The sequence below is a fragment of the Tinamus guttatus genome, unplaced genomic scaffold (assembly GCF_059628265.1).
Source record: "Tinamus guttatus ecotype Peru unplaced genomic scaffold, ASM5962826v1 Tinamus_guttatus_pri_ptg000287l, whole genome shotgun sequence".
NCBI lineage: Eukaryota > Metazoa > Chordata > Aves > Tinamiformes > Tinamidae > Tinamus > Tinamus guttatus.
Genome location: NW_028288821.1, coordinates 3,702,514 through 3,841,883, shown reverse-complemented (window position 1 = coordinate 3,841,883; position 139,370 = coordinate 3,702,514). Strand labels below are relative to the sequence as shown.

General features: G+C 51.3%; 4 protein-coding genes and 1 non-coding gene across 8 annotated transcripts; 3 read left to right on the top strand and 2 right to left on the bottom strand.

Annotated features, from left to right (window-relative positions):
- Window positions 1-51,762: 51,762 nt before the first annotated feature.
- On the bottom strand, window positions 51,763-51,834 carry TRNAE-UUC (transfer RNA glutamic acid (anticodon UUC)). Its single transcript has one exon. It is a non-coding gene; the product is annotated as a tRNA-Glu (tRNA).
- A 416-nt stretch (window positions 51,835-52,250) lies between these two features.
- Window positions 52,251-65,305, top strand: LOC104569661 (ras-related GTP-binding protein A). 2 transcript variants are annotated; one of them, XM_088527492.1, is made up of 10 exons: window positions 52,251-52,360; window positions 52,486-52,519; window positions 54,708-54,807; window positions 55,800-55,866; window positions 56,783-57,005; window positions 58,994-59,089; window positions 60,647-60,769; window positions 62,862-62,953; window positions 63,895-64,010; window positions 64,755-65,305. In XM_088527492.1, the coding sequence occupies exons 2-10, from the start codon at window positions 52,493-52,495 to the stop codon at window positions 64,850-64,852; spliced, it is 942 nt and encodes a 313-aa protein (XP_088383618.1). In that variant the 5' UTR covers window positions 52,251-52,360; window positions 52,486-52,492; the 3' UTR covers window positions 64,853-65,305. The 2 variants fall into 2 exon arrangements, with proteins under 2 accessions (XP_088383618.1, XP_088383619.1); XM_088527493.1 differs by lacking the exon at window positions 60,647-60,769.
- Window positions 65,306-70,703: 5,398 nt separating this feature from the next.
- On the bottom strand, window positions 70,704-74,922 carry LOC148594182 (uncharacterized). The gene is made up of 6 exons (XM_088527613.1): window positions 74,917-74,922; window positions 72,323-72,499; window positions 71,935-72,078; window positions 71,348-71,689; window positions 71,058-71,183; window positions 70,704-70,949 (listed from the first exon to the last, which is right to left on the bottom strand). The coding sequence occupies exons 1-6, from the start codon at window positions 74,920-74,922 to the stop codon at window positions 70,704-70,706; spliced, it is 1,041 nt and encodes a 346-aa protein (XP_088383739.1).
- Window positions 74,923-76,808: 1,886 nt separating this feature from the next.
- On the top strand, window positions 76,809-86,601 carry KLF8 (KLF transcription factor 8). Of its 3 annotated transcripts, none has more exons than XM_088527491.1 (5): window positions 76,809-76,880; window positions 83,271-83,820; window positions 84,649-84,778; window positions 84,888-85,024; window positions 86,078-86,601. In XM_088527491.1, exons 1-5 carry the CDS (start codon window positions 76,854-76,856, stop codon window positions 86,257-86,259), a joined length of 1,026 nt encoding a protein of 341 aa, XP_088383617.1. In that variant the 5' UTR covers window positions 76,809-76,853; the 3' UTR covers window positions 86,260-86,601. The 3 variants fall into 3 exon arrangements, with proteins under 3 accessions (XP_088383617.1, XP_088383616.1, XP_088383615.1); XM_088527490.1 differs by lacking the exon at window positions 76,809-76,880 and adding an exon at window positions 81,916-82,022 and having other exon boundaries at window positions 84,676-84,778; XM_088527489.1 differs by lacking the exon at window positions 76,809-76,880 and adding an exon at window positions 81,916-82,022.
- Window positions 86,602-97,955: 11,354 nt separating this feature from the next.
- Window positions 97,956-124,105, top strand: LOC104573111 (KLF transcription factor 5). Its single transcript, XM_088527488.1, has 5 exons — window positions 97,956-98,160; window positions 114,058-114,102; window positions 116,835-117,738; window positions 120,427-120,486; window positions 123,675-124,105. Exons 1-5 carry the CDS (start codon window positions 97,993-97,995, stop codon window positions 123,851-123,853), a joined length of 1,356 nt encoding a protein of 451 aa, XP_088383614.1. The 5' UTR covers window positions 97,956-97,992; the 3' UTR covers window positions 123,854-124,105.
- The last annotated feature ends 15,265 nt before the right edge of the window (window positions 124,106-139,370 follow it).

Genomic DNA, 139,370 nt, shown 5'->3' with positions numbered 1-139,370 from the left:
CACTCCCAAGGCAGGAAAATAAAATAAACAATCTGAAAGACCCCCCTATCTGTCTCCTTTTTTTGTATGGTCTGAAGCACCTTGGTTCTTTCTAACCTAGGTGCCACCTAAGTCTGAATTCACCTGAATGGCAACAACAATTTGTAGCAGAGATCAGGCCATTTCCAGGATAAAATGATCCTTATTGGAGCAAGTTATGTCACTGGTTTAAAAGCATCATCTGTTGTGTTTAAGGCAGAAGAAAATGTCCTAAATACAAAGAAATGTTGAGTGTAGGGGAAAAATAACAGAAGAGTCCAGGAAAGTAGGTGGCTTCCTGTGCAGCTGCAAGAAGAGGAGAGGAAGAGCCCTTGGATGGGTGAGAAATCCTGCTGGAAATCTTGCCAAAAGTGGCACATCGCGGGCTCCCTGTGGCAGTTCTTCTGTATGGTGGCCTGAGAACCATTCCCCACATCCCTTCGCCTTTGCCTTGGAAACAGCAGCTATCTTTAGTCTGCAAACTCATGTTACGTGGTGGAAGAAGTTAAAAGGTGGAATTTGATCATTGGTCAGTGCTCCTAGCGCTGCTCCTTTCTTACCTATAGACAGACTAGAGGTCACACCATTCATTAATGCTCTTGAAAATTGTCTGGCTTCCACTTCCTCTTAACTTTGCTATTTCCTGGCTCATGGGAAAGGCTCCAAGCGTCAGGATCCTGCTTTTTCACAGATGGCTGCCGAGAGGAGACACCTGGCACTCTCTGCATCTCTTCACATTGCTCAGATAATATTAATTAGAGCTCCAAGGGAGACTGCCGCCTGCCAACCTTTGACTTGATAGTGTTTGCATTATGAATGGCACGGAGCGCAGCTCTTTCCCTGCAGACAGGCAGTTTAACCTGCTGTGAGCAATTCGTTCCCACTTTCCAGGCTTCCGGATTCTCCATTAGTGCTCGCGACGCCAGGGATGGGGCACTCTTCATAATTACAGCAGGGTGGGTGTCAGGGCTTGTGCCAGGCGCCTCTCGCCCAGCTCCTGGCTTGGCTCGCCTGCCTTTACGAGGTGTCATGAGGCTGAATGTACCGGTGTGCGTGTGAAGAGCTGTTTGAGATCACTGGGTGGTATAACATTATATTCAGAGCTGTTGCTTTCTGTGCTTCTTGTTTAGGAAAAGTTTAATTTATCTGTGAATATTGGAATACTTTTACCTGAGCAGCTTGTGTGACTCTGTTTGCCTTCCCTGACTGGAAGGAGGTCCCTTCCTCAGGGAGTGACCAGTGTCAGTTCCAAGGGCTTATTCCAGTGTGTGAAAATCAAGTAAATGCTTGATTTTCTACATTTTTCTTTGTGTTATTTTCTATCGAGCACCTAGATACAAGGTCAAAGGCTGTTTTGCCTTTCTCATTTCTAAGTAGTCAGATTGTTGGTCAGGCAGGAGGAAAACACACAGTGACTCACGGATGTGCAAGACACAGCCCGAGACTTCTAACTTGCAGTTACGGGTCTGAGGGACAACGGTGCTTCAGAACTGGAATTACGGGCTTGGAACAGTATGGAAATCTATTGCCTGCTTAGTTTTCCTACAGGAACCAGAAGATGCTAGTGTCTGTGTACCCCTGGTACGGGTTTCAGGACCTGGTACCGTTCAGGACCTGGTCTCCCTTCCGCTTGCACAGAACATAGGGATTCATCAAGTGCTGTCTTCTCTTTTGTACCCAAGGGTGGGCCAAAATCCAATGGAAAAGTAAATGTGACTCCCTCCTCATTTTTCAAGTCTCTTTCAGAACTGACAGCACAAGATTTGAGATGTCCCTTCATTTGCCCAGTTTAATGGGAAGGACACATGCTTCTCCCCTGGGGCTCTGAAGGACCAGCTGGATCATTTGAAAAGTGGGTAGAAACACACTGCGTGTGCCGGCTGGGGAAGGTAGTTGCATTCAGTAAAGTTCCCCACTTCCTTAAAACCAGAAACAGAGCTACTTGCGAGATTAGCACCAAGTATCCTGCGTGCCATCTGTGGATGAGGCATCCCAGAACACCTTGATTCTGGGTCACATTCCTCTTAAGACAGAATAAGCTGATGAGCCAACTAATCTCCAAATGCAGCATTGTGCTGTGTAGCAAAATTCCTGTTTTCTAGCCTGGGACAAGGGAAAGTTTGTGGAGCGAAAGCTCTAAAACTCGATCATTTCTCAGTTTTAAATATATTACAGCTAAATGGCAAGAACCAAAAAGACTCTGGAAAAGCGTATAAAAAGCTCTTTATGCTCTTTCACTGTTGTATCTCTGTCCTCCCATACACTCTTATCCATCATCTTCCCTTGCAATGCTCTGCCTAATTATAGATTCCCTGAGGCAGAGACCTGCCAATGTTTCTGTCAAAAAGTGCCAAGCACATCTATGATGCCTTACAAATAATCATAGAGAATGCATATTTTGTGAAATGTTTAAGTTTTCCGGTTTCTTAAAAATTATATATATATGCAGTATTGGGCATGATTAAATTTCGGTGTGTCACCCTCCCTTTAGTCAGGTATTAAATAAGCATCGGTTTCCTCTGTTGTCATTGCTTCTTCCAAATCAGGGTCAATGTCCCCTTCTTCCCCCCTCTTCTTCCACATTTAAAAGGAATTTTGTTTTAAGCCCTCACAACTTAGATGTCAGTTTTGGTCATGACGAGACAATTTGAATGTCTGAGGTGTTTGAAAGTGAGGGATGATCACCTCAAATCTTCTTCAGCTGCCCGTGTAGCACTCGAGTTGACTGAACTTTAACCCATTATTACCTAAAATGACACAAAACACTCTGGGTATAAGAGGCTCCATGTTTAAGGCTAATTCCTCGGGAACAGGGCACATCCAGCCCCTTGCAACGGGCTCTCTCTGCCTGGCAGATCCTCTTCTGTGCTTGTTGGCTTTCCAAAACGCAGCGTGTCACAGGCTACCCTGGGCTGCAGAGAGCTCCTGCAAAAGATGGGGCTTCTCAACATGGTATCTCAACATCCCTCCACCGCATAAAATTTCACAATTTCTGGGCCTGCCTTCATCCTCTGCGCCAACGTGTGTGCAGGAAGGAGCTCTCCCCCTTCCACAGTTCTGCGCATAGTGACGTCTTTTTGCAGCAGTGACACTTAATGTCACTGTTCACTGGAGTCTGAATGCAATGAGTGCTGTTTACCATAATAAGATTTACTTCTTGCCCTATCATTCCCTTCCCTTTTGTGCCGTTGATGGCTTTCCTTGGTAAAAATGACACACTTTTGACAATTCTTAGGGAAACAAATGGAAGAAAATATTGAAAGAACTCAGATAAAATGAGAAGCCCACCAGGCTTCCTAAGATACCAGAAGTAACTTCTGCATTTGTGTGGGAGGGCGAGGGATGGTGGTGTAAGAAAGGAAAAATCTTTGGTTCTGAAGTCTCAGATCCTTCCCAGCAAGATAATGACTTCAGGCTGAAAGCAGCATTTGGACTCATCTTTAAACACAGTTCCTGGGCAGAAGAGATCTGTTCAGAGAAGAGATCAGAGATATCCAGTAACTCTGTTGACCCTGCATTTTATTAGACCAAGGATAAGTCTGCATAGAAAAGTTCTTTTTCTGAAAACCAAGCGTTGCTTTCTAACTAGGTGTCTAAATATCCTTGTTCCGACTTTCTCTTCTTGGCAAAGGAGAGAACTATTTATTAGCTTAGAGAACTATTTATTGGCTTCTACACTTTTTATCTGAGGTCTGCCTTCATTAATTTGTTTTTCTCCATCATCTGTCAAGAGTCCTTCCTGAAATTGGATGATTTGTTCCTCTCTCCACAGTAAGGATTTGGGAATAAGTAGAATTTTCTGAGAAGTCTTCGTTGATTTAACAAGTTTGCATTAATACCACTGTGTCACAAAGTAAATTAAATGCTAAATTGCTAGAATAAATTTAAAGGGATGGCAATTCCCTGAGTATCATCATGTGTGTTCTGATTTTACCAAATCTGTAAAGTTTGATTCTCCAGTCCAGAATGATCAGGGTAGTGACATCAGAAACATCAAAGAAGAAAAACTTCCATATGGAAATCAATTTTGTTGCTTACCTTTGTAAAAATAATGGATTAATTCCATGAAATATGACCGGTGAGTCCTTGCCACGCTAATTGTTAGGCTCTATGGCTATCAGTCGCTCAGAAATCCAGTCCTGAGCTTGTATGGCTAACGTATTCTTCAACAATTTGAGATGACAGCTGAGAAATAAATTTGATGTTAAAATTGCCTTTTGCTGGTTTATTTTCTTCTTTTTGTAATCTTCTTTTTCACTTAATAATTAAGAGCCTAGGCCTTTTCTTTGCTAGAATTAAATTATACGCTTTCACCTTTAATCTGCCTGATGCTGAGTGAATTCAAGTGAAGCTGGCAAGCACAAGACAGATTACTTCTCCAGAGGAAACATTTAGGACAGAAAATGCAGGAAACCTCTTGATGTGGAGTTGCCTTTTTGGTGAACCCAGCAATGGAATATGTTTCCTGCCCTTCAAGAACAAGTTTGAAGCCTGGTATTACCGGCTGTAGGGTGCTAGGGGCAAGCAGAGATGAACAACTCACAAATTGATATTCTCCAAGTCATCGCAGTGAGCTGTAGGGTTTCAAAGCTAATGGACTGAAATATGTATATTGAGATTGATTCAAATTTGTCTTGTATTTCAGCAAAATAACATTGATTCCCTATAAATATAGATGCAGCCATCAAGGTCTTGATTTCTCACATGTGCTTTCACCTTATACAATATCTTAATATTGTGGTTTTTTTCATTAAAATCTTAAAACCTACCTCATTGGGATCTTATGCTCTGCTGGTCTTCCAACAAACCAGTAAACGAGCCCTTCCTGCTGATTAGAGCATGGCTCTGTGCTATTACCCTAATAAATTCTCCAGGCAGAATAAAGGCTAATAAAAGGACTTCACAAAGCTCTAGAATTGTTTGCAGGGTTGGTCTACCAGCTTCTTAAAGTAGCAGTGGCTAGAGAGAGAAATTATATTCTCCTTTTTTCCCCCTATCTGTCTAAACTTGAAAAATCACTGGGCAAGGGTGTGTCATCAAGAAAAGAAATGCATAAGTGTTGTAATCACCTTGGGATAAAGAAAAATAATAATTGTGTGTGTTTATAAAGATGAGCAAATCTGCAGTGTTTCAATGCTGTTTCAATGGCAACTGAAGCTGGGAGATGCAAGACCTTGAACTACAAAAATAGTTGTGGAAGCAAATGTGTAATGTGACACAAAAGGATTAGTGGGAGTGAGAGTAAGGTTAAACTGCTCTTTAAAATGCAGCGTGGGACACAGTCATGCTCAAAAGAACCAGACTTAAATATAATCACTGCTTCTTCATGTAAATGATGGTCCCCGTACTTGCAGTTAACTGAACAGCTCATCTCTGAGCAGAGGAAAACCATATTCATCAGGTTAGCAGGCTGAGCCCCAGCAGGCTTGGGTAGCATTGGAAAAAGGTCCTAAAGCTTGAAGATGCTCAGAGCAGCTGCAGTGTCCTGCATCTTTAGCTTAGAGCCACCACCAGCCATTTCTTTTCCCATATAGAGAAAAAAGAAAGGCTGGGGGGAGGTGGGCAGGTTTGCACAATGATCTCCAGAGGTGAGAGAGGAAGGACTCCCAGGTTGCACAAGACATGAGCTGTGAGCACTGACAGCAGAGGTGGGGGTGTGATATGGAGCTGCTTTGTCTGCAGCATCTCACTGCCTCTTTGGAAGTTTTTCACTGAGCTGCACACTCTCTAGCTGCCATTGACCCAAATCTGGGTTTCAAGAGCAGTGCCCTCCTGAAAACATTTTTGAGGAAATTGCACTGGAGCAGATCCATGGACACGTGATGGGAGTTCATGATGTAAACACAGGGCCCCTCTCATTCAAGCTGAAGGGGAACATGTATTAATGTGTGCAAGGATAGATGTTGCCACCCAGCAGGTGAGTTCAGACTCCATCTAGAAGGGATAGCTCAGATACATTAGCTGTCATATTGGCACAGGTCAAAGAGTAAGGGCAGGAAAACAGGAATCCCTGATCCTTCATAGAATCATAGAATCATGGCAAAGACCCTTTAGTCTTGGTTGGAAAAGACCCTTAAGATTATTAAGTTCAACCATAAACCCATCACCACCATGCCTACTAAAACCTCTTCTCCAAGTTTTTTGGTCTTGATCAGAAAGCAAGCTTTTGACCTCTCTGCGCTCTGCCTCCTTCCTTTATTTCCCAGGAGAATTTTGAGCTGTGGCTTTTCTGGGGAGCAGTTCAGTCCCGTGACTGCAAAAGCAGCTATCTGTGATTGTATGAACACACAGCAAGTTTCAGCAAGTTAAATCTGTTTCTAATTCTGTATTTGAAAATGAGCTTAAATGCCAGCGGTGATGTAATGTTCATTTACATTTAGATTCTGTTTCTATTTATTTTTATTCCTATTAGCTAAATCTAGGTTCTAGCAGTTTGATTTTTTTAGCCATCTAGGCTCTCTTTGATTTGAGAAATTCATTTTTTACTTAAAGCCTGCTAAATTTCATGCCTTATTGATTCAATAAATGAAGAAGAATGACAGATAGAAGGAGAAATGGATGTTTGCTTCCCTTGGGAAGGCTTATACATTTCACATAAACTGTTTCTGTAGGAAATGTTTTCTCTGATTACCACTAAAATGGCTCTGGGAGGATTTTAAAGGGTATCGTTCACTTTGAGTTTGCCCTGGATGTGCAATGGTGGAGAGATGGTTTGGTTTTAAGACCTCTCCTACCTGTTTGTGAAAGATAGCACAAAACAAAACTGCAGAGTCTCATCGGCACCTGTCTCTTTGCAACTCTTTTATATTGCATCTGTGTGACCCTCCAAAGGACCATGCTGGAGGTAGGAGCTACCGAAGTGTACGGCAACTATTTGGCTCCTATTTTGCAACTAGGCATTCTTCAAATGCAAGAGTTTATGTGGTTTCTCAGCTGCTTCATATACACAGAGGATGAGGCAAAGACAAAGTGGCCAGGACAGAAATCAGCAGGTTACATCTGAGATTCATGACTCTGAAGTGTAGGACAGAGGGTAAAGGCAATCAGGGATCCACCCGTCCTACAGCTTAGGCAAAAGTCTGGCTCTTTCCCCGAGCTTTAACTCTAATCCAAGATGTGCTTATGGTGACAAGATGTTCCCCTTCTTCCTCTACATGACTGCTGAGCTTTGGGCTCTTTATGCTCCCAGAAAGATCAAGATGATTTATATCCAAAGGAAACAAGTGAAAAAAACTAGGGTCATCAGTAAGATTTCTCCAAGTACTCGCTCCCAGAAATATCCACTGGGAAGACAGAGTTCCCTAACGGGACGCTGTGCAAAGAATAGTGGGATTCATAAGACATTTGCTTTCTCTCAAAACTATTATTTCAGGCTCTCCATGGGCACAGAGACACTGGTTGCGCTGGATTCGCCTACTCACACTTCTTTTTTTTTTCAGAACAGAGGTTTACAAGAGACCTATTTTTTAATTTAAGATCCTGAGATAATTGCCTGATTTCAGGAGGCAAGAGACTCATTGTGCCGTGACTCAATCCAGGCAGCATGCAAGTGAGAGAACAGAGAAGCCATAGCTAATAAGAAAGCTCTTTTTTGTACACAAAAAGCTACATTAAAATAATATTAGAAAGGCTGAAAATTGAAGAACTCCGCAGTCAGAAAAGAGGAGAATGGAGGTTGATTTTGCAAATTTAATTAGCCCTTTTGCCCATGCACATTGATATACCCTTTAATTACCCAATCACATCTATTTTTTTTCCAGAGACCTCCTGTCTTGAGGTCACATATTGTTGCCAGCTTTATGTTTCATTAATTTACTTTCTAACAGATCCCATAATGTGGATGTGGCAATTGCCTTCTACTCGTCTTTGTGTTATGCTGACCTGTTCCTACAGCACAGGGCTGCAGGGAATAGCCTTTGTATGTGCCTAACACAGACAAAGTAACCTGTCCTACAGATTTCCGCAAGCCTAGCAGAGAAGAAACTACTTTCTTTAATTTATTAGCAAGGTTTTATAATATAAGTGGTCTCAGAAAGCCTCCTCAAGGAGGCTTGAAAGTCTCCTCAAGGAACCCCCTTGCTGAGGATCAGGAGAATTGCTCTGGCATCACTTTTGTGCTGGGCAGTGCAAATCCCTCAGACACAATGAGATGAATTCACCAAAGGCATGAGCCGAAGGGGCTCCTTCTGCCTTTGGAAACCCATGCAGCAGAATGAGCTTTGATGCTTGAAATAGATTCAGTTTAATTCACAGTCCGGAACTGATAAAGTCCTGAAAGATGCTGTATTTCTGTGAGGTTTTTATTTACTCACAGTTATTTGAATGCAATCGTCTCATTCCACAAGTTACCTGCCTCTTCATTTTCCTCTTTTCTGTCTCCCCATCAGGACTAAGAAAAGCACCTGGGAGATTAAGAGGCCTTAAAAAGTTCAATAACTTCTGTAAAAATCCAGCTCATCAGAAGTCCCTTCCCTGTCCATGGTACCTGCTGCTGAAGTCTTAAGTGCTTCAAAATAGCTGCAGTTCTCTCCTGTTTCTTGTGACATATATCCTAGTCCTGAGATAGGAACAGGGGAAACTGCTGCTGTCCAGGACAGGAAACCTTCACAACAGCAGAACAGCATTAGTTTTACTCCTTGTCTCAGCCTTCCTGGCTGGTGGGTAGAGATGGATGTCTGAGCAGTTTTGCGTATAGAGATTGCCTTCTTTTTCTGTACTTCAGTGCCAGCTGGAGAAAACCAATTGTCTCCCTTTGGTCCTTACAGATAGTCTCTCAGAAGGAACTTGGTCTTTCATTTGATGCTCATCTTTGCAGCCAGAAGAAAAAGACTCCCTCTTTTCTGCCGCAGGGGCCAAATGCAGGGAGAGAAGCATGAATGTGTGTGAGGAAAGGCCATGTATGTGGAATAATAAAGCAAGTGGCAAGTAAAGACATCTGATTTATGCAAGAGTTGCTGGGACTGGTGCTCTTCCCAGCTCTGGACTTTTTAGGAACTTTAGCTAAACACTGAGTCCAAAATAGAGGATAATGAGCTCCAGCACTGGCAGACGACAGACCATTGATTTTTTCCCCGCCTTTTAACAGATACGGTCAGACTTCTAGCCTTTTTGCCTGGAGCTTTGATTAAACTCTTGCTAAAGTTCCCCATTGTGAACATGTTCCCTTTCAGGCAAAGGTGAAGGGCAGGGGGGAAGGAAAACAGTGTGTCTGAGAGCATCCAGGCTCCCACCTCCATCCCTAATAATGCCGTGGCGATCCAAGTAACCTGCTGCCTCTCCCTGCTCAGAGTCTTGGCTGCTGGGGCGCGTGGCACGTGAAATGCCTTGCCTAGCACAGGCACTAACAAAGATGATCGGCAGCCTGTCCGTGTCAGAAGACCAAACTGGCTCCATCCACGGCAGGGAGCTTTAAAGCCTTAAAAAGAGCAGAATCTTCCTTGCTCACAGGAGCCCATTAGTGGCTTTCTGCTTTTGAATCTAAGTTTAGGATGTGCCGTTAGGATCCCAGATAACCTTATCAGAGATGTCGAAAGGCGTTAGCAAGAAACTCTTGCTGTTTGATTTCCTTCTGACCTCAGAATAAAGAGAGAAAGAAGAAAGGAAGATCCAGCTGGAGCGAAAAATATTTCCGTAGCCTCTAAAGGAGCATTAACAAGCAGTAGGGATTAATTAGTAGCTACTGGATGGCAATATGTTAATAACAATATCAGTGATTATCAGGTGCTACATGGTAGGTGAAATGTCTGATCCCAATGTGATAGTGAATCTATCGGAGGGAAGTGTTTCAGATTGCCTGCAGATTGTAATTAGCTTCCTCCCTGCCTTTTCTTCCTCCTCTTCCCTGCCACATTCTGGTGTGCCACTCTCACCACTTACACAATTTTTTTCCTGTCAGGATTCGAGAGGAAAACGAAGCCATTTCTGATCTTTCGCCATGACTAGTGGTTCCTGAATCTTGTTAATGTTGTCAGATCGTATCAGAAAAGTGACACAGATGTCTGCATCAGCCTCTGCCTGACCGCATCTGCCACTGCACAGGAACGTGGGGACAGAAGGATGTGGCATTTCTGCCTATTATCTGCAGCTAGCGCAAGCCGTGGCTCAGAATATCTGTTAAAACTTCCCCATACGTATGACTTCTGGGGCTTACACAGTGCTCTAAAACAGCACAGGGAGGAAAAGCAACAGTCTTTTTTTTTTGTCAATTTGTCAATTAAAGGTGTCTTCTTTCAGATAGTTATCAATTAAAAATGCGGCTGCTGCTCCATTGCAGTCTGCCACAGATCACCAGGGACTGAGCCCTGCTTGGCTGCGGGCATGGTGCACATGAGGATGCTGTTAGCATTTCATTTTAATTGCCTAGCAGGGTAAGTGTTACTACCTCGTCATCACTTCACCACAGCCTTACCTGTAACTTAGATTTCAACATAACTAGCACCCAGTTCTCTTCTTGCTATTCTGGTGTATAGATGGGGTATTTCCATTAAGCTCAGCAGAGCATCACTGATGCAAAACTAGAGTAATGGGAGGATTAGGCTGTCGAGTCGAGCCAAGTAACAGGCTCTCAGCCTAAGCATCTGCTTGATTTTTTTTTAATCTGCTTATCTTCATTATTATCAACTAGTCCAAGACTACTGATCTTAATTTTTAAGTGTGTAGGAGGTCTCAGCATTAGGAGGTGGCCTTAACCATCCAAGTTACCCTTCCCTTTACTTACAAGATGGGATATCTCATGCTTCTTATCTGCAATCCACGTAAGTTTTAATCATTCAAAGGCAGCATGGTGATGTGGAAAGATGCAGGAAGAAAAGTTGGAAAGGTAGATGAGGGCCTCTCAGGTTGCTTGTAGCTGTGCTTAAGCTCCTGCTTAGTGGAACATTATGTGAGACTCTCTAAGCTTCTGGGCTGCAACAGGCTCCTGATAAATGAAAAAAAAAAAAAAAAAAGAAAGAAAAAGAAACTGATTTAGGACAGTTTTTTGACATAGGTTCCCAGATATTTGCTGGGAAATTTGGTAATTAATGATAGTCATGAATATCTTAAAGAGAAGGTTTCATCAAAAAGGCAACTAAAATAATGCAATCAGAATCTGCAGGGTGGAGCTTCTCAAGCATGCAGTGAACTGCTGTACTATCTCAGGAAGCAAGCAGTAGGAATAACAGTGCCCTTATTTTATTCTGTGAGAAACCAATTGATTTTCATGCAGTTTCCTGCTATAGCTATGTATATTTCTAAGGGAAAAAGAAGAAAAAAAAAAAAAGAAAACAGTGGTTTTTTTCACCTTGTACTGAAACACATAATGAAAGTGTTGGAGATTAGCGCTCAGAGAGGTTCTGAAAAAAGCAGACTCTCCTGTGTCCGAGAACAGAAATAGCATAGCTTTACCTGCATGTTATGGATACAGCTATGGAAATGTCTGCACACACTGCAAATGTCTCTCTCCTTTGTCATCCTGCCAGAGCTACAGCTGCAACTTCAGGAGATAAATAAGACCAAAACAACATATCACGCTTTCCTCTCCCGTTCCTCACCTGGAATCCTGCCGGCAGCCTTTCAGCCACCTGAGATACCTGTTTATTGATGGTCGGTGAACCTTGACAGAGCATTCGGGCAGGTCCTTCCAATGATGAACTTCATCCTCAAACAGCAACAGGGCTGTTCACTCACCTGCTGAGCCCAGAATATCAGGTGATGCGATATAGGAGATTCATTTGGCATCGTGCGGCATGATTAGCAAAGAGCTTGGATCCTGACACAGTCAGGATAATGTGGTATAGAACTTTGACAGGTCTGAAACCAGCCTGTGAAGCAGCTGAGTTGTGTCGTGATGGAAGGCAACTTGGCCAACACTGCTCTTCAGGAGCTTGGACTCCTCCTTTGAAAACCAACCTCATCCCTGACATTACTCCTGGTAACATCAATGCTCAGGGTGATAACAGCCCAGAACACCGAGAAAGAGCAAGTCCAGGCTGAAGGATTTTACATTCCAGTGAGTTTAAGTGTATATTGATGTCCTGGTTAACTAAGCTTGGGATGAAGTGCTTGGGAAAGGAGAAGCATCCCTTTTTAGCGATGAAGGGTATTGCAGGGAACAAGATAACTGAGAAAAAAGGTGCCAAAGGGCAGGGATGATCCCTCCTAAGAGCATGTGGTTCACTATATTCTGCTTACGCAAAGCCTTGACCAGAGCGTGTTCCCCTCCACTTTCCCCTTTATGTCTCTCTCCTTGTTATCCTTGACTTTCTTCATCACAACTGCACTAAGCTGCAAGAATATGCACCTTGTATGCATACAGGGTGATTTTGATAAATGTTACATTATTTTTAGAGGGCAGCTTGCTTGTATATAGAGGCACCAGATCTTTTCCCTGTGAGCAGGGAGTGAAGTATCTATCCTTCCTTAAAAAGGAAATTAATTGTGAGAGAAATGCACATGAATACCTCCCCCTGCTCATTTAAAAAAAAAAAAAAAAAAGACTGACTAGGAAGATAATTAAGTGATTGCTTAACTCTATGCATAAAAGCAAAAGCAGTTCATTTAATTTCAAGTCATTTACTGCTGCTTCCTATTGAAAGCATCAGCAGAAGAGCGAGGAACTAAATCTCCATAAAAACACCGTTCATCCTGAGGAGACCTTGAATAGCTTTTGCATTTGCTCATGGAGCCTTTTGCGCCCTTTTCTTTTCACAGTCTCTTTCCTGTGGGGAGTACTTTGACTTGCATGCCAGTAAAAATGCACTAATTCCAGAAGAACCACAAGCCTTCCTTGAACTGCAAGTGGTGGCAAGTGTTTCCTGAATTCGGCATCAGCTCAGCAGTGTGGTGAGTATACAGACTGGGGCTAGCCGATAGCCCACATCAGTTGCCCATCCAATTTCTTTGATGTATGCTAGGTGAAGTTTAGGAAAACTGGGATCATTTCTATGAGATTTCTGTAGCTCTGCAATGAAGTGTTGTCTGTGATCAGCATCATGTGACATTTTGCAAAGGAAGAAACAGGCTTACATTAAATCATTATCAAGAAAAGAAAAAAAAAATCATGTAATCAGACTCAAGTTCACATCAGAGCCAACAGGTAAATCTCTACTGTATTTTGGGTGTGAGCTCATGTCTGTGCTTGAGCCCAAGTCCCTTTTTACCACATTTGATCCTGCACTCACACAATTCAGATTTTCATCCAGACAGGCTGATATAGCTTCATGCAAATCACTCAGCTCTTTTTCATACCCTGTCCTGTGCAAATCAAACTTTCTGGGGATGGATAACCCTGAAAGCCCTTCATCCCTCTTGCATGTGTACAGCCCTTGTCACAGCCAGCAAATACTGCTGCCTGGCAGCTGTGTGGGTGGAGAGATGGGGCAGGTGGAGAGGCTGTGGAGCCACAGGTGCAGGTAGGAAGGCTGTGTGATCAGCAGAGCAGAAGCTGGAAGTGAGCCAGAGCTTGCAGCAACTCAGAAATGTGCTGGGGAAGAGCAACGGTGAAGCGAAAGGCAGAAAGGAGAGGGAGCTCTAAAAAAAAACAGCAAGGGAATGTAAGGCTGGGAGAGTTATCTCCAGAGCTTTCATGATTCCATGCTGGCTGTGGGGGTGCTGGGCACAGATACCAGCAGGAGGACGTAAAGTCTGAGCTGCCCAGCTGGGCTCCACCTCATTCCCAGTGCTGGGTCCCCTGCTGACCTGTAGTGTCACTGAGCTGGAGCCTGGGGCAGTCCCCAGAATAACTGCTGCCTCTTCCAAAGTTGTGGAAAGGCACTGAGGATATAGGCCTAGGAGCAGAGGTGGCTGTTTCTCTCAGATGCATATTTTTAGCATTTAAGTTCCTATAAGGAACTCAAAATATTGAGGGGACTTGTGGGGAAATTAATGTGTAGGCACCTTTAATTCTGTCACTTTATGAGTGTGACTGTATGTGTAAGTGCATGTGGTAGGGGGAAGACTGAGATACTGAACTTCCAAGAAACATTTATACTGAACTGTAATTTCCTCTTATCTTAAGTATACTTTTTTGCTGTTACTTTCTGGCACAGTATGCTCAGTAAACCTAACTGCTAGTTCAGCACATCAGTAATGGTGTTCCAGGTCTGGGGCTGTAAGGCCCTGATATTAATTGCCCATCATTGTTCCTGCATTAAAATGTTCCTATTTACTAACCTCCTTCCTCATTATGGCCCTGAGCCACTGGAGAGTGTGGAGCTCATCTATTTGTCAAATATGTTTTATGAGTTAATTCTTCTGTCAGCTTTAGTGGATATTTGTATCCACCAGTAATGGCCCAAGAGTTGCCATTTGATTTGGGAATGGATCATTCCAACCCTACTGTGCTGTCAAAGAGTATGCAAATAAATAAAGAAATAACTTGAGCCAATACATGCCTATGCTGTATGCCTGTATGTCTAATGGAGCTGTTATGTTCATAAAACTACCAGCATAAATGACTGCTAAATATTATAGATGCTCATTATGAAACGAATTGGTTTGTTTTCTTGTGTTTGATTTTATTTAATAGCTGCTAAAATCCTGAACAGCCAGGCCGCTTTCAAACAGGCAACTGCTTATGACCCCAAGACATTGTTGGAAATAAAGTTAGGAGGACAGTGTTTTTTCCTGGAAAATATATAAGATTTTTACTATGTCTTCCATGCTGAAATGGGTTGAAAGGTCAAAACTCATTAAAACTTGAGCAAACCAGAAGTCTACATGAAAAGACTCATTTGGTGTTTTAATTTTTATTGGCCTTGATTTATCAGAGTGTCCAAGCACGTGCTTAATTTTCTATTTCTTTGATTTCAGCCACATAGTTAGTTTCTGAGTCACAAACTGATGAGTTTTCTGGGAGTCAGTTCTTAGAGTGTCTGGAGATTAAATTTGAAAAACAGAGAAATACAGCAGTAGAGGGATGCAGCAGAGACTGAAGTTCACAGCTTTATCTCATCCTCTCCGCTGGAGATTAAACCATGCAGTAAAGCATGGTGAAAACCTGTTGCTTGCAAAAAGATGGCCCTGCAGAAGCAAAACCCCACGTCGAGGTTGTGCAGCACTAGCAAGGTCATTCCAGACTGCTAGGGGCTGCGAGAGGGCTGCATGCAGCATCTGGAAATGGATCTGCTGCTCAGATCTTTACCTTCTAGGTAAAGGAATCAAACTCTTTTTTATTGCCATTTTTAATGCTTTCATTTTTTTACAGGCCTTCTCAATAGTCGCAGAGTTTCCTTTCTCTGTGGTTGATTTGGCAAAAATCTTTTAGATACTTTCAGATTCTCTTTCAGCGTCAAGATATTATTCCCAAAATCCCATGGCTGCTTCCATTGGCTTGGACATTCCCCACGCGCATCAGTGGGAAAGAGCAGGTTCCTTCTGTCTCTATCAGCAGCCTCTTGATTTTATGACTCCTTTGCACCATCCGTCTTTATTTCCAGTGCGGGGAAATGTCTTCCCCCAGAGGCTGCTCCAGATGAATGTGTTTGATTCGGGGGAGATCGGGGAGGGCCGTTTACAGGGGCTCTGCGCGCCGGGACGCGGGCGCTGGTGCCGCTGAGACCTGCCTCGCGTATGATGGATGGGGCATATTATCGAAATGCTAATAAATACCGAGCCACAAATTGGCTCCATTTTTCTTCATTCCTCTGCTGCCTGTGGTTGTTGAGTGACGCTAAATCTAGCCTTGGACACATTACAATACTAATTAGCTCCAATTTCTCTCTTTGTTTCTCTTTTTTGGCAGGGAGATGTGGAGGTGCTGCCTCTGGGTGAATTTGTGAGGCATCCTCTGTGGTTTGTCCCCACGAAGAGTGAGTAGCACAGCTTGTGAGAGGGTGCAAAGCTGCTATAAACCTCCTCAGGCACAGAGTTCTTAAAGATAACAGTAAAAGGCTGGTAGGTTTGTAATTCTTATTAAACACTATTAAATGGACTTTCCCATAGGGATTATGTCCTTTAAGTGAATATTTGATCATATATGTAGGATATAATGTACTCTTTTGGATGAATACTTGTTACAGTATCTTCTGCTTAATCTCTCGCTTGTTCTTTTTAGCAGCCTGTATTTTAGATCCTTAAAGGTAAGCTAATGATTATTGGCTTTTTAACGCTTACATTTTGGGGCCAACATTTCAAATGCAAGTAAGACTTCTGCTTAAGCAACTCTACACATGCTTTGGAATAGATTATGCCAGATGCTGCCTGGGTCTACATCTGCAGCCATTTGCATGGGGATATGCCACGGGTGCTGGGAAGCTCCCGAGATGCTGACACAGAGTTTGCAAACATCTTGGCACTGCCTGTTGAAAACCCGTCCCCAAAATCGCTGTGGGATACTGTTCCCTTGCAGCTCTTTGTAATCAAGCCATTCTCAGGAATAGCACTGGTTGCTTTTGGACCAGGCGCCAAATTAAAGGAGGCGTCCTGCACTGATGCTGCCTTTGCATCCTGCCAATCTTGCAAGTTACTCCACCTGAAACCACCCAAACTGTCTCGTGATTCACGTGCAGGCAGTAGGAAGGCTAATGGGAATCTTTTATGTGTGCATGGAACTTGTGCTGAGTTTGTACTCACTGAAAGCTTTGTTTCCTAGTATTGCAGTTATTCAGTCTGTCCTTAAAAAAAAAAAAAAAAGAGACGGCTATTAAAAATTCAGAATTTTCTCAGCTTACTTTGGGATCACTAAGAATTCTTCACCTGGAAGAATTCAGATGTTTGCTAGATAGCTGTGGGAAAATGTTGCAGTTTGGTGCACTGGGAATAGTCTCTCCGAAGCAAAGGCAAAAAGAACAAATACATATTTAAAATATCAACAGCACATGCTTATTCGGTGAAATAGATCAGCCATTTTTTTCCTCTGTGCTTGTTGTTCTTGTTGTTTTCTACCAAAGACTTCTAAAATTGTGTATTGAATTTAGTGAGTGGAGATTCTGGGTGCCTTAATGAAAATCTTCTTGTCCATGCACAGGGAACAAAACTTTGGTAAAGGGCTCTTCAGTCCACAGAAAAAAGTGTAATCCAGTCCCAGCTGCATCAAAGCTGGAGATCGGACACTCATTTCTAATCATGCCAGTGGGAATGGCTGGAAATCCAGTCCAGGCATTGCACTAATTTTCTGCAATGAGAATTTTTGGTTGGGACCATCTTCTGAAGTGCATTCTGTAGCTTAAGGAAGCAGTTGTACTGAGGATATATTTTGTGGTCTTTTTTATAGATTAGTTAAGTGATTCAAATGGTTCTTTCTGCTTGCAAGAACATAGTCTGTGACTCTTGTTTGTAAGAGAGCTGCTCTGAACCATCTTTGTGAGAGCATTTCATCCTGGGATGAATATCCTGTATTTATCCTCCAGGCTGAATGTCTTGTAAGTGAAACATAAACCATATGGTCTATAAACGTAGACCAACATGCATGCTGTAGGCGCCTACCATCTCTTATAGCCCTGAATCCAGGTGCAGGCTTCAATGTCATGCACTCACCTCCTGTATTTTGGTGTTATTCCTGGCCTTGTTCAAGGTCAGATCTGCACTCCCCTGATATGATTGATCTGCAGGATCAAGCTCAGCTCTGAGTGTGGGGTTTGGGTTTATTTATTTATTTATTTATTTATTTATCCTTGTTCATCTTTCCTGAAGAAGGATGATAAACAATTCAAAGGTGCCCAGTGGGTGCGGAGACGCAATATCCCAGAGCAAGTGTTGCGACAACCTCAGCAGTCCTCAGGCTTAATCATACACATCCAAATACCTAAATGAGACCATCTTGCTAAGTAATTGAAGCGGTGTTTAAGTTCAGGCCTTGTGCATTTAGTACTTTTCAACTCTCCTGCCGTTCCCTCCATTGCTCTTTGCAGAGACGTTACACTTTCCTCGTTTTAGCGTTTGTTCTGCTCTGTGCCACTGGCTCCCAGCAGCTCCCGCAGACCTCCCGACCTCCCTGCTGCAGTGGGGAATATCTCGGCTCGTTTCCATGGAGACCAGGGTAAAGTGATAAATAAATGTGGTTGGGAAGAACAAGCTTTCACCCTCTGTAACCAGGGCAAAAACAGAGGGTGACTTGGTGCTAGAGCGTGTGGTTACACATGGGGGACAGGAGAGCCCCTCGTGGCCTCTGCTTTGTGTCACCCGCTGCACTGGAGCTCAAACAGGGATGACTTGGCAAGGTCCCTGTGTCCCCAAGGGGATGAGCAAACCCCATCTGCTCGTGACTCTTCACCCGGCCTGCAGATTGAAACCAGAGGACTCGGTGCATCTTCTACCCTGCTCCCTAGATGAGGTAGCCTCTCTTCTCCCTCCACTTCATGGAAGGACACTGAAGAGCTCTGGGCTGGATAAGGGACCTGTGGTTGAGCTGTGTTGGTGGGAGCCTCTGATGGGAAGACGACCTGGGAGCCAGAAACACTTGGGTTCGGATGCAAGTTGAGTTGCTGAGCCGTTGCGTGATTCTGACAGCTCATATCTCATCCCTCTCTTGGGGCTTATTTATGAGATTAGAACACTTCTGGAGCTGGCAGTGCCTTTCTGAGCATCATTTATGTGGATTTAGGTTGGACTTTGTCTTTATTAAAGTTTCTAGTCAAATTATAGTAATAAATAAATCAAGCTCAGGGATACTTCTTGAGGTCAATACTATGTTTTAATCTCCTATGGACTCCCTCTTATTGCAGATCCTGTACTAGTAGGGTCTCCTGATGGACATGGGTCTCCTGAAACTGCCCTTACAGGGAAAATGGAGAAACAGTCTCATGCTACAGAGCACAACGGCAGCCAGAACTTCCCTTCCTGTGATTCTCTGCTTAGAGAGACATTATTCTCCAATTAAAACCCTTTCTTTTTTGGAGGATTCATTTTAATCTGGCATTGCAATGAATGGTAAAGTAGATAAATTTTTTCACATTGAATGCCTTTGAAAGTTGTGGGAGGTTCCAAAACACAACAAAATGTCCAAAATGTTTCAGGTGAGATAGTAAGTTGTGGTCCCTCACTTTCTGTAGACGTACCTGTCTGACAGATCCAGATGTGGTGGGTTATGTTGTCAGACTGGAAGTCCCTGTGTTTGCCCTCCCTCTTGTTAAAAGCAGCTGTTTTGTGTTGCTTTTCCCACAGGTGTCTGCACTTTAGTAGTATTTGTGTATGCTATGTAGATGACGATAAAAATTGGCATAGCAGGAAATACCATCTTTCTTCCCTGCTTGCTGCAAGGGCAGTGATTTTTTTTTTTTGCCTGTTTTTATATAGACCAGTCTTCCAGGGTTTTTTTCTGCAAGTGGGATATGAGATGTACATTCCACATGCAGTGTGGATTTTGAAGATCATAACCGTGCCTGAGTGGCCTTGCAGGGAGCCATTCCTGCTGCCACAGGTCTTGGCCCCTTACGTTTTGGCCGGTGATGCTCCCTTCTGCGTTGTGGTTCCTGCTGCTCCAGCCGTCTGCACAGCTCTGTGCTGGCAGTTCAATCTGGCTGCATACTTCCCTCTTGCTTCTGCCCCTCTGGATCATTCCTGGAATTTGTTAGCTTTATATTTAAGATTCCTCCTAACTGTAAGCTCTGGGACAGGCTTCTGATTAACCACCTACCTACCACCACGACCTACCAATGCCATTAAAAAAAAAGGCCAGAATTGTCTTCAAACTCTTTTCTGGCCTTTTTCTGCTCAGAGAGGACTGGATAGATAATTATAAAGAAATGTGCAAAATGAAAGTGCCTTTTGGGAATCCTGTTTGAGAGGCCCATGATCCTCAGGAAGCAAGGACTGCCCTGGAGCCATGCTGGAGGATAAGGATTAACAACCTGGGAAGCAGCAGGGGAAGATTCATGCTGATGGGAGGAAGAAAGACGCGTGCGGAGTTCGAGTGCATCTTGGCAGAGTCGTGCTGCAAATGCCACTCGGGGAGCTTTAGTGCTGGCAGGAAATGAAATGTTGGCCGGCACCGCGCGAGGGGCCAGCACTGACAACTCCACTGATAACAGAGTTCCGTGCAGGCCGCCCACCCAGCTCGCTTACGAAGGTAGGCAGATGCCTCAGGCTTCCTGTATGGAGAAAGCCAGCACCTCACCCGTGATTACACGCTGAAATAGTCCCACTGTGGTGAACATGCATCTCCCAGGGGAAATTCGTGAGAGTTTTGGTCTCTGGAACCCTAGTAGTCCTTCTCAGTCACATGTGCTGGAGAGGGGCACGGTGTCTCTGGCTTGCCACCTCTGTGGGCTCCTGTACGTAATGGCCCCAGTACTAGTATTTTGTATTAGCATTAACAGATGTTTGTAGCACTGTTAATCTCCCATGTGGCTACATAAGACACAGGTTTGTCTGGTCTGATTTTCCTCCACAGATGGTTCTGGCTCTGGTGCACTTTGGATGCCTCTTACATGCTTGGTGTGTTGTGATGCCTCAATGAGGAAACGGCCTCAGGTAGCAGCATCAGGGGAGGTTCAGGTTAGATATTAGGAAAAAATTCTACACAGTAGAAGTGGTCAAGCATTGGAACAGGCTACCCAGGGTAGTGGTGGAGTCACCATCCCTGGCAGTGTTCCAGAAACATGTAGACGAGGCACTTAGGGACATGGTTCAGCAGGCCTGGTGGTGATGGGTTTATGGTTGGACTTGATCTTGAAGGTCTTTTCCAGCCATTATGATTCTACGATTCTATGGATGTGCTGCTAGAGAGAGGATATGGCCATGGTGGGCAGAACAGAAGAGGATTTGAATGCAGCAGAGAGATGGGGTGTTTGTGGGAGCCACGGAGGAGCCAGTGCAGCCAGCAAATAAAGCAAAACTCAGGGGAGCAGATGTCAGTTCTGTGCCCAGCACACAAACAGACTGCTGGAATGATCCCAGGCAACTCACTTTATTTGGCTGCTGCTTTTCTTGCACACGGTGAGAAACTTGATTTCTTGCTGCTGCTAAACCTTTTCTAGGTAGAGTCCCGAGGCTACTTTATTCTCAGAGAACAGGGTTGGTTGGCTCCTCCGTACACTCCCCTGGGGGGCTTCTCTTGCAATTCTCCTAATATAAGAAGTTATTTATCAGTCTTTCCTCTATGTACATTAAATATTACCTTCTCTGCTGAAAAAGGGGAGGAAAAAAAACAGTTCTGATGGATAGAACATCTGTGAGATGCTCTGAGTTCTGTGCATTAAAATATATATATATATGCTAGCATCCTGTTTCCAAATTACTGGAATGTGCAAAATTGTCATTCCAAATTGTGTCATAGACAGGAAAAACAAGGCAGCACAGTAGACTGTGTATTTAAATACATTGCTGTTAGGTGTAAGAGCATATCTTTTGTTGCAGCTACATAGCTGGTGTTATGTCAAGTAGCAGTAGGTCGATGACATTGGAATTTAAGGATATGGTGAAGATGTTGACTTGTGAGAAGCAGGAGATAGAGATGCTCTCCCTAACAAGGTCTCGATGCCGGATAGCTTAGTGCACTTGAGATTTCATCGGTAGGGAATAACCTTGTGGGGTGCAAGGTGTGAGCTGTGTCTCAGCGTACGCAGGCGCTGACCCCCGGCTGGCTGCCATCCCGTGGCACTGGAAAGCGGCACGACGAAGCGGGAGCACGGGAGCACGCGAGCACGCGCACATTTCAAGCCATTACAGCACTCGGAGAGCGCTCAAAAACAGTCCTCAAGAATCTCCTGGAGCACTGCTAAGGTTAATTGGCTGCTTGAAGCTGTTGCTACAGACTTGCAGCAGAGACTGCTTGTAGGGACTGAAATTGGCAGTCGTGTGTCACCTGTCGGTGTCACTAGCCCAAGAGCCCTGTTCTCTCTCAAAGTTGAATTTTCAGAGGTGACTGGATGGCACAGAGCTGGCTAACGTGCATGTTTATAACCCATCTCTGTGGGGCTGAACTGCTTAAAGGTGTCTTGAACCAAGACAGCAGGGTTGCAAGAGAGGTTCTGCACCAGGTCAAACACTCTGGGAGCAGGTATGTTCAAGCTCCTCTGGTCACTGTAGATGGACAGAGTAGTCATTGCTACTCACAGATATGTCAAAAATGTTAAATAAATGTCTAATTATTTCATATTCAGATAGCTTTCAAGAGTATAAGAAAAAACAAAAGTCCAAAATAATCTGATTAGTTTGGTGATTCAGTAGCTGCTTGCACACTCCAAGAAGCCTTTCCAAAGTGCCTGCTCCACAAGTCAACGTCCTTGCCTTGTGTTCTGTGTGAAGAGCTGGATACACACCTGGGTCGCGAGTTTGTCCAAAGGATTCATTAAAAAGCTGGCATTTGCCAACCTCGCTGGATCAAGCAGCTAAATACTCTCCCCAAGGCAGGTGGCTGTGTGCACACCCGTGCGTGCACCGTGTGTGTACAGAGCCTGGCTGCGTGAGACTCGGCATTTCCATTTGAAACTCAGAGACTGTCCTGGAGCTGCACGTTTTCCTTTATTCTCAGGTCTTCCAGTTCCCATATTATCCCGTTTACAGCACTCTCAATAAGAAGTGATGTTGCTGGAGAGAGGGGGAGTTGCCAATTTGAGGACAACTGCGCTTAAAAGTATATTCACACTATTGAAAAGTAGGTGAGTCCACAGAGCTCCCAGGAAAGCTCACTTTCCGTACAGTTCTGCATGGGGCTGCTCTGTAGACTCCATACATTTTCATACTGTCTATGTAAACGGAGAGCTGAGTACTCAGATAGTGAAGGGGAATTTATATTCAGAAGCTCTGGGACCTTTCACTTATTTTAGAGTTATCCTCTGATCCCTGCTGGATCATCGAGGGGGTGAAGCAGAGGCTTTCAACATGGAGTGCTGAAGCTAATCGAAATGCAGCAGCCTGGTGGCATTAGTGTCCTGGGGACCCGTGTAGTCTCTGGAATATCTCAGACTGATCGTCCGATGCCTCAGTGCCTTTTCCTTAGCAATAAACTTGCAATGGAAGAAAGTTTGTCAAAATTATTTCCCTGCCTCTCAATGACTTGTCGCACTGAAAATATTACAGAGTGCAACACAGTGAAGCTAGAAATCATTAGTTGCCCGTTTTAAAGATGTTTAAGACACAAATTATGCTACAAATGTAGTTTGATTTACAAACCCATGTGTACTCCAGGGTTGACTCATGTCATGCTCAGCAATGCTATCACCAGAACTAAAGAAATGGGATGAGGCTCACTGAAGGAAACGAAAAGCAGAAAAACAGGCTGAATGCTGAGCTTTCCTATGGACTGCAGTGGCGAGGAGGGAGTTCAGGCGTGCCCAACACCGGGTAATCTGCAGGTACAATTTCCTTCTCATTTCTTGCTGTTCAGAAGAGAAAGAATAGTTTAAATAATTAGCTTGGGATCAATAATCAGTCAACTATTTTATTCTTCAAGTAGATTCAAAGCATGGATTTAGTTTTGATCACTTTGGGAAGGTTCTTAGCTATTTGGCCAGGCTTGGTCATGCTGGTAGAGCACTTGTGTATATATACATACATACATACATATATATATATAAAACACCCCCGTTCGTTTGCTTGGCATGGGTTTCCTTGATTTATAAAAAGGAGTAGGAAAATAGAAATTCTATACATGGTCATGCTGCGTAAATAAATGAATTGGGGAGAGAATGGTCTGTAGGGGATTTACAGTGGACACTGTGACAGATTGATTGATTTTTGTAGTACTTTAAATTCAATCAATCTATTACTGCCTGGTAACTGTTTGAGCCCCTGAAATGGCAAGTTATGATGCACATCAAGAATCCCTTGTCTTCACTGCTATTTATTGCTCCTTCCTCCTCTTCCTTGCCAGCCTCCGCAGAGCGCAGGAGGAGTGCGCCCCAGGCTACAGATACTGTCGGTTCCAGAGCTGTAATGAGGAGTCGGAGCCTGCTGGCCATTCTTCTGGTATCTCTTATCTTGAGTCATCTGATGGAGAGGCCATCAAGATGCACTCCAGAAAATTCAGGTCAACATTTTTAGCTGTAAGGAAATTTAGGAAACTCGATATCGAATCTCTGCATTTTGCATTTACGCCTGTCTTTTATCAAGGAGAAACCGAGAAGGTGTCTCAAACTGTGACCACTCAAGACCGGAAACACACTAGATTATCTGATTAAGAAAAAAGGATCCAATTTCCTTAAAGAAATTTCCTTTTTAATTCTGCTTTGTTGCATATTTTTAGGTATTCGTATTCAGTATTTAATGAATCTCAAGTATATTTTGCTAGTGAGACATGTAGCTGTTCCTTTCACTTGGCATTCACAGCCCTTTCACATCTTAGATATTCATAGAAAAGAGATCTTTCTGTTGCATTGCAAGAAAAGAGCATGTTGCTTTTTGAGGGTAGAGTGCTAGAATATAAGGTTCTAGCAAGCTGAGGATATCTTTTCAATTTTTTGTGATTTATTTTTTCTTTTTGCATTACTGCACATACTACGGAGAGCAACTAGAAACTATTAGGTGTATTATTTCTTGTTCCTCCACCTCCCAACTTCAAGCAATGTTCTCTGTGCACTTTCTATGAGTTACTGTATCCTCTGGGCTGTTTTAAGGGGAATCATAGAATCACAGAATGCTTAAGGTTGGAAGGGACCTCTAGAGGTCATCTAGTCCAACCCCCCTGCACACGCAGGGTCACCTAGAGCACGTGGCACAGGACTGCGTCCAAGCGGGTTTGAAGATCTCCAGAGAAGGAGACTCCACAACCTCTCTGGGCAGCCTGTTCCAGTGCTCTGTCACCCTCACTGTCAAGAAATTTTTCCTTAAGTTCCTGTGGAATTTTTGGTGTTTCAGTTTCCGGCTGTTTCCTCTAGTTCTGTCGGTGGCCACCAGTGAAAAGAGGCCAGCCCCATCCTCCTCACTGCCTCCCTTGAGGTACTTCTAGACACTGCTCAGGTCCCCTCTCAGCCTTCTCTTCTCCAGGCTGAACAGGCCCAGCTCCCTCAGCCTCTCCTCGTAGGGCAGATGTTCCAGGCCCCTGATCATCCTCGTAGCCCTGCGCTGGACTCTCTCCAGCAGCTCCACATCCCTCTTGTACTGTGGAGCCCAGAACTGGACACAGTACTCCAGATGTGGCCTCACCAGGGCTGAGTAGAGGGGCAGGAAGCACTGTTCTTCCAAACTCAACTCCCTTAAACTCTCTTTTCTTTCCTTTTCAGGGTACCTAAAACTGAAAATGCTGCTGCTTGGTGGATGCTGATACACACAGCCTGGCCTGGTTGCCCCATCTCTCAGAGCAGGGCAGCAGCAGTGATTTGTGGAGCAGAAAGAACAGGTAACACATAAAATATTTCTTACATACTTCAATATTATTAATATGAACTGCAGGAAAAGATACCACAACAAGGAAGATTCAGGTTTAAGGGGTAAAGAGAGAGGGAGAACACATTAAAATCAACTCAAGCTGATTTGAGCAAACAACTCATAATACAACATGGGAAGAATGAAAATACTGAAAGATTTTGTGTTGCATTTACACAAAGGCTTTTCCCTTTGTAGGAAGGTTGTTTTCATCCAGAAATACCGCTCTGCCCAGCATGCCAGACCGAGGACTCTCCGAGTGAGCAGAGGGGCTTGCAGGAACAGTGCAGGCGTTCAGCCCCAGACATGCATGCCACTAGCTGTGTCTGCTAGGCGCAGAAATCCCGCTCCCCGCATCGGCTTTTTGACAGAGCTCTGTTGTGCAAGGCTGGAGAGAGACATCTGCAAACAAAGTGCCCCCCGGGGAGGCTCGCGCTGCCGAGCCGCTGGAGATGAGCTGGCAGGGGGCCAGGCCCGGGAAGAACGCGATGGAAAATGAGCTCTGACAGGCTGTGCTGCCGCGGGGCCAGCTGCACGAGGCAGGGGCATGCAAGGGATTTGGGCTGGTGCTGCTGCAGCACGGGGGCACCAACCTCCTTGAGCCCTGGGGCCTCTTCAGAGGCTGAGTGCGGGAGGAGGTGACGTGGGGGCTCTCCTGTAGCTGCTGCTGCCATCAGGGCCTCTGCGGAGTCGGACGTGTGAGCAGGTACGGAGCTGCTCATGGGCACTAGCTTTTGGTGCTGGCGCTGAAAACTCAAAGTCCAGCCCATCTGGAAAACCCCACTCCATCTTCAACCAACATCAGTTCCCAAATCCAGCCATAGTGCAAACAGGGTGGGAAATGACACTGCTGAGCTCTGGGATGGCACGAGATGAGGACGTGCAAACACGGTGCTGGGTGCAGGGACACACTGGAGTGTTGGGACAGGCTTACATTAGGGCTGATGTTACAGATAATGGTAAAGCGTGTTGGCAGAGCTGTGATTTGAGAGGGGTAACTGGAATAATGCACAGTTAACAATCAATTAAACAATCAATTTCATGGAAAATTTGTAGCAAACCTGCTCCAGTTCAAAAAATGAGCCTTACTTACTATGCAGTGTTTTTTCTCACCCAGAACTTGGTAGAAAGAAGGAGAAGCAGCAGATTTTTTCCCAAGTCCCTTCCAAAATTGACAAGAATTTGAATATGTGCCCAAATACAGTTTGATTTCAAACAAAGAAGCAACTTCATGAAGTTTTGGTGACTCTTTGAGAAACTCAAGCTTTTAAGATTTCAGTGATGTTGCCCAGAGGGGCATGTTGTGCCTCTCTCTGCTTTGAGAACTGTCAGGAAGTCAGATTTGGTTCATCTTCACCATTCCTGGAATTGCCTGGTTATACATGCCGGCTTCCAGGCTCAAAATCATTTAGAAGATCTTATGCTTCTTTCTCTCAACACTTGCTTTTTCTGCACTGATTAATCAACTTTTTTTTTTCCCCTAGATTCATGGGTAATTTGAATGAGAAAATATTTGCATGAAAACCAATACATATTCATACATCAAAATTCCTAACTGAGGAGAGTGCCCTTTACTTTTTCCCCATCCTAGAAAACATGTGGCATCTCTATGACTGTCCATGTGAAAATAACAGATTCATAAGGGCTCTTATGTTCCTTACCATCGGAATCAAATGCTCAGGGGAAATGGCTACACTGAATTATGCTTCCTTTATAAATTTTTAGTAAGTTTTTAGAAAAGAAAAACAACAACCCTGAAGATAAGTCTGGAAATCAGTCTTTCAGCCTTCTGCCATGTGAATGTTATTCATGCTGCAAGTAAAGCAGAGACCAGTTAGCTAATAGGATATCTGAGGTGACAACCGCCTTTCAAGACCAGAAAGCAGCTGCAACAAAACATAGATATGGACTTTGTTTTCAAAGAAAATTCTTTGAAAATTGTTATTGGGGTCTGAATTTGTCAACTGTCCAGAGCTTTCTTGGCAGACCTAAGAAGACATCGCAGCCTATTCTGAAGTCCCATTAGGCCTTCAGTTAAAGAAAACTTTATTTTCTGTGTAAGCACAAAGAGAGATTTTCCTGACTTTTTAAAGCTGTTTTCTGATGAAAAAAATACATTCAATTATCATCCTCCCACTGTATTGTATATTAAACCTCCAAAGCCTTGCCGTGCCCTGCAAAAAAGAGCTGATCCTTATCTTACAGATTGAGAATGGGAAGTCGAAGAAATGAAAGTCAAAGTGATTTCCCAGAACTAATGAAGAGAATCTGTGGTAGAGTTGAGATTAGCACCTTGATCTTCTTCCTTGTCTATACCTAGCTTAGGTCTAGGTCAGCTCTTGCAGGGCTGAAACTGGGATCACTGGAAGCAGTGACATCCTTCCATGAACTTCAGATGGAACAAGAATTTCCCCAGATATGCCCTAGTAATATAGATATAGAGTAATGCAGCAATGTAGAAGCTTGTAGTGCTCCTTTGGCCATGTGTCCAGCACAGGCCATCATCAGTTAACATACTGTATCAGGATTTCCCCATGACATTTGTCTTAATATAATTTTCATCACATGGCTTGAATTATATTGAATTAAGAAGACGCATTACAAAGACTCAGAATAAAGGAATACTAATAATAAAGCAGATCATTTCTACTGGCTTTTGGCCAATGGTAATCATCTTCGTGATGATCTAAATTTTAAGGCCTTGCAAGGATTGCTGCATTAAAGGTAGAGGAGAAGAAGACCCTTTATCCCCTGATCTCAATCCCTTAGTTTGGAATTTGTACAGCATCGGTGGGAGTTTGAAATGCAGTTACACCAAGGTATTCAGAAATGGGAAAAATGGCAAAAATTGGAAAAACCAGAGGAACTCCCTGTTGTTTTGACACCTTGCAGAGAAGCAGCAAGTCTACCCTGCATATTGAATCACAGCCAATTTTCTTTAAAACATACCTTACTTTTCTGTTTGTCTGTCCAAGTATTTTCTACAGGTCTTGATCAGTAGTTATAGACTCCAGTGCTGTGAAAATAGGTTGGCAGTGTTGCAGCCTAAATAGTTTTATGGGCATTATGATACCAATGACTATTTGTGGGCCTAGTGTTTGGCATAGTCCACAGAAAAAAAAAAAAAAAAAAGAGCTGAGTCCAACATCAGTGCATCAGTGTTCCAGCTAGAAATCCTAAACATGGCACTGCAGGAAGAGAGGACAGGAGGATGGTGGCAGTATCTGGAGGAAAAAAGTATATATATATACTGCAGAGCAAGAGAAGAGAGGCAGGGATGGGAGGAAGAAAAGCAGAAATGGAAGGAAAGGGTCTGCACAGGAAAAGGCAAAGGGAGTTTGAGGATGATAGAAGCCCCCAAAGTCTGGGAGAGGTCTATGGATATCCGGGAAAGGAGGCATTAACGGCACTTGCTGCAGCTCCCTCTGCCCTTAGCCTCTCCTATGCCCCAGCCCTACTGCCTTGTCCATGCCAGCGTTCAAAATGCGTGGAGAAAATTCAGTTCAACCTCCTGGGATTTGCTTTGTTTCCCTGTGTCTTTGCTTCTGGCTCTGGATTCTCCAGGGGGACCAGAAGGAAGCAAAGGGCTTAAAAGACTTCCCTTAAATAAATAAATAAATAAATAAACAAAAGAAAACAAAACCCTGAGCACTGAAATACATCGTCTCTTCCAGCATTAGCCTGAAGCCTCATTTATTAGGAAAAAAAAAAAAAAAAACCTTTGCATTTAATCCACAGATCTATTAGGGAAACAACACAGCAGGAAAGTAGTTAGACTGTTGAGTAGAAAACAGGCTTGCTAATAAACCCCTCGTTCTCATTAGCAGTCCCAAGATGCTAAACATTTTTTGTTTTGATGAACAGAAGTTGGTGATTTCAGATGATACAGGTTTGCGTTTCTTAAATTAATACCTTGCCCTGTGGTTCAGTGGCAAGAAAACCAGGCAATTCAGCGAATTGCACAGTTTGTTTATATAACTCTTCCTGCTGCCCGACATATATGACCGCAAAAAAAAAAAAAAAAAAAAAAAAAGATTTCTTGGCTTAGTGCATCTTTGTTGTCTGCTATGTCTTGGTATGACATAAATACAAGGAGGGCAAGGCCCTGGAGGCCGTATTTCACTCTTTTCATGTCTTCAGTCTTTGTTTTAGTTTATGTCTGTCTAGAACAAAATTTCAACTTGCGCTGGTTGGTTTTGGTTTTTTGTTTCTTCTTTTTGGAGACATATTTCTATAAGTTTAGCTCAATGCCAACTTGTGCTTTACTAAGGTACTGCGAAATGCCAACACGGTGGTACCTTGCCCTGAGCTGTTCAAAAAGGGCTGATGCTCAGAGGCGGGGGTAGTAGTTGTAGTAGTAGTAGTAGTAGTAGTAGTAGTAGTAGTAGTAATAATAATAATAATAATAATAATAATAATAATAATAATAATAATAATAATAATGTGGGAGAGATGCACTTGGAGAGCAGCCAATGTACACTACCGGCATAGTACGGCCCTGGAAAACTTTTTTTTGCGAAGATCTGAAATTTCTCTGGGTATTTCCACCCTTCCCAATGACACCATAAAGTCAATGCCCCAGTCAGGATTGACCCCCAGATCTCAGCTTCCACCTTTTCTTTTCACTCTTCTTGCCCAATACACTTGGATGTGTTTACAAGGTAGAGAAGAGCCTTTAGGTATTTTTGCAGATAAAGGCCTGGATAAGGCTACTGAATTTGCAAGGAAACCTTCCAATCAGACTTGTGCTAGGCCCTGAGGGCAGGAATAAGTTTAAGTGTCCCGCGTGGCCTCATCTGGGACCTGCTCCTGCCCAGGGTCCAGGAGCTCCTATCAGCTCAGCCCTGGCTCCTGTTCCCTTCTGCGGTGTCAGCAGAACAGTGCCTGTCCTTGCCTCCCTCCTTAGAGTGGTTTGTATCTCCTGGGTGACCTTGGACTTGCCTGGTTGTCCTGCTTTCGGCTGGGCTGTACATGGGATCCACTGTGGTGGCAGCACCTGGCTCAGGAGTGACGGGACCATCGGTGAGGACAGGGCACAGCCTGAGGGTTCCAGCTGCCCTGCACATGGGGAACAGCCAGAGCCCCCTCTGCCCCAGCAGGATTTGCCAGTTTTCCCTCTTGTAGCCCCAGGCAGGTTCATTCCGCTGCCTGGAATGAGTCACTGCACGTTTGCTAATCAGTGTTATGTGTTTATTAGCGTTATTAGTAGTAATTCGCATTTCAATAGTAATCATCTGTCATGGCTCTCATTTGAACTGGCAGTAAATGTTATTAGTTTTGTGCCATAAACTGAATACTTGGTAAATATGTTCTCAGAGGATGTCCTGCCTTCTTGATACCAGCTCTTACATAGGGTAATTTAAAACCAAGTTAAGAATAAGGACAAAGACTGTGCCTGCTTTTATTGTACTTTTAAGGGTAATTCTTGGATTTGCTGGAACTGATAGGATTTTTCTTTGACTATCCAGTTCTAAAATGAATTCCATATTTTCCTATTGCACTCAAAGCGTTAAAAGGGCAATAACATTGGCAAAAACTTAGCCATCTTGCTGGCAAGAAGGTGGGTGGCCACTCTTGAACATTGTGTAGGCGGTGGGTCTTGTAGGTGGCACCAGAAGCTACTTACTGAGCCTGTGGAAACCATGGATCTGGATTCTTCAGGCAGCTTTGGCCATAGGAAGATGAAAGTTGCTCTGGTGGAGCTAATCTAGTCTTAGATTAAATATGGACTTCCTAGCTAGAAATCTAGCTTATTAGCTAGTTTTAATTTCATCCCCCAATGATTAGAAGGAGTTATAAACTTTTTGAGACCCTAGTGAGGCAAACCACCCTGTCTTTCACAGGGTTTCACAACACTTTTGTTGATATGTTCAAATGCTTTCTGAGATGGCTATTTGTTCCTTAGGAGAAAAAAAGGTATGAAATTCCTGTACGATCTGGTACAACTAAACAGCCTGTAAGTTCTTCCTGACTCATTTTTCAATCAGTTTATCTGTTTCTGAGCTGACTTGCTTCATCTTCTCTGGGTTAAGACTTCTTTTAAGTCTCTCTTCTTCTTGCCGTCTCTCCACTAAAACCAGTTGCTGTTGAGCAATGAAGCCACTTCGCAAGCTTTTTGGGAAGCCTTTTGGCAGAGTCTTTTGTCAGGTTGTTTGTGTTTATTTTCATTGCCATTTAGATTGGCTTGGCCCTTCATACTTCTCTAACTTTCCCTGAAGAGGTAGCTCTGAAGCGTGTAGCTCCACGACATGAGCTGTGATGCAGATAAATCAGTCTGCTGCTCCGCAGCGTCTCCGTTTTGCTTAGTCGCTGTCTTCCTTTTGGGCTGCCTATGGAGCTGGTTGCTCCTCAAGTTCTGCAAACATTATGCAAGGGCCTGTAGCACCCAGGTGGCTAGATTAGGTTTTCTTGATTGGATCATCTGTCTTCTAAAAGACATTGCCTTCTCTTTCTTACTGCTCTGAGCTTGCAACTTATAAGCTGGTCTTCATGGAAATGGATGTGGAAGTCTTAACTTTGACCCTCAAGAGAATTTTCTTTTGAAAAGTGAAACGAGCCCAAACTTTCTTCTAAAGCCCAATGACATGACAGATCAGGTTAGAGACTGTGCAACTTTTGAGGGCAAATTCATGCTCTTTTGTGCTATTAAAATTGACTAAATTGGTCGGTTGCTCAATAATAAGCCATTGTATTTGTTGGATAGATTCTGTCTTGCAGGGCTTCGGCATAAGACTTTGGTGCAAGTAAGACTCAGACAGCCACACTTATATAATTTAGGAAGGAGACTTCTCTGAGGAGACATAACCAAATGCTCTGACTGTTTTCAAGGTAACCTAGTATATATCCCTTACTGTGTTAACTCCCCTCCTGTGGGATGGTATAAATCCAGTTCTTATGGTGATAGGACAGAGAGTGATGACTCGAAGCTGAGGGAGCAAACGTTCAAGCCAAAGTCAGTAAAATTATTCTTGAGCTCTAAAAGTGAGCACCAAAATAAGCATAAAATGGAAGAGGTCTGAAGTACCATTTCTCAAGGGAATCAAAAGTAACGTCTCTCAAAGAAGACACACTAACCAGTCAAATGTTATTTAGAACGAATTTAGCATATCAGATGGAGCATTAATGTTTTAGAGAGCCAACTTTGTGCAGCTGTTAAGGTGAAAAAGTATTGCCTTCACGAGCAGTGTTGGTGGGGTTGCACAGACCTTGCAAACGTGAGGTTTTGATTTGTTTGAACTATTATTTTATCACTGCAGCTAGTGTTGCCAGGACTGGTATTATTCTGATTGGCATTTGATGGCCAGGAAGTGTGTTGTCTCAAAGCCCTGTTCTCAAGAGGATAAAGAGGGAGCAGAGGTTTGATTTTGTTTCAAATAAAGCAAATAAAGCCAGATACAGACGAGACGTTATTTTCTGGAGTGAATAAACCTCAGAATGAATTTAGTTAATTGCCATCCAACAAAGAACCTATCAGATTAATGTTATTTATAGGTCAGCAAAAAAGTCTGTACCAAGAACTTCAAAGAAATGCTCCTATTTTGAGGCCAAGAACTCAGAAATTAGGGAGCATCCCTTCAAAGTGTTAATTTGTTGCGTATCTACAATAGCATAGCAGACTGCCAGCTCGAGCCAACAGCAGATCTACCTTTAGTGCACTCTTGGTTGATCATAACTAAGAGTAACTGGTGTGGATAAAATGCCTTGCCCTACAAATAGAGATGACCAAAACTGAAGCTCTTTTCCTTTTATGCAGGTTTTCCACTACTGCATTTCTGTTGAGAGTGAGTAGACAAAGCAGTCTAAAGGCCATACTCATGCACACTGTTCATGCCCATCTCCATCTCTTGGCTTGAAAGGTGAGATGGTAGTTGATTATTTTGCTTGCTGTCTTTAGTCACTTTGATTTCTGGGTTTTGTTCTGCTAATTTAATCTTCTGGGGTCTTCTTAATTCAGAAGAGTAGTCTTGTTTTTAAAAAGGCAGAGAAACTAATATCTGTGGCATATTCCAAAAAGCGTGTTTTGTACTAAGCTCATTTTCTGAAAGCCTAAATATTTCAGTAGCATTATTTTAAACTACACATCATTATGTGTATCACTGACAGCATGAGTTAAGCCAAAGTCATTCAAACTACTTTGTCTTCATAGTAAAAGAATAAATAAAGGATGCTCAAAGAACTGAGAGGCATTTTTGCTATAAAGTCTTTTGGAAGTGTAAAGCATTTCCAGCTTACTAGGTGCTCTTGCTCAGGAGAACGAAAACCAAATAATTCTCTAATACTTTATTTAGGGGTCTGTTTACTAGTGGGAATTCTGCTGTTGACAAGATATATAGCTAAAATGGGACTTGGTCTATCATGATTTCCTATCCTGAAGCAACTTTGCCCTGAGGAGGTCCTTTATCTTACAATGTATTGGTGTCAAAATGACCCAAGAAATCAAGTCAGAGGAAAGCAGTCCAGTTTGTTCTTCACTTTGATGGAAGGTTAAAATTTTCCAGGTCAATCTAGCTCTGCTTTCCTGAAGTTAATGTGTCATAAGATAAACTTAAAGGATAAGTTTTGTCTGGAAGGTTGCACTTAGCATCTGTAATTGCTCTCTTCTGCAGCGTACGATCAACTCCCCAGCTGAAGAGCATCCTGGAAGTGGGGCAAGCTTGTGTCCACTTCAGAGCGTGTTGTTTCTGAGCTGAGTCGTGGGCCGTGGACATATTCTCAAGGTACCCTAGAGATAAAACCCATTTTCACCCATGCAGTAGGTTCGAGGCGGATAAGCCGCTTCATTACATAAGTTAGCAGACAGGTGCCAATTTGGAGTAATGGTTTCATTTTCAGCTGTGTGTCTGTACCAGAAGATGATGAATGGCTGTAAAATATAAAGTAGCCACTATTATAATAGGAAGAAGAATAGGAAAGAGAAGAAGGTTATTGATTTTTTGATGTTGTTTTGTTTTCCATAGAATCCTAAACTCCTACTTCCATGAGATTGTAAGGAAAGATAAAATTTGTCTTCATCAACAGTATATGTACCTCGAGGTTGAATTTTGTGTCTGTCTGGTTAAGCTGATATGGGCTCGTGTTTTACTGGATGGCAGCAAAGGCATTGAAGAAGCTGTGAGATACCTCGGTGTATCCTGGGTTCATCCCTTTACTGAAGCCAGCAGTGATTCAAGGTGCTGCTTCCTCTTCAAGGATCCCAGAGCCTGGCTGATCCTTTTGGAGACCTTGATTAGGCTTCGCGTGCAGGCAGAATAAGCAGCAGGGAGCTGGCGTTTTGTCACGGGCTCTTTGCTGCCCTGTGATTGTGCACTTACAGTTAACATCTGATTCAGCTCTGCGCTTTCCCACTGCAACATTGTTAGCAAGTCTGGTCCTAGTGTGCACTTACAGTTTGATTTCTTCTTTTCTGCACCCCTGCCCTGCAGAGTTATTAATTTAATGGCTCCGCTGTACTAGTGGCAGCTGTTGTGTTTGATTTGAATACAGTGCTGATTCCTCTCAAGGAGTCTTTGCCCTCATATTAAGAGGGACCAGAAAAAATACTGTACTGGAGCCATCCCATGATATTTTTACTTCTTCCCACTCGTCTTTTTTTTTTTCTTCCTGACAAAGGGCTATATATCTTAATTATCTTTTGGCAATGCATTGCTATTTCTCCAGTTTATCATTTATTACATTTGAAGCTGAACCTATTTGCTCCTTACTCTTTCAGCTGCTTCTTTCTTGATATATTTTAGGGTTGCTTGCAAAGCTTAAAAATATATACATATATATAGGACTTCTCCTTTTAAGAAAAAAAGAAAGATGCGTGGTGGGGGATACATTCCAGATATCCTTTCAGTCAGTGACATGCATTTTATTATTATCTGGTCATTGTGAAAAAGCAGAATGAAAATAAGAAAAAAAGAAACAAAATAAATATGCCCCAAAGCCACTTTTTTCCTAACTAGCTTACTTAATATGGCCTTATGAGATGGCAGCTGTGTTGGAATAAGGTACATCAAATGTGCAGCACGAGATAAAAAGGGGGAGCAAACAGGATGTATTCCAGCCTGCTCAAGATGCCTGAGTCCCTTCCCTTTATGGTTTGAACATTCCTCTCTAATGTTCCCTGTCCCCATTTGTGTCTCCATCAGTGATGCTTTTCATGCCTGCATGAAACAAGTGGAGGCTTTGCTTTCCTTGACCACAAAGCTAAGAGACTGGATCAATTTATTGCATCTTGCATGTGTTAAATGGATAATTGTACATTTTCAGACCTAGAAGAAGGGTTAGGATGGAGCTCATAGTGCTGGCAGTGGCAGAGGCAACGTACAGCGTGGCCGCTGCTACGTGAGCGAAAACACGGGGATTTGGGAAGCAGTGGGGCAAATCTCAGCTCTGTGCAGTACCTTGGAGACGGCAAAACTGCACTAATCCCTTTTGTGCAGGTCTTTGAGCCCTGGCAGTAATTGGAAACCTTTGCAGTTCACTCCTGTCGATAAAGAGGCTTGGAAGAATGTAGAAGAGCAGCAAATTAATTAGTGGGCACTACTGGAGAGGCGGAGAGAGCAGGAGGGCAGGGCCCGTGTTAAAGCGGGTCCGGATTCGTTAGGCGTGCGGAGGTCCGGCTCCGAGAGCTGCACGGAGAGCAGGAAAGGCCCTCAGCGCTGGGTCTGCTGCTCCCTGCTTGGAGACTAGAGATGTCGCAAGTCTGGCTCCGTTTCTGTTCTCCCTACCACCTCCCTTCTCCTTTCTCCCTGAGGCAGCTCCTCCCTGAAAACACTGGGAATGGTATTTCTGGGAACGCTGGGTCTGAATCTCTGGATTTTGTTGGACTGGCTAACACATCATTCCGTCGTTAAGGTCAGAGGGCCAAATATTTGTGTGTGCTACAATGATATGAGTGGACCCCGTGGCCTGAGCTTCCCCGAGGATGAGCTGGGATCGCCTCTGGTGCCAGTGGTTTTCTCCTGCTGTCCTCGCATCTCTTGCTCCTCACATCTCCCACAGACCCAGGCCAGACTGCCCTTCAGTAACACACCTTTACTCATCACTAGCCAAATTTTCAAGCTAAGAGGTGGTACAGATGAAGCTCTGGAGTCCTGGCCAGTGGTATCTGACCTGTGAGGAAAAAAAAAATGATGTGCAGTTTCTATAAATAAGGTGGCTGATTTGTTTTTATTTTATTTTCTTGAGGCGCTCTGCTAGGCAGCCAGCAAGGTCTGGACAAGTCCCATTGCGTCCAGAGTTAACAATAAGGGAATGATATAAATGGTAATTTTTTGGCAAACAGTCACATTCTGCTCTCCGCTTCATTAGAGAAAAATATGTAGGAATTGGAGTGCAGTCAGCAGAGCGATGTGAGATTTACATCCATGTAACAGAATTTTGTCCAAAGAGGCTGAAAAGAGCTGATATATCGTTTTTATTTAGTTGAATATAGCTGTCCTGTTCTGTTCAGCAGAATAGTTTAAACCAGGACCCATATAGTATTGCCTGTACTGTATGACTAATTCCTACAGCGATACTAATTCAATTCTCTAGCAATTTATTGACTTAGAGGGAATTAAGTTGCTCGGCAGAATAATGGAAAGGAGAAAGGCTCTAGCAGGAGGGTTAAGTATGGCAGATTTCATTGACCACAAGAGTACTAACTACAATACAGTGAAACAAAATTCCTCTAAGAACAATAAATAAGGAGCTTAATATATCACGGGCAGGTATGGGCTGCTTCATCTTTGGAGAGGCGCTGTGCTTTTTGCCTGCTTGGAAATTAGGCTCCATCCTGCCCAACGCACAAAGTGTTTCAGGGCCTCGAGCCATTAATTTGTAAATAACAGAGAAAATAATGGTTATTATTACAGTGCTCCTGCTAATTTCATCCCCGTATCATTTCCATGCTAAATTGAGGGGGAAACTGTTAAAAGATGTAAATTCTTCTTAAAATGAAAGGGAGAGTGTTGTGCATTTTTTTCTTTTTTTTTCTTAATATTATGGATAATGTTGATAAACACGTATTAAGGAAAACTGGGTTTAGCTCTTTTCCCCTGCGGGTTGTACAATTATTAAAACACAGAGATTATAATGTAATTTTTTAAAAACAGTTCTGAGGAATGAAAAATGAAATGTCTCAGTGCCTCAGACTTGCAGAGTTTTTGAGGACCCTTTCAGAAATGCATTTCTAGGTGACTGAGTGAATCTATGAAGATTAAGCAACAGAAATAGGCATGCCTAAATCGTGACCTAATAATTGCAGTCTTTGCATACTAGAAACGGACATTTTGGTCATTTATCCTCTTTGGCTGAGATGGAAACTGCCTTCCCTTAATTTGCTTTTACTCTACTGTGAAAGTTGATACTGAGCACTCAGGCCCTAGCAAATACCACACTTAAATCCTAAGTACAGCAAAATACCTGGTCAGTTAATGTTTTATTATTTATGAAAATAATTCTGAGTTTGGAGTCCTGATTTGTCAAGATGGGGGTCAGAATTTATTGTTGGTGCAATAGCAGGGCTCTCATCCACAGGCTTCCAAGCATTTAGCAGCAGTGGCATCAAGAGGATGCCCGTAAGATGGTGGCATCCGCATGGTATTTCTTTTACACAGGTGAAAACGAGAGTATAGAGGGCTAAAGGCACAGACTTCTTCATCACTTAGAGGAGCTGTGTAATGTGATGCTGCACGTGATAGGTATGGTAATATATGCTCTAGGCTAATGAGGGCCATATGGCTGTGCATTTCTGCTATTTGTACATACATCTTTCATAGATTTCTTCTTCTTTCTGCTTCACTGTCTTTGAATATATTAAAATGCACAGAAAAATTAATATTGGAGAACTAAACCAGCCTTGCAGTTTGGGACATTGCAACTCCATCAATCAACAGGGCAGATTTGCCAGTATCTTCAGAGGGGCGAACTTTCCTTGGCTGTTTCTTCTCAGTGCACCTCAGTCCTGAGCCGGGGGGAAACCTCATAGTGCCAAAGAGTCACAAAGTGACTCTTAAACTGCTCAATTCCTTCAGCCCTTGACATCCTAAAGATAACACCAAGAGCCAGTTACAGCGCTGTGTAATGCTGATGTGCAAGTACTGCTCTAAGAAATACCTGCTCTTTTTCTGTTACCTGAGGAAAAAGCTGGTTTGAAAGATTTCTAAGAGCTGACAGGAGAGGCTTTAGGATTACATATATATGTATATATAAAATATAATATACATAATTTAATATGATTTCCAGTATCTTCAGCCATCTTAGATATTTTTCCATTAAAATACAAACTTGCCTTCATCTCTGTTCAGTCCTGAAGTATAAAGGTTGTGTTTATTCTTTCCAGTTCTTGGATGATATCTTGCTGTTTGAGAAAGGGTTTATGCTTTGGGTAGTGTAGCATCTCCCAGTCTTTTTGCAGCTGAGTCTGAGAGAACCGGGAATGTTCTGCCTGTCACTGGCTTCGGCCTCTCAGCTCCCACCATCTCAGTACCCTCCTCTTCCCTCACCCCCTTCCGCTCCCTGCTGTCCCCTGGATTCCCTCTGGACACGTCCTGCTTCCTCCTGGCAGCTCTGAGAGCTCCACCACGTGTCCTGCCTCTCAAAGACGGGGCAGGCACCTACACCGGCCCAGCAGCAAAACCGTCTGAGCTCTGCGTCTCACTGAACCTGCGATGTCGGGTATGTCTCCATGCAGGACTGAGAGCCAAGGGCATGGGCAGGGAATAAATATGAAATAAGGAAGGTTTAGCACATGGGGGAAGAGAAAGCACATGGACAACAGAGAATAGGAGGATGGAGCCTTTAGATAGGCATTTGGTGCTAGTAATCTTTGTTACGTATCTCTTTACCTTCCATACAGATTCTTAATATGCCAGCTCCTTTGGGGTCAATTCAGTGCTGGAGGGTTTGGGGCCAGACTTGGAAGCTTGGAAGCACTCTAGCACATCCTTAGACACTAACCAGTTTGGAGGGGAGACAATTCAAGACTCTTAAATTTACGTGAAGCCAAAATCATGCCCAGTGGCATTTATAAACCCCTAGTCATTCATGTCTGGGAAGCAGTTTCAGCAGGCATTGGGAAGTGGGGCCTCAGTTCCTTTGGGGTCTGAATGCTCTCAGACTTTGTGTCCCTTTTGTCAGGGGGACAGCTGGCATCTATTCTCCTTGTGTAACTCTGCACGAGCCTAAATTTGGCCCAGAGTCATCTCCCTGCTAAGAACAGTATATGTGGATGTAGAACTGGATTTGACTGAGAGAATGTCCAGGTGCGAGAGCGGTCAGGGCCTGTCTCTACACATGTGCACGATCCCCTCGGGTTACCTTAAATCTCCCTCACACCCAGCAGCAATGAGCTGGCTCCGTTTCTCCCTGCGCATCTTGGCTGGTGCCTTGGCCTGCGCGCAGCGGGCAGGAGAGATTCGTTCCATCCTTCCCCCTTTTGACCCTGTGTAGGACAGGGAACTTTCCTTGGTGACGGTGTGGGTGAGGAGAATGACACTGGGGTGGCTCGTTCCTCCTGCTGCTGTGCATCTAGCCTTCCTTTTGTAAATTTAAGATGCTGAAATCTTGATTACTGGACTAGGACTTGTGACCAGTTCATTCGATAGACTAGAGGGGTCTCAAGCATCCCACCACGCCCAAAAACATGGTCAGCTTGGCACCAAATGATTGAGCCAAGGCACATTCATGTGACTTTCTTCTGTGTCAGGGTTTGATTTGGCCGATGAAACAGTTAGAAAGAGGCAAGTGCTGAGCAACCAGGGCTTTCCTTTGGAGGCTGCCTGAGCATGTGTTTGTGTGGAGGCAGCGATTACATAAATGAGTGGGAGATGGGTAGCGTTATTTATGTTACAGGCTCATCCTGTATGTGTGAAGTGCTGGATGCAGATACTGAAACCTGGAAACTGGGTGCTGTTTGTGTGCATATTCCTGTGCTCTGGCAGCCGAGCTAGCTGGCGAGCAGGATTTGTCACTAGCTCTCAGTGTCGCTCCACAATCTTCCATCACAACTCACCACGATGTCTACGTTTCAGGATACAGAAGAAAAAATACTGTAATGTTACAGACAATGTTTGATATCCAAATCCGTTTCTGAAATGTATTTCCCACCTTTATGAGGCACCTGGGATTTGAAAATGGCTGCTCCTTAAAATATGCAGGCTGCAAACCTGGACTGCTCATACACGCATCCGCTGTCTGAGCAGGAACACCTATGCTGTTAATCTTTCCTGTTTTAATATTGTCTTCTCTAGAAACATGTTTACAGCCAAATAATCCACACAGAAATTAGAGGGGTTTGGGCGAGGGCACTTGGCAAACAGCATGGCTTGGTCTCAGCATCTTGGGCTGATCTCTAGGCAACAGCTTCTTCCCTGCCTCATCCTGCTGCTCCCCCTGAAGTGGGATTCTGTGCTGTGGAGATGAGGAAGGATAAAAGGTATTAATAAGAACTGAGGCAGGCTGCAAAGACAGCACGCTGCTTGGGAAGAGGGTGCTGGCATGTCTTCACTAATAAATCAGCATCATTATCACACCAGGGGAGAGAGAGAGAACCCAAAGCAAAGGCATCTGGTGTGAATTATGTCCTGGAGGCTGCCGGAGCTCTCCGTCTTCCCGGAGCACTTGCTTCAGCCTTACAGCCTGCCAACAGCCATTAATCCCATGCACTCCTGCCGGAAAGCTGATACTGGGCCGAGGCAAATATTTCTTGTGTCTGACAGGCCTTTTTTCCTTCTTTTTAATCCTTGCTCTAATGAGCAAGAGCCCAAAAATACTCGGCGTGCTTTCTGCAGAGTCCATAGACATGTGTGTCAGTGCAAACAAATACAAAAGCAGGGGCAGCTTTTACTTTGTGCACATTAAGATGAGCCCTTCTGGTTCCAAACACCAGTGCATAAATACAGGAAGGAGTGACAGCTGCTCAGCACCAGCACTGAACTGCAGCAATGTATGCATCTATGGGAACATTTTTTCTGCATGATATTTCTCCTTCAGGAAAACAACTGGCACGTGTATGGAGGAAGCCAGTGACAAAAAAAAATCCTTGAATTTATTAGTCTCTGATTTCTCCCAGATTTGTTAAGGTGCAGATGCCCTGAATGCCCTCTTTCAAGAATAACACTGACCTATGAATGAATCCGATTTGTATTTTTTGATGGGAGAGGAAACACTGAAGGGGCTCAGACTGAATCTTGCTTGAACAAACCTGTCTCCACTCACCGATACATGATGCTGCAACCGTGGCCTGAACACTCGCTGTGTTAGAGGGTGTGTGCCAACATCACGAAGCATGTTAGCGTATTTTATAGGCAGTTGGTCAGTATTTATGTTGGAATTTCCAGGGGTTACTACACAATATTGCTGATATATGTGATAATCCCCGCTCTCGCACCGCTTGCCTCACTGCTAGTCTGGAACCCACCAGGCCGGGCCCCTGGCGGCCATCGCGAGGCCGCTGCGGAAGGATCGAGTCCCCTCCCGCTGCTCGCGCGGAGAAAACCTGATAACCTGGCACATGGAAGGGGTGGATTTCAGCTATTCTCCTCCACAGAGACCGATTTAGACTAATCGCTTCCAAATGAGCGTATGCAGCAGCTGGGCAGGGGCTGAGGCCGTGGCTCCGCGTGCAGGAGGCGTGTTTGGATGATCGGGGGCGGATGGATGAATGGAGGGCTCATCCCCAGAACCGCTCGGCAGCGCCTCGCGCCAGAGCCCTGAGGAGCAGCGCTGCGCGCTGGACGCTTCCCAAGTGCTGAATAATCCCGGCTAGTGACTCACACACAGGCTTCCCTTCCTTCCCATTAGCATTAAGTGTAAGCAACAACATGAGTGAATAAAACTAATGCTGATGGAAGGCAGTAAAGACAGGTATGAGTGATGCTCCTACCTATATAATAACCAAGGCTTAACCACTGGCTTTGCAGTTTCCAAGAACTTTACCTCCAGTGCATGACAGCAAGCGGTGCTAAGACCTTTCCTTTAAGGAAAGATAAAGAAGGTCGCAGAAATCAATGCCTGTATTTCACAGAATCACAGAGCAGTTGAGGCTGGAAGGAACCTCCAGAGATCATCTAGTCCAAGCCCCCTCCTCCAGCAGGGACACCCAGAGCACGGGGCACAGGGTGGCATCCAGGCGGGTTTGGAAGATCTCCAGAGAAGGAGACTCCACAGCCTCTCTGGGTATTTAATGGTGCTCGTTTAAGTTAAAATGCAAAATTTAGCTGTTCAACTTGGAGATGGAACCAATGATGACAAAGGCTGACAGATAGCAAAGGAGGGCTGGTGAAGAGATTTGTATGCGTATCTACCGAACTGGATAAAATAAGGGAGCAGAGTATTGTCCGAAACTCCTCCAGAAGGAGCTATTCCAGCTTGAGTAACTCGGATAACAATCGGTAACCATCATTTGTTATTTCTGTTCCCCTAGGGCAGTACAGAGGAAGAAGGAATCCATTCCAACCAGGTGTATGTTGTTAACTGCATCCAGCTTTGGTTGTTTCTGTTTTGTTTTCTAATTGCATGTGTGAAAATAGTAAGAGATGATACATCTGCTTCAGATTAATCACCACGGGAGAAGTTCAAGAGAATACAAAAATGATTCCAATTTATAGCTGCCTCCAGCTCCAACCAGAAGACAACTTGTTTCTCCTGTAAGGATGGCTTTATTTTTAATACTGTTTTAACAGTGAGGAGGATAATGGATCACCAGGATTCCTTTATTCAGAATTCCCTTCTCTTCTGCTATTCTGGTCCCTCCAAACAGTTTCTGTTTCCAGTGTTAAGAACAGGCTGCGAGTCCTTCCCGAGACTCCCTTGGAGCCAGCAGATTCAAGTATCGTCTGTACTCTCAGGGTAAAGGTCCTTCACAAAGGGTGTTTTATTTGGTTGTTGTATTCTGGATTCTGCTCTCACAAGTTGTTACTTATCCAGAAGCAAGGTACAAAAATAGCTCTGCTACAACAGACTGCTGGGGTTATGCATACACAAGCAACAGTAGTACGCAGCAGTAATACTGTAGCCTGCAGTACTCGCAGTGCATTAACTGGACAAGACAGTGTAAGTCCCAGATGTGGTGCTGGAAGACGGCTTCCATGAGCCAGCACTAAAGGCCGCTTGCGGTAGGTGCCGTTTTGCACCTAAGCCCAGCTCTGCCAGCATGTGCAGAACAGCTGGCTCCCTTTGGTACGGCAAGGTTTTCAACTTCAGCGCGTGCCCCTCTTTGTGGACATGGTTGCATACTGCCTATGCCGTTCCCAGGCTTAAAAAGATGGTTCACGGATTAGACAACTTGACAGTGACCTTGCAGAGCCACAGACAGCCTTGCAGTGACCGGCATCAGCTGCTGTTTTCCCAAGATGGGTGCACAGTAGCAGTGCATGTTCACAATTCACTAGTCATCTCCTCGGTAACAAAAATCTTTGTCACCAAGAAAGGTGCGCGTAGTCCTACAGCATCGCCGAGGGACCCTGGCTTCCACTGCGTGCTGCTTTCTGCTCGTCCGCGAACGCCTTCTCCCCGGCGCAGTTCTGCAGAGCTGGGCCGAGGGACGAGGCCAGCCCCAGCGGGGTGCTGCAGAGAGCTTTTGTAACACCTCAAAGCTGCTGCTGTTTGCAGGGCACCCGGCTCCCACTGTTGCACACAGAGGTGCTGCCCCGCACGCGGGGGAGCTGGAAATGGTGGTGCCCTCTATTCCGTGAGGGGCTGCTCTGCTGTGCAGAGGCACCTACTCCAAGGCGCCTCCAGTTGGACCCATCCCCTGCTTGAGCTCCCTTTCTCCTAAGGTTCAGCCACACAGGTAGCTCTAAAAGAGAAGTATAATACCCCTCTATGTGTATACGTGTGCATATACGTGTGCGTGCGCATATCCCCCCCGCGCCTCACAGCGCTCCCTTCGTGCCCGCTCTCGGCACCCCTTGCATGCGCATGCGCGGCCCCCTCCCGACGCGGCGCAGCGCGCATGCGCGCCGACCACCTGCAGCGCCGCCGCCGCGCACACGGGGGCGACAGCGGGCGGGCTCGGCGCGGCCGGGTGACGCGCCCGCCGGAAGTGGCGTGCGGTGGTTTCCGGAGCGCGGCGGCCGTTGCTCGGCGGCGGGTGCCGCCTCGCCCGGGCCTTGCTGCGGGGCCGAGGCCTGGCGCAGCCGGGTGGCCGCGGGACCCGTAATGGCTCTCGCCTCGTGCCGCGGCGCTCCCTTCCTGCCGGGGTTAGAGCCCTCTCGGCCCTGCCGGACGCCGCGCTCCACAGTGTGGCTTTCCAGTATAAGATCTATCACTGGCCCTGATGTTACCCTGGGGTTTTCTCCCCTTTCCACCTAGCGTGGAACAGTGCGGGGAAGATGGATCATGTTTGTGTGTGCTGGCACGCTGTGCAAGCTGGCAAAGGTGGGTTGGTTTCCTTGCGTGCATCTCCTCGGTAGTTGTGGTTCTGCATGCTTTGCAAGGCAGGCTGCTTGCTTGGGAGACCTGCTGTCTTGCAGAGACTGATGTACAGGCTGACAGCTACAGGCTGAGAATATATGGAGACTAGAAAGGGAGTAGGAAGCACAGCAAAAGCCTGGGAACTACCAATTTCTGGAACTGTACTGCATTTTTTTTCGTCAATATATGTGTGCCCTCTGTGAGAAATGGGAATCTGGGTCTTTTGAGGGTGTGAGCTTTAACCGTGTTGCTCATCTCCTGCTGCTCTCCAGGTAGATACTTCAGGAGCTCTGTTTGGCTCCGCTTGGCTTTTGGCAACATAATTTACCTCTGTCCATGGGCAAGGGATCCCTTCCTGCTTATGGCTGATGTACTGAATTTGGCAAGTAACTTTTTTTTTGGTTTGGAAGGTTGTGTACATATAATTGGTTTTATGGTAGTGTTATTCCCACTGTGTAGCAGCTCTTTCAGATACAGAGAAAAGAATATGCAGTGTCAACTTTATGTTTGTGAGACTGTGTTGCTTTGTGAGGTGTTGCTTTCCAAGCTGTCTGTGGTAAGAAAGGAGAATTCTGTTTGTGAAGTGGCAGTAATATAAGTTGTACTGTTCTGATTTGCCTTTAATTGGCTAGTATTTTGAGATGCTGCCATTACTACTGCTTCAGCCAGTTTTATTTTTATGCACACAGATAATCTGAGAAGTGAATCCCAAGGGAAGAAATGCTTCAAATGCACAGAAGAGCATTTGCACATGCTTACAAATGCGCACCTTCATCGAGGATGTGTCATGAGAGGTCGGTCAATGATTTGCAAACACTGCATTATATTCCCTCTTTCCGTAGGAAATTGCACTGGCAAAGGGATAAAGAAGCTGGACACAAACTATACTGCTACCATCTATGGCTGCTATAGATGAGATGGGCAGTCTGTGACATTGTCAGGTTTCTTTGGGATGGTAAAATAACAAACTTACTGATGTGGACATAACAAATTTACTGATGTGCACATGACCAGAATATTGCTAGCATGGGTCTTTGTTTTAATACATGCTGCTCCTCTTCAGGGTGTGTTTACGTTGGAACCCTTTTCTCTGTTCTAGTACTAACTGAGCTGATGGCTTCAGGGATTAAACACACACAAAAAAGTTGCTCTTTTTTTCCTGTCCTTAAATAGCAGAAACACAGAGCAGTTCGTTCTGTGTTTTATCTTAAGAGCATCTATACTTCATTATTGTAAAGTTCAAGAGGAAGTTCTTGGGTGTTTCCTGATATGTGGAGTGATGCTAAATCTCTTGGGTTTGATAGAAAAGCTGTGTTCTTACTTGAAGATCAGTGTTTTTTTGAAAATGTTTTGGATAATCACTGTCTGTTTTCTATTAGAATAAGATGTTTATTAAGAGTAGGGTTGATGAATGCCCCCCTGTGTCAGTGTAGCTCCTGTCTATGGTGCATACTGCAGTTCAGACACAGTGATCAAATGTTAGCTGGTGTCATTACAGTAGCAGCAATGTTCACCCAGAGGGATTTTTCTTTGTGTCTTTCCTAGGTGCAGTCACACAGGGGTATGGATGTTCTCCTTAGGTGCCCGAGTTCGGCACCGGAATCATCCAAACTGGTACGTGTCTTTGTGCTATTCTGGGTGACTCCCATGCCTTAATGACAGAAATGTGTGTTTGTTTAAATTCAGCAGAAGATACAGGAGACTTGAATTGCAGTTTCTTACATCTTGTTTTGCTACTACAGTGGTAGCCTATTCTCTTTGATCATTTTGTTTATTTTGAAGTTACAGGCACTTCTGCTGTCTTTGTACTTTATCTTTTGTTACCCCTTCCACCTCCTCCCTGCCCTGTAATTTTGTATACTTCTACAGCCTTAATTGCAACAAGTAGCTAAATGAATAAGTGATTAAAGGCAAACTAAGTATCTCTTTATTTAGCGACAACCAGTTGAAGTCATTGTTCTCCTGTGGTTTGTAATCTCTCTGGACTAACTTTGGGTAAATACTAGCAAAATTGGCCTTTTTTGTGTCATGGCTATTGATTAATTACTTTGAATGTTTAAAGCTAACAGACACTAACAGACACATTTCTTATTTCTAATGACAGCCATCTAATGACATAGATTTCAGCAGAAAATTTTCTAAATATTTCACAATTGTAATTTTGTTAGTTTTTTCTTGGTATTGCTTAATCTTTTTCCTCAGATCTCATGTAGAAAAATATATAGAGGGTAATGTACAGTACTTAGGCGGGTCACTGTTTAGTAAGCAAGATACTAACTGTAATTTTTTTGTCACTTTTCATACCCCAAAACTTTGCATCAAGTCGTAGAAGAATGGGGGAAAAAATCTGCTTGTCATAGATATGCAGTTCAATGGTGAAACCAAATTCATGGTAAGGGTTTTGTTTTTTGGAGGTTGGGGATGTGGGGGATTGCATCTCACGACAGGACATATACGAACTGTGGTGTTCAGACTGCCAGACAGTTGTGGGATGTTTTACTAACTTTTTGCCAGCTACCGTGCTTGGTAAATCTCACTTGTAAAGATTTCAGTATTAGAAAATCTACAGGTAATTTTGGAATTGTTTATGTTTTGTAGTTGAATCCCACTGCAGTCGTTAATGACAATGCTGAAAATGTCTCTATTTTACCTACTGTTTCCCTATAAACTTAACATTAGTGGGTTTCCTCAGTTGCACTGTCACTCATCTTGCTAACCTGTCCTAAATATGTCAAAAAGTATCTCTAATTTCAGGTGCATCTTTGGCTTGTTTTAGCTAATGTTTAATGTACCTTTCATAGAATCACAGAGTCATAGAATCGTTAAGGTTGGACGGGACCTCTAGAGATCATCTAATCCTACCCCCTGCACATGCAGGGTCACCTAGAGCACGTGGCACAGGTGGCGTCCAGGTGGATTTTGAAGATCTCCAGAGAAGGAGACTCCACAGTCTCTCTGGGCAACCTCTTCCAGTCTCTGTCACACTCACTGTTAAGAAATTTTCCATTAAGTTCCTGTGGAATTTTTGATGCTTTAGTTTCTGGCCGTTTCCTCTTGTCCTGTTGCTGGCCACCACTGAAAAGAGGCCAGCACCATCCTCCTCCTTCCCTTAAGGTATTTATAGACACTGCTCAGGTCCCCTCTCAGCCTTCTCTTCTCCAGGCTGAACAGGCCCAGCTCTTACAGTCTCTCCTCATAAGACAGATGTTCCAGCCCCTGATCATCCTGGTAGCCCTGCAGCACAGTGGTGTTGGAGGATGTATGCTGTACTGAGTTAAAGTTAAATATGCATCTGTGAGCTAGAGCAGAGACCCTTGGCATCCCAGTTTGCATTCAGAGTTCTGCAGGCTGATTAACAGTTTGACCATTTGCTCTGAGTAATCCTGTCAGGGTTAAGAAATGGTTCTGTAATAGTTCTTGTCTCAAAGATTAAATGAGGAATGTGGCAGAAAAGAGAAATAGAGTGGCAGCTGAGGATGAGAAGAGCACGTCTCACTGTGGAAAGTGCCTGCATAACTTAACAGGCATAAGCAGTGTCAAGCTTTCAAAATAAAGCTAAAAATAGAAGGGGAAATCTTGGCGTGAAGCTGGAGGATACATCTCAAGACTGTCTAATGTGTAAACATGTCTAATGATTCATTATGGTTGATTTCTTTCCCCCACTTACTGCAGTTTCATTTTAGGTGATTACAGCCTAGACATAAAACGAAGCTTATAAGTGGATTATGTAGAGATTACAAAGCAGTTTGGTATGAAAAGCGTCAGAAGAGTTCTCAAGAAAATAAAAGCTTTTCCTTTTTTACTTGTGTCAGCTTGAGCTTTGTCAGCATTTTCCAGAAGCTGTTACGATCTGCTTACGCCTGTGCACTGTTAGCAGCCTGGTAATTAAAGCAGAGAAACGTAAGCCAGGAAGTCCTGTGGTTCTTCCTGCTTGAATACTGCCCAGTTCAAGAAGTCGCAGGCTAAGTTGAACTACAGTCCTCATAACAGCATAAAATAGTGGTTAGCAGTACTACTTGATATTGTGATGTTTTCAGAAGTATTTCATCAGTTCATCAGGGAGTGAACTCCACCCTCTGGGATGATGGATGATGAGCCCCAAATCCAGGGGGGACACATTAAGGTCAATCCCACATTGACCTTAATGAATGTGGGATTCCATAACTGGCTAAATGCAGCCTTGCAGTTAGTCCAAGTGACAGAATTCTGATGTAAATAAGTGTTCTTAGCATGACGTTGCTGAAATCTGTAAGGATTTTTTTCCAAAGTACTTTGGTTTTCCTTTTAGGTTTATCGCAATATATATGTGCCATAAATTCCTTTGAGATTGTTAAACTATATATTAGTATTTCTGTCTTATTTTACAAGTGCCATCTATTATCAGCCTCTCAAGAATGTATGTGCTCACAGAACTACACACATTTAGAAATGTGTATTTCAAAACTGGCGTGGAGGACATCAATCTAACCCTACGAGACTATCTCAGATGTGTTTAAGTTTGTTTTGAATGTATTGCTTTCTTTGCTTGCTCATAGAGTATCTGTCACCTGCCAAATAAAGAAGATGGAACAGCCTATCCACGCCAAGCTGTATCCAACAAACCTAAAAGATACCAGATCTCTGGTGCATCCCAGGCTTTTGCTTAAAAATGTGTTTTCATGTGTCTATTTCCATCTTCAAAATAGAGCGTTTAATAGGTATCCAATTCCTTTGTGCGCAGCTGCCAACCTCGATAGCATGTTGTTAGCGAGAATGCTCTTTTTCAACTTATGACTGCAAAATAGGCTCCTTTATTTCTCATTTCAGAATTATGACCTGCTTTGTCATGCCGCTTTGACAGGTGTTGTTTTCAGGAGATGCCAGTACCATAGCCATGGAGTGGCTGAACACCAACACTTTACAGGCCAGGGCCGTTGTGCTGTATGTTCCTTTAATAAGCAATTCATTCTTCTATCAGGTTTCAGGGAAAATAAAGTGTACAGCATCCCAGAACACGCACACTTAAATAAGCAATGAATCTAGAAAATTGTCTGAACAGCTGAATTCCAAGTAGTTTCAATTTACATTTTTCTTTCTCTCTTATTCCGGGCTCATCTCTCCAAAACCAGTGTTACCAAGGTGTCCAGAATTTCATAAGCAGTGATGTTTGATATGAAATAAGAACTTGAGCTTTACAATCAACAGGCTTTACCAGAGAACCAGGCTTTACAATCAACAAGCATACAAGTAGTCCCCAGATATCACTGGTCAGTTCTCGTGCAGAATATTCTTTCTAGTTACATTCTCTGTGATATTTTTAAATTAGTTTCTCAATGTACTGAAAGGCTTTTGGTAATACTGCAGAATTTTTCATTGTGATGTGAAAAAGTTACTTCACTGAGCTAATCTACTTTAGAGAGTTTTATTATTGACCTAGAGGTTGGATCTCTGAGTGCTACGTGCAGTACACACTTGTCTCACTATTCTTTTAGCAAGATATATTGATATCCTTGCGTGGGTTTTTTTTTAGTTTATTTTTGAGGGGGGCAGAGAAGGACTGGCTGTCTCTCTAAAATTGCATAAGCACAGAACCTTGAAAGTAATTAGATACCTTACTCCTTTTGGAATGAGTGGGCATTAATACCTATCTGCTTTGAGACGGTATGAACAGGTCAGTAGTTCTGGTGCAAATCTGTTTGCTTACAGGAGTTTGTATTAATTTTGCAATACGGACTGCTAAAAAATTTCTACTTTTTAAATCCATCTAACGTGCTTGCAGGAGTTGCTGGGGAGCCGTACCCATAGACTGTGAAGACATCTTTGACTGCATCGAAGACTGAAAGTAGAGAGAGCCAAAGGATGGGAGTGAACATCTGCTTGTCAGAGTGAACAAAGAGATTTGTTACTTATCATCATGCTTGCAGTGTTCTATGAACAGACATACTTGAGATCAACACTATGCTCATTGTCTGAGCACTACTGCAAAAAAAATGTATTACTGATGTTCTAAAGCAAATTCATGGTACTGAGGTAGCATGTGCAGTAAAGACTAAATCCTGTAAAACATCATTTTATTGTCTTGCACTTCTCCCCTTGATGTCATTCTCCTGCAGCTTTACAATTCCTGCCCTGGGCATGATTTAAAGTCAATGTGGATAATGTACACAGTCCACCAAGTTAGTTATAGGGGAATTGCAATTAGGAAAGCAGGAAATTGGCAGAGAAAAGGTTAACACTTTGTGTGAAGCAAACGCTGCTTCCCCGTGTGCCTGGCAGAATCACCTCTTAAGGCCGCAGACCTGTAAGTTGGCTGGTAGCTGCAGGCCACAAGGGAGACTAGGGGAAAGGGGCCCAGACTGAAAATGCGGGAAGGAACCTGCTGCTCTATTTTAGTTTAGGGGACGCAGCCCCGGTGTTCCCGCCCCACGCTCCCCTCCCGCCTGCGCTGCCCCAAGGCCTCCCCGGCCCCGTTACAACTAGCGGGGGGCGAGGAGCCGGGCCCGCTGCACCCGGGCCGCGGGCAGTGCCCGGCCCCGCTCCGCACCCCCTGCCGCCGCCGCCATCTTCTCGCGGGCGGGCCGGCGCCTGCGCACGGCGGCCGCTTGCGGTCTGACATGACGGCGGGCGGGCGCGAGGCGGCGCTGAGGGGCTGCGGCCCCGCGCCGGTGAGCGGGGAGGAAGCTCGGCCGGGGCCTGGAGGAGCGGGAGCGCTCTTCTCCCAGGCGGAGGGACGGCCGAGCCGGCGCTCCTGGCTCTGGAAAGTGGCCTCCCTCTCGATGAGCGGGCGAGGGAGAAGCTCTTTGGGAAGCAGGCAGAGCCACTGGAAAGGGTCCCGAGCCAGCGATAATTGGGAACTTGACAGAGAAACATCCCCAAAGGCCCATCAGGGTGGTGGGAAGGAGAAGGCCCTGTGTCAGTTCTGCCCCCCCTGCCGGAGCGTTTAGTGTTCCATAAAACGTTGGCTGAGAAATCCGCCCTCGCCGAGGAATTTCAGTTTGTAGATGACACGTCCTATAAGCTCCCTATACGGTCGTTACTACGAATTATCCCAGCAGATTTTTGCTGCTAGTGTCACCCCCGTTTTGAACAACAGGCAGAGGCTTTTAAACAAAACAGGAGCCAGTCTATCCCTGTCGGGCGGGTGAAAAAAAACTACACTTCCCATACCGGGAGTCGAACCCGGGCCGCCTGGGTGAAAACCAGGAATCCTAACCGCTAGACCATATGGGAGGCGCTGAAAGCAAATTCTTCCGCGCGCCTGATATCTCCTCCCCGCCGCCACCCTGCCGGGTGGGACAGCTCCGTGCCGGCCGTGGCCCCGCTCCCCACACGCCCTCAGGCTCCGCCGTGTCGCTGCCGCGAGGCCCCACGCGGCCCCGCCCCGCCAGGCGGAGCTCGGGGCCGTCCTTCTCCCACCGCCTCCATAAAGATCCCCGCGAGCGGCAGTTTGCCCACACCAAAGATGGCGGCCAGCGTTTCACCGGCACCGCCTTCCTTTCCCCTTCCCCCCCACCGCCCGCCCCTCCGCGTCACGTGACGGCGGCGAGGGCGGGGTGAGCGCTCACGTGACCGGCGGCGGCCGCCCGAGCGCTGGGTCTCGTGAGCGCCGCTGAGGGGAGGGGGGTGGGGCGGGACGGGGGGTCGCGGGCCCCGCGGCGGCCGCGCAGGAGGCCGAGCCCGGAGCGAGCGGGCACCGGCTGCCGCCCGCGCGCAGCGCCGCGCCGCGCCGGCCCCGAGGCGCCTCTCGCCGCTGGAGGTAGCGTTGGGAGGCGGCGTGTGACCGTTGGTCACGGGTGGGCCGCGGGGGCGGGTCCCACGAGGCCTCCCCGTGGCTCCGCGGGGCCCCGCAGAGGCCCTAACCAGGCGCTCTTGTCCCCGCAGGTGGGTGATGCCGAGCACAGCCATGAAGAAAAAGGTAAGGGCCGAGGCAGGGTCTCTTTCCCGGCCCCCTTCCCTTGCGTCGTGCCGCGTTTGTGCCCGTGTCTCGGTGCGTCTCTCCTTGTGAGGTCCCTCTCTGGGCCCTCGTGCAGTTGATAGGTGCGTTTCTTCACTTAAAAGGTTAGAACTCAAAAGCAAACTGGAGTTTATTGCTGAGCAGAGCGTTTGGGCACAGCAGGCCCGTCTGCCGTGACTGGTATGGGAATGCACCTGGTGCACGGTGCCAAAGCATGTCAATGCGTTAAAACGCTTTCCTTGCACCTTGTGACAAGCTCCCACCAGCTTCCTTGGCCTGCGCTGAGGCCCTGGACTCACACGGGAAGCTCCTGAAGGCTCCGGGGAGGATGGAGCTGAGTGCACAGTGAAGCAGCAGTGCTCTTAATTGCGCTTGGGGCTGGGCATGTTGCAGCGAGCGTGTTCAAAGTTGTCCAAATGGCTGCGTAACGAGGACAGGACTGTGTCTGCCTCATGCCACAGTCTGTCTGCCTCATGCTGGGGTCGGCTTTTCTCCCTGGCCCCAAGTGCTGGTTCCAGGCCTTTCTGAAAGTCCAGTGCACCCTAAAATTTAGGGATTAGATTAACTTTTAGACTGGCTTGTGCTCTCAAGCTATATTGAGCTTCTGCATGCGCTTCTCCTGCAGGTGTATGGAATTAGAGGCAATGCTGTTTTGGGGGGAGGGGTACTCTATGTGCAGGTAATGGAAGAAAACAGGGCATTTTTTAGGGGGTTTGTTTCAGAAAAAGTGGTCAGTATAACCTGCTGCTTTGAAGATGAGAGTCCTTGTTGGAAAGCCTTCAAGGCCTGCTCTTCCAGGTGCTTCTGAACCATCAGTGGGACACTCTGTCACTTGGGCCTTAACTGTGCGGTCAGCTTGTCTCAAAGGAGGATTTACCAGCTGCGAAATGTCGCGGTCACCCCTGGAGAGGTGGCTCCCGTGAGCAGGATGGGCTGGTCCTGCCTCTCCTGCCCGGCTCCCAGATTCCAGCGCTCGCTGCCGTGCGAGCCCAGCGCGCTGAGCAAGCGCCCCTGCCGCCGCGCTTGGCACCGGCAATGGGCTGGGCGGGCAGGCTCGGGCCGGCCGCGCTCTCCTTAAAACTGTTCTTCGTGATAGCTTTTCAGAGCTGTTGCCAAAGGCTGAATTTGGCTTTGTAACTGGAACTTGTTTAACAGCTGTTTTTGTGAACAAGTCCGTGTTGGCTGTCACAGACTTTTTAAATCACCACGTAGAGTCTTTCCATATGTGTGATTGATGGTGTGTCCCCTCCTTCCCTGGTTTTCTGCTACCTGTTAACTACAGCTGTTGTCTTTGGTGTGATGCTCTGCCGGCAGGACACAGGGATCAAGTCTGTGTCCCCCTACAAAATAAAAAGCCTGGTAGACTGGGGCTGGATTGACACATCTGCTTTTAATTTCTTCCTGCTCTTTTGATGCTCTTGAAACTCAGAGTGGGGCTTGTATTTCACTTCTGCCAGGGAAGAGAAACTAAGCTGTGTTGTAATAAGGAAAAGAGCAAGATTAGAAGAGAAGCACTGGGGGGAGAACACCAGGGCGGAAGGTGCTGAGTGGACAAGCAGTTGTTTTCAGTCTAGGCCTAAAGACTCAAGATAAAACTGCTCTTTGTTTTGCTTAAGCCCTCTGCTCTTGCCAGAAACTCACCAAGCTTTCACCTTGGTGCCCCTGCCTTCAGAAAACACGCAGGGATGGGGGAAAGGGAGAGACCAAGAGCAGCCTCGGGAGCAAGCCGGGCTTTTCACCAGTTCTGGGGGCTAGGAAGGAGCTAGAAAGGGGCTGTGGTTGTTGGTGTCTGTGGTCTGGCTGTGCTTTCTTCTGGGTGTTGAGCTGTCAATCTTGGAACGGGAGCGTAGTGTCTAGCAGGGAGAGATTCCTGAAAGAGAAGAAAGGAGGGGGTGTCTTTTCAGGGATGCAAACAAGATGAATGTGTTTTTAGCCTTTCAACTGTGATTCAGTGACTACACTTAGCAAAGAGTTAAGAACTTCCATCTTTCCATCTCCTAATTTTCCAGGTGCAGCACTCTGCTGCTGGCTTCAGAGACATTCAAATCCCATCTTTCAGTTGTTCCATCAGTAACACCCTAACCCAAAGGGAGGCCTGGAGGACCTGGTGCTCTGTGGTAACCAGTTGGTTCTTCCTCTTTCTTTTCAGGTGCTGCTGATGGGTAAAAGTGGGTCTGGGAAGACCAGCATGAGGTCCATCATCTTTGCAAACTACATTGCCAGGGACACGCGACGCCTGGGTGCCACAAGTAAGTTTTCTGTCACTTGAATTGGAAAGTGTAAGGGCTTAAAGTCTAGTCATTAGAGGAGAGAGACTTTTTAAAAGATCAGGAAGCAGCCTTGCTGCTACCCTTGATGTTGGAGAAGTGATCACAGTCTTAGAGTCATTCTCATCAGAGAAGCCTTCCCAGTGCCGGCCTGCTGCTCCCTGATGCCGTTCAGGGGACATAGTGGCCTTGCCATAAACACCTGTGGTTTGGCAGGATGCTGCTCTAGTCCTTCTTGGTGACTTAAGGCTTTTGTGCTTCTCTTAAAAGCTACTGATCTGAAAAAGTGATGTGGGGGAAAAAAAAAAAGTGGGGGTGTGTCTTAAAAAAAAAAAGGTAGAGGGAGCTTTTTAATAAATGAAAACAAAAGGAGGGGAGGTTTTTTTTTTTCAGAAAAAATAAAAATAAAGGGAGGTTTAAAAGAATAAAATAAATGAAAAAATAATGAAGGGGGGGGTTTAAAAAAAAAAAAAAGTGGTTTGAATCTATGAGGATTCTAATGGGGGGCATGGGGAAACCCCTGTGAAGACTTAATGTCACAGATTGGTCTGTCCTTGGTGGTATTTCCTCTTTGCCATGCATTGGGCATGCCTTTCAAAAAAACCCAAAATTCTGATTACTATTTTATTTTTAAGGCTTGCTTGAAGCCTTGCAGAATGTGCTGGTGCTGGTATAATTCTTAAAATATCGCGAACATTGGAGAGAATGTTGTTAAAGAGGACACACCTACTGTATTTCTTAGCAGAACAATATCCCAGTTAAGCAGTGGGAAGACTTGAGCTACTCTGGCATCTGTACTTACCCATAGCTTGCTCAGCCTCAGATTTATATGCTACAATGCTGTTTAGATGGAATTTTATACACTGTCAGTTCTGTTGTGAAGAATGCCTGAGGAGGCAGCTGACTGCTCTGAAGCTGCTCTGGCTGTGTCTGGTGAGTGGCACAGTTAGTAAACTCCTGTTGTCTCTTTCCAGTTGATGTGGAACACTCCCATGTTAGATTTCTAGGAAACCTGGTGTTAAACCTGTGGGACTGTGGAGGGTAGGTACTGCCTGTTCTTTTGCTTTTGAAACCTTTGGGGTTAGATCTGGTGGCTGAGATGGAGGTGTAGCAGGACAGGTCCCCTTCTGCCTTTAGGGTACTAGCACTTTTTTTTTTTTTTTTTTTTTTTTTTTTTTTTTTTTTGTGAACAAGCTGTATGTGAAACACTGTAAAACTGGTGAGGCAACTCTGGAGAAAGTGGATGCCACATCTGAGCCTCCTGTGTGAAGGTGGGTGGGAGAGATTGGCCTGATTATTGCTGTCTTTTGAGTTAGGTGCTGCTCCTTTGATGTGGAGAGACAGGCCCACCCTGAGAAGTGATGTTAGAGGCTGGTGATCCCATGGTTCCTCGCAAGCAGCTTTCCAGGGAACGGGCTGTCCCGCTGGCAGAGCCTCAGCAGAGCTCTTGGCCTTGCTAATTTGATATAACAACCACGTGCTTTGCCAGAGCTACACTCAGTAAAAGTTTGAGTAGATGTAGGTCTTGTAAGAGCAAGATACAATAATGATTTAGGACGTATTTTATCTGCTGCTGCTGTGGCTTTTTCATACGTAATTCCCCAAAAGCCAGTGAGGGTGGGGAAGCTGTGTAGCTCTGCATAGGATGTTGCTCAAGCTAGCCTGGAGCATCATGCTCTGATGCATAAAAGCTTCCTGTGAGAAATGGAGAAGCAGGGAGTCCCCTCCATCTTCTGGAGCATCTATTTTTGCTTGGTTTGAAATGTCTAGGCATTCAGTTTAGCCATCCATGGAGCGCTCTTTTCGTCTTTTGTGATGGGGACCTTAGCTAAGAATGTAAAGCTTCTCTTTGCTTTTCCAGCATGGGGAGTTTTACACAGAACACTCTGGCTGTACTAAGCAAGGCCTGACTGTTCTCAGGGAAGTCTCTTTGCTTTGCTGCTCTGCCCCCTCTCAGGCAGGACACCTTCATGGAGAACTACTTCACCAGCCAGCGAGACAACATCTTCCGCAATGTCGAAGTCCTCATCTACGTCTTCGATGTCGAGAGCCGCGAGCTGGAGAAGGACATGCACTACTACCAGTCGTGCTTGGAGGCGATCCTGCAGAACTCTCCTGATGCCAAGATCTTCTGCCTCGTGCACAAGATGGACCTGGTGCAGGAGGATCAGCGGGATTTGGTGAGAAGCTGGTAGTTGCCATAGAAATTCTGCCAAGGAAATAGAGCATTTTGTGGTTGTGCTGAAGCACTGCTGCTTAGTACCTGAAGTGCAGCCCCATCAGTACTGTTTCTAGAACGGCTTCTCATATATTAAGAAATTCTCAAGCCTGAGTGTGTGTGTGGTTGGTTTTTTTTTTTTTTTTTTTTTTTTCCTCCTGCCTTTTGTAAACTTCATGTCACTGCTCATCTTCTATATATAATATAATGGGGAATAGAATTGATTTAGTTTAGGAACTAATTTAAGCCTTATCTTTGATAGCACTAGTTCTGATGTTTTGGCCAGACCTTGGCTGCAGAGGGCAGGGAAAGAAGGTAGAATTGCAAGAAATGCAGCAAACAAACTGGCCTACTGACTTTTGGGTGTCCTCAAGGATTTTGGCAGTTAGAATCAACTTCTTTTTAGCTGATACACTTTATGACAGGACCCAAACTAGACTGAAAGTAACAAAAGTGTGTCATTTTTCTGTGTTTACTGGAAAGTGGCTTGTATTGTTTGATTCCTCTGGTTTCTGTTGCAATGTCTTTTGTTTGGCCTGCCTTCCCAGGGATCACCTCCTAATTTAACACTCCCCTGCTCCAAGAGCTCAGTGCAAATCCTGCAAAGTGCCCAGGGAATCAGCCTCTCAGCAGCATTCTGTATTTTGTGCTCTTTGCCGAGCCTTTGAAAGGTTGGAGGGAGGCTGAATTTTTACCAAATTCATTTTTTATTTCTGACTGCAAAGCAACCAACTCCCGATACCAAAGGAGAAGTTAATTCTGTGGGTTAGACACCTGTGTTTGACAAGTGCATTCCTGACGGATTGGACTCCCTGTGCAGATGGGCTCATTCCACAGCAGATTGGCTCAGACCACAAGTGATCACTCTGAGTGAGGTGATCCTCACTTTCTCTTTTGGTTCTGCCCTCCAGCTCAACAGAAAGAATAGATCAAAGAACTTCCTTGTAGGGGCTAGTTGGAGAACATTTTACTTTTATATCTCTTCCCTCCAAGCTGAGAATAGGAGTTGCAATCTCCCCGAAGCTCCTAATTAAAACCATGCACTGTCCTGTGCACTCACTTGTGTGAATTCTAGTGAGGCCCTGCAATGAGGGGTAGACAGAAGAACTGCCTTGCTCTGCATATTCCTTCTGCACATACCACTGCAGACCCATCAAGATCTGTTTTATGGCGCCTGCTACTTGGAACAGCCAGCAAATACTCTTGGATTGGGCCAAACAATTATCCCTGTAAATCCTACTGAAGCCTTTGGCATCTGAGGCCTCAGCTGGTTGGCGCTGCCCTATGCAGCCTTTGAGACATAACAGAATTACATTGTCATGTGTCTAAAAACACTAAGCCATGATCAAAACTGTGGTCACATCTTCAGCAGAGGGCATGATGATGTCTCTCTGGCTACCCCTTTACCAGTTCTGTAGGGGCACGTGCTGTCTTCCCTTTTTTGCTTGAGACTGTGACTTCCAAGGGCAGAGTTTGCTATATCAAAGTACATGCCTTGCAACATCATCATTATGCAATCATATCTTGTGGTGATGAACTTCTCTAGTGCTTCTCTCCTGACTTGTTCTCATTGACAAGTGTTTTTGCCTGTGAACAGGGACTTCCAAGCTCCTGTGTTGCGATTATATATTAAATATAAATAATTGTCACAGTTTGGATCCTCTGTGGAAACTCCTCCTTCCTGTCTCCATTCCCACTCCATGACGCCCAAAATCCTGTCAGCTTTATTGCAACGCAAGCACTGTTTGCTTGTCCCTGCTGCCTGGAGGGGTGGAGTTCTGCCAGTACATCCTAGTTCGTGGTTGCTGCTGCTGTCTCTTTTCCTGTATGTGCCTGAGTGGTTTTATTTATTTAATTTTGAAATGCATGGTTCCTGCTACAAACATGATACAGAAATGCACCAAAGACATAAATATTTATAGTTGGATGGTATTTTTTTTCCTCTACCAGATTTTTAAAGAGCGGGAAGAAGACCTAAGACGCCTTTCTCGCCCCTTGGAATGTGCTTGTTTTAGAACTTCTATCTGGGATGAAACACTTTACAAGGTCTGTACAGTGTCCTTCCTCTATCTGGCTGCCCACTCACTTGAAAATCAGTGTGTGAGCCAGGTGTGTGGTTAGTTGCTACAGGCTTATTAGTGACTGACCCTTTCTAGCTCTGCAGTGAAACTGCTTGTGGAGGTTCCCTCTTGTTAATGTATCCCCAAATCCTGATTTCATTAAAAGAAAGAAAATCTGTCAACATGTTAGTGTCATGGCTAATGGTGTCACTGGTTAGTGCAGTAGACATTGCCTAGCCACTTCAGAAAGAGCTTCTGCATCTTTTAGTCATGTTTAGCCAGCACAGAATTGCTTCCTGTTTTTCTCTACAACTTTGTTAAAGTGCTTAAGCATTTAACATTCTGGGGGTTTGCTTGTTGTCAAGATTTTTTTCTTACTTTGTTGTATGTGGCTGCTATCTCGGATCCTTCTGGTGCAGGAATAGATTGCCACGTGGGCTACACTGAGAAAGTGATCATCAAATTGCCAGTTAGCACTAATAAGCAGCATCAGCAGCATAATAGTTAGGTTGCTGTCTGAAGGTGAGGAGCATCTGGCTCTTTGTGCTGATTTCAGGGAGACTTCAGATGACAGTGTTCAACATCTGGAATAATCCAGCCAAAGTGTAGCAAATTCCCCTGCCTTCAGTATGTGATGAGCTCGAATGAAGCTGGTCCAGAGAACTTAGGCTGAGCATTGCTCTGCCCAAAGCATGTGCCCTATTCCCTGTAGGTGACTAGTGGCCTCTGAAAGCGGTGGCATACCCAGGCTTCTTACAGGAATCCCTGAAGCTGCTCAGTGATGCTGGTTGCTTTATTTAGGCTTCTTGTATGGAAGCAGACTCGTGCTAATCCAGGTGCCACTGCCAGAGCTCTTCGGAGCTTGTGCCATTGGGTTGGGCCTAACTCTGCATTATGCAGCCAAGATGGTAGGAATCTTGCATTAAAAACATCAGATACTTGGCAAATATGAGAAATAAATGCTCACTGTGGCCCTTGGAGTGAAGCACGCGGTAGAACTTTGCTGCCCTGGTTCCGTGGGTTGGCAGTGAGATGAAGCCACTGCAGATGGAGAACCTGAGTCAGAGTGAGGACAGAAGCTGATTATGGCATGTCCAGTTCCTCCTGGGCTGGTAGTTCCTGACTAAGTAGATTAGAGCTTTCTAATTGGATCTGTTATGAGCTGGCAGGTATCTCTCTGCCCAATGACTTTGCTCAAGAGGAAAACACTTGAGTGGGTTTACCTGGAAGCAGTGGATAGAAACATTGCCAGCTCAATCTAAGAATGGATCTAGGTGTGTCTTACAATATTTTAGTTCCTGCATGACTGATGTGGGAAGAAACATGACCTAGCTAAGAGTTTGTGCAGAAAACAGTTCTGGGATGCCACTGAAAGTCTGTACCATAGCAGAGCAATGTGATGTGGAAGAAGCTTCTCAGTCCTGCCTAGGCTAAAAAAGAAACTAGCAGCTGTGAGTAGGCAGTTCTTGAGCACTTAGCATAGCAAGAGGATGAGGCAAAAGTGCTAATACAGCTTTGATGTTGTGTCTTTCTTGATTGACAGGCTTGGTCCAGTATAGTCTATCAGCTGATCCCCAATGTCCAGCAGCTGGAAATGAACCTGAGGAACTTTGCTCAGATCATCGAGGCAGACGAAGTGCTTCTGTTTGAGAGAGCCACTTTCCTGGTGAATACAGCTGTTCTGCCCTTCGTGTCCTTCTGCCCAGCCTAGGATGGAGTTCCCTGGATGGAAACTGCTGTTTTGGCAGTAGCCCAAAGAGAGGTGCCAGCACCACATGGCAGAACGTTTTGATCCAGGCCTGAAAGTAGTTGATGTGACTCTGTAGCTTGTGTGACTTTCCCAAAATGTCCACTTGTAGCATTTGAGCTGAGGGCTGTAGCAGGGTTTCATATCTCCATTCTCATGGTGGCCAATGGACTTTTTTGAGCATTCCTGTCTGTGCTTGGCAAGAGCCGCTTTTAGCTCAAAAAATCTTTTTGGTTCCTCATGGATTGGCATTTTAACTAGTCTTGATTCCCCTTTTTTTTGTCAAGGGGAAAACAAATCTGGAGTATGGACAGAGGATTGCAAGCTATTGAACTGCTATGGCTTCCAAAGTTACTAGCTCTGTGTGGTAACTATGGCTGTAATCCTTGAGTCTTCAAAGGAAAATAATATAATAAAACCACTGTTGTGGCTCATCTCTCCCTGCTCTTAGTTTCTAGATGGGTCTCTGCAGGCTTCATACCACAGCTTTTGTTGAAAGGAAGAAAAGGGTTTTATTTATTTATTTTTTAATCTCTCCTTAAACAAATACCCAACCCTAAAACAGGGTATATAAGGAAGGAGCTGTTACTTTTCTCACTACTTAAGATATCAGAAGTAGGCACCTGTCATTTCTGGCAAGCTCTACTTTTTGACCTTTTGTATGTGATGTACGCCACCAAGGTTGGACTATTTAACAATAATTGTAGTTTAAATTATCACTGGGAAGGAATAATATTTTCAACAGAAAAATCTGTACTTATTTTCAACTTAGTGGTGATTTTTAAAAGGTTTTTATATATTTAAACTTCCCTAAGGACTCCTTTTTCCTGCATCTTTTTTCAAATCACAGTAACAGCAAAAGCTATCTGGGGAGTTAAGGAATGAACTTGCATACAGAGAAGGCTTTGGAATGTAATCCTTGAATCTGCCTCATCTTGTACTTCTATGAATAACTGGGCAGATTTAAAACTAAAAAATCTTTTTTTTTTTTAAGCTGCATGAGAGATTTTTAGTTACTGCAAGCCTGTTAAATATAATTCCATAGGTAGAAAGCTAATATTTTAATATTCATATGCAAGGGTGTATGACACTTCTGGTAACGGATGGTTTCATGATAATTTGGGGGGGTTTCTGTGGGATCCAAGATGATGCAATTACTTGGTCTGCAATTCTTCTTGTACAGTAAATACAGCTCTTGGCCCACTGGCAAATTTGGCTGAAGAGTGAAGGTCTGTAGGGTACCAGCCTCATGAAAATGGTCAGGGAGAAGGGACAGATAGGTATGGATCACTTTTTTTTTCTATTTCCAAACATCCTTGTTGATAATTTTTGATCCTTTGAATTTTTTGCAGTGTTGCTGCCACATCCCCCTGTCAGATGACAAGGAGGGGAGCCGGTGTCTATGCAGACAACTTAGCACAGTCTTGGTCTGACTCAGTTAACTGGTGGAAAGAGGTGCCTGGGAAACCAGGCTTCGTCGGCTCTGCTCTTAGTCAGGAAGCTGAACAGCTTGCTCTGGTTTCTGAGAGCGCTGCTGGTGCATCCTTCGTGTTGCATAATGACAAATTTCTCAGGTTTCAGTCCTTGGGAATCTGCAGCATGATAGACTTAGCAAGAAAAGTCTATTCTAGCAGTTGTCAAGTATCTGTTTTCCCTCACCTGAGGAGATTGTTATCCCCATTCCTTGTGCTTTTCTTGTTCTTGGATTCAAGGCTTAATGCTGGTAAGTTGAAGCATACAGTCCTCAGATTAGATATAGTGCCTCTTATGTTCCTCACGTGTTTACATCTGTTTGCATTTGTGAAAGGCTTTGCAGATATATTACTGAATATCATTTTATTGTGGAATGATCATAAGTATTGTTTTAAATAGTTTCCAAGATTCAGTCAGCAGAAAGCAAAGGGAATTCCTGTGCTGGTTACAACCCACTTCCCATAACTGCTATCAAGCCTGAGAAACCGGTGCTGAAACGAATTACTAATGCTGTGGTCCCTCTTGTTTTCTCCTCCAGGTCATTTCTCACTATCAGTGCAAAGAACAGCGGGATATCCACAGATTTGAGAAAATCAGCAACATTATTAAACAATTCAAACTGAGTTGCAGGTGAGCTGGTTTGGTCATTAGTTGGGTAAGATACCTGAGCTGATACCAGGTGTATTTTGCTTTCATTTGAGACAAGCTTTCTTGCTTCAAAATGAATAAAAGTTGCATGGCTCCTCAGCAAGCTAAGGAGATGTCTTAGTTAAAGCTCTGTCTAGAAAGCACTATGTTTAAACATGAGGATCCTGCATCTTTCATAACTTCCTCCTTTGCTGATCGTTGAAAGAGGTTTGTTTTGAAACAGCCGTTTCTCTCCAGGCCTTACCCTCCTGGGCAAGGTAGGAAAGTTCTGGGCATGAACAGATACCTTGATAACCTGAATTTATAGAACATTGAATAGTTAAGAGCTTTGCTTTAGACCTTGTTTGTCTGGGAGGAAGCTTGCAGATGTTCTTTGCCACTATTTTCAAAGGAAAATAGAAAGTTCCCTTCAGAGTAACTTGCCCTCTAAGCAGTCTTCAGGTTCAACAGTCTGTCAGTAGTACCTGGAAGTGTTTAGAGGCTGACTGGGATGGAAAAGTGGCTGCATGATTTGTAAGCCATGTCCAGGTTTTTCTGCTTTGTGCTTCCTTCTATTGGCTATCCAGAGTGTAAAACTGTCCTGCCAAAGGACTGGTGGGCTGTGGCATCTCCCCCTGGACAAGGGGCAGTGGTTGCTTGGGCACAGCAGGCTCAAACAGGCCATGAGGTTGTGTGTCTTGAGTAACAACCTCAGTCATTCTAAACTTTATATTGTTCTCATTGAATCAATCAAGCCTAAAGCTAAAGAGTCTGTCTTAAGTCTCAGCTGGTGGTAGTCTCCACCTGGCAAACATCATCTCTTCATTAAAAACACATGAAGTTTCATTAATAATGAAATGTTGGGCTGCAGAGGGGAAGCAAGATTATGGAAAAAGTTCATTCATACTTTCTTCTCTTTCTTTCCCTCTTCCCCCAATCCTTAGTAAGCTGGCTGCTTCTTTCCAGAGCATGGAGGTCAGGAACTCTAACTTTGCTGCTTTCATTGACATCTTTACATCAAATACATACGTGATGGTGGTTATGTCAGACCCTTCAATACGTAAGTTGAAGCAAGGAGACGTCTCTGGCTTGTTTTTGTTCACAGGAATGAAAGGCTGGATGAGTCTAGTTTAAAATGCGTCTCTGTTAAAAATGATGAACACCAGACACAATTAAAAAAAAAAAAGGTGGAATTCAAAGATATAAATAGATCTACTGTCCTCCCTGGCTGCCCTGAGCTAAGGGTGAGAAGATGTTAAAAGACACTGAGTTTTCAAAGGGAGGAAGAGCTGTGTGCCCCTGACAGCGGAGCTATCTGCTGCTGCCCGGTGGAGGGTTGCACCAGTGCGGGGGAACAGCTGAAGTGCCCTGATCTGAAGCAGAACCCAGACCTCCTGCTATTAAATATTGCACAGCTGGGGAACGGCGGGCTGGGTGGATGGGGGAGGGCTTGCTGGTAGGGATGTTGGTATTCTCGGGGGCATCGTGCCTCTTGGGGAATAGCGCCTGCTTACCGCTACGTTGTTTTACTAAATCTAAGTGAGACTTAGTGCTAATCAGTGAAAACAGAAGCTGTCAAACAGTGCTAGGTCTGTAGCAGAGTCACGTTTCATCCTATAGTTGTCATATGGAGGTTAGAGCAGAAATGTGAACCCAGGCTACCCAAGGCACTCTGCCTCAGTCCTGCTGATAGGATACAAAATAACTGGCCTTAAGCAACACTTAATATCTGGCAACTTTACCTCCCTCAATGTCTTTTTTTTTTTTCCCCACCCCCCTCCTACCTTGCCCTTTTCCATCCTAGCTTCTGCAGCAACACTGATCAACATCCGCAATGCCAGAAAACACTTTGAGAAGCTGGAGAGAGTGGATGGACCAAAGCACAGTCTGCTCATGCGCTGAACATTGGCCAAGGCACATGCTCTCTGGGGGGAGAAAAAAGGAATTGGAACTACTTTTTCTTTTTTAGGAGAATCTAACAATGTGGATGTCTTTGTGGGCTTTGAAATGAGTGTGCCGCTTACCACCGCAATCTTTATTTTTTCTCCTTTTAACGTTGGACACTAGTCGCTCGGATGATGTCTGGATACACTGCGGACCTTCAGAAGAGACTTCCTGGCATATGTGGGGTTGGGAAGAAGCAAGGACAGGTGATGTGCACATGGTCTCATACTTCTGGTTGTCATAGTAGCACATGGCAGAGCCTTTTTGGATGTTCTGCTCCCAGGTTATCATACAAATCACAGGGATGGAATATTTACTATTTTATTGGTAGGTTGCTAGAATGCATTTATAAATTTCTCCTTGTCTTCAGTCATGAAAATAAATTTTTGCTACCAGGGATTTTGGATCTTAGAGCTTTGGAAAGTGGGCTTTCTTTCTTCTAAAATCTAGATCTTTCTAACATCTGGTGAGCAGATGTTTAATGGCTGCTTTTCTTACATGCTACTTGTTTGGGAGGGGATTGATTGAAGGTCATGCCAGGCTTTCATTTGAGAGCTCCTCATGTTCAGTCAAAATTCACTTAAAAGGTAAAGCAGTCAGGGTAACCCTGGTGTCTCTACACTTGTCAAGGTGCTGAAAAGCTCAGAGTAAATGGAAGGAGCCAAAGGCTCCCATTTCCCAGGCAGTGAGATAGTCCTGGTGTGCCAGGTCTCCATCCTGGCGAGCCAGGAGAGGCTCACGTGGGCGAGTAGGAAATCTAGACTGTGGTTGTTTTGGGTTGTGTGTGCATGAGCTATATTAGCTGTGTTTGCAAAGAGCCAGTTGGACAGTGTTTGACAGCAATATGACTTGACATTACCATCTATTTTTAGTGATTTTTGTGTGTGTGCATTTCTATTAAACATAGGAACAACGAAAGCACTATGAGTTAGGGGAATCTCTATGACTTGGTGGATGGGAATTGGTGCTTGTCAAAGCATCTTTTTTTTTTCTTTTTTTTTTTCTTGTTGCATCAAATTATACATATAAAAAGGTGTGTGTGGTAAATCTGAAACTGAGCATGGCTCTACACTTTGTATTCTCTGAATCAAGCCTTTCCCCTGTGTTTGTGCATACACACATACAGGGGTAAAAAATCTGAAAGGGTGAATCTGTTACCTGAAAGCTAAAGTGTGTGTGTGTGTCAGCTGGAGAGCTCAGCTGGGTTATGCACAAGGTCTTTGATCGTGAATCTTTACAATATTAAACGCCCATGTCTTGCACCACCTACTCAGCAGATGTATTTGTAATATATAAGGCTAGGTGTTTTTTTCAATGAGAATCAAGTGGGCGGCCCTGGGGGAGTGCAATTCTGTTACCAACCTTCCTGTTAGAACTTCAAATGTCTGAGCGTCTGGAGAGCTTGTGAATGGGCGAGAGATGCTGAAGCCTTCGTGCTGGAAGGTGTGGAGGATGGTGCCCGTTCAGGAAGGGCAAGAGTGAATCTCATCCACCCGCAGCAAGACCAGCTCTGACGTCTGCCTGGAACAAGTCAAAACACAACCGACCGTTTCCTCTTGCAGATGCTGCCCGCTTCTTCGGCGAGGTCAGTCTCTGCTTTCCCTCCAGTCCGTAGAAACATTAAGGTGTCTGTTTTGACAAACCTTGATCCTCATGCTGCTCAGTGAAGCAGGAGGGTGAGTAGTTCTGCTGCAGATCCGTGTGTTGGCTGAGTCTCTGCAATTTCAGCTTCACGGTTGCTCGTGGTGGGCAGGCAGCTCTGGGATGATCACAGCGGAGGGTCGCTGGGGGCCACGGGTCCCACGCCGGGTTCAAGAGCTGCTGCAGGAGCCCGTGCCTGTAGGTAGACAGCGTGGGGGAAGGAGAGTGGGAAATCGGGGCTGGTATTTCCATGGTTACAGCAGCTGGTGGGGCTAGTGTCTCGCTCTGGATGTTGGGAGCTGCCGTTGATGCTCCTTGGAGAATCAGTTGTTTGGCATGTGAATTGAAATAGCATTAAGAAAGTGAATTAAAAAAATAATAATTTTAAAAAAGACGAATGGGAGAAGCAAGTAACAAACTGTCAAGGAAGAACAGTGTGATAGTTGAGAAATGGGAACAAAACCCAGTTTCTCCAAGGCTTTCCTGAAGCCTCTCCGAGGCCAGCAGCGCAGCAACGGGAGCTGCGGTATCGCTGCTCGCTCTCGCAGATTTGCTTTCCTAAAGGCTCTATGTTTAGAGCCTTCTTCAGGACAAGAGTTTCTTCTTGCTCTCTGGTGATCCGACTTATGCTAATGAAAATAAGCCACTCACAGCACAGCTCTGTCAGAAGGTATCTTGTTTGTGTCTCTCCAAAGCAAACTTTGAGGATTGTATTTTATTTTATTTTTTTAGAGCCTGGGGGCAGTTGCTGCCAGCAGAGGTCAGTGCAGCTGTGCTATTCAGGGTGCTTCCCTGGGACTAGCAACCAAACTCTCCTGGCCTTTTGGAGCAGTGAGGTTTTGTGGATCAAGGTTTTGGGAAGATCCCAGGCTAACCAGGCAACAGTAAGGCTTGCTCTGCTTTTACAGCTCCATATAATATTGTCTTAGAAATAAGAAAAGAAACATCCTGGACGAAAATAAGCTTTTGGTATCTCTGGCTCTGTTTGCTGTGACTTGAGGGGACAGTGCTCTGATGGTGCTGTTGGTGTCCCAAGGAACTGAGCAAAGTCCTGCTGCTGCTTCCCCGGGCAGAAACGCAGCGAGCAGCTGGAGGGCACCCGCTATTTGCTGAACATCAGCTTGTCTAACTAGTGGGTTTTTTCCCCTGTTTGGGAGGGCGTTTCTGACCCCTCTGTTTCTTGGTTCTTATCTCTGCTGATACCAGAATACAAAGCGACGCCCTTTGCCAAGGAGCCCAGCTCAGGGGCGATGGCCACAAGCTGCTGTCTCCATGTGGTTGTACCGGGGCTGCCAGGTAGGTCCTGGCATGGAGCTGTGCAGAGCTCTGCTCCCGAGGTCTTCACATGTGATCCACCCCCCAAAATACCACATTAATTCTCATAGTTCATGTGCTGCAGCTCTGTGGTACAGAAAGGAGGCATGTGGAAAGTGTGTTGTGTTTGCAGAGCACAGCCTCTGCCTTGCGAGGCCAGAGCTTTCCTGACCCTCTCTGGCTGCAGTAGCACCATGTGCCCCTCGTTTGGGATCTTTCTGGTGAGGCTGAACTCACATGTGAGGAAGACCCCGGGCGATGAAGCCGCTCTTAGTGGTGCTTGTTCCTAGCCAGGGCGGTACTGAACTTCCCGGGATATGTGAAAAGGAGACGTGGAGCTGCGTACCCCTGGAAATTGTCCCCCTCTTCTGCCTCCTCCAAGCTGTCCTTGGAAAGGCAGTGGCTCAGGATTAGGCTTCAGCTAGGAGTGATTCCCATGCTACTTCCAGAGAGTGATGCAATTCTGCAGAGTGGGTTTGAATTCCCTAAAAATAGACTTGCTTTGGTTGATTATGGCTTATGGGCACCTCCTAGGTAGCACCAGGGTCTTCCTTAAGGAAGGCCTGTAATTCAGAAGATCGTTTGTCCCAAACACGTGCGGTCTCTGCCCATCCGGGAAACAGCTTTTTGCCAGATGAGGCATCTGAGCTACACATGCCATAGGGGAAGGGATGCTTTAGCTGGTTAAAACTGCACAAAGACACATCTCCAACAACTGCAGCTCAGTGTAGAGTTGTGGAGGTGAGAAGGGACCTCTGGAGACCTCTGGTCAAAGTGGGTCCCATTAGATGAGATTGCTCAAGGAGCTACCTAGGTAAGACCTGAGTACTTCCAAGCACGGCATCTCCCCACATATCTCGGCCCTTGTCCCAATATGTGACTGCCATCGCAGTTTAAAGAAAAGGAACAAATCCATCTTGCTGATCATGTTCCTGTGTTGCAACTTGAGCTGTGGTCTCTTGTCACCAGCTGCCTCCGCAAAGGGTCTGGCTTGTACTTCCCTCTATCTTATCATACCTCCTGAAGCCTGAAGGATGCTCCCTGTCTTCAGCCACCACTGGACTTCATAATGCCGAGTACAGCCCTTGGAATCCAATAGTTCATTCAAATTTCCACTTGCCTTATTCACTTGCTCTACGTGTTTCTCTATAAGGCCGTGTTCATGCTGATACTGGGAGCTGCTCAAGTGTCCAGTGCATCAAAGGTTAAGTATTATGCATTTCGCTGGGCTGGGAGAGGCTCAAAGGAGGCAACTGCACATGTGGAAGGACATCAAGATACCAGTGGTGGGAGACAAGACCCATTGTAAGAAGAGGGTAGAATAGTGTCTTGCCCAAGTCTCCTGTAGTTTTTGCCATGTTGTATAACCACTGATTATGTTTGTTAGCCTTAAGTAGTGAGATACAGAAATAAGGCCCTTGGTTTAATGACTAAATGGAGGGGAGAGACTGAACACTACTAAGTACAGTCCTTTGCCTCAGGATAACAAGTGAACAACAGAACATGCCCACTCTGGGCATGCTTTGATTTTTTTATTTATTTTTATCTGCCAGCAGGCTTGGGAAGAACAACTTCCATATTTTGCCTGGTTGGGCAGGTGTTTCTGGCCCACCTCCTCCTAGATAATGGACTTGAGGGCTGTTTCTCGCCCTCAGCACCAGTCAGCATAAAGGGAGGAGGTAGCTAGAAAGCAAAGGCTGGAGCTGTGGCCAAGGGGACAGTGTTAGTGGCACTGCCCAGGTGGCCTTAGCTCTTGGTACACGTCTAGGGGAGTTTGGTTGGTGCAGCTTCTCCATAGGAAACCTCAGAGCAGCTGCTGCGGGCTGCCAGCTCCAGGCTGGCCCTGTCCTTCGGGTGCCTGCAATGGGGCTGGTGCAGCTGGGAGCTTCCTTGAGAGGCTGCTGCGTGGCACCTCCTGCTCCTGCCACCCTCCTGGGTGAAGCTGGAGCAACTACTGTGAAGAAATTCCCTCTGGCAGCCCTTCGGCCCATAGTTAGAGGCGTTGGTCACTTTTCCCTAGGCTGAGAGTGAGTCAGCTCTGTCCCCAGCGCTTCCTGGTGGGGCTGTGGGTCCTTCTGTGTCCTATTTTCTCACCACTGCCAGCAGCATTGTGTCCCCTCCCTGGGTGAGCTGACCCTGTCCAGCCCTGAGCTGCTTGCGTGTCTCTCCTGTGCCTTTCTGGCCATGCTGGAGCCTCTGAGGCCCTAGCTGTGAGGAAGGGGGAGGCCTTGGTCCTTCTAGGATTTACTGCCCTTCCTCCTTCGTGAAGGCAAAGACATGTTCCTGCCCCTCCATCCTCCTGGTACCTGAGAAGCAGAAAAAGCAGCTGGTTCATTTTGCACTTTTTTATTATTATTATTTTATTTATTTGCTTGTGGAAAGCCTTAGCTCAACAGGAAGCCAAGAAAAAGGATTAACAAATAAATAAATCTGGATTTGTGCCCCAGTCCCAGCCTGGGGCCAGAAGAGTCAAAGCTGCCACATGCTGGAAGGAGAACTGCCCTGTGGGAGCAGCAGCGCAGCAAGAGTCCAGGGAGAGGGCAGAGCCTTCCCTGGGGCTGGCACAACCCTGGGCCTGTCTTTTCTGAGGGAAGCCCAGGGCCTAGAAAAAGCAAGTTAGACAAGGTCTGCTCCAAGCCAAAATCATGGGCACCTTCTGCTCTTGCATCCAGGCCTTGAGAAAAGAGAGAGATATTGGAGGAGAAGCAAGTCCTGCTCTGCCGTGCTGGATGCGGGCTGCGTCTCCCAGGAGGATGCAGCGGGCAAGCAAGGAGCCCAGCTGTGGGTCTGGCCTTGCCCGGATGTGGGCACAGGAGAGGGCGGCAGCGGGTCGGGCCCCCCTCCGCTCGCCTCCCTAGTAGTCCCTGCCCGAGGCCTGGAGCTGCGTTTCGGCGCAGCCGGCGCACAGGCCCTGCTGGCGGCCGGGCCTCTCTGCGGGCCGGGCCCTGCCGGGGCTGCCAGGGGCAGCGCCTGCCTTCTCGTGGCTGTTGCAGCGGTGGACGAGCACCGGCTCCTTGGGGGTGGACTTGCTCTTCAGGAGGCGCTGCAGGAGCTGCTTGTCCGACCGCTCTTTCCTGAAGTCGTCCTCGAAGATCTTCAGCTGTGGGGCAGCAGAGTGAGGGGAGGGCACGCGGTGGCGGCTGGTGCCTGGGGCTGCAGGGCTGTCCCCACAGCGACGTTCCCATGCGCTCGGCGCGGGGCTGCTCACCTGCTCCTGCAGGAGCAGCATCTGCTGCCGCATCTCCTCCTCCTTCTTCCGCAGCTGCTCGTTCTCAGCCTCGATGCGCTCGCGGTCTCGGTGCTCTGTCCTATAGTCAGCCTCATAAATCTCCGTCTGTGCAAGCAGGAGGAGGCTCAGGGTAGCATCACACCTGCCCCTGGTGGCTCCTTGCTCCCCTGGCGCTGGATGCCATGGTGAGGGGCACCCAGGGCTGTGGGGACCATCACTCTTCAGCCCTTGCCCGAGCCCCCCTCCTCCCCAAGGAGCCCCAGGGTCACCTGGCACTTCAGGGCCTCCAGCTGGTCCTTTAGGTCGGTCACCTCCCAGTCCGAGCGCCCTCTGGGCCGGCCCCTGCGGCACTCGCTGCCCAGCGCCCTGGGCACAGGCTCTGCGCAGCCCAGGGCCTCCCCGCGGGCCTCTGGACTCTGGGGAGGGCCAAGCGGAGAGACAGGCCGCAAGCCGGGCAGGAGGGCCCGGGTGTCCCGCGGTCGCGTGGCAGCCACGGGCCGCCTGTCCTGGCCGCGGTGCTGGCTGCTCTCCAGCTGCCGCAGGTGCTCCTGCAGGTGCTGGTTCTTCCGCAGCTCCTGGATCAGCGTCTGTTCGTAGTACTCCCTCTTGCTCTGGAAGGAGGTGCGCTGCTGGGATGGGTATCCCTGGCACGTGGCAGCTCCAGGGGCCCGGCCAGGGCTACCCCGCACTGATTTGGGGCTCAGCTGGGAGGGACGGGAGCCAGCGCAAGACGAGGCTCCATCCCGAGCGCCCCAGGAAGGGCTGGGAGGGGAGAGCAGCCCCTGGCCCTCAGTGCGGAGGGGACCGGGCTCTGCTGTCCCCAGGGCGGCCGCCCCGCGGCTGGCGCCTCACGCACCTGCTCGTGCTCCAGCTTCGCGGCCAGCCTCTCCGCCTGCTGCCGCAGCGCGAGCGTCTCCTGCTGCAGCGCCCGCACGCGCTGTTGCAGCCCCAGCGTGGTGCTGTGGTAGATCTGGTCCCAATCCTGGTTGAGTTTCATGAGCTGGGGCAGAGCGGGGCCGGCGGTGAGCGGGGGCCTTGTGCCCCTTCCTCAGGGCAAGAGGCCGACGCGTCCCCGGGCACCGTGGCACTAAGGCCACGTGGGCCCTTCCATGGGCCATCCTAGCACATGAGAGCTCTGGGGTGGAACTGGTGGCTCTGGCTCTCTGCCAGGCTGCTCTGATGGCTGCCGTGGCCATCCCCAAGCTGGGCTCGTGCCCACACCTTGCTCCGTGGGCCCCACTCACCTCCTTGTTGATGCGCCGCAGCTCCGTGTTCTTGTTCAGCAGCTGCAGCTTCTCCTCATCGGCTGAGGTCACCGTCATGCCCTCCGAGATGTAGGTGACGATGTCCTCGGAGTCAGCCCTGCTGCGGACACGGGCTCGCTGAGGGCCCCGGCGCGCCGCAGCCGCAGTGCCTGGGCTCTGCCCTCACCCGAGCACCCTGCCGCGCGGCTGCAGCCGGCCCCGCGACACGGCAGCGCTCGCCCTGCGAGGGAACGGCTGGGCGGGCGGTTATGGAGCCTGTGCAGCTGCTGGGGAAGTTCCTGGGAAGCACCATTTGCGTGGGGTGGATTTCCATAGGGCTGTATACGGAGAGGGGGATCGCCAGGGGATTTAATGCCCAGCCCATGCGAGTGGGGGGTCCAGAGGAGGCTTTGGCAGCGTATGGGGCCTGTGGCAGCTCCAGGCTGGGGCAGAGCCCGGTGCAGGAGGGCTGAGCGGCCGCGGTGTCTTAAGAGCACTCAGGGCTGTGGCGCCATCTCCCTCCATCTCGGCCTCGGGCCCGTCCCCCACTTTAATCCCTTCTTCCCTTGACAAAAAGCACCCTGAGCCCTGCGAAAGGGCCGTGTCCAAAAGGCAGCGCCGGGAGGGGCTGATGCAGGAAGCGGGATGTCAGCGCAGGAAGCACCGGCCCCGGCGGCAGGAAGCCCCGACGCCGAGCGGCCAAGGCGGAGCGGGCGCTGCGGGAGGGACGCGGGGTGGCTGCCCCGGCTGCCAGGGCGCCCGGTGAGGCCTCGGGAAGGCCGGGCCGCCTGCCTGGCCGCGGGCGCTAACCCCGCGCGCTCTGCGCTCCCTGCGCTCCCTGCCGTCCTGCCACACCAAGCCCGAGCGCCCCCGCCTAGAAACGCTTCAGGCTCTTGGCCGTGTTCTGTGCGGAGGACGGGATGTAAAAGACGCTTAAACAACATGTGCACGTGGTGCCTGCTCACAAAACAACCCCAAGTCCCCTGGAAGAGGCAATGCCGGGGAACCCCAGTTCACACCAAGGCTGCAATGGCCTTTGGGACTCCATGGTGTTCCCCCAGCCTGTCCTGCCTCCCCGTGGGGCCGCCAGTAAGGAAACCACCTCCCCACCTTTGCTTCCTTGCCACTGGCCTCTCTGCTCTCAACGCAGCAGTCACTGAGCAAACCTACATGTGGCAAAAAAGTCCCATGTGGGAGCTGGGGTCCCAGTTGTGCCCTGTGGAGCCTGTGCTGAAGTGGCCAAGCAGGTCCTGCAATCGGTGGTGGGTGGGTTGATGGATGGATGGATGGATGGATGAACTGATGGATAAACTGATGGATGGATGGGTGGTGGTGGATGGATGGGTAATAGTGGAGGGAGAGAGGGATGGATGGATGGTGGTGAATGGATCTCTGTATGGATGAGTGGTGGTGGCAGGATGGATGGGTGATGGTGGATGGGTCACTGGCTGGATGGATGAGGGTTTGGTTGCACATCTGGACACTACGGGGCTCTACTCACACTTGGCCTCTGCTTTCAAAGGCAGCTCGGGTCGGGCAAGCAGAGAATCTCCCACCGTGGAGCAGATCTGGGCCCACAACCTCGTTGGTACCAGCCTTGCCCCAGCCCAGGGAGGCTCCTGCTGGGGCACTTCCAGGCCCCACAAGTGGCCAAGCGAAGCTGCGGGGACAGCCGTGATGCAGGGCCATGCAGATACCCCCGTGCCCACACGGACACCTCCCTGACGCCCGGGGACAGGGCCCGGCCCGGTGCCCCGGTGTCACCAGTGGGGAAGCGGTGGGAGGCGCCAGCTCCGCGGGCCCGGAAGGAGCTGCGAGTTGCGGCAAGTCAGAGAGCGGTGCTGGGCGCCGCGGTGGGAGAAGGCGTCATATTAGAAAGTCCCTGGCACTTCCCTGCTGCCCTGTCAGAATGAACCATTCTGAAGTGACGTTTTTGCTCTGCAATGGCATTTTTCTCACTGAAATGATGTCTTTTTGCTCTGAAATGATGCTTTTGGTCTGAAAAAAAGGCCTCGCTTCCGGCAGTAAAGCCCCTCCGCTCTGCGGAAGGCGCCGCAGCTGCTCTCAGCGCAGGTCCCGGCACCACATGACGGGAGCGAGCTGGTTCCCCGGCGCCAGAACTCGCCCCCCTCGCAGCACTTCCCGTTCTGCAGATGGGGCCCCAGAGCAGTCCCTGGGGCAGCGGCTCCCCGGGTCCGCAGGGTTCCCAAGGGCTGGCCGGGAACCCTCACAGCGGGAAGGACCAGGACAGCACCGGCCACTGGGACTTTCTGACCCGGAGCCTTTACATCGCTGCAGCCCCAGCCAAAAACCCTCTGGAGAGGCTCGACCCGACCAGCACTGGGGCGGGGGGACGGATGGATCCTGGGTGTCCTGGCAATGGGGACAGCGTGGGGGGTGCCAAGGGGCAGCCCACATCTGGGGGGCTCCTACCTGGGCAGAGATGGTGAGTCCAGTGGCGGAGGCCTCTGCAAGCAGAGATCCGGCGGGGACGTGTGGGCATCCAGCGGGGATCCGGGTGTGGATCCAGGTGGGGATCCCTGTGGGGATCCAGAGGGGGACCCGGGCAGTGGCAGCGCAGGGTGAGCACTCGCCTCCATGCAGCCCCTGAGCAGGCCCGGCCCGAGTGCGACGGGCTCCGCGGCGGCCCCGCTCCGCTCTGCTCCGCTCCGCTCTGCCCCGGGAGTTTTGGCTGGCACTGGAGCCTGGGGCGGCAGCGTGGGGGGGCGGCCGCCCCCGGCGCTGCTGACTCAGCCCGTCCCGCATCTCACTTCCTCCCCGGGAGCCGAGAGCTCGGCCTCCCCCGTGAGCCCCTTCCTGGCACCGTCGCCCGCAAAACAAGCCCCGGGCTGCCCTGCTGAGCCCCCGGGAGAGGTGGGTGGGCACCGCGTGGGTCCAGGCCCCAAGGAGCTGAGGTGTTCAGGAGGCGTCACCGCCTTCACTCCAACCACTGGGGCGGTTGCGCAGCTGTGTGGACACAACCCTGTGAAAGCCACCTGAGCATCCACAGCCAGCTCCGGCTCCAAGCCCCGTGCCCAGGCTCGGCGGTGGTCCCAGCTGGTCGGGGGGAGCTGGGTGACGTCCCCTCGCCCTCCCTGGCCAGGTGGACGCGCAGCGGGGCCGGGGATTTGCAGCAGCAGCCGGGGAATTTCCCACGCGCCGGCACCTCGCAGCGCCCTGGCCACATCCTGCCCGGCAGCCTGCGGCACCGGCGGGGCTGGCGGGGCCGCGCGCAGGTGCAGGGGGGTGACGGGGGCAGGGGACACGCAGGGGGGCGGGGAGCGCAACCCCTCCTGCCCCAGCCACCTCTGCAACAAATCTGCTGGGTCTCAGCACCCCGAGCGGCACCGATCTGTCCTCACCCTGCGTGTGCCCCCCCCTGCCAGGTCTGGGGTGCCCTGGGGGGGGGTCTGCCTCCCCCCCAGCCTGCATCTGTTTCCATGGTGACGGCGGATGTAAGGGAGCCGCCCCATTGGCTGCTGCTGATGTCATCGCCGGGCGGGGTGCCCCTCCCTCCCGCCCCGTTTTTTATGCGGGGGGGGGTCAGGCTGCCCCTGGGCCCGTTGGGGGCAAAGGGCCCCCGTGTGCCCCCTGCGGAGGGAGGGGGGCAGCGCTGCTCCCTCCGCTGCCGTGGGTCCGGGGGGCGCGGGGCGCCCGGCGCCGTGGGGAGGCTGCCCGGGGGGGGTGCAGCGGGCTGGGGGCACCCCGGAGGGGCAGCGGGTGCAGAGGGGTGACCGGCGCACAGGGCACTGCAGCAGCAGGAGCGGGATGGGGACGGGGAGGGCAGCGCACGGGGCGGTGCAGCCGGGGGGTGCAGTTCGGTGCAGTGCATAGGGCGGTGCAGCCGGGGGGTGCAGCAGGCGGGGGGGGCGCGCTGAGGGTGCAGTGGAGGTGCAGTGCATAGCACAGCGCAGCGTGCAAGGGGTGCAGGGGGGTGCAGAGCGCACAGGGCAGCGCAGCTCGGGGAGAAGAGCACGGGGCAGCGCAGCACGCAGGGGGGCAATGCGGTGCAGTGCGAGGGAAGCGATGGGGCGCAGTGCACAGGGGGGCAATAGGGTGGAGCGCGGGGTTGCAATGGGGTTCAACATGTAGGAGTGCAATGGGGTGCAGCGCGGGTGGTGCAACGGGGTTCAGCACGCGGGGGGTGCAATGGGGTACAGCACGGGAGGGGCAGTGGGGTGCATCATGTAGGGGGGCAGAGGGGCGCAGCGCGTAGCGGGGTAATAGGGTGCAGCGCGGGGGGTGCAATGGGGTTGAACACGTAGAGGGGCAATGAGGTGCAGGACGCGGGGGCAATGGGGTGCAATGCGGGGGGTGCAATGGGGCGCAATGCGGGGGGTGCAATGGGGCGCAGCGCGGGGCCGCGGCGCGGGGGGGGCCGCGCGGGGCGGGGCCGGAGGGGGCGGTGCCGCAGGGGGCGGTGCCGGAGCGGGCCCCGCTGCCCCGCCCGGCGCCGCCCCGCGCGGCCCCGCCCCGCGCGCCCCGCCCGGCCGCTCCCCACGCGCGGCGCCGCCCGCGGCCCGGCCCGGCCATGCACGGCGAGGACGCGCGCGGACACGTAAGTGCGGCCGCCCCGCGGCCCCTGCGCCGCCTCGAGCCGCCGCGCCGGTGCGGGTCGCGCCGCCGGGCCCCGCCGCGCCGGGCGCCACCCGGGCGGTGCGGGCGCGACGAGCCTCCATCTTGCGTGGCCTCTTAAAGGGCCAGCGCGGTGGCGCCCGCGGGCGGGAGCGGCGGGGCCCGCGGGGGCGGGCCGGCCCGGGCCGCGCGTGGGGCGGGGCGGGGGCAGGTGCGGCGCGGGGTCTTGTGGGGAGCCGGCGGGCGCTGGGTTTGGTGGCAAATAGGTGAATAAATGGGTATTTGAGGCCATTTTGGGAGGGCGAGAGTCGTGACAGCCCCCGGGAGGACGAGGCGGCTTGAGGCAGGATGTGCCCGTGCGCGCTGGGCTCCGGCTCTCGGCTCGACGCCCACGGTGCCGCCGGGCCAAGGACCTGGCAGGAGCGCACGGATCCCGGAGCACAAGGGACGCAGTCCGCGCTGCTGCTGGCACGAGGTGGCCCGTCCTCGCGCCGGGCACCTGAGCTGGGCCGGCCGCGGCTCAGCGGGAAGCCGCTCCACTGCCAGCCCTGCGCGCGGTGGGTGCTGAATCTTTATTGCACCTTCTCCTAATCATCTAGTAGGTCTCAGAGTTCAGTGGTTGTCCTAAAAACACCCCTGGCGCCTCCCTTTATGGCCTGGGGCGTCCCCAGAAGAGACAACCTTGGAGAGCCTCCAGCAACGCACGGAGCCAGAGGTCCTGGTGGTGGCTTTGGAGGGAGTCTCTGGGTGCCCCCATAGTTCTAGGAGCTCCCAGAGGGAGGAGGATCCTCCTAGGTGGTGGAAACCCACTCGCTGCTGCAGCATTTCCGACGCTCCATCCACGCGGATCTGCGTCCAGCCGAGCCTTCCTCGTCGAGCGCGATGGCGCCGGCGTCTCGCGGCGCGTCCTCGCCCCAGCGCCCTGCTTGCCCGCCAGCCCCGGCTCCTCGCCCGCCTCGGCGGTGGCGAGGAAGGTGCCCCCTGCGTGGCGGGAGGCAGAGCCGGACGGGGGCCCCGCGGCACACGGGGCCCCCCGTGTCGCCGGAAGGTTCGCGGGGGCCCAGCTCCCGCTGCGTCCTCCGGAGCGGCAGCTGTGCGCGGTGAAACCGCCCCCGCGGCGGCGTGGGGCCCGGCATCCGCCGCGACGGCTTCTCCCTGCCGCCCTCCTGGCCCGCGGGATCCGCTCCGGGCCCGGCAGGGCCCCGCGGCGCCTCGCGCCCAGGTGTCTGCGGGAGGGGGGCCCTTCTGGCTGGGGTTTTCCTTCCCGGGTAGGGCGGCTGGTGCCCGTCCGCCCCCTCGTCCCCAGGGGTGCTTAACCGTGTGACATAACCTGGGGCTGGCCCTGACTCAGTTTACCCAGCGGTGCGGTGGGTGCAATGAGGGGTGTCCAGGACAGCTGCTCTGTGTGGGGCTCTCTCTGCCCACAGGGCTGCGCTGGACCACAGGCCGGTCCCCCTGTTCATGTCGCCAAAGGGGGGTGTTGCATTGTCCCTGCTCGTAGGGTCTCCTTGGGCTGTGCAGCCCCTGCGCAGGGGCTGCCCCCGCGCTGCCCTGTGTGAGGGGCAGATCCTGCCCCGCGGGGGCTGCCGCCCCCCGGCCCGGGAAAGGTGCTCGGCGCCTTTAAGAGCGGGTTGGGCGGGGCGGGCGCCGCCGCGCGCTTGGAAGGTCACAGCGGGTGGGGGGGGAGGGCGGAGGCGCGCGGCGGGGCGGGGGGGGGGGCGCGAGGGGCGACGTCGCTGCGCCCGCGCGCCGCCCCGCCCCGCCCCCCACGCCCTTTGCTCTTAAAGGGCCAGGCGCCTCCGTGGGGGGAGGGCAGTGCCCGTGTCCTCGCCCCTGTCCCTGCCCGGGGCACCAGCTTTGCGGGGGGGAGATGCTCCCGTCCTGCCCCACTTGGGTGCAGGAGCCGCAAGTCCTTGTAGGTGCGGGCGGCCTGGGGCAGGGCTGTCCGGGCCCCTGGGGCTGCCCCGGGGCCAGTAGGCTACCTGCCATGGCCTGGTGGGCAACCTGGTGTGGTGTGGGCTGCTTGATATGGCCTCGTGGGCAACCTGGTGTGGTGTGGGCTACCTGCCATGGCCTGGTGGGCTCTCTTGACACTGTGTGGGCTGTCTGATGCGGAGCGTCGGACGAGCCGCCATGCCCTGGTGGGCTGCCTGGCGAGGTGTGGCTACCTGGTGTGGCCTGGCGGGCACCTGGTGTGTCGGGCTAGCTGTAGCGGCGAGGGGGCTAGCGGAGCGTGCGGGCAGAGCAGGGCGGGCGCCGTGTCTCTGCCGCGGGCAGCCTCGTGCTCGGGCCTGGCGAGGCCCCGGTGCGGCGGCATCCGGCGCGGTGGCCCCAGAGCAGATGGCGGTGCCGTGACCGCCCTTCCCCCGCGCTGGCCGGAGCTGCCTGCCGCCCAGGCTATAAAAAGACTGTATTAGTGCGGCATGGAGGGACGAAAGCGCCAGGCGCAGGGGGGCGGCGCAGTGCTGCCCCGGCCGGCCGGGCTCACCCCGCTCCGCTCCGGCCATCGGAAGCAGCATGGAAAGTAGGAGCGGAGCAGCCTCGGCAGCTTCCCCAGGGCCGTCCTGGTGCCGCTGGGGCAGCCGCCCCAGGGCGATTCCCGCAGCTGCTCTCCAGGAGCTGCCGGGGCCGGGGCCGGTCTCCTGCCCGCAGCTGGGGCGGTCCCTGCAGGACCCTGCGCACCCGTGGGAGGCACCCGCGTCGCTCTCCCCCGCAGCCGCGCGGGCTTCCCCTCGCTCGCCCCGTGTTGTTCCTGCTCCAGCCTGTTGCTCGGATGTGCTGGAGCTCTCCGAGGCCTCTTGCTGCGGCTTTACCTCTTGCCAAGCAGGGCCCGACCTTTCCCCTAGAAGCCTCACCTGGGCACCCGCTATGCCTGGCAAGAGAGGCTGGACGTGCTTGTGTCGGCCACAGACCTGCTGCATGGCCGGACCCAAAGCAGCCCCCAGGACCAGCCTCACGTCCATGGCGCTGAAGGAGGCCCCTCTCCTGCCCGGTTTGCTTGCCGGGCCTGGCCGACTCGCTGCCTCTTCCTGAGGATGTCCCCGGTTGTTCAAAGCACAAAGGGGTCGAAGCCAGGGCAGGACTATGGGGAGAAAAGAGGAGCAAGTGGCAGCTGGAGCTGATCTCGCTGAGCAGGGTGCAACGCCAGTAGAATAAATAGCAATTAAGGCTAATAGTTAATGAGCCGGTTGCTCTGCCGAGGTGTGTCCTACCCCGCGTCTCTGCGCAACCCCCCGCCGCTCAGCCCTGCCTCCCAGGGCCGGTCCGCCGGGGGACGCTGACCCGGTTCGGCTGCTGTGCGGGAGCTATTCCGGGCTGCTTCCCGGGCAGGGAGCTCCCGCGGTGCAAAGTGCCTTTATTCCACAGCAGCCACTGCGTGTCCCCGTGGCCGCCGGCACTGCGGGGCCTGCAGGGCGCCCCGTGGCTCTGCTGTCAGCTCTGCGCTCTGCCGGGGCCCAGCAGGAGCTCGGCCTCATCCCGGCCCCCATTTCCCGCTGGAGACCTGCCGGCTGCCCGGCGCCGAGCCGAGCGCCGGCCGTGCTCCGTGCGTGCCGTCGGGAGAGCACAGGGACGGGCAGCGCTGAGCACAGGGACGGGCAGCGCTCGGAGCTCGGCGGATCCCGGGGGAGCCTTGGGCTGTGCTCGGCTCCGCCTGGTCCTCGCCGCATCCCCGGGCGGCAGCCGGGGCGAGGCGGAGGGTGGAGCGGGGCGGAAATTCCTCGGGGAGGCGCGACGGGCGCGCAGGGTGTGCCCCCCGCCCGCGGGGCCGCGCGAGGGGGAACGCGCCGCCCGCCCGCTGCCGCCGCCGCCATCTGGGCCGGGGTCTGGTGGGACGGGGCCAGGATGCTGCCGGTTGCCATGGAAATGCTCTCCCTGCGGAGGAGTGGGAAGACGGAGCCATGGCCGCCTCCTGGAGTCGGGATGGCCCCCACAGAACCCGGGCACCTCCACAGCCCTTTCCATTCGCCAGGGTCACCGGCCCCCTCCATGGGCAGGCGGCAGTTGGGCTCGCCCGTGACAGACCCGCTTGGATGTGGCCCTGGGGCCGGTGGGGGGACGCTCATGCCAGGGGCCCGACCCGCAGAAAAAGCTGCTTTTGTCCGTGCGGTGGCGGGGAGCCGCGCGCCCGGCCCCGTCCACCCCTCCCTTCCTGGTCACGCGGCCCGCGAGAGGCCGAGGAAGTTTGGGAGGATTTGGCCCCTGGGGCCAGTGTGGGCCAGGGCTGAGCGAGGGGCCAGGGCCTCGTTCATCCTGCCTGGGCCTGGCAGGAGCCTTGGCCAGGAGGTTCCCCAGGGCCACGTATCCGTCCAGGACCCCCGCGCTCTCCTGCTCATCATCTTTCCTTAGGGCTCCTGAGGCCACAGGGACTCTGGCTGATTCCCTCCCCTCCTTTTTGGGCGGGAACGTATGGATGCTATAGGATGCCTCCGGGCTGCCTCCCTCCATCCCGCAGCACAAAGCGAAGCCCAGCGCGGAGCTGCCCCTGTCCAAGGCTTTGCTCCCCGGTGGTCCCGGGGGCCCAAGCCCCCAGGCGCCGGGAGGAGCCCTGGTTCCCTGGGCTGGGTGTGTTGTGCAGGGTGTTGCGCAGGGAGCGCAGCACGGGGTGTGCGCGTGCCGGGTGTGTGCCGAGGCGGGGATGCCCCGGCTGTGCGTGCGCTGGGGGAGCTCTGCTCGGATCCCCGCCTGCACCAAGGTCTCTGCTGGGGGTGCGCGAGCGCGCGTGCCCTGCCGGGCCCCGCTGCCCGCACACACGTCGGCGGGGGCGCACCCCGCGTGCCCGGCGGAGCGGGGCCGGCGCTGCGCGTGCGGTCCCAGGCGGGCACTCGTGCGCGGGGGCTCCCCGGAGGTGCTGCCCCCACCCAGCGCGGCGCTTTGTGCGGAGCCGCCCCGGCGCCGCCCCCCACGCGCCGCGGGGCCGGGCCGGGCCCGCCCGCGGCCCCTCCCGAGCCGCCCGCCCCGCGCCGCGGCCGCTCCCTTTTAAGGAGCTCCACCCCGGGCGGCCCGGGTGGAGTCGGCGCCGTTCACACCTCCGCGAGCGGCCCGGTTCGGCGCGGCCATGATCCTGCCCGCGGAGGGGATGAGCGCGGCGCCCGCGCGCCGGAGCCCCCCCCGCGGCGCCTGGGCGGTGAGTTGCTGGCGCCGCCGCTTCCTGCCCCCCCGCCGCGGGCGGCGCTCACCTGGGGGCGGGCATTGCCCCTTTAAAGGGGGCGCGGGGGGGGGGGAGGGGGCAGTGCCCCTTAAAGCGGGTGTGTGCGGGGGGACTGTTGCCCCTTCAGTGCTGGCGGGGGGGTCTCGGGGACGCCGCTCGGCCCCTTTAAGGCCGTTGCCGGGGGGGGGAGGGCGGTGCCTCACGCGGCGCTGGGCGGTGGCGCGGGCCGCGCCCCTCCCCCCGGGCCGGCGCCCTTCCCCCCCCCGAGGGCACAAAGCCCCCCCGCCCCCCCCCCCAACGGCCACCGCCAGTCCCGGCCCGCCCCCCTCAGCCCCTTCCCCTCCGCGGGGCCACCCGGAGCTCCCGGGCATGTCCCCGCGTCCCCCGCCACCCCCGTGTCCCCAACCCTCGGGGCCACCTGCCCGCGGCGCTGACCGGGGAGGACGCGGGGCGGGGGTGGGTGGGGGGGGGGCGGCCGCGTGACTCCCCGCGCTGGGTCACGGCGTGGGGGTCACCCGTGCCGCGAGTTGGCGGGGCCTCTGCACGGGGCGGGGTGGCCGTCCCCGTCCCCACGCGCGGGGACGGCGGCGCGGGCTGCTTGGCCGCCTGCCCGGCCCCGCCGGGGGGGCCCCGCGGGCTCCCCGCCAGGCCGTGCCAGCTGCCGCTGCCACTGAGCCCTCCCGCCGCGCCGGGCCTGGCGGGGAGCGCCCGGCGCCTGCCGCCGCCTCCCGCCCTTCCGGCCCGACCGGGGCCGCTGCTCCGGGCGCGACGAGGCCCTCGCCCTCCCGCCGGGCCCTGGGCGCGGGGGCGGCCCTCAGCCCGTTGTCACTCAACTCGGGGTGCGCGGAGGGGTCGCCAGCCCCATGCACTCGTGTCCCGCTAGGCAGAATGGGCGCCTGTCCCCCGCCCGGTGCCTCTTGGCTCCCTCCTGCTCCTGGGTGCGTCCCAGGGCGTGGGTTCGGGATGCGCCTGGGCTGCATCCCCCTCCCAGGGGCTGCTTGATAACTGCTTGGCAGCTAATGAGCAGGGGGGTTGGGAGCGGGTGATAGCAGTGTGCGTGTGGGGGGGTCCGCTCCTGCTCTCCGCGCTTCTCCGGCGGCTCCTGGCCAGGCCACCCAGGAGTGGGGAGCGTTGCTGTCAGGGGGGCTCCCGGCGGCACTGTGCTCTGTGCCTGCATCCGCTTCCCTCTTTTCTCATGGACTTTCTCCTCGTGTCCCCTCGCAGACTGGCGGGTCGGGCCACGCTAAAACGGCCCCCAAGATGAGCTCGTCGTCGCTGCTGGCCGAGGGCCCCATTGAGCCACCCGTGCTGCTCTCAGACATCAAAACAGAGCCCCCGGAGGAGCTGCTGGCCAGCGACTGCAGCCAGCCACAAGCCGAACCCGTGGACCTGTCGCTTAACAAGTCCAAGCCGCTGGTGCCGGCGGCCCCTGTGCCCCCCGTGTCGGTGCAGTCCTCGCCCATGCTGGTGGCTCCCCCCATCCCGGCGCCCACCGTGTCCATCTCGCCCTCGGGCCTGAGCTCCACCTCCGCCATCCCGGCTGTCCTGTCTCCCGGCTCCATCCTGGCGTCCACGCAGGGCAGCGGCGGGCAGCAGATCCTCCACGTCATCCACACCATCCCCTCCGTCAACCTGCCCAGCAAGATGGGCAATCTACAGACTATCCCCGTGGTGGTGCAGTCCCTGCCCGTGGTCTACACCACCATGCCCACGGACGGTGTCACCGCCATCACCGTCCCGCTCATCGGGGGCGATGGCAAGAACGCTGGCTCTGGTAAGACACAACGGGCACTTTGGAGGCCCTGCTTGTCGTGCAGCGCGTTGGGTGGCATGGGGAGGTGTGGAGCACCTGGGGGATCTGGGCTCCAGGCATGGAGGTGGGTGAAGAGTGTGGCAGGTCTTGCCTTGAGTGAGCAGAGGAGACCCCCAGGTCTGTCCCTGCATCCCTGTGTGCCAGGGCCAACTTGGCAGTGCCGCAGGGAGGACTGGTGCTGCCTGCCCGCTGGCCCTGCTGCTCTTGCAGGGACCCCATCCTTCCCCCTTCGGAGCAGCTCCAGTCGCAGCAGAACTGGCTCCCTCTGTTCCCAATCTCCCTCCCTCTCCCCTAGGACAATTCCAGCTTCCTGCCATGGCAAGTCCCCTTATCAGGGGGCCTGGCCTGGATCTCTGCTCCTCTGGGAATGGGGTGGCAGAGGATGGGTGGGCAGCTGCAGGGAGGCAGCCCCCAGCAGTGGGTGAGTGAAGGTGCCCTGGGCCGTAGGGCAGAGCTGCTACCCCAAATGCTCTTGTCCTGCCCTCATGGGGGCCAGCCTGCGGGCAGCGCCCTGAGCTGTGCTCGCTCCAAGGGTTTTTCCCCTGCACTGCTGGGGTACCCCGCTCCGTGGCCTGATGACATGGGGACGTCTCCAGCACACCTGTAGGCAGGGCACCTCCCTTGTCCGCAGCCTGATTTTATTTGTCTTTTGGCTGGGGCTGTGGGGGGAACCAGCTGTCTGCAGGGCCCTACGGAGCGGGGCCATGGACTGTGCAGTGAGTGCTGGGGCTTGGGAATGGTTGTGCCTGACTTGCAGCCCTCACCCCCATCTACTCTCGTTTCTCAAAGGCTTTTCTTTCCCCTCCGCACCCCCAGTGAAAATCGACCCTGGCTCCATGTACCCCATGGACATGAACAGCGACAGCGAGGACAGCGTGTCAGAGAGCGGCCCGGCGCCCTTTCAGGACCTGCAGCGAGAGTGAGTGCACGAAGGGTCGCAGGGTGGTGGCGGTGGCTGCGTCCCCTTCCCAGGCCCTGCGTCCCAGGCCGGGACGCGTGTCCATGCCCTCCCTCCCCCCGCTGCGCAGGTCGGCCGTGGCGCGGATGCAGCGGGCGGACTCTCCGGACCTGAAGAAGCGGCGCATCCACCAGTGCGACTTCGAGGGCTGCAACAAGGTCTACACCAAGAGCTCCCACCTCAAGGCCCACCGGCGGATACACACAGGTACGGGTGAGTGAGCGCCGCCGCAGGGCGCCCCGCTGCCCCCTGCTTCACCCGCTGCCGGGGTCCCCCTATCCAGCGGGAGGCGCGGAGCCCTGCTTGGCTGGGGGACACCCTCGGGGTGCCACTTAGTGCCGCTGGCCACTAGATGGCAATGATGCTCCGTGGCCTGGGTTGTCGCTGGGATCACACTTGGGGGAAGCGGGGTGCCCGAGGGGGCTTTGCTGGTCTCGTGTCTGCCCTTGGGGAGGAATTCCGGGGTCCCCCTGTCCCAGGCCTTGGGCTGGGGTCCCTCTGCCTTTCTCCTGGGTGTCCCGAGTTGAGGGCTGCACCATAGGGTAGGGGGCACCAGGGGTGGCCCTGTTCCTGCCCCCAGCGCCGGAGCCCAGGACCTGGGTGCGGGATGGGACCGCGGGGGGTGTTGGGGACAGGGCCAGAGCGCCCTTCGCACACGTGGCTAAAGACACCGGGTGTCACCGCGCCTGGGACTACCGTAATTCACCTGAGGCATCGCGCACCGCTTGCCCCGAGGTGCTGCCGTAGTGATCCTAATAGAGGCTCCACCTACCCGGCATGCTACCGTAGTGCGTCTCATAGACGAGACGCCAGGGGGCAGCAGGTGTGTGATACCGGAGTGCACCTAATACTGCCCCCGACATTGGCACTGCTTCCAGGGCCCGGCGGGGCCCTGCTGAGATGAGCCTAGTGTGGGCAGCCCTGGCACTGCCGAGCCCCGTGTGCTGCCCACCACGACGGGGAGAGCTGGGCAACCCTCGTGTGCCTAGTGGGCATCGTGCTTGATGCAGGGTGAGATGCTGTATTACTCCCCAAAGCAGCACTTGTCCACCTGGGGGCACTACAGGAACATGATGAATTGGTGTAAGCACCTACAGAAGCCTCGCTTCAGCACTTGTGTTGTTGTGGTTGCCTTAATACACCTACTGCATGCCGTTACCCTTTGTGAGGCTTGTGGCTGTATGTTCAGTGCCCCGCTGAGCTCGTGTGTTGCGTGTCCCTTGTGGTGCTCACCACTCCTCTCTGCTCCCCTCCGTGCAGGCGAGAAGCCCTACAAGTGCACCTGGGAAGGCTGCACCTGGAAGTTCGCCCGCTCCGACGAGCTCACCCGGCATTTCCGCAAGCACACGGGCATCAAGCCCTTCCGCTGCTCGGACTGTGACCGCAGCTTCTCCCGCTCCGACCACCTGGCCCTGCACCGCCGGCGGCACATCATGATGTGAGGAGCGAGGCCCCAAGGCGTGCGGCTTGGGACAGGGAGGTGCTCCCCATGGCTCCGCATGCAGCACGAGGACTGCAGGACACGGGAGCAAGCGAGGCCTCCGGTGATGTGGCCACTGGGGCTACCCACGTCTCCAGGAGCGGAGCCGTCCCCTCCACAGGTGCAAGATGTAAAGAAAAAAAAGATGGTTTCCAGATTCATCCTCCTCTCTTGCTCCTGTTTCTTCCTCTTCCTGGACTTCTCCTCCCTCCTTTCAACACCTGGAGGCCCCTCCTCAATTTCCCATCCTGGATTCCTCCAGCAGCTGCCTCTGGACTTCAGCCCAGCAACGTGTGCACTTGGAGATGCACACGTGTGCTTACGGCTCTTTCCCACATGCAAAGCTGCTCCGCTGTCATTCCTCCATGGATATACCCTTGCTCGGCTGGCAAAACGATGGAGACCTGGCGGGGTTGGCGGAGGCATGGCAGGATGTGGGACTGGCCCCATGCCGTAGCCCTTTGCCCGTGGTACGCTCAGAAAGACGCTGGCTCCCCTTTCCCAGCCCTTGCTGCTGCCTCCCTGCGTGTCCCCCTTCCCTGCCTCATCCCAAGCCACCTGGACGCCCGGGAGAAGGGGCTCCTGGCACCTCCTTCTGCATCCCTGTGCCCGCAGCAGCCTTCGCAGCCCACACTGAGGGCGGCCAGGAGGGCTGAGGAAGAGGAGAAAAAGCAAGAAGGAGCGAAAAAAGACAACAAAGAACCCACCAACTAAAAAAGGGAAACTTTGCGGAACATGGAACTGTGATTTTAATGAATTTTAAGGGGCGGGGGGGTGGGAAAGGGAGGGCAGGGGTGGCCAGGTCTCAGTTTTTGAAGACTCTGGGCAGAAGAACCATTTCTAACTTAAAAAGACAGCAGCCTTGATACAGCCTGTGGCCTGGCGCTTTTCTTTTTAAGGGTAATTATGATGATTTTGGGGGGGGGTCCCCTCCCGGACCACTTGTCAGGAGTGAGCCCCCCTCCTGGGTGGGTTTGGACACAGGGGACGGTCTGGGTGGGGGGACGGGGTGAGGGGGGCCTGTGCCCCTGTCCCAGTGTGTGGGATGGGGCTGGGCCCTGCAGGGGGGAGGCTGGCGCGGAGCTCGGGGGTGCAGGGTCCCCCTGAGACGTCTCTGTCAGCCATCCCGAGAGCCTCCCCTTCCCCTCCGCCTCCGGCCGGGTGCTGGGACATGGTGCCGCTGTGCCCAGGGGCTGTGCGGAGCTGGGGGACACAGACTTGGTGCAGGGGGTACCTGGGTGCGCGGGACCCCCTTCTGCTGCTCGCTCAAATGCAGAGCCCCAGGCCGGGGGCTGCAACTGGGGCTGGGGCTTGTGTTTTACTCAACGGCGCAGCAGCGGGGAGGCCTTGGAGCCGGCGCCACCCGTGTCCCGCAGTCCCCCCGCCGGCTGCGGATTCGGAGTGAGACTCCGCAGGGCCGAGCGTGTGTGTGTGTGTGCGGGTGCAGTTTGGTTTTTCCTTCTCTTCCTCCCCAACCCCCTTTTTTTTAATTCTAAACCATGAAATTTTCAACTCTGGAGCTGTGATATTTGTACAAAACCGTTTGACGTTTTTTCTACGTGGGAATAACATTGAAAGTAGCTGCATTTGCCCCGGTGTGTGTCTTGCTTTCGCGGGGCGCTGGCGCGCAGAGAGGCAGCCTGGTACCATCAAGGGCTCCACAATCCCTGTTTTTAGGTCCTGTCCCAGCACCAGGGTGGTTTTGATGAGTGCTGGGAGGCCTTGGGGGCTTTGGGGAGGGAGAACCGCTCTCTGCAATTGCAAAGTGCTTGCGCCTCCGGGGCGCTGTGCGCTCAGGAAAGTGCCTTGGTGTGTGCACAAGGCAGTAAAAACGCGGCCCGGACGCTCCTCCTCTCCCCCGAGGTCCCGAGCACAGGCTGGTGACGTCGGTGGCCCCGAGGTGACACCGCTGCTCGCCAGGAGCAGCAGGAGGAGAGGGCGACGCGGGGGCGACCGTCCCCGCGGCCTGGCGCGGTGCCCGCTGCTGGCGAGGCAGGGCCGGCCGGGCCCCGCGGCCGCCTGCCAATATCTGCTGTGGTGATGGGCGCGCGACAAGCCCTGGCCTGCCGGGTGCCTGCGGCCGCTCGTCCTCGGGCTGCCGTCACCCCGCGCTTGGGCCGATCGCGAGGCCCCATGGGGGAAACTGAGGCGCGAACAGAGCAGGAGAGGGACCACGTTCCGGGCGGGCAGGGAGCGGGGGACGACGGTGCCCCGGCCCCGCCAGCCACCTGCCGCATCCCGCGTTTATGGGCGGAAGCTGCAGCCCTTCCCGGAGCGCCTCGCTGCACAGCTGCCGCCAGGGCCGCGCTGCGCGGGGCGGCCCGGCCCTTCCTCGTCCTCCGGCCGTCCCTGCGGCTTCTCCCGCAGCTTCCGCTCGCGAGCAGGTGACGGGAGGGCCGGGCGCCGTCCTCCAGGCGAGGCGAACGCTGCTGCCCCGGTGCGGACGCCCTCGCGCCGGCCCAGCGCCCCCTTCGCCGGGAAGGCCCGACATGGCGCGGCCTCTTTCGAAGAACCGCGCTGCTCTGCTCACCTCTGCGACACTTGGCCGGGGCCTCGCGCCAGGCGGCCGCGCTGACTCACCCGGCGCCATTCCCGGGCCCTGGCGTCACGGCGGCTCCCCGCGAGGCCCGGCGCTGGCGGGGGGTGGCGGCTCCGCCGGGTGTGCGGAGCTGAGGATGTTTCCCTGGGAAGGTGCCTGGGAGCGGCTGCCTGTCCTCCCGCAGCCCCTGCTGCCCAACGTCACCGTTGTGCTGCCGGTGACACAGCACGAGTGCAGGTCCTGCTCATGCCTCAGTTTCCCCATCTTCTTCTGCAAGAGGGAATGAAGTGTTTGCTTTGGCAGTCGCTGGGACAGCAGCCAAGGGTCAGCGTGGGGCAATCCCTGGAGGAACGCTCGGCCTGGCAGGTGCTTCTCCAGCGACCAGGCTCCAAGCACCTTCCTCCTCTTCCTCCTCCTCCTCCCGGAGCTGGGCCCGGCCAGGTACTGTGGCAGCAGAGCAGAGGTGGCTTTTGCTGCACATCCAGTCCTGGTGCCCCAAACAGAGCTGCTGTTTCCTTGCTGGGTCCCTGGTCTCTGCCCAGGGCTGCTCTGATGGACCCTCAGGGTGAGTTACCCTCAGGGTGCCTGGCGATGACAGGGCTTTGGGCCAGGTTGTGCGGGGTTTACTCTCCAAAGCCTTCTCCGATATCCGTGAGCTGTAATCCCAGCTCGGGAAGCGAGGCCAGTGCCCTGTGTCTCTAGTTTAGGGACGCATTGGCCTTGGGAACGGCACAAGCGTTTCTGACCCCCCACGCAGAGCCCTGGCCCTGCCCGCTGCAGCGCTTGGGAAACGGAGGCGCAGGGGGAGAAAACGTCTTTCCAAAACCGGGCCTGGCACTGGTGTTTTCCAACAGCTCCTAGCGGCAGGATGCAGGATCAGGGGGCGAGCGCAGGGCCGGGAGCCGGCATCCTCTTACGCAGGTGTTTGCTGACTCACATTCGCTGGCATCCCTGCCCTGCCTGCAAACGGCCTGGCTGCTCCTATAGCATTTCATTGCTCATTCCTGGCTTCTACGAGTTCTTTGGAAAGCACTTAGGCCCTTCTCACTAGCCTAAGGAGATGAGCAAAGCTGGTACCATCAGTATTGCTGGGCTTGGTGTATCCCAGACTGAAAGTCCTTGGGCTTCTGCTTCCTTTCGGAAGTGAGCGCCGTTCGCAGGGCTTGCTTGGGGCTGGGGAAACCACCCAGTTGGGGGTTCTTAGGGTATTTTTGCAGTGTTGGACTTCAGCAACCATTCTGAATTAAAAACTGGTTAGCTCTGAGAGCATGGGATCTGGGCAGGGTGATGAACATGACAGCTCAGAGCCGCTCGTTCCGGATGGGGCGGTCCTGGCCTGGTCCCATAATTGGGGATGGGTGTCTCCCTGTTTGCAGATGATTTCTGAAGTTGGGGCATGTTTGGGTCAAAAGCGGGGAAGGTGTCACTCCCATGACCCCAAGACCGAGGTCCCAGCCTGGCCTTGACCCATTGCTACCAAGGGCTGCCCGTGGCCTGCCCTGCTGCTTTGCTGAGGTGCTGGAAGGGCTCTGCTCTGCTGGCCTGGGGTCTCTCCTGGTGCCCCTTCCCCGCTGGACGCTGCCCCGCGGTGCCTTGGCTCCTGCGCGCCCTGCACCAAAATCTGCCTCTCGTGACCTTCACGCTGGGGCTCCAGGCAGCTCTCGGTGCAGCTTATCTCCCTCAAAGCCGGCCAGGCTCTGCTCTGGAGACAGCAGCTCTGAATCTCGACCCTGTGGTACCCACAGGTGCCTTTCCCACGTCTCTCGGAGCCCTCGAACTTTCTATCTGATCCCGTTAGCAAATGTGCTCCTGCCCAGGCCAACTTGATTCCTGGGAGGTCACATTCACTCCCTGCTTTTGCCTTTGTGTCTCCAGGGCAAGAACAAGGCGAACACCAGGGAAGCACATGCCAAGCCCCGTCTCTCTCGGGGCAAGTGACGCCACCTCCTAACCCAGCCTGGGGCCAGCAAAGCCCCTCCATGGCCTCCTGAGGCTGCCGCGCTGCGTGATGTGCTGAGGAGCCCCACAGGTGCCTGCCCTTATCTGCTGGGCACGGAGACAGCTGATTGCCCATGGAGTAGAAGTGAATGACACGCAGGTGAGTAATATGAGAGGTAAAAGAGGTGTAAGAGCAAGATAACTCCTTGCACTTGCAGAAATACAGGGTAGGAAGAAAGCACCAAGCCTTTCTGGCCTGTTGAATTAGCTGCAGGGAATCTCAGCTGGGCTAGCCCGTGTTGCTGCAGCTGGGGCCATCCTGGGGTGGAGGTGTTTGGACACGGCCCAGGGCTCGGCTGCAGCACCAGCCCTGACAGCGTGAGACCCACTGAGGAAGATGCTCCTCGGAACCACAGAGGGTAATTGTGTGCAAAGGGGGAGCCAGGAGCATTTCATGGCATTGCTGCTGATTCGGGAGGCTGTGGAGAGGGGAAAGGCTCATCTGGAAGGAGTGAGGGCAGATCTGCACGTCCCTCCCTGTCCCAGAGCGGGGGCCGTGCTGCTACCCTGTCCTAAGCCACTCTAAGGAGAGCAAATCCGTGGGACATCAGTCCCATCCGTTGGTAGCTTTCCCTTTAGAAATGTTTCCCCCGAGCTCCTCCCCAACTCCCCAGCCACCAGCTCTTCCTGCCCGTGGCCCTTTCCTCCATGGGAACCCACCCGACCTCCACGTGAGCTCCTCCAGCGAGCGATATCTCCTCTTCTGGACAGAATCTGGGCGCAGCAGAGAGGCTGAGCGCTCTGGGGAGAGCAGGCGGGGGTTAACGCGGTGGGAACGGTGCTGCCGTGCTGGGGCTGACCCCCTGGACCGCGGCCAGGCGCGAGGCTCTCGCCCGGCGCCTCCGCAGCGGGGCTGCCGCTCCTGCCCCGGCGCGCGGGAGCAGCCTGCAGCGGTGGCCAGCGGCTCCAGCGGGACTCATGGCACCTTCCCCTGCTCTCTACTGGCCTCAGTGCTTCTGCCCGTGGCTCAGGCCCATCCTTCTGTGCCCTTCCTCCACCTCTCTCTGTGCTGGGCTCCTCCATCCCTGCTCTGCACCTGTGTCCTTTGTCCTTGTTCCCAAGGGCCTGATCCTCTTGTGCCATGGATTTCCTTCTCTGTTGAGAAGACCCAGGTGGGAACAAATTTCCTGAGTGTTTTCTGATTTTCTTGGCATTGTGGACTCAAAGGTATGAGGCTGATTTTTCCGGGGAAGGAAAGGAAGAGCCAGGCAGGCTCTTTCCCCTTCTTTCCATGCTCACAGGTGACCTGGAAACTCCTTTCAGACCCTCCTGCTTCCTCACAGCCGTCCTTCCCTGCCTGCCTTCTGCTCTCCCAGGAAACCCGGGATAACTGTGAATTGTGAACATCTGCTCCAGCACCAGCTACGTGGGGATGCTGGGGACCTCTCCGGCCTCACCCCGTCTTGAAGGGGTCCATTAGCCCGTGAGGGCACGGGCCAGATCCCCCAGCGGGATTTGCACAGCACAGGGTGAAACGGGGCCTGAGGGCACGTGGGGCCCCTGGCACCAGGCACCCGCTGGCTGCGGGAGCAGGGATGTCCCCCCTGCCTCTCCCATGGATGAGCAATCCCCGCTCGGAGCGGTTGGGGTTTTGGCCTGCTCACGCGTCTCCCGCCGTCTGCCAGACTGTCCCACGGGCTGGGCCGCTGTGGTGCGGCCGGGCAGGGGTCCCACGCCAGGCAGGAAGGTGCCGCCGGTGCCGCTCCTGGCGCCGGGGGGATCCCGCGGGGCTGCCCAGCCGCCAACGACCCCCTCCTACCAGCCCAGGCCGTCCTGCTTGTGTGGGGAGCAGGGCTCTGTGCTGCAAACCCGCAGCCTCATCCCGCGCTTGCACAGGGACAGAGCAAGGAGCGGTAGATGAGCGATCTCAGGACAGGGCAGACTGGCAGGAGGCAGAGGAGGGGCCTTCGTCCCCGAGGGAGCGGGTGCTCGCAGAGCGCTCTGCCCCGGGCAGGTCACGCAAGGTCTCTCCAGCGCTGCCGACCACCCGGCTGGTTTCTCAGCTGTTTCCTAGTCCTATCCCCGGCCCAGCTCCTTGTCCCCGTTGATTCCTGTTGCGTCAGGGAGGTGGGTGCCGGAGGCCTCCCTTGTCTCTCGGGCCTCTCCTCGCAGCCAGGACGGCAGTGATCAGACTGGTTTAGCAAGTGGATGGGGCTGTGAGGCTTGGGGGGCTGGGAGGGGCGGCCGCCTTCCCTTTGAAGGGCTCCCGGGAAGGATTGGATGGCTGGAAATTTCACAAGGAGGAGAAAGAAAAAGACAAAATAGGTGGTTTTGGGTTTCGGTGGGGGAGCAGGAGTTGAGACAGCAGCCGCTGGCTCTTCCCTCTGCTCTGCAGACCTTTGTTTCCTGGCCGTGCTGAAAGGCGAGCGGCAGAGTGGGACGGGGGAAGCTTTCCCCCTCTCCTCTGGACAGGTTGCTTCTCCATGAGACCCCACAGCCCAGGGCCAGGGCGGCAGCAGGATTTGGGGGCACTTGTTTTGGGGCCATGGTGCCGCAGGAGGCTGGCGCTGGGTCTTCCCGCTGCAGCACCGGAGCCCCGGCTGCCCGCGACCGTAGCGCGCCCAGGGCGCTACCAGCCCTGCGGGGCTGTGCAGCAAGGTTGGGTTCTGCTGGGTCTGAGTTTTGGGTCACAGCAGGGTGGGGAAAAGCCTCCGCAGAGGGAAAGCCAGACCCCCCAGGGGTCTTAGACCCTAAGTGCCATCCCCCTCCTCATGCCCCAGGTGTCTGCCTGCCACAAGCCCCTCGGCCGCACGCTGTGGATTCACAACCTCTCGAGGACCCCAGGCAGAGTAGTTTGGGGTTTGCTGCTCAGCCGTGACCCCCTGGCGCGGGAGGCGAGCAGAGACCCTCAGGAACGGCTGCCTCGTGTCCTGGCTCGGTGGTGGCCAGACACACTGTGTTGCGCTGGCTGGGACCCTGTTAACTGTCTCAGGATGGCTTGGGATCTCCAGCAGGGGCACGGATGGCTTCGGAAGTGAGATCCGAGATTCATTGCTCACCCTGATCCAAACGTCCTTGAAGTTCAGAGACCTTCTTGGTTTTATCTAAGCGGTAAGTTGTTAGCTCCAAATTGTGTAATTCAGTCCAGGGCTTTCACCTCCTGGTTCCTGCACCTTACTCTGCTGCATGCTGTTGAGTGAAGGACCTGGATGTCCTTCCTCCTCATTCTCAGTTCCTGACTGCTTGATTCCCCACCCACTCAGAGGCAAAAGGAGAACTGAGGTCCAGCTTCCTAGTTCTTTCCACTGACCAGGAAGCTCCCTTCCCTTCCCTCTCCTTGCATTAGCAAAGGGAAGATGTCAGATATGGTCCTAGACGCAAACGTCCCATGTCCAGTTGCCTCTGTCAGTTCCTCAGAACCCTCCTTAACCCCTTCCAGGGCATTCCTGACCCAAACCCCCTTTAGCACCTTGGGGTCAGCTTTCCGCCACAGAAGAGATTTTAACAGAACTTTTTGTACTTTCAGATTGACTGGAAGAAAGTGGATTGCGTAGTCAGGTCATACGAGAGCTGCTGTTATCATTGTACCTCAGTTAAGCAAGACATGTTGTCCTCGCTGTTGCGTGACACGTCAGGACAAAACGGAATTTTAGACCCACGCCTCTGGTTTTGTCTTACTTCATGGACTTGGTATCTCAGGGCCTCCTTGGAGGCAATTTCAGCCTTTGATTGGAAAGGCTGCAGAGGTGCTGTATGAAGCAAAGTGCCCTGAATGTTGATAGACTCAAGGCCATTTCCTTTAGATTGGTCTCACGGTAGATAAGAGTGCTGGAGATTGCTTTGTCTGATTCCTGAAATCAAAAGCTCTTCTTCCTTGGGAAATCATTTACAGGCAGAGCTCTCCAGGCCCCCTGGCTCAGGTGGCCTGGCTGTGAAGCGGGGTCTGAAGCACTGCAGAGATGGAGGCACCTCCATCCTGCAGCCTCAGGCCTGGCTCCTGCCCCGCTTCCCAGAGCGGGATGCACGTGGTGTCTCTTTTGAAGTCTAACTTAAGCTGATCACCAGGCTCTGGATATGACCAGCAAGAGTATCTTCAGGTGAGATGAGTCGCTCTCCCCAGTCTCTCTCCATCAGCTGCCCCTGGCAGTGCCAGCCTTTGTCCTGATGAGTCCACCCACGAAAGCTCAGCCCCACCAGCCTGGGACAGGCACGTTCCCTACCCTGACCACCTTGTCTCTTGGTACCAGCTGCTCTGGGTCTGGCTGGTGGGCACACAGCACACTGAGACCATCCAGCCTCAGCTGACGGCCACCCCTGGCACAGTCTGGCAGGGCTCAAGTTGGACGTGGCAGCAGCTAGAAAGAAGAGCACCTGGAGGTCCCCTGAACTTAGGGAGCCTCAGGAAATCTGAGAGACAGTGAAAAATCTGTTTGCAAAGGGGAACGGTCTGGGGAACAGTCACCTTAAAATGACAACACTGAGTATCTGGTTTCAGAGCTGGGGCCTTGCAAACACCCCCTTCCTCAGCACTTCACGGGCCTTGGTAAAGATGATGGGAAATACTGTTGCTTTTCCAAAAAGTTGTTATAAAAGCTACGAGATGGTGTATATTTATTTATCCTCAGCTGTGCTCTGGGGACATTTTTAACCCCGACGGAGGAGAGGTGGTGTTGGAAAGTGCTTGCGCTGCTGGTGTTGTTCCACCGCCTCGTTTCATTCATCACTGATGGTAAATGCGTGTTTTTGCTTTCACTTCCCTGCTTCTGGTGTTCATTTCATGGCCCGAGGAGCTTTCTGCTGAGCTCATAAGTGAGGTGGGTCAGTCGGTTTAAATTTCCAAGTGTGGCTATGCAGGTTCTGCAATGTTTTCTGGAATATGTCCCCGATTTCCCCATCTGTCCCAGCACGATTTGAGAACTGGGAGCTTTGCACTTAGGCTGTTCTGTCCTGGGTCCCAGCCTGCAGCATTGCAGGGACACAAACGGCTCCCAAGAACAACCCTTGCTACAGTCCCACCACCACTGGGATCCCTGCAAAACAAAGAAGCACCCGAAGATTCTTCTGATAAAGCCTGATTCATTCCCACTCTTTTACTATGCCCCGGCCCAACATTTCTGAACGTCTAGTCCTTTTGCCACAAGAGCTGAACTTCCCTCGCTCAGCACGTTGGCTTGGAGCTGCTCCTGGGAGGGTCTGAACGTTAGTCCAGGTCCCCAGGTCCAAAGTGCTGCCTCCGATACCAGGGATCTGTTTTGCATGTTTGCCGTGCGTTGCGCTGCCGGAAGCCCGAGGTGATTAAAAGCTGGTTGGTGACTCTCGTCCATCGCTTTTGCAGCGTGCTGAAGTGCTGGCTACATCCAGGGCCTCGTCCTGCCCAGGGCTGGCTGCCGTCGCTGCTCACACGACGGTACTGCTCGCGGGGCCGTCGGGCACATCGCTGCCTGCCCGTACTGCAGTTCACCTCCCTCGTGGTGACGAGGGGCCAGGAACTGGCTGTAGAGAGGCTGCTGCTGAGTTGGCTAGAGAAAAACTTTGAGGTTCTGCTTAGTTTAAAAAGACCTACTGATGCAGCAGTCACGGCTCTTGCTCTATCCCACCTCGGCAAAGGTTTCTTGTAATTGGAGGATGTTTTATGTGAGACACCATGAATGTGGTCCAAATCTTTAGACCTGCTGCCCTAAGGGAAGGCATTTCCCAGGCTGAGAGCCCAAAGATGTCGTCTTCATCAGCTAGACCCACTTTCACAGTGCACGGGGTAAACGGGGAGGTCTGAGCACAGCTGGCTTCTTAGCATGACTCCAGCCTTCTCACCCCTGTCCGGACGGCTTCAGCACGGCCCAGCCGGCCCATCGGCAGGTGCCTGGCACAGGGTTTTGTGCACCAGGTTGGATGCAGCAGCTCCAGCGGGGCAAAGAGCCAACTGTGCAGCCTGAAAAATCGCCAGCCACAGATCCAGGCACGGCCTGGTTTGTAAACAACCCTGGGCCTCAACCCCCTGCAGGGCCTGGGCTTCCCATGGTCTGAAAGGATGGGGAAGGATGACTCTGCTCTGAGCAGAGGCAGCAGCATTTGGGGACTGTCTCTGAGAACCCATAGAAATGGCCAACGCACAGGTGATTCTTATTCCCTGCCTTTCTGTACTCCATTTTCCCTGCTCAAAAAGGGAGACCAAAAAAATGACTGCTTGGATTTTCCAGAGGAACTGAGCTGGAAAGTGTTGTGTCCTCTTCTCATACATGCACTCCTTGAACTTCTCCATTTTTTCTCCCCAAGGGATGAGAAACAAAGCAGGAATCTCCTTGCTGTTTAAAGGGGAAAGGAGAAGTTTTTCCATGAAGTTTTGTATGAGAAAAAGAACCATTTACCTGAAAATGGCCTTTTATCAAAAAAGGACACCTCTTTTTAAAAAATAAATTAAAAATCCCTCTTTTTGGTGCAGAGGGTCCAAGCTCAGGAGATACAAAGGTCCACGGTGCACATGGCTTTGGCCTCGCAGGGCAGGATGGTGGGCTGGGGGCCAAGGCCAGGGCTGGCCGCAGTGATGGGCAGCGGCGTGAGCAGGGCCTCTCCAGCCAGCCCTGCTCCTGCTGGAGCCCTGGCCTGTCCAGAGGGAGCTGTGCCGCTGTGAAAGGTGCCTTTGCCCAGGGCTTGCCCCCCGGCGGCCTCCCCGCCATGGCAGACACTGCGGTGATGCTCCTCTCCAGGAGCCTCCCAGGCACCGTGTCCCCCCGGGAGCGCTGCTGGGCTTTGCCCCTGTCCCGGTGGCCGGGCAGCCAGGGGACACACTTCCAAGCCACCGCGGAGATGCTCCTGCGGCCCCAAACACCCCAGTGCCGGGCAGCACCATCCCAGAGCGGGTGAGGACCCCGCGTGGGGGTCCGGGCCGCGGGCGCCGCGGCTCCCGGAGGCCCTCCCGGCCACGGGCGCTGTCGGCCGGCTCATTGGCGGGGCGGCGGCAGCCTGATTGGCTCGTCCCGGCGTCCCAGCTTCCAGGTTGGCCTTCCTCCTCCCGCAGGACAGGTAAAGCCTTCCCGCACCGCCGCGCTCCCACCTGGCTTCCGAGGATTAGCAGCTGGCTCGCCGTCTCACGCTTCTGGGTGGCATTTTTTGTTTTCTTTTTTCTTCTTTTTTCCCCCCCCCACTCCTCACATTACTATTTTTAATCTTCCTTTTGCCCCCGGGGAGCGGGGCTGTGCGGCGCAGGGGCGCGCGGGAGGAATGAGCAGCGGCGGGTTGGTGCTGCGCACCCCGCTGCCCGACGAGAGCTCGGTGCTCGCGCCCCTGAAGCCCGTCGCCATGTCGGGGGAGGCGGGCGAGGACGCCTCGGTCTTCGAGGACATCAAACCGGCCGGCCGCACCTTGGAGGGCCAGCCCGACCTGGCGCAGGTAAGGCGGCCGCGGGACACGGGACTTCCCTTCTCCGTCGCCAGACTGGGTTTCTTCCAGAGCCTCCGAGTTATCTGGGACTTTTCAACACCACTTTTCACTTCTGTGAGGCCACTAGGATGGTGCAAAGGCTGCTTGAGACTGCGGAGCAGCCGGGCAGGGAGAAGCGCTGGGTCCTCGGTGGGTGCTGCTATGTCCATCCCAGAGAGGTTTTACAGCCACAGAGGGATTTGGCCCAGTTAGGTGTGCTTAGACTTCCAGCGCCTTCAGCTACTGCGGGATGATTGCACAACGATAGCTGCCTGGATGTGATTGATTGAATTCTGCCCCCTTTTCTTTCTTTTCCCTCTTTCTCTTTTTGGTAGGATGTTTCTGTTGCTTCATGTACTTTTTTCCCCTTGGCTGGCCTTTCCTCCAGCTTTGGGACCACGTTTTGCTCTGTGTTTTACTCCATGTTTCCCTTCTCCCTCTTGAGCACCCCTAAATCCTCTCCACTCCCAGAGGAGAGCACGGTGCTGCCACCGGGAACAGGTTTTGCTGCCTCCCCGGAACATGGTGCCGCTCCGTCCTGGCCAGCAGCTCCCCGGGTACTGGGGAAACCTCCAACCTCCGGGAGGCACCAGGCGAGGGGGGACTGTGACAACCCAGCTTTGCGCTGCCTGTTGCACTCGTGCCGATATGCGCGTGTGTGTGGGGGACACGTCTCCTTCTTTTTCCCTCTCCCCCACCTGGCGGAGGCAGGAAAGGAATTCTCCTTGAAATTCCCTGGCTTCCCCCCGTGATCGGCCAGGCTGGAGATAAAGTGTCGGATAAGCGGCTCGGGGCCGCAGGGAGCAGAGCGGGGCCGCACGCACGCAGTCTCTGGCGGGGACGTGCGCGGCCCTGCACGTGCGCCTGCTCGGGCGCCCGCGGCGCCGGGACAGTCGCCGCGGGTGAGGGGGCAGCGAGGGCTGCACCTCCACGGCAGGCGGTGGCCTGCAGTGTGGCCTGGAGCGCGGATGTCACCCCACGGTGACATGCTGGGCACCACGTTACAGCTCCAGCTTCCCTGCCGGAGATGAAGGCTCCCTAAGGCTGTTTTCCCCGGCCCCCTCCTTGGGCAGAGGGAGAAAGGGCGTTTCCCAGCCTCGTGGGCATGGGAAGGGCTGGGAGCTTCCCCGGGGAGGAAATACCGGGCACAAGGGGCTGGCGGAAGGGGGACATAGACGGGGCGACACGGACGGGGCGACGTGCAGGGCTGCGGCCTGGCGTCGGGGCGCCGTTGTCCCGCCGGAGCGTCCGCCTTGGCGCGCTCCCCTTCGCCCCAGCACCGGGTAATGATTAACCCCGCGCTCCGGCCTCCCCAGTGCCATTTTGGCTGGGGGCCCCAGGAATGCCGTGGGGCAGGGGCACCTCTGGCCTCCACAGCCCGGGGGCTTCAGCTCCCTGCCCGCCCGATGGGAGCTGCTCAGGGCTTCCTTGGAGTCTGGGACGCCTCCCTGGGGTTGCCCTGGGCCTCCCGGGGCAGATGGGGAATGGCGGAGGCTCCATGCGGCTCTGGGCAGGGCACGGTGCTGCAGCCCGCCCACCATGGTGCCCTGTGTGCTGGGAGCCCTGTCCACCCTCCCTGCAGCACGGAGGGGGACACAGCCCCAGCCGGTCCCATGGCGCCCTGAGAGGCGGCCACTGGCCCTTGGCTATGAGCAGCCCAACGCCAGGCCGAGCGCGCTCCTGGACAGCAGCTCTGGAGAGATCCCTGGTTCGGCAGCCCGCTAACTAACTCGCTGCTGCGCCCAGGCACGTGGGCTCCCTGCGGACCCCGTCAGGGGCTCATTCCAGCCACCTCCTGCCTGTCCCTTTGCCCTTCCTGGCAACCGTGAGAGGCCGCAGCTCACGGAGACCCCCCACTCGCTCTGCCCAAGCGCCTCCCGGTGTTTCTGAATGTGAAAACCCTCCTCCACTGGGGCTGGAGACCCTCCGGCAGCCCAGCCTCCCCTCTCGCTTCCTTCCCTTTCCTTCCTGCGCCCTCCCGGGGAGGATCTGATCCCGGTAGTGTTGCAGGCTGCCTTGAAGGGCATCTCGGGAAGGGATTCCCGAAGTCCAGTGTGTCCATGAGACAGGGATCTAGCTGGGCTCAGGTTCTGTTTTCTAGTGCGTGTAATCTGCAAGAACATTGGCCCCACGCAGCTTGCAGAGGGAGCTTTAATTTGGGCTTTGTGGCGTTTTAGGCCTGCTCAGGCCGTTCTCCTCATGGCAGGTTGCTCTGGTCTGGCTGAAGGAGTTGGGCAGAAGTGGGGGGCTAAGGAGAAGGGGTTAGGGCTTCCCTCTGCCAGCGCTAACGGTGCCGCTGCCGTCTGACGGATCCAGCCTGTGGCTCCTAGCCGGCCTGGCTGCCTAGCTAGCTGCCCTCCACCAGTTGCAGGGCTTGGGAACAGCAGCTGGAGGGATGTCTGCCCAGGGAGCTGTTTCTTTTCCTAGGAAAAGTAGCCCCAGTGCAGGGATGGCCAAGAAGGGAGCTGGTCAGAGCCCAGAACGGCCGTCCCCTGGGGAGCTGCCCAATAAGCTGATGCTCTGTGCTAGCTGAGGGGGGCCAGCCCATGTACCTGTGTTGCTTGTGCCAAGGAGTTGCAGTCAGGGATGTCCTTCAAAGGAAGATTGCGAGATGAAGGCAATAGTTTCTCTTATTGTATTTTTGTTTCTAGAATTTCCTGAGGATCCAGCAAATACAAGCGCAAAATAGAGGTAGTTATGGATGTGTAGGGATCAGCTTAGGAGGGAGAGAGCATTTGCTACCCAACCTTCCTTTTTCCCAGCGGTTCCTGTATTTCTCCTTGTTCCGAGCTGCCCTCTTTTCCCTGTCATCTGCAGGCTTTGACACTCCTTGTGCTGCCCCCTTTCCCTGCAGAGCCCCTGTCCCTCAGTGCCTCATTCGGGCAGGTTATCTGCAGTTGGATAGCAAAGAGCCACCTCTTGAAAAGGAGGTGTGGGTTATCTGGAGTGCAGGTTTTACGTGTGAAAGTATGGTAGCTCCCTATTTGATCTGGGAGGAGGGTGAAGTTTGCTTTCTCCCCGTTGTGTGGCTTGTTAAGCTGCTGTAACCCAAGCTGCCAGAGGATTAGGCAACAGGGCTGGTGCTTTCTACTGCACCAACGGTCCAGCACGTGACCTGGGGAGCTCAGCTTTGCTGCTGGCTGGGGGTAACACCATGGGGACAGGCGGGGAGCAGCTCTCTCCAAAGTGGTGGCTTGTCTCTTTGGTCAGCCCACGGCCACGTCTTGCCCTTGCATGCGTACGGTGCACGTGGGGACGCAGAGTGTGCTGTGCCTCTGGCAGTGTGGTTGGAAATGCTTAGGATGAGCCCTAGGGGAGGGCCATCAGCAGGGCCTGTGGCACAGGACTAACCTCGTGCTGCTCAAAGTCCCTATGTGCGCAGAGGAGTCCCTGGTGCTGGCGACCACCTGCATGATCAGCTCTCTTGGTGGTGACTGAAGGCATTTCCATGGGATGGTGAGGAGCACCTCGCCATGGGCATGTCCCGTGTGTTGCTCCCGGCTGCGTGTAGGGGTGTGTGAGGCAGAGATTCCCTGCCAGGGATCCCTATCCATCTGGAAAGAGGCTGGGAAGCGGGGAAGCTGTCCTCAGCAGCATCATCAGCTCAGCCTCCCACAGCTGCCGCAGGACTCCTGACCGACCCTGCCTTGGAGCCACTCGTTACGGGTGGCAAAACCCTCAAGGAGCAGGGCTGGCCCCACATCTCCCAGGGAGGAGCTGTCTATGGCTTGGCCCACACAGCTTTTATGAATGCCAAATGCTCTGACTGCCGTAGAAAAGAGACGCTGAAGAAGCTGCCGTAGCTGCAGGGTAGAAAAGCTGGATTGCTTTAAGTTTGGGAAACCCTTTGCTGCAGGAGGCAGCTGTATTTTGCTCGGGGAGGCTGTTTTTTTTCAGAGCCATTTGACAAGACTTATGAAAAGGGCTGTGACCTGTCAGCGATCCAGCACTGGCTGTTGCCCACAGGGCATTTCTAGCTGTTTAGTGCTCCAGTTGTCCTGGCTTTCTCGCTCTCTGCTCACTAGCAAAGACACTAACAAACTCCAGTCAATCTCCTTATTTTTTTCCCTGGAAAGTTTCCCCCCCTCCTCCACAAACAGTTTTTAAAACAATAGGAGGGGCCAGGAGATGTTTTGTACTGAAAATATTATTCAATACCTGGTTTCAGGTGGAAATGGATCTGAGTGGAGTGCAATTTGTGGACAATTTTATCCTTTTCTCTGCCTTTCTAGCCACCTCTTCTCACCTTGCCCCCTAGTAATAATAATAATAATGTTTGGTAAGAAAAGGGACATACATTTGCAAAAGAAAAGTGTTTTCCCTTTCTGATTTGAGCGAGATTCACTGGAAACAGAATTTTACCCTTTTAATCTCAAAAGACCAATGCTAGAAAGAAGATAAAGAAGGAAAGCAAACAAAACAAAAAGCAAAGCGTGTTCAGGGGAGCGTCTTAGAACAGAATGGAAATGTCCGGGATGTAGATCTGGAGCCAGGGACTGAGAGGGATTCCAGGCCTTGCCAAGGGCTTCAGGGGCAGGTGCGGGAGACCTTCCTCTTCTCCCTGCTCCGCGCATGCAGGACAGCGGGGGTGGACACTGGCTCCTAACCCTACCGTGGAATCAGCGGAGCAGGTGCTGGGGAGCTGGAAGGGTTGGCTGGCCCATGCCCATCAACATGATGGGATTTGCTAAAACCGGGGAGATGTGGGGAGAGGGGGCCAGCCTGCGGGTTAGCGCTGCGATAGCTGCTGCTCGGAGGATGAGGGGAAGGAAGGAGGAAGTGGCCGCCTGGGCAAGTTGTGCCACCCGCAGCTCAGGCCTGCCCTGCTGAGGCTGGAGCAGCTACTCACAGAGCTACCTGGATATGCAGCAACTGAGGGAGGTCAGCACTGAAGGAAGAAGAGGAGTGGCTAGTAAGAGAGGTGGAAAAAACAGTCTGTTTAAGTAAGGGTTAGGTCTCACCTGCCCTTCTCAGGAGCCAGGGAAGCGGATGGGATGAGGCCAGCAAGGACTCGGTAGGGAGCACGGGCTGTCGTGTGACACAGCATGGCCTTGGTGAGTGTAGCTGGGAAGGCCCTGAGCTGGCCTCCTGCACTGCCTTGGGTGCACCACACAAGCAGAGAAACAGGAGCAAGGGGGCCCCTCGGGCTGGTTTCAACAGCTGGGGAATGGGTTGAGGGGGTTTGGTGCTTGGAGCTGCCCCATGAGCGGTGAGGACGTCCTCCACTTCCAGCTGCTCCCGAGTGGGAAGCTGGCCCTTATCTTCTGCTCTCCTTTTAAGCCCCACAAGGCCCCAGCTAACAGTTGATCTGAGCTCTCTTGAGTCCTCTAGGTCTGATTTCTACCCCACGTGCCACGCTTGGTACACCTTCCTTCCGCCCTGTCCAAGGGTGGAGTGGGGGCCAACACAGGACGAAAACAGCTCCAACATCAAGGAGGCATTTGAGCAGATTAGGTATCTGAATGGCACTGGTCCCTGAGAGCTTTTCTTGGCACTTCAAGTCCTCACTTCCAAAAATGGACTTTCCCAGGCCCCTTTAAGGGAGCAGAGGTATGTGTTGTAGTGTTCCTTTGCCTCTGGGATCACCGGAGACATAGGGTGAAATCATTTTAACTGTGCCCTGGCTTTCTGAACAATTTTGGAGCTGTTTCTTTCTCTTCATACTGGGCTGTGTGTGCTGTGTCCTGCTTCTTGTGAGCTTTTCTGAGTGGAAAAGGAGGACTTTGGAATAGGTAGTTTAGGAATTTTGCTGCAGACCTGGAATGTGCAAATCTGTAATGGGATATCGACAGTTTGTTTTGGCTGGGGATGGCTTATCTTGGGGATCTTTATGCGGCTCAATGCCACCCCGTGGATGACCGGTGCTCGGGGAGCACTGAAAGCATTGTGCTCCTTGGTCCCTTCTGGCCCTCCCCTGGTTTTCTCATAGCACCCAGCACACTGAGGTCAAGGAGCTCACGGTATTTCCTGCACACCGGGCCAGGCGCGGGGACACCTCTGAGGTGAGCTCAGCAGAGCTGTGCCCATGCTGAGGAATGCTCTGCAGCAACGCCGAGCGCTCGGTGTGGCAGCGCGGAGGCGTTCCCCTGCCCGTCTCCTTGCCAAATCAGGACCTTGCAGGGGCCCTGGGCAAGTTTTACAGCAGCAGACAGCAGGCAAGCCGTGACCCAAACAGTGTGCAGGACCTGTGTGTTGCCCTGAAACCTCACCTGCCCCTTGCTCCACATGTGAGCAGGGAGCTGAGCCCGGGCCTACATACCAGGATCCCACGATTACACCAGTGCAAACAGGCGTGGAAGTGGAGCAGAGGGGTATCACTGCGTTGCATTCGGTGACTCAGTCCTTTCTTCCGCTTTTCAAGCTATCTGGTTTGCATAATCCACTTCTTTTTGCAGAGGGGGTGGCATGAATCAGGGCACTCATCTTCCTCTTAGGTGGCCAAGATATTCTGCTGTCTGGGATCTTCCTGACTTTGCGGAAGAGGTTTGGAATGTCCATTCATCCCTGAGAGAAGTGCAAAATGCTCTGTGCCAGTCACATTCATTTTCCAAAGACACCAGGAACCCAAGCAGCCTGTATGGGTGCTCAGAAATAGATCAGTCACACTGAGATGTAGAATTAAAGGCTGAGCAAGGAGGAACTTGCTTGTTTGATCCCTCTTAGTAAAACTAGAGATTGTGGGTTGGCAGACCTGAGTTGAAAGCGTGTCCCCTGGCTAAGGGGATCTCATGAAGGGGTGATGCTCTCAGGTTGCTTTGCTTGCAGGTCAGATGGGGCCAGCCGCAGTTTGCCGAGTCCTTTATGGCCAGGTCCAAAGTCAGTGGTGACCTTCAAGCTGCTCCGCAGGCTTTGGACAACACCCGTGTCAGTGGTGAGCCGAAGTCTGGGCAGGCTTCGGGAACGTAGCCGCCCTGTGGTTATTTCTTTAATCCCCCAAACGCAGAGATCTCGCTGTGTCTGCGTGCGTGCGCGCGCAGGAGCTGCTGGAAGCAGGCAAGCTGGAGGCTGCCATGGAGTGGAGGAACTCGGAGCTCGCTGGAGCACAATGGCTTTGTCCACGTGATACAAAGGCCGATTGTTCTGCTCTGGGGAAGTTCTGCTCCGCAACGTGGGGAGCGAGGGAAAGGGACAACAGAAAAAGAACAGGATTATAACTCCTTTGTGGCTTCTTTTCTTCTGGCACAGGCCTCTCTGGAACCTGCTTTCCATTTCCTGACTCAGGAGAGGTTGCAGAGTAGCTAGAAAAGCATGTTTCATTTTTGAACACTAAAAAGCAGGTATTCAGGTGAGGAAAGGAGCAGGGGACTCCCGCTTTGTAATAAATGTGATGGAATTCCCGTTACTGCTATCCCTGAGCAATACGTGGGAAGCAGGCACAATTATCTGAAATTACTCACCAGTGCCCTGGAAAGTATGTTTCTGGCTGGTGCATCATCAAATGTGATTTTTTTTTCCACAACTCAAACCTGTTTGGTCGGCTACGTAGGCTATTTTACTCCATTCCCTGGTCCAGTGCTTTCCTTTATCTAACCCATAGACTGCAAATAATCACACTCACGACCATCTTGTTAGCTGAGCTCCTTGATTAGAATATTTGCTTTTCTTGTGCTCTATTGGTGAATTACATGAGTCACAGGGTACAGTTGGTGTTCGGGGATTGGACAACTGGTGTTTACAATTCAGATGTTCTCGGAACTTGAGCTAGCACAAAAACACTCAAAAAAACCATGGGCTGTTTCCCACATCAAAGAGGTTCAGCTCCCTCCAAGCTCAGATTGAAACTCAAACAAAGAATCATTCATTAAGTTCAGAAATGCCTGGAGAGTACTTCTAAAATTATTATTGCTTTTTTATTTTTTTTAAGATGATGAGGACCTTCAAGTTACCACAAAAGGCAGGATTTCCAAGTATTAAAATGTATTTAACAGCCTTGCTCTTTGTAGTATTTCCGGTGCAATTAGGAGAAGAGAGCTGCAAGTAATTGGTCAAGTAAATAGTATAATCTAGCCAGCTCTCTCAGCTTCTAAAACTGCAGGTACTTATCCCTTGCAGGGAAGGACATTCGGCCGTTACCACCTCTATTGTATCTGTGGCAATCGTTTCACAAATGTGTACCCACCCGGGAGGGGGCAGAGATCAGTGGATATCTACTCACCAAGCAGCTCAGCCCATCTTTTTAATGTTGCCTGGAGAGAACTACCATTTTCCATTTTGCTGAGTTTATGGAGCTGAGCCTACGGATGGTTGAACAGTTTTGAGTGAAAATACTACTTGCAATGAATAGAAAGTGGGTTGGTGTTCTCTAAAGTGTGGAAATGATCCAAAGCTGTGACACTAAATGGAGGAAAAAAAAAAAAAAAAAAAAGGGAAATTTCTCCTTTCCAATTTACTATTCAAAATACTGGCATTTTAGAACAAAATGTTGTGTTGTAAATTCTGTATTTGAAACTGTGGTGGTTTTAAGTTTTGCTTCTGAGAGAACTCAATATCTTTAGCTTGGTTGACTGCTTTAGCTCACCTTTTGGACACAGTGTCACAGTCCTCACATTTCCCAGGAGTTGCCAGTTCTAAATCTCTGAAATGTTCCCTCTGGAACTTCTGCAGGGCTCACTGCCTTCTCCTCAGGAACTGTCCATCCCTTGTTAATCAACCTGTGCCATAATCAGTCTCCCTTAATTAACATCATGTGGCAATTCATTTCCATACAGGGTACAACTGGAAAAGAGAGGGTTTAAACTGAAGAATCAGGAGGGTTATTGTACCCAGAGGACAGCAAATGTTCAGTATTATTTGCGGAGGGCTCGGACTCCAGCTGGGCAATCCCCTTGCTGCTTGCTACACGTTTGGAAGGAAGTGAAGGGCCAGGCTCATGGCTGGGTTTGCTGTTTGCACAGAAACCTGACCTGCTTCTTCTCAGAAATGCATGAGGTATTGGGTCTGCCTTGCTGCTTGCACAGGGAAGAACAGGCTTTATGGCCTGTTTTATCACTTGATGAATGCTATGAGGACTTCACAAGCCCCAGCAAGCAGCAGGTGACTCATTCTGCCTTTGTCAGACCCTGCCCTGGGAATGTGCATCATCATCTCTTCTGATCGGAGGAGGCTAGGTGATGTACGTGAGTTTTTAGATGGTTTGTGTGAGGTGGAATGAACCTCATCCATCATTCAGGAGCTCCCTCTGTGCCCTAACAGCCTCTCCTGCGCCATGCTCAGTTCAAGACCTGCAGCACAGATGCATAACTGGAAGGGAGCTGGAGAGCTAAAGGACATGCATCGTGTCTTGTTGCTATGCAATGGCTAGAAAGAGGTGGATGGATTTGTCCAGGTAATCCTGGGGACTGGTGTCATTTGAGATGCTCCATCTTCTCAAGTTCAGAAGGGAGAGAAGAAAGGGATAGCCTAAAGCCAAGGAAGAGAAATGGAGCTGCAGGTGGTTCTGCTCCTAGCTGATGATGCCAGCTGTGGCTCTGGGCCTGTCCAAATTCAACTTTTGACTGTATGCGTATGTAACTGAGGAAATTTGGATGTGGTCTTGGATGTGGCTAAAACAGCTCCATGCCTCCTGATCTTCCAGGAGTTGAAATAATGTTAGAACATCCGATCTCTCCAGAAAAGTGTCCAAAGAGCTGTATCAGCTCCTACCGCAGTCCACCCTGATCAGCCTCCTGTGCCTGACACTGGGTGCCCCCTTAAGCTGATGGAAAGCGTAAGTTGACTTTGATGGACTTGACCCAGGCCTTTGCTGAGCACCAGCAGTTTGCAAACAGAAAGCTGCATGCAGAGACATGAGGTGGGCATTTTCAGGCCCCCATCTCCCCATACACACGCACTTTCACAGAGTTGCCCTCCTGTGTGTCAAGGCAAAGCAACGAGCAATGGGTGAGAAGGGAGGGTTGTTCTCCCTTCCCTACCTGCCTCTGTGCAAGGGTTGTGTTTGGTAGTCCTGGGAGAGGGGAAACCGGTGTGGAGATACCCTAATATTGACCCATGTCTTCCTCCCATGAGTGTAGATCTGCCTAAGGCCATGTGGGGAGCTGCCTTGAGCACATGCAGAGCTATATATTTATTCTGGTGTCCTGCTTGGTCTGAGAAGGCCAATGTTTTCTGCCCCAGCCAGTGACTGCATGGCCACAGCACTCAGTGCAGCCTAGAGATGATGCAGCATTTTCAGAGCTTTCTCCAAGCTCCCTGTCTCCAAGGTTTATTGCGATACTTGTTTTTCAGTTCACGTGTGGCACTATCTTTGGAAAGATTTCTGCTCACTCTTTCAAAGCTCCTCTTGGAGCCTGGCTGTCCCAAACTGCTTCTCTTCCAGGCATGTGATCTTGGAGTTGGATGAGGATTTTCTCCCAGTTTCTCTCTCCTTTGGGATCACTGTTGGTAGCAGCATGGTTTCTGTGACAAAAGATCAAGGTAGGCTGCCTTTAGTGAGTCTTAAGAGGAAAGGAACAGCGAATAGTCACCAGGTCTGCTGGGAACATTGCTCCCTCCTGTCTCAGCCAGAGACCAGCCAGCATCCTGGCTGCCCACATCTGCCCTGATGGGTTTCTTGGGATCACTTATTTTTGAGAAGTACTAATTAACTTAGGTAATTCAAACAAAAAGGCAGAGGAGAGTCATCTTTTCTTCCAGAATAAACCTCCAGAGCGGTGTGGCTCTGTGTCTGAGCCACTTATGAGCTACCAGCAGAAAGCTGGGGAAAAGGCTCAACTTAGTGGCTTTGTCCTGCCTCGGGAAGTCTTCCTTCAACTGGAAAGGTGTGGAAGCTTCAAGATGGAAAGCTGGCATGGTAAATCATCTCTGGTAGTCTTCCCACGGACTCCAAAGAGTCCATGAATCTTAGTGAAGATTTATTTTGCCCCATCACATGCAACGTAGACCCAGCTGAAGAACATGCTGGCCCCCTGGAGTTGCTCTGAGCTCTTTGGGAGCCGGTGATGGAGTGAGCAGCAGACTGCAGCGGGCCCTTCCGCGGGCAGCAGCGCTCTGCACAAGCACCGGTGTCACTGCGCCTGCGGTGGCACTCGCACTGCGTGCAGCAGCCAAACGTTTGGCCCTGCGTGCCTGTGTGTATGGAAAGGAGAGTCCTGGGGGTTTCTTTGCTAATTCCTCTTTGCAGAGAGTTCCAGAAGACATGAGGAACAAACAGAAAATAACGTCGATTGAGGTCAATATCAAAACTGAATGATCAGAGAAACAAATATTTACTCAGGTCAATATTTAACTAGAGAGACAATAAATGCTGATATTGAACCAAATCTGTATATAAATACAGTCTATTTATAACCTGTCCCCTTAAGGGGGTACTGCCAGGTACTTGCCAGGGCTTTTGATTGATGGTTTTCCTCCCTATTGTTTGCTGATTCCCGTGGAGGCTGGAGTTTCATGCAGGTGCACGTATGAGAAAGTGGCTGCGCTCCACAATCCCAGGGCTGGACAAGAGGCGCAATCATCATCCCCCTTGTGGGGCCATGGGACGGTCCCCTGCTTGCAGGAAGGGCTCCCTTTGCACCTGGAGCAGGTGCCCTCCTTTTGCAGCCGTGCCCACGCGCTCCCTTGCCCCGCGCGCCCGTGTTGCAGATCCCGCTCGTCACCTGCTGATCTGCAAGGCGGGAGCCGGCATCTTCCTCGTACCCCCCTTCCCTGTCCCGAAAGCTCTGTGCCCCTGGGGGTTCGTGCAGTGACCAGCACCGCGGGGTCCTTGTGGAGGGCTCTGCGGATATTGCCGTGGCCAGGGCTTGCTGTAGGCACGAGCTGTGGAGCCAGCTGGGCCTGGGGGCATCAGGCTTCACACTCAGGTTTGATGCCCTCCTGCTATTGCAGAGGGTAGCACAGGGCTTGAGGCAGCTGCGGGCAGAGACCCAAAGAAACTCCTTGTCCCTGGCCAACCCCTCCCTCTGCCAACTTAACAAGCTCGTTGCCTGTTTAGCAAACATTGATTTCTCTCCTGTTCCCTGGTGCTGCCTGTGTGGTGACAACATTTGATGTTTCTATGGCGGTTTGTTATTTATCAACTTCAGATTAGAAAGCGATTAATCACGGGAAAGACACGTCCCGCCTCCTAGCAAAAGCCTAGCACGGTGCTAACGATGTTCTTGGTTAATCACTAGCAAAAGGGCTTGGTTGGCTCCAACACTGGTGTTACTGAGTCCTCCCGAGAAATGGTTGTCAGAGACTCTCCGTGTATTGATCAATGCCCTGGTGGCTTCTCAGCCTGCCTTTGCCCAAATCTGAACGAGGCATGGTGGTTTCCAAGGCAGGAGGCTCCTGCAGCATTTGTGAAAACTGGCAGACAGCTGGAGGAGAAAGGCTCCTGTTGATGCCTTGCTATTAGCCAGAGGAGAATGCACTCAGCAGACAGCTAGGGGAACCAGGGCTTCATTAACTACTTGATCAAACAACTGTTTTGGGGACTACGTTTTTAATGACTTCACGGTGCTGGACACTTCTCAGTGAATAAACGTTCTTCCAGCTGAGCTTATCTTGCCCTTCGTGGAACTGCAGTCATCAGGTCAAAACTGGGGTCAAAACTGTGTTAAATGTACTGCAAATGCTGGCCTGTGGGGCTAAAATCTGTGCATGACAGCCACGGTTTCAGCGCTCATTCCAAGTCCTTCCTTCTTCTTGTTTTCTTGCTTTCTTGTTTCTGGTATGTTGTAAAGACCTCTCTGCAGGGCAGGCCAGAAACAGGTACTTTGATTTTGAGGAGGAAAAAAAGCACAGGAATTCAGTGGTTTTATTTAGTTGAACACTATTCTTGTTTTCCCTTTCTGGCCAAACCAAAAATCGCAGTTTGGAGGAGATGCTTCCCCATCTTCCAAGCTTACATTGTGGCTGATCGGTGCTTTTCCTCTATGTCCCTCCACTGCCTGGGCTACCAGTGAGTCCTGCAGCCCTGTTGATGGAGTTGGTGGAGCCTGGGACATGCCCTTTTCTAGATCCTTGTATCTCATCCTCCTCTCCCGGGATTGCAATGATGGGATTGCTAATGACTATAGGGGAAGCAGGGCCCATGCACCCACTACAGAACTGGTTGCCCTTGAACTGGAAGGTGCTAGAGGCTTTTTTAGAGCCACATTAGAGAGTCTCTTGCTGCAGGATTGAGTTGAATTGAGCTCCACGGCTAAGCGGCAGGTTAAGTCCTTCCTAGAACGGCAGGAAGATGGTTAAGTCCCCGCCTGCGGTTGGCGGGCAGGGAGTTGATGATGGACCGAGGGCTCCCGGTCATTGCCTTCCCCTTGAGCCGCTGGCGCGTGGCGAAGCCCACCGGCGTGTCCTCGGTGCCCGATCCAGAGCCGGCCCTCCGCCGGAGCCGGAGTCCTGCGTGACAACCCGCTCCCGGGGATGGCCGAGGAGTGGGCAGCGATCACGCACCTGTGGGGTTTCTTCCTCGGTAGGGTCGGCTTAACAACCAATGGCTTATTTCTGCTGCTTAACGGGGCAAAGCCACTGTCCGGCAGGTAAGGGTTTTGTTCATCTTCTGTTGGGGGCAGTGCTGGTTCCTTCTTCTTCACTTCCCAAATGGGGCTGCTTCAGCTCTCTCCTCCTTTCTCACCCTCCAGGCCCACCACTTGCAGGCTCGAGTGTTACCTGTGACGGTGTTTGGCAGCAGCAGATAGGTGTTTCTGAAGCTATTTTGACCTCCTCCAGCTGATGGGCAGGACAAGGCACAGCTCGTATTCCCACAGCCCTGATGGCTCTGACCTGAAATGCTAACGGCTGGGGGAAGCCAAGCGGTTGAGGGGAAACTGGGCACACTGATTAAAAACAAGCAGGCAGCAGCAGAGAAGATAAGGGTGTTGAGTTAAAGCAGCGCACTGGCTGATGTTAAACCCACAGAAACCAGACAAATATTGTTTTGGGTTGTGGAGATAATTATTCCCCACTGCTTGGTGCTAGAGGACTGTGGCCTGTTTCCAACACTGAACTTGGAGAAAGAGTCTGCGTCAGTGAGAGAAACGTGCAAAGAGAGCAGGTCCTCAGCCCTGTGTTGAAATGCACCGAGAATCTACTCTGGAGAAGAGAGGGATGCAGGAAATTTTCAAGCACACTGCAGGAGGCGCAGGGAAGGATAACAGAGATTTAAGTCAGGTTCTGACAAAATCTTCAAGCCTTGGAGGGTGGCTGAGTGCAAAAACAGGGTAGCCAGGGCGAATTGCAGAGGTCCTCACTGAGGAACCTGCTGGGAATGGCCCGGGGACAAGGGATCATGTGCCTCAGAAGGCAACAAAGTAGAGGGTCCTGCGGGATGGAGGGTCCCATCACGGCTGGACCTGCCTTGCGGTGCTGCTGGTCTCCTGTGGGAAAGCATGGCCTGGATGAGCTTGGCCAGGGCAGCTCTGAGGCTGCTCACGTGGGAAAGCATCTCCCGTCCTTGCTCTTGCCCCTCTGGCCCATGGCACAGGGGCCTTCTGGTTCGGCTGAAGAGTGGCCGGGGCAGGCTGCTGCCCAAGGGAAGCCCAGCGCAGCTCAAACGAGCAGGAGCTCCTGAGGGCTCTTTCCCAACCTCTGCCTCAAGCTGGGCTGCTCTGTCCGTGCTTTAGAGAGAAGCCCCCCCTTCTCCCCCAGGCTGGTATCAGGCAAAGGAGCGGGACTGTGTCCCAGGAGAAGGCTGTCAGGATGCCAGGGGTTTGGCACAGCCCTAGTCTTGGGGTGCAACAGGTCTCACTCTTGGCACTGTGCCCGAAAGCCGTCTCCAGAAAGCTCTGCGATCCTCAGCACTTGAGAAACCATTTCCCAACCTGCAGCCCGAGCGAGCGGCTGCCCGCGTGCCCCAGGGGGACGTCCTCCACGGCCGGCTCCGACACCCCGGCGGATCCGTGTGCTCTTGGCGAGGATTAAGCAACGAGAGCAGAGACTTGCTGTGCAAGCGGGGAACCGATCCCTGCTTATGTAACGGGTTGCTCATGCCCTCTCCCCCACTGCCCTGCAGGGCAGCTCAAGAGGGGAGAAAGGAAGGACGAAAAGGTCCATGTTAGCAAACTGAAAGCAGCTGATGTCAGGGCAAGGCCAGGCGCTGTTCCTGCCACCAGACAAGGGGACAATGCAGTTTTTTGCCCTTGGGCCTGGCTCCTGAACACCGTGCACCAGCTACTTGTCACTGCTGGAAGCCTCACTGCTATTTTCAGACTCCCAGTGCTCTTCACATCCCAGCCTGCCACAGCAAACGCACGTTAGCAGCCCGGCAGGGAGGGAGCACTGGCACGAAGCCCTTCCAGGCGCCATAACTACTCCCAGGAGCCAGGGTTTTCCCAAGTTTACACTCCAGGGGCAGATCTCCACCCCCTTTGCTGGATGCGCAAAGCCCTGGGGCGGCGCTGGAGCAGCCCTTGCGCACCCAGGGCCGCCACCTCGGGGTGAGACACAAGGGCAGTGCGGGGGGTGGCAGCCCAGGAGGCTCCCAGCGCTGGGACAAAGATGGCAGCACCTCCCGCCTGGCCCGCGGCGAGCCCCGCCCACACCACCTGGCCCCGCCCACAGCGCTCGGCCCCGCCCCTGGCCCCGCCCACGGCGCGACTGCCCCTCCGGGGCTGCAGGGGGCGGCGCGGCACTTCCGGGGTGGGGGGGCGCTCTGGCCTGGCGCTGCCTAGCAACCGTCACCAGGCAACCGGTGGCCCCGGTGGCCTTGGGGGGCCTGTAGGCCCCGAGCAGGGTGGAGGGAGGTGGGCGATGGGGCCATGGCGGGGTGACGGGGGGCGATGGAGGGGGCCATGGCGGGGTGACGGGGGGCAATGGCCGTGGTGGAGGTGACAGGGGGCAATGGCAGGGCTGGCTGGCCATGGTGTGTGAGGCCGTGCGCCTCGTGGGGAGCTGGGGCTGAGGGCTGGTGCGTGTGGGCTGGCTAACGCAGCTGTGTTTGCTTTGCAGCTTCACCCCATGAGGATGGAACAGCGGCTGCCGCTCATTCTTGAGGTGAAGAGCTCTCCTCTCTGCTTCCCACCTTGCCTCCAGCAGCTACCCAGGAGCCTGGGGTTTCTCAGGGACCCTTTCCCCCAGGTCCCACAGGGGCCACCCAGTAGGGCCCACATATTGTAGCAGGGACGCATTGGTGTCCGCATGGTGAAGTGGTGGGTGGGCCCTGCTTGGACAAGCAGCTCGGCAGTAGGGACTTGCTCAGCACCCAGCAGCAGCGCTCATCTGGCTGCTGGCTGTTCCCGTGCTCAAACAGCCCCTTCCTCCCTGTCCGAAGGGCCTCGGGGCCCATGGGGTCGCCTCATCACTCCAACACACAAAGCAGCACCGTGACAACCCGTGTTCCATGGGGTGGGCCCTCCACCTTCTCCCCACTCCTACATGAGCCCCTGGCTCTGCAGCGAAGGGCAGGGCCAGTGTCCTTCTCTGTGAAACCCCATTGCTCGTTGTCCTCTCCCCGCTACACCTTCACACCCCCTTTCCCCAGGACCCTGGGGCTGCTCAGGATCAGGAGAAGTGGATTTATCAGGCCTCACTGGAATGGCAGGAAGGAGACATTGCTGTGCAGGTAGGGGTGGTTATGAGAGGAAGGGAGACGCTGCACTGGGGCTGACAAAACATGGGGCAGGCAGTGGCAGTCGGCAGATAGGGAGTCGCTGGCTGAAAATGCAGTTTGGGACCTGAAGTTAAGGCCCTCTGTACCTTACCACATCCATAGGCCTTTCTGGGTACCTGCAGTGCAAGTACCTAGTGGAGGTGTGTGTGTGGGGGACCTTCCCTGGGAACTGAAGGTGAGAAACTTAAATGCCAGAGATAAGGGAGTTCTAGAAATAAAAGGCATCCACCACCTTGCCCCTTCCCCCACTCCTTGCAAGCAGGCCAGTTCACTGCTCAGGTATGTGTGGCATTCAGCGCCTCAGGAACTGTCTAGCAGCAAACTGGCTCCTAAGGGTAGAAATAATGTGCCAGTGTGGGTGCACAGTGCAGGGATAGGCAGGGGTTTGCAGGGTTCAGCTCCAAGACTTGCACATGGTTTTCCCTATGGTTCTCCCTTGAGGAAGAACCCAGGCTAGTGAGGGGAGGGTGAATCAGGAGTTTAAATCTAAGTGAGTCCCTGCAATATTTCTGGGCCAGTTCCTGAGATGTTGAGAGTATGTGATACTCTAGCCCTTTTCACCCTGGCACTGGCTTGAGGGAATGCCTGGGATGTTCAATCCAGCCTTTCCCCCCTGCAGCACTAGGTAGGTGTTGCTGGAGGCAGCACAGGATGGAAGTACTGGAGATGGTAGGGCAGTGAGAGTAGTGTAGGGTTTGAAGCTTCAGTGTAGCTGTTGACCTCCAGCACAGTATAGGATTCACAACACCGTCCCAGAAGTACAGCCGCAGCGCGGTGTGCTCTGTTCCAGTGCCGCACTACAGCACTTCCAAGCCCAGCAGCTCTGAGCTGCGTGCACCTTGCACACACTGCAGCAGAGGCAGTGTTTGGCATGTACCCGTGACTGGGTGGAAGCCAGCTTACCCAGGCATTGCCAGTGTGTCTTGTAGAGGTGCAAAGGCTCTCTGAATTAGCGGGGAGCACATGTGACGTGTTTCATTGGGAAGGCTGAGGAGAGTAACTTGAGTCCAGTCCAGCTCTGTGAAGAGCAATGAAATTGTAACAGGGATGACTTTGGCCCATTGCACTGGTAGCATCGTGGAGAGCTGCAAAACCTTCAGCTCAAGTGTGCTGAGTGTGGGGTGAGATCTCCTGAAGAGTGCTGCATGTTCTGCCAGGGAAACAAGGTGGTTTTGCCAGCTCCTCTACATATGAATGGGTCTATGAGGGCTTTCCAATGAGTTTGACACATGGATAACCACATAATTAAAGGCTGTAGCTTTACAGAGGAGCATTAGCAGTGGTATCTCTAACCACAGAGAGCAGAACTTGAGTCATCAGATGCCAGGGGATGAATTTCCTAGCTCCATTAGGCTGCAGAGTTATTGGACGTGGATCCAGTGGGATGCCACATCAGAGATGAGCCAGGGGAGAAAGGCATCTAACAAGTGATTATAGCCTCAGCTAGAGGTCTTGTTAACTTGGAGAACCCAGATTTGTAAAAAGACCTCTGCAAAATTAGAACTACATCAAAGATTAGGAAAGAACTGGGTCACTTTACTCAGAAATGACAGTAATAATATGCCTAGCAGTGAATTGCTGCCCAGATCACTTAAGTTGCTGTGGCTGTAGCCCGAGTTATTCACAGTTAATTAAAGATGTTGCCCACCTTAGTCTTAGAATAAAATGTAATAGTCCTCAGGCTGCTGAGTTAAAAGCAGAGCAGAGTCAGCATTTCTGAGGTGGACTATGGATTCAGCTCCAAAGACATCCAAAGCATCAGGGTAATTGGACCAAAGTTTCCAATTTCATCTAATTTCTAGTATTAAGTTCTTGTATGTATGACTAAAATATTGTACCAAGAGCTTGGTTCCTTATCAGACTGTGTCCTTCTCATGATTGTATCCTCCTGATTAGCTCACCCTTTGGTACCAACGCAGACAGGGAGGAGGGAAGTGGGACAGAGGACGGATTGAGCGATTCATCCCAGGGGAGTCAGAGGCAGAATTCAAGTGTCTCCCACCTGTGAGGGACCATCCTTGCTGCTCTCTCAGTGTCAGTTTAAATACTTTTTGAACTCTCACCACCAGGGTATAAGGCTCACTTCTCAAAAATTCTTCTGTATTTGTCGCTATAGGCACGGTCTGAAATGGATAAGTATCTTCCAAGCCAGGTGCCCCCCATTCCAATGATACCAGACAAGAAATACCGCCGGGAGAGTGCCTCAGTGGTGGATGAGTTCTTCTCAACAGAGAAGCCAACTTCTACTCCGTACAGTGTGAACATCAATGTGATTCTGCCAGACACCACACACCTGCGCACTGGACTGTACCGTCCGCCCAAGCCCATGGCACCATTCCCCCAGATCAAAACGGAGCCTGGCACCAGCTTTGCCCAGCCCTGCTCTTCCACGTCTGGCTCCACACAGACCCTGCCTGATTTCACCAGTGTCTTCAGCATGCCCCAGTCAGTGGCAGTGAACAACATCTTCATCAAGCAGGAGATGCCCTCTGACATCCCCTTATCTACCAGTCCGCAGCAAGCCCAGCTCTATCAGATGCCTCTTGGCAATGGAAGCGCTGACATTACCACTATGACACCCTCCTCCAACAGCACTACAGCCATCAACTCTCTCAGCGGTGTCACCATGTCCACAGGTAACGGCATGTCCAGTGTGCTCCACAGACCTGTTCAGCCAGGAGGGCCAGTTAAGCAGTACCCGCATGTGTCCCAAGGACAGGGAAACTTCAACATCACAGGGCAATTTTACCCTGTTCCAGGAGTGAGCCTGCCCCCCTCGCCCCCCAACTCCCAGCCTGGCAGCCCAGAAAATCAACCAGAGCTCATCAACACCATCTCTCCCCCACCGTCCTATGAAGCCACTTTTGGACTGAAGCTGGTCCAGTCATCCCAGGTCCCCCCAATCCCCAATGGCCTTGGGACCCTCTCCCAAGGGCACATTATCATGCAGCCCCCCAAATACAACAGACGCAACAACCCTGAGCTGGAGAAAAGGAGGATCCATCACTGCGATTACCCAGGTATGGTCATGGCTGCTGTATTGGCTTGCTTTTCGGGTCTCTTCTTGACACACTGAGACTGGAGGCTGTCTTGGGCCTCCCCATGATTTTAAGCAGGGTTGTCTTTGTCTATCTTCATGATGAAAGGAGATACGGAGCTGTGTGGAAAGTCCCAGGGAAGGGACATTCCTTCTGCCGCCAAGGGAACAAAAAAAAAAGAGGCTGATCCTGTCAATTCTGATTGATTCCTGATTGATTCCCATTTTTCCTCCCTTCTCTTTTGCCCTCCCAACATGGCCACAGAGAACCTGACTCTGAGAGGCACAGAGCTCCAACGAAGCAAAGGAACACTGCTGAAAACCCACTGCCCCAGTCAGCTGCCTGCTTTGCTCAGACTGCCTGTCCCTGTGATGGGATATCCCCGTGGTGGATATCATCTCCGTGGTGGGATATCCCTATGATGGTTTCCAATGGTGAAACCATGCTGCCTTTCTCACTGGCCTTGTCTTTCCCGTTCTCCCCTTAGGAGTGGAAAGCCTTTGAGTAATTTCCATAAGCAGCCTTCCCAACCTCTTTGTGGAGCCCAAACTCTCCTAGGCCAAGGAGATTAGTGAGCTGACTCTGAGTCATAATTCAGCAACTTCATGTATTGAATCATGATTGTGTGGGAAGGGCAACGTTCAGGAAAATGTTCAGCCCGGATCTGTGTCATGTCTAGAGCACTGGTGAAGCTGTTTCTTTTGAGTCTTCTGGTTAAAGGAAAGAACCATCCAAAGACCAACCACCTTGCAGGAGGAGATACTGCAGAATCTCCTGCTCTGTGCAGAGGGAGCTTGTGGATTCATGCCCTGCAAGAGAGTTGTGTCCCTCATCAAAAGCCCAGTGGCATCAGAGCTAGGGCTTAAAAATTACCAAGCTCCTGAGAAGGGGTGCAGGCGTCCTGCTTCCTGGGCCAAGCCCCGAGTCATCAAACTGTTGGGAATTAGCAAAAAACTTTCCCATGGGGACTGTGTGTGAACTGGAGCAGTCATTTCCTAACTGCCTTCTGCAAGATTTATTTGCTCCTTCTGTGGCACAGGAATAGCTATAAAAGGTCAGCCCAGAAGCCTGTCTAGCCCAGATCCTGTCTCCAGCAATGACCAAGGAAGTATATAAGAATAGGGTATGTTTAGAGAGATCTTTCCCTGCTTACACACTCCGAGCCTTTGGCAGCCCTCAGGTTAGGGAGTTTCTGAGCCAGAAGCTGCACCCATGTTTCTGTATTTAACAGCTTGTCCTGCTTTTTTTTTACTTTGTGCTGGTCACTGTGGGAAACAGAATATTGGTGCAGATGGACCACTGCTCTGACACAGATCAGCAGTTCCTCTGCTCTTCTCCACACAAGAACCACATCCTGCAGGATCTGTTATCAGGGCAAAGTTTGCCTGTTCCAGCAGGATTTTGGCCTGCATGGCAAGGCAGGACCACATCTGCAGTGCAAAAAACCCACCTTGTCTAAGCCCTGCGTGGCTGCAGGTGATGTGCACAGACACAACACAGCCCCTCAGAGGACAGAGCAAGTCTCATAAATCCCTAGCAGGAGCTACCAGATGGCTCCCATTCACCGAGTAAGAACATGCTCTGTTCTGGGGGCATGTTCTTCTAATTGGCTTTAATACTCTATTGAAAGTGGTCCCCAGTGCTTCTCTGGGGATGGCTGTCCACTTTGAGCTTCTGTCTCCAACAACAGTGTAGTGTTAGGTTATTTTAACACCAGGATGTCTTCATGAGCTGCCACCAGCTTTGGAAGGTACCTGAGGCACTGAGCACCTTGCTGGCAGATGGGAGATGTCCGAGAAGGTTGTTGTGAACCCATCTCTGGGCCCATCTGTCAGTCTAGACCATACAGATCTTCTCTAGGGCAGTGACTCTTCTTATCTGTGCAAATTCCAGCACAGAGAAGTGCTGCTAATCAGTTACTTAGGAGCACCCATATGGCAGGATGGTGAATATCATTTGCAAGCTTGGGGTTAGGCTAGAAGCAACACTTTGCAAGGGGCACACAAGATAGAACCTTCCATGGAAGCAAATAGTCTCTTCCGCAGAAAAAGCGTTAAATGTCCATCATAGAAATTTTTGTCAAAATCATAGTGTTTCTGTTTCCTTGAATAAACATCATTGTCTGATCTTCTGAAAGCTGTATTCAGAATCTTGAAAACAGAGCTGGAGCCTCTCAGCATTCCTGCTTCCTGGAGCATTTACAGCTGCATCTATTGGGGCTATTACAAAATACATCTTCCTTGAAGTCTTGCGATAGTGATATCAGTTATGTCTGGAATTCAGAGGGACAAAAAGCAGCATAAAGCCAACAAGGAACAGTGGCAAATTTAGTATTGTCATCCTGCCTCAGTGGTGTGTTCAGAGGAGGGGAGGTTTTGGAAGCCTGGATCTGACTTTAAGTCCCACAAACTCTTTGATTCCCTGCACAGTGCACATGCATGTCAGCATTGTGGGACAAAACACAGAGTGTAGCAAAAATCTGTCTTTTCTGGAGTTCAGATGCTCTTTAGTTAGAATGGAAATAAAATTGATATTGCCAGACTTACTTGCATACTGCTACCCAGAGCCCTTTTCCTGCCTGTGCCGCCCACAACCTTAAATGTAAGTGTATGATTTATTTGAGCAAAGGCCCCTTTTCACAGGGAGGATGTGTCTTTTCTGTTTTCACAGGTTGCACGAAAGTTTATACCAAGAGCTCCCATCTCAAGGCACACCAGAGGACTCACACAGGTGAGAGCACTGAATCACCAGGAAACTCTGCCTCCAGCCGTTTTTTAAACTGTTTCCATTACTGCCTGCAATGATATTGCTGAGCTGATTAGTAAAAACCTGGGGAGTGATCTAGGGTGCTTATTGGGTTAAGGAGCACAGTTTGGCTAAGTCGATGTTAATGGTGAAAATCCCCTTAGTTCCCAAATGGACACCTCACTTCCACACAGCTGGATTTTCTGGGCTTAGTAGGGCTGGAGGAAACCTCTTGTATCTCCGTGTGTAACTGCTGCAGGGACCACTCATGTCAGTGGCCTTGTGCCCTATTCCCAGGGCAGAGGAGCGGGGCGCTGGCGGCGAGGAGAGCGCTGCATCCCACACTGCTGTAAATATGATCACTAGCACAAAGCAATACCCACCATAACCAGCCTGCCCTGAACAAACCTAGCTCAGTGGCACTTGTGCATTCAAGCCCAGGTCTTCTCATTAAGGCATTTATTATACCTGAAGCTTTATCAGATCCCCAGCTAGTCCAGGAACCATTGGTGCCCTCATAAATCTCTTTTATAGAAGGGCTGATCTTTACTGAAAGCAATTAAGCTGGCCCAGAGTTCACTTTTCTTTTTTATTAACAACGAACAAAACCTGTCCTGAGGCTGGGAATCAGTTCTCACCTTTGGCTCTGTTCTATTTTTCATCTTATCAGTTTTCTGAAAAAGCCAGTAAAGGAATTTTTCTTTGTGCATGAGGTACAATATTTTTCGGCAGGGCCTCGGGCAGGAGCAGGCCACAGACCAAGACAGAAGGGGTGAAAGAAAGGAACAGGAAGGAGGTCGTTGCAGCTCCTAGAGCTGGATGTTGATAAACATTTGTCACAGTGACATTGTCTTCAGGGCCACGCCATGATCTCTAAAACACAAGAGCTCCTTTCCCCTTCCAGTCAGAGCACTGGTTCCTTCTGTGTCTGGAGACAAATACGAGACATTCACCATTCTTACAATTCACAATAAGGGCCCCCTCAGAAATGCAGTCACAGTAATTAGGCTGCGATTGTCTTTTCCCAGTTTACCTGCCATGAGGAGACAGGACAAAGAGCCAAAGAGAATATGAGCTGAGTAGTTAGGGGGTCACAAGAAGGGAAGCCAATCGTGAGCCTGCATTAAGCCATACCAAAAAGTGGCTCAGGTGAATCCGTGGTAGATAATCCCATGGGCAATCTCAGAGTGGCCACGTTCAGCTAGGCCTCAGCCTCACTGAACACAGCTCGCTAGAGCTGCAAAGGCAGGGCAGCCTGTCTGCAGCTCTGAATTCCTGCCAAATAGGAGCACTTGGTGCTGATTTAGCTCCCTCACTTGAAGGGTTAATAGTGCCCCTTCTCTCCATTCCTCGCCTGTTGGGAGCCAGGCTGAGAAGTACACATCTCTAAGATCTTTTCTTGTGGTTTGCCTGTTGCTATGGGCCGGGCTGTATTCATCTCCTGGAGACACCATTCATTTCCTGGGTGCCATTGTGAGATTAAATATATAACCCGTCGGCTGCTCCGCCGCCTCCCAGGGGCCAGGAATGCCAGTTTGGGTCCTTTGTTTGAGCTTGCCCTGCCGTGCTGTCCTGGGAGATGGAGCCAGCTCGTGGGACAATGGAAGGCATTTTGTTTCTATCCTGGAGATCAACCTGTTATTGTTTGAAACTAAAGGGCCTTGGTAAGGTTGACCCAGCCAGGTGACCTGGCTGGGACAATGTCTGGGGCTGAGCAGAGCAAATCCCACCTTTGTCTTAACATGCTAACATGGATGATGACAAAACCCCAGAGATCACCGGCACACCGTCAAATATGCCATGTGCTGCTTGTATTTAATTTCTATGTTCACCTGAGTCATAAAAATACAGCTCTCCTCCCCTCTGTGCAGAGCCCAGGAGCTTTCTGGGGAGCAGGATGTGGTCCCGGTGCCCTGTGCGCTCCAGCTTCATGTGTCCGTGCTCTCAAAACAGGAATATTTCATGGGGAAGGCGTGGGACATTGCAGATCTCGCAAGTTTTCCGTGTCCCGTGCCCATCTGCAGCCTGACTAGCACACGGGGAGCAGCGGCTCACGGGGAAGCATGTCAGTGCACGGCACACATGCCTGTGCACGCATGCTGCGTGCGTACGTGCCGCCGTGCCGCCGTGCTGCGCTCAGCGATTGGCCAAGCAAACGGTAAATATTTGAGGTCGGGAAAGTCAGCACATTCCCTGAACTCTGCCTGCTTGTTCAGGCTGTTAAGAGCGAGGACTAATATTTGAGAGCACCACACCCATGCACGGAGAGGGCTGCAGCCAGGGTTCAGCGCGGCGCTGCGGGCGGGCAGGCAGCTGGAAGCAGGCACAGTCTTTTCCAGCCCAGTTACCAGCTGGCTGGAAGTTGCACAACGTAACTGATTTCAGTTGGGGGGTAGGTGTGTGTGCATGGCGGGGGAAGCGGGCTGGAAGCACTACGTCACCCAAACGCTCCGGAGGAAGCGCCAGATTCGGTGCACACCGAGGTATTGACAGGCTGAGCAAATTAGATGGTGGATTCAAAGAGGCAAGGTTCTCAGGAAAGCTGAAATGGCATGACCTCTCCCCAAATCAGTATCAAAATCATCCATAGAAATTTTTTGGCCTCTTAGTTAAAAGAAAATCTCAGAAACGTTTCTACCCAGAAGTACCCCAAAATGCCACAGGAACTTGAATGGCACTGGGGAAACTGGCAGGAGCAAGCATGCCAACCCTCAGAGTTGGTAGCCCACTAGGAAGGATGTAGTCTGAAAAGCGGCAGGGAGTAGATAGCAAGGGGGAAGGAGTAGATGAACAAGACTAGGTTGTTCCAGTTGCTCAACATTTTTTGGCCTCTCGGTGAACAGCTTTTGGGCTAACCCTAATGAGAAGATGAACACTGGCAAGGTAAAGCATCCGCACGGTCAAATTCTGTATTCTGCAGCGGGGCGGCCCTCGGGCAGGCATTGCTAGAGGAGACCTCCAAACAGAGCATGCATTTCTGAGCCCTCATTTCAGACCTCTGGGCTTTTTGCTGAGCAAGCAGCCCGTGGCTGGATGTCCGTCTCATAGGAGATCTCCCAGAAGGATTTGAGATGAAGGAAGGGGTGTGTGGGCAGGTGGGGAAGGTGTGTGGCTGGGCGGGCCCTGGTTCCTGCACGCTGTGGCCGTGACTGACCCGTGGCTCTTCCCTGCAGGAGAGAAGCCCTACAAATGCACGTGGGAAGGCTGTGACTGGCGCTTCGCCCGCTCCGACGAGCTGACCCGGCACTATCGGAAGCACACGGGTGCCAAACCCTTCAAGTGCGTAGCCTGTGGCCGCTGCTTCTCCCGCTCGGACCATCTGGCTCTCCACATGAAGCGGCACCAGAATTAGGAGCTGCCTCGTTCTCTAGGAGCAGCTGGAACTCTTTCTTTTCCGAGGACCTCTCGTCTCCTTGTACATAGGAACAAAACCATGCTGTGATCAACCAGCAGGGCAGGGGCAGGCATGGCCCCTCCGCCTCCCACAAGCCCTGCCCCCATCATTTCTGTTTTTAAAAGATATTCATTAAAAAAGAATAATAATTCCAGACTGATCTCATGACACGCCTCCCCGCAGCACTAGGGAGATGGGCCTTGGATTCCAAAGCGCTTTCTTCCAGCAAATCTGCTATTTATTTGTCACTCAGGAGCAACTGTCATTCGTGTCTCAAGGTCTTTGGGATGTTTTTTCTTCCCTATTCAGGGCAGTGCCTTTGGTGAGAACAAGGAGGGTCGTGACAGGTTGCTAGACTCCTGTGCCTGAGAGGTCTCACATCAAGCTGTCAGTGGAATCCTCGTGGACTGTCCCGTGGCATGGCCATGGATATGGCACCTGTGATGGTTGTTAAGCTGTCACAAGCTTACATGCCCAGAGCTGCTTGGGTTGACAGTCTCAGTCTCTGTGGGGGCACAGAAGAATGGGCGTATGAAATACCCACCTGACATGCCTTCAAGCAAGGGGCAGCACAACAGCAGATGACAAAAGTCATCCTCTAAGTTCCACTGATTCCACCTGTGATTTTTTGGCATCCAGCTCATTAGGGGCTGGGAATATGTGCCCTGCTCGGCCAGGTTTTCCAGTTGTGTCCTTAGCATTTCTGCTTCCAAGATGAATTTTGACTTCAGGTGTCCCTGGGAAGACCAGGGTGGGTCTTGGAGCCAACCAGGGGACTGCAGAAACCCACCTGTAAAGCTCTGCTATCCCGGGGTACAAAGTGCCTCTCTCCAAAATGCCCTGCGCAGGTTCCGCTCGTGCCTTGAACATTCACACGCACAAGGAGCCAGTTGTTGCCAATCACACTGTCTTTCGTCATTGCTGTTCCACAGAAAGCAGACCAAAAAGAAAGCATATGTGAACCCAGTCCCAATAAATCCTGCTGTTCGGATTGTAATTGTGTTACCTACCTCACAGGTTCACAGCCTCGGGCTCTGTAAGGCACCTTCCCTCCTCTTCCTTGGTGCCAGGATGCATGGGGCACATCGTCTAGTCTTCAGAGAGTACTAGGGGTTAAACTTAGGCAGAACAAGAACTAAGCCATGCCAATTTAAACAGCAGCCATGTAGGTAATAAATAAATCAGGAACAAATAATGGGCCTGGTGTGTTCAACAGAATATTGATTCCCCCCCCCTTTATTCTTCCTTGAACAAATGTAAGCAACGTTCAGACTGTGACGAGTGTTTGCAAAATGAACTGAACCGCCGCTCCGGACCACGGCATCTCCAGGCAGCGGAAATCCAAAGGCTCCAACCCTCAGCTCCTCCCCTGTTGCCTCACTGCATGTGGGCTGAAAACTCCAGAGAGGCCCCGGGCCGCCCTTCGCCTTGGAGGAATGAAGCGGATCAGCCCTGCGGCCAGTCCGGTGCGGCCGGAGCAGCGGGAAGGGCAGAGCTGGGGCCGTGTGTGGCGCCAGGCCCGTGCCCTGGCGCGCTGAGCCCTGCTCCTGCCGTGGTCTCGGAGCCTCCGGCTGGCTCGCTGGAGCGCCGCGGGGCCGGGAAACCCTGGCGCCCCGGGCCTTCCAGAGGGCTTCCTGCCAGCACCTTCGTGGTGCCGTGGTTGGACAAGGCCTGGAGAGTCTGGCGCAGCAGTGACACTCTCCTCGCGCTCGGACACCGCAGGAAGACTTGGACGTCCCCCACGTCCTCCCTCCAGCTTTTGCGGCCTGCTGGGAGGGGGTGACCCACGGAGCGGGTCGGGGCGCACGGGCAGAGCCTCCCTCCAGGCCTCCCTCCAGGGGGACACGTGGGGCGCGGGAGGCCCAGCCGTGGCCTCCTTCGCTCCCCGTTGCCAGGGCCAGGCTGGGGACAAGTGGTGCCACCGGGCCAGCTGTGGGGCTGTCCCCCACCCCCTGCCCTATTGCAGGGGTCTCCCTGTCCTGTTTTATCCCCCACAGCTCTCCTCCCCTGTGCTACTTTTCTTCTGTGCTGACAAGGCCTGGGCACAGCCTGTTCTCCAAAGAACAGGAAACCCCCGGATACCCGGCAGGCTGCTTTACATCTGTTTCTTAGGGGAATTTTGCATAATTCTCCCCTAACAATGTTTTTTTTCCCTACAGAAAAAAATGCACCTGCTCACCATGACCTCGACATACACACACACGCACATAAATACAATTTGCGTTAGAAATTATTTGGGAGGGGCGGAAAGAAATGTCTTAAAAAACACTCCAATCCAGTACTGCCTCCCATGCTGGTCTGTGTATGAAATGCTGCCATGCAAATCTTCAGCTACTCAAAGGCAACGCCAAAAAAAGATGTTTGAGTCGGTCCTGCAAGCCTTCACTTTTCCCCTATCCCGGCCTTTATTTTTGTGTGCGCAGACTCGGACAACCCCTTTTCCTGCGTTTCTCCAGCATTTTCACTGCTCAGGTGCAGCTATTTGCTCGTGAGCCCCGCGGGACGACTGGGGGACATGGTGGGTGATGCTGGCAGAGCAGAGCCCCTCTTTCCCCTGGGATGGAGAGCTCGGAGGGTTTTCCTGTGCTGGGTGCCGAGCAAGCGGGGCCTTTCCTCAGCAGGGAGGAACGGGAGATGCTCTCTTCATCCCTACTGAGCCCGGGCTGTAGTGGATGAAATAAATAGGAAATATGTAAATAGGAGCACATTGCTTATCCAGTTCAGATGCGGACTGAAAGTGGTTGTTTATTGCCCAAGACAAATGGAACGTGACAAAAAATGGGGGCCTGGAAAGCTTGGGTGGAAGGTTTATTTTCCAGTCATGTATATTTTTTGTTTGTTACATAACCCCTGTCCCCATGGAGCTCCTTTACTGTTAATCTATCTAATATTTTGTAATAAAATTTTATCACGTGGAGACTCGGTGTTGCTTCTGCTCCGACCCTCTGCAGTGACCCACTATGAGACAGGGAATGTGCCCGTTTGGTGCGTGCGCCTGCCCTGTGCCCGTGCCCACACACACAGCAAGTCACAAGCACCTCTCGTGTCTCCTGGGCATGCACGGCTTCCCCGAAGCTTCCCGGGCCTGTAAGGAGAGACAGGAGGAGAAGGGAGGCATCCCCGGGCCAGGCCGGCTGGAGGAAGCAACACAAGAGAATGAGAGTCACTCTAGTCGGTCGAGAGGGGAAAAAAAAAGGAAACAGGAAAAAACAGAAGAAAGTAGAAACAGAGTGAGCAAAAGAGAGTGAGACAGAGATGGGGAATGGCCAAGGAAGTGCTGGGGTTCTGGGCTTTGCTTTGAAATCCTGTCTTACAGCTGCTGCACCCAAGGGGAGACCTGAGCACCCACATGTCGCTGGCTCTAAGGCAGCCATAGTCTCTGTCTCCGTCTACAGTTTTATGAGGCCCCTTTACAAGAATCGACCAGAAAAATGATCCTTGCAAACACGGGGAAATCCACTGTCTTTGTCCCTTGGTGGCACGCAATCTTGAAATAACAATGATGGCTCTGTGGAACAAAAGTCAACAAGAGGTGTTTTCCGGAGGAGCAGAATAAAAAGGGGAAAATAACATTTTTAAGAAAGCCAAGTGATCCGTTTGGAGGCACTTTCTTTTTTTTTTTCTGCTAGGTTTGAAGCATTCAGCTTATTTTATGTTTCACGTCATGATACGACAATATAAATCTCCTTGTGAAATGGGTCGTTCTTAGGTTTTTCTGATTGAAGAAAACCCCGCCTTGCTTTTAAAATCAATGATTTCCTATTGATTTCCAAAGATCTTACATGTCAACCTCCTTTTTTCATTAAAAAAATTCATCTTTCCTCTAGTGCTCATGTTTCCTCGTTTGAACCTCATTATGCCTCTGTGTTACACCCATCTCCTATGTTTTTTTTATATCCTGTTGACAGTCTTCAGGCATTGCACAGTTTTACTATTCAAGTCCTTCTCTTTGCTCTGTTATTTCCAGACTTAACTATCATTTGAAGAATAACTTGAGGACAGAGATCTAATTAAGATTAGAGAGGTAGGAAGAGTAGGATATCAAGTCATGTCATCCACTTGTTTCATCCCACAGTGGCACGCAGTGCTGGAATAACAATGATATTTCTGAGGAATAAGTCCAGGAAAAGTGAGTTTTGGAAGAGCAGAGGGAACACCTCTCCAGACCCAGCGTGTTCTCCCACTGTCCCCACATCATGATGGGGACCCCTGTTCTGAAGCACATGGCTAGCACAGCATGTTGGCAGCTCCAGAGGGTGGTTTGGGGCTGGGGAAAGAGACGGGATGTTTCCACAGAGCTGGGAGTTAGGAAGATGTGGGTGAGTGTCTGGAATCACTGTGGGGGTCCAGCTGAGAAACATCTCGGGAAAGGTCCCCACAGGCCCATCACAGACTGACCGACTTCTCAGCACAACTTGCCTTCTTTGAAGCCATCTCCTGCTCTGCAAGTATTTGCGGAAACTAGTTTTGACACATCATCTCATGCTGGCTGGTACAGACAGTGCTTGGATCTGGTTCATCTTTGTTAAATATGTTCCCGGTTCCCATGGTGAGAAGTAATCACATGCCTGAACACCTGAGCATTATATTGAACCGCTCCTTCGGGCCGGTGTTTACTGCAGCATGTCCTTTGGCACACAGCTACTCTGTGGACTTTACTCTGGCTGCGAACCCAAGTTGTTCCTGGCGAGATCACGACGACCAGTGAGTAACGGGAAAGATCTGCCGTGACGTCATGAAAGTCCAGAGAGTGGCTCTTTATGGCATGCGAAACTTTCTTCCTCAACGGGGCTGCACCTGGGCAATTCACCCAGGGGCACCCAGGGCTTGTGGAAAGCAAGGATGGGATCTGGCACTGCTTTCTCTCCCTGCTGACTCTTAATGGTTCCTTTATTCCATGGGCTTAGGAGTGGGTCCAGGCCCAGGTGTGCAGGAAGCCTTCCCATAGCCATGGACCGGGGCTGCCGGTCACGTGGAGGTGCTGCGGAGCAGCGCATTTCGAAGGGGGGTTTCGGACATGCTCAAAGGCAAGTCTAGCTAGGGGGCCAGGGAAGCTTTAGAGAAGGCAAATCCAGATGATATTGGCAAAAGGGGAACCAGAAAAACACTGGCAAGAAAGGGGAACCTGAACTCTCCCACTGGTTGACATGAGGCATTTGCAGGGTGCGCTCATGTTTCCCCCTTCCCTTCTTTACTTTTGTGCTGGAGCCACTGGAAGCAACTGGGTGCTTGCTCCAAGGAACATAGGTGTGAAGGGGAAGGGAGTTTTTTCCCTGAAATGAGATACAGAGCAGGGTGTATCTTCCCATGAAACAGAGATTGGAAAGACCCAAAGGAAAAAAGTCTTTCCAAAAGGGAAGGAAAAAAGAACAGCTACAAGACTTTGAAGGAAAATGAGGCTGCTTCCTTTCATTTTGTGTCTATTCAACCTCTGAGCACTTTTGAATTCTTCTGATCTGTTGTTCTCCTTTTTCCAACATGCTGATTACAGCAGGCAAAATAGGCTGCAAATGGAAAGGCCTGTCAAATACATAGCCTGGCCGAGTGGCTGCAATTTTTCTTCCTAACTCCTGAATAGATGCTTAAAAATGGAGCAAGCCACCTGCTCCCTGGCTTCTCAGGAGGCTGGGACAAGACATGGTACCCCAGGAAGATTTAGTGACTCTGAGTTTATGGTCTGAGGCTGTTTCACGCTGCCTCCAGGTTATGCCCCGGCTCGTGGTGAAGGAGAAACTCTGGAGATTGTTGAACACCCTGGACAGCCTTGGGACAGTCAGTGCATGCAAAACAAGGAGAGGGATGCAGTAGCCCTGGTGACTGCCCAGGGCAAGCAGCCCCTCATACTAATTACCCCAGGTGCATTTATCTATTTGCCCTAGCAAGGCTGGGGCCCACGGCAGCAATAGTGGGGAAGGGAAGAAATCCCCATCCTGGCCCTGGGGGTGAGGAACGCCAGGGCTTTGGGCTCTTTTTGCATGTTGGGTCCCTGCAATCCTGTGCATCCCACCACTGGGTGGTGCTTGGGACTTACCATATCACTGGGTCAATCCAAATAAAATGCCAAGGGCAGAAAAGCCCCAGGAAGCCTCACAGAGCAGCTTTTCAGGCCTGCACATTGCAATTTCTGTTCTCTGCTTGCTACCCAGGTGCCAGAAGTGATTTGAGTTTCAGAGTTTCGAACCCCATTTTCCGAGGAGGAGCCTTAGACTGGGTTCTGGGGAACCTGCTCCCAGACAGGGCTGGGGAACACGTTAGGCAGGTGCCAAGGAGAGCAGACAGTCAAGGACACCAAGATACCCATCAACTTCCCTACCTCTGTTGTCAGAGCACTGAAGAAACAACGAAACAACGAAAGGTTGAGCATCTCCAGATTCCCCATGCTGGCCCTAGACCTTTCCTTGTCCATTCCCCAACCATAGCCCTCTGACTGGGGTGCAGTGCACCCATACTGCATTAAGGCCCTGCTCCAGGGTGAGGGACAGCAGCAGGAGCCCCTTGCCCTCCATGACTTTCACTGCCTGCAGGTCCTCTCCTGCCACAGGGAGCTGCTCCTCCGTCACCTTGTTTGCACTTGGGGATGAAGCAACGCCGGCTGTAAAACCCTGGCTCAATCATACGAACTATTCCTGAGCAGTTATTGGATTGTTAAAGCTGCAAGAATGCCAAGAGCACTGTTGGTCAAGGACAGGGCGTGAAGGAGGAGACAGAGGGGGGATAAAAAGACGAGAGGTGAAATCCTGGAAGAACAACCTCGCAGCATGGTCTGGCAGGGCAGCACTGAGCTGCACCCGGACATGAAGGAACCTCTGTGTCTTCCACCTTCTCTGGAGAGACCTATGGACATATTGGCTTTGTGCTTTCCTGTTTTTTTTGGCCTGGCATCAGAAATAAGCAAAGCAGGTGTCCTTGCACCATTTATCCAAAGTGCTGGGAAAGAGATAATCACGGTGGGACAGAATGGGCAAAAACCCGGGTCAGCTTCCTCTGGCATCTGGAAGAGGCTCTGCAGCAGAGACATCCATGTGGCCAACCTTGCCCCATCCTGCCTCTGGAGAGGCATCGTCCAGCTTTGTTTTGGGGACAAGAGCTTGCAGAGGTGCCCTGTAGCCCAGTGTGACCTTTGCCCATGGGTGCCTGCCAGCTGCGGCATTGACTTTTAGGATGGTTTTATTTTTGAACTTTATGGGCCCTTCCCCCAAACGAGTGCCTCTCCAGCATGAGATAGCTGTCTCCCCAAGGTTGTTCTGTTTGATGTTTTCATGGTCTGGGCTGTAAAGTTATCCATTGACTTGGGAAAACACCATTAAGAGAGAAAGAGCTGTAGGGCGGGTTATTCAGGTATCTCTGGAGCTCAGCAGAGGATTCCAACATGGGTCTGTAAAGCAGCTCCTGGTGAGTTGCAGAAAAACCCTGACTGCTCCTAGGCAGCAGCGCAGAGCCCGAACGGTGTCTACAGCCACCGTGGGCTCTGGGTGCTGGTGTCACCAGCTGCAGTGGGGACTCAGCACCATGTCCTGAGAATGTGGAGGATGCAAAGTGAAGGCCGAAGGTGAACCAAGACAGGAGGCTTTGGAGAGATGGAGACATTGTGTAGGGCTCTGCCCATCTCCCAGCAAGAAACAGAAACTGCTCCTCTCCCCTCTGTTTTTCCATCAGGCACAGGTCTGTTCTGTCTGAGCGAGGGGAAGCTCCCATCTCATCCCATACCCACCCAGGAGCAGGGTCTGCCCCATGGCACACTAGGGAGGGCAATGGGCTTTCAGACCCCCTTCCCGTTGCAGCGCTCGGAGATTTCTTCTGCCTGGGAACCTCACTAGGAACCACCACACTTGTTTTGACAGCAGCCATGAGTGTTTGCCTCCAAATGGAGACATTATCTTCTTTTCCTGAGGGCTATAAACCCCCTGAGCCTCCCTATGGTTCCCTATCATGCAGCCAAAGCAAGGGCTGAGCCATTAAAGTTAACTATTACCCAAAGTGAGTGTTTATTTGGGGTAATAGAGGCCGTGGGGAAAGTGAGGGAGGGGAGGAGGACGGCTCCCTTTTCTACAAGATATCACCAGCCTTGCAGAGCACTGAGCCAGCCCTTAAGTGGTGCTTAAACAAGATGAATGCTTAAATAACAGATGGCAAACAGTGCTGCTGGGAAGGTGGCCTGGAGGAAACACTCGGCCACCTCCAGCTGGTGGCTGGAGAGGAGCCTGAGCAGCTCCGTGCAGCCCCAAATGGTCCCCAAATGCCCTGGGGCTTAGCTATTCCTGGGGCCTCTCTCCATCCTTGCTTCATACAGAGCGGGAAGGAAGGTTTTGGGCTGAAAGGTCCTTACAAGGTTTCTCCCTGCTTTTTGTCAGTGGAGAGCACAGGTCCCCATCCCCAGACACCTGGGCAGGCACTCGGATAGCATCCCAGATACCAGATTTCTGGTCACCCCAAAGGTCAGAAAGGCTTGCAATTAAAGCAAAGAAAGGCCTTGGTGAGCACTGAGGCCAGGATTCAGATGACAAGCTGGCAATGCAAGAGTTAGGAGCAAAGTGAGGCTTGGAGCTTTGCAAGGGGCTATAATAGCAAGTCTCCTATCAGCTATGGGGCATTTTGCTGACCTAGATTTCCTGGATGACACCACCACTGAGAGAACTGGGGATGCAGGAGATGGGGTTGGGAGGCTGGTGAGCACATTGCGAGGAAAGGGGGAAGCCTCCAGCACCTGACTCCGAAAGGAAGTTTTGGGGGGTGAAAGCGCCTGGCGGGTACCAATAGGGAACCTGCTGGAGATCTTCAGAAGGGCCTTGGGAGAGACGTGGAGAATTGAGGAGGAAGGAAAGTGTTCACACACCGGCTAATCCCACGCTAATCCCTCCTAATCCGTCTCCAGGGAGACTCGAGCACTACCTGGGGTCACAGAAAGCCCAGGGGCCGGGAGCAGGACGAGCGGTTCCTGCTGCTGCTCCAAGTCCCTCTTTGCTTGGCCCTGGTCCATCCGAGCTTGCTATGCGTCACCGTCACAGACAAACCAGAGCAGGACGAGGACCCGAGACTATTGCCTTCCCCAGCTCCTGGAAGGGAGACACCATGTCAGCAAACTGCTCCTGCATCTGCCTCGCAGCATCCCTGCAGCATCCCAGCCACCAGCGGCACTTCAGCATCCCCAATTCCCAACCACTGTTTGCAGGGATAGGGGCAGGGCACAGTGCCCACGACTCTGTGGCACCAGGAGGTTGGGAAGTCTGCACAGCTTGCGAGAGCTATAGGTCACTTCAACCCTTGATCCTTAGCATCAACAGGAAGGTTCTTTGTAGCTCCCAGCTTTTGTGCTGTGGGCCTGCGCAGAGGTGTTGCAGCTCACTTCACCAGTGAATTGATTTTTTTTTTTTCAGTGATTAACTTTAGCTAAAATCCATAAACTTCTTCCCACCAATGCCTCTTCTGGCACTTTGCATACTGCTGGCCTAGGGAAAGTCTGAGTCGATGCATGCATCCCGAGGGATGAAAGCAGGGGTTCATGGAGACCAGGTTCTTGCCCCTCGCTATGTCAGCACATGGGTGCCACGTTCCTCAACTCACCCGCTTTAGCTCTGGGCTCTCAAATGTTCCTCAGGCAGCGGCGGCTCTGAGCTGCAGCTGGAGAGGTGCTGGGAGAGGCTGCAGGAAAACCGGGGTGCCAGGGTGCTTCTCTGCGGCTGCTCCCAGCTCCAGGCCACCCATGGCACTTGTCCTGCTGTGCCCTCTAGTGGGACACCAGCTCCGCTCGAGAGCGGGGAACCCCCAGCACTGGGGACGACACTTTCCTCTCCAAATCCTGATTCTACACGTCCCAGGGCAGCAGCAGAATCACCCCATTCCCATCCTCCAGCAGTTCCAGCACCTGCTGCCCAACTCCATGCCTGGCTCAGAGAACCGCTCCCTCTGGGGTGCATCTACCCCACAGCTGCCGCAGATGGAGACAGGCAATTCACCCTGCAGAAGCAGGAGCTGGGGAACACCAAACACCCAGTGGTGATGGACTAGGTGGTGAGTAGCACACAAGCCTCTACCAGGCCAGGAGAACTGCTCTGCTCACCAGCTTGAGAGATGCTCTTAGAGGAGATGACACCGGATCAGGTGCCCTTGGGCAAGTGAGGCAGCAGACCGCCAGCTCAATGAGATAGCTGCGGGATGGAGGTTGAGGGCAGCTGTCAGGCTCTGGCCATGGATATGCATCCAGGAAAGCTGGAAAGACAGATTAAAGCCCCAGCACTTTTCCATGGAAGCTGCTGGGATGAGTGCTAAGGCAGGGAAAGCGCATGCTGGCAAAGCAGAGCAAAGAGATAGATCAGACACCTTAAGTGGGGCAGGTGTCTCATTCTGGACCTGCAAGCTGGCAGGGAGCTCCAGCTGGGACGAGAATCTCACTGCCTCGCAAACCACCACAGACTTCAGCTAGCGGGAAGTCTTGTTTTCCTAGAGCTAACACAGCACCTGCATAAATAAAGGCAGATTTATTGGATTTCTTATCTGTGGCAGATGGAGTCCTGCTTTGAAGAGTCACTTCAAAATTAAGAAGTGAAATCTGCTATGAAAGCATGACAATGAGCCCTTGCTTAAAATGCTGCTTCCAGAGTTTCATGCAAGTGAGGTGCCACAAAGATGAGAAACTGTCTTAAGCATTTGCAGATGTGGCAAGCAGCGGTCTTTGAGGCAGATTTTTGATCTTGTTCCACCACAGTATCACAGACACTACCAGAGATGGGGCAAATGTCCCCATTGGACTTGTGGGAACCAGTCCTGGCCACACCAGAATGGCCCACGCTGCAAGGAAGCATCCTAGCGTTGTCCATGAAATAAGAATTGACCAAAAAAGCCCCTCACAGCTGCAGATGACATCAGCTTTTTTACAAGGAACATTTATCCAATAGCTCAATAGTGTGCTTGGTGTTTGGAGGAGCCTTCCCCTGGGCTGGTCAGCTGCTGCTCTAGGGCACACGGTGATTAACACCATCCATCATGAGCAGGGATAGGGCTCGTCAGGAGATGCGAGGCAGTTGCACCAGCAATTGCGTTACTCCCAGGGGGAGCTTCTCTTTTGAAAACAGTTCCACCATCAAATCTGAAGCGCATTAATTGAGAATTAAGCCTAATGAGTAATCCTTTCAGAATGGATTGATCTTCTCTCCAGAGTTTTCACAAATTTGATGGAAGAAAAACTGCTATGTTTTATTCAGAAAAACTCTGATCCAGAAAATCTTGTTCCAGGGACCTCTTAAGGCCATTAACAACAGCACCACCTTCCTGCAAGCCAATTTGGGGCCTACCCCAAGATGATAGGATCTCCGTAGAGTTCTCATTGCAAGGGCAGCCTGCTTTAGCAAAGGACCCAACAAGCTTTGGTGAGTTCATCTGCGCCAGCAGCATCTAAGCTGAGCAGAAAAGATAAACCAAGCAGATCCACATGCTTGCAAGAGCTGCTTGATTCTGATGCTTGATTTTTAGCTGCTGCTGAGGCATTGCTCGGTGCAAATTCAGCTTGCAGCACCCATCAAGCAAGTAGTGGAGCCAGCTCCCTTTTTAACAGTCTCACCAAGACTTACTTGCTAGAAAAAAGTTTGCTTGAACTGCGCTGATGTGAACCATATTTTGCTGATGGGGACACTTTGAGCTTAAAATCACTCCCCACAGCTTGATCAAGAAAAAAGACTCTACCTGCTCCAAACTTCTCATCTTTTAAGTGCTTTGCAAACACTTTTGTGTGTTCGAAGCTTGCATTTCCATTCCAATCTAATCCTGCTGCTTTAAGGTTACTCCAGTGCTACAGGAGATTTCCTAGCACATCCTGAACTTTTCTCTGAAGCTCGTTCAGATGCATGGTCCTCCAGGGCTTTCCCACTCCTCCGCTAAGAAGATTCATGAGTGCTGCCGTGCAGTGAAGGGCACAGCTGTCTTCCCTGGATTATACCTACAGGGAGGGCAGACTACAATTAATAACATTCATCAGAAGGAATAAACCAGGGGTTGGGGAAAGAATCCATTAGGCTACGTCATAGCTGGGTGGCATCTGAAGGAGGATATGGACAGCTTTGAAATATGGACAAAGAGCTGCGGGTTGCAGATGGTACCTGTTAACCGGTTCCACATTAACCTCCCTATGCTCACTGCAGGTACAAACACAGCCCAGGTTCCAACTTGTGCTCTGCTTACCAAAGACAAATTCTGCTAAGAGCTGTAAGCAACCCTGAGATATGCATTGCATGAGCTGTTTCACTGCAGCAGGTCACTACCTCTATCAGAGCAATTAGATTTACTCAGAAAAGCTGCTCTTCCTTTCTGCTGCTAAAGAGAATCACTGTGGGGATTTGCTGAATACTTGATGTTCAGTATTAATGGCTGCATTTAAGCTAGATTAACTTGTGTTTGCAGGAGGAAGTGAAGATCTCTAGAGTTTTAAAGAACAGGTAATTCCTGTAGAAGGTTTATAGGCCTTGGATTCACATGTTTCCTTGGCATTTCAACCTCAGGTAGACAAACCCTGCTCACGTCAAAGGAGTTGCTGTGATTTTACACCATATGTATAGGAGCAGAGTCTAAGCTCTGTAGGTTGGGAAGACATTGGTCCTTCTCAAGCATAGATAGGTGAACTGTGTTAGTGTATGAGTTCATGATTGCAGGTAACCACTACTAAAAGTTTTCAGTAGCCATACTAAAATGTTAAGGTAACTATGAGCTTTAGTTTGGAGATTTTACTGCATTTGTCAGGCTCAGAGCGACACAGTGAAAAACAGTGAAAGTGGCTGGCAGAATGCTATCAGATCCATTAATTGCCATTAAGTGCTAATATATGTGTACCGCCTCCCCAGTGGTGCTCATTATCACAGTCACTAGGAGAGGGAGAGGGAGTTATCCAGATCCTATCTAGTCAATTTGTTCTTTAACCAGCTGGAGGGAAAGAGGCTCTTGGGGTTGAAGTGCTGAGCTCAGGTTTATGGGGTTATTGAAGTGCCACTAAGTGCCCAGCTCATCCCTGTGGGCATCCACCAGCCCCTAGGGCAGCAGCACAGCTGAGGCTCGCCTTGGCTACACGAAGAGTTTGAGCAGTAGTTGGAAGGTTCTCCCTCAGCCCGTGTTTGCCTGAGTGGGTCCCCAAAATTCCCCCTAATGCCCTCAGGCATGAAGTTCCCTTTTTCCATGACTCCTCCACAGCAAGGAGCACATGACAACTGTAGAACTTGTAAAAATAAGATCCAAAGTATCCTCTGCTTCGGCTGGTACCACCCAGTTGAATCCAACAGGAGCACCACCCAGGTACCATTCCTTACCTGGGCTCTTGTCTCTTGAATTATCTCAGCTCAGAAAGAAGCTAGAGGCCAGGGACTGATTTTAAATGGGATTCCTTGGCCAATGGGCAGAGGTCCCTGGTAAGGCTGATCAAGGCCATTAAGGTCAATTAATGCCCCAAGGAATTATTAGTTATGAGGCTTGATTAAACTGCTTAAGGCTTGGTATACTTGGTTCTTCAGAATCCAAGTAGAAGGAGACAGTGCAACCTCTCTGGGTTACTTGCTGCCTTGCCTGACTATCCTCACTGAAGTTTACGTCCTTCAGGCCCTGAGCATCTCGGTGGCCCTCTGCTGAGCTTGGTTCCAGTTTCTTGAACTGGGGCCCCCAAACCAGAGCTAGTTTTCCAGACGCCGTGTAACAAGAACTGAGTAGAGGAGGGTATTTTTTTCGCTGGGTGGGCTGCAGTTCATGCATTCCAGGATCCTCCTTTGCTGCCGGGGCACGTGGTTGGCTCATGTCATGGTTCACTGCTCTTCTGGGGTCCCACTGCACCCCAGCATGTCTCTGTTGAGCCTGAAACATGCACCCTTTTTTCTCTGCCTGGGGGAAAGAATGGAAACTTAATCCCTAAAATCTGTAGGGTGCTTAAATCAGTCAGGATGGACATGAAGCAGGACCCAGGCACTGATCTGCTCATATCCTCCAGGTAACACTGCCCAAAAGTTCTTCCTCTTGTGCAGGCTCCTTTTTTTTTTTTTTTTTTCACAGCCTGGGCCAGGGAGATCTTGGCTCCTGCATCAATATCTTGGTTAGATAACTCAATATACATAAATATAAATGTATATATAAAGTGGATAATGGGTTCATTTGGTTTTTGGCAGCATTATTAGGGTTTTTTGTTTTGTTCACATACTACATACCACTAAGAAGTAGTGACTCCTGCAATGTTGTTCCAAAATTTACTGCAGCAATCATGGTGCTTTTGCTGGAAATAGGCAGTGACAGCCCCTCAGAAGCGTGCAGCTAGGGGAAAACTTTGTGTCAGGGAGAAGCTCAGATCAGAAGCGGTGCAATAGAAGTGCTTGGTAATACTGTTCTCTGCAGAACGTCCCTGCAGGCTCTGTTGATTTGGGAAACACTTTGATGTAGACGCATCAGCATGTTAGGGGATGAGAAAGGAAGCACCAGTGGAAAAAAAAAAGTGAGTGGCTCTGCAATAGCTATTGCTAAAGCTGAGGAAAGCAAAATCTATAGGAGTCTGTAGCTGGAGGCTCCTGCTACCTTTGTGCTGTTCTGTTACTGGTATGGGGCAGCTCTGGGTAGCCACTGTAAGGATTTTACATGCAAAAAAGTAATGACCAGCTGTGCTGATCGGAGTAAAAACAGAGCAAAAAAAGATGGTCCTACCATGGGCCAGAAGGGCCTGTCCCACCCTCTCTTTTGTATCATATGAGAAGTAGAGGAGTCTCCGTGCTCAGACGGACAGGTTGGTCTGGGGACGATGGCAACACAAAGTGAATGGCAGCATTTCCCACTTTGTTCCATTAAACCTTTTTATCATGGCATGAGCTGCCGTGCTGGGAAATTTAATCAACAGAAAACGTCTGGAACCTGCAAGTGATGTGGCCAATGCTATAGCGTTCCTTAAGGAGGTAAGACTTGGAGAAGAGACATAACATTTCTAGTCACCGATGTGTGCACGCACATGCCCTCAGCTTACCCTGTACATCCAGCTACATCCAAACCCTTTTAACCAACTCTGATGGGTTCAGCAATACCCAGGAGCTCTGATGTCCAGGGCTCGTGTTGCCCCAAACCCTTTACTCTTTGTCAGTAAGGGAAAGACCTTCCTGGAAACCCTCTGATCCCACTACTCCAAAGCATGCAGTAGTGCTTCTGCTTGCACACCTTGCAGGGGAATCAGTCTCCTTCCCATTCAGTGCAAAACTCTCAGCCTTTAATATCAGGACCAAGGTTGCATCTAATGGAAAGTGCATCAGTGCACCTGGGTCAGCCAGGCCCCAGAAATCATCCCCAGAGGTCCTGTTTTCCTCTTGCCTCCTTGACATGAGTTATTTGTGGAAGAGCTGTAAGGATCATGCTCTTCAGCACTGAAGTGAAAGTGAAAATGATCAAAACTGCATTTTTTTCCTTCAAAGTCCCAGAAGAGCTTAGCTTTCACAGTGAATGGTGCAAAATACAAAGAGGAAAGACAACCTTCACATTC

Bases quoted from the DNA above. Each gene is read 5' to 3' on its own strand.
- KLF8 (XM_088527489.1), top strand. From the start codon at position 81,954: ATGATCCTGCCCGCGGAGGGGATGAGCGCGGCGCCCGCGCGCCGGAGC. The intron at 82,023-83,270 runs GTGAGTTGCTGG...GTCCCCTCGCAG, and splicing joins CCCCCCGCGGCGCCTGGGCG to ACTGGCGGGTCGGGCCACGC. The intron at 85,025-86,077 runs GTACGGGTGAGT...CCCTCCGTGCAG, and splicing joins CCACCGGCGGATACACACAG to GCGAGAAGCCCTACAAGTGC.
- LOC148594182 (XM_088527613.1), bottom strand. The intron at 72,079-72,322 runs GTGAGTGGGGCC...GCTCTGCCCCAG, and splicing joins TGCGGCGCATCAACAAGGAG to CTCATGAAACTCAACCAGGA. The intron at 71,690-71,934 runs GTGCGTGAGGCG...ACCTCCTTCCAG, and splicing joins CGAAGCTGGAGCACGAGCAG to AGCAAGAGGGAGTACTACGA.
- LOC104573111 (XM_088527488.1), top strand. From the start codon at position 97,993: ATGAGCAGCGGCGGGTTGGTGCTGCGCACCCCGCTGCCCGACGAGAGC. The intron at 117,739-120,426 runs GTATGGTCATGG...CTGTTTTCACAG, and splicing joins CCATCACTGCGATTACCCAG to GTTGCACGAAAGTTTATACC. The intron at 120,487-123,674 runs GTGAGAGCACTG...TCTTCCCTGCAG, and splicing joins ACACCAGAGGACTCACACAG to GAGAGAAGCCCTACAAATGC.
- LOC104569661 (XM_088527492.1), top strand. From the start codon at position 52,493: ATGCCGAGCACAGCCATGAAGAAAAAG. The intron at 59,090-60,646 runs GTCTGTACAGTG...CTTGATTGACAG, and splicing joins GGGATGAAACACTTTACAAG to GCTTGGTCCAGTATAGTCTA. The intron at 60,770-62,861 runs GTGAATACAGCT...TTTCTCCTCCAG, and splicing joins TTGAGAGAGCCACTTTCCTG to GTCATTTCTCACTATCAGTG.